This window comes from Podarcis gaigeae, assembly GCF_964106915.1.
Source record: "Podarcis gaigeae genome assembly, chromosome: 9".
Classification (NCBI taxonomy): domain Eukaryota; kingdom Metazoa; phylum Chordata; class Lepidosauria; order Squamata; family Lacertidae; genus Podarcis; species Podarcis gaigeae.
The window spans coordinates 16,587,255-16,731,433 of NC_139685.1; the positions used below are offsets into that span (position 1 = coordinate 16,587,255).

General features: G+C 41.9%; 2 long non-coding RNA genes across 3 annotated transcripts; one reads left to right on the forward strand and one right to left on the reverse strand.

Moving 5' to 3' along the window:
- The first annotated feature begins 1,635 nt into the window (after positions 1–1,635).
- Positions 1,636–112,166, forward strand: LOC310852181. Its single transcript, XR_014568014.1, has 3 exons — positions 1,636–1,682; positions 52,551–52,711; positions 112,098–112,166. It is a non-coding gene; the product is annotated as an uncharacterized lncRNA (long non-coding RNA).
- Positions 62,127–72,346, reverse strand: LOC310852167. 2 transcript variants are annotated; one of them, XR_014567998.1, is made up of 5 exons: positions 72,153–72,346; positions 71,344–71,467; positions 64,358–64,583; positions 63,146–63,288; positions 62,127–62,299 (listed from the first exon to the last, which is right to left on the reverse strand). It is a non-coding gene; the product is annotated as an uncharacterized lncRNA (long non-coding RNA). The 2 variants fall into 2 exon arrangements; XR_014567999.1 differs by having other exon boundaries at positions 71,336–71,467.
- Positions 112,167–144,179: the final 32,013 nt, after the last annotated feature.

The following is a 144,179-nucleotide window of genomic DNA, read 5'->3' on the forward strand; positions in this document are numbered from 1 at the left end:
CCAAAAAAGCACACACTGCAATTCAGAGAAAACACTCCAACACTTTCTATAAGAAGATATAAGAAGATTGAAGATTCACATGTCTAAAAAAAACAAAGGTTGTTGTTCAGACTATGAACAATAAAGTGCCAGGACCAGATGGTGTTCCTCGAGAGATTGATAAGATTTGTTGCAGAGCACCTATTGAACATCTGCCCAGGCTTTCTTTTCTTGATCTGGAGAGGGGAATTGATCCCACAGGAATCTAAAGGATGGGAACATTATTAAGATATAAGGAGAGAGGTGGAACATTTCAAGCAAACCAGAACATTTTTCTATCTTTCCACAGCTTGGATAGATTCTGAGTCTGATCTATCTATGGTTGCCAGAGAAAGCAATTGACATCATTCCTCATAGAGCAATTTGTTCTTGCTGATAAATGTCCTGAATATGCTGCAAGATAGAGAACGTGTTTGCTGTTTTCAGAAGTTGTGTGAGAAGTGAAAAGTATCAGGTTCAAAAATTATCCATGCATTTTCTTTCCACTGGAGGCATTGGAGGGGCTGGTGATGTCCCGTGTTTTCTCCTACTCAATTCTTTTATTTCATTCTATCGATTGGGGTGGTGGTTTGGATTTCCACAGATATCAAATGATATCTACCTATTTCTCTGCTAGAAAGAACTCTTGCCTCCAACCAATCTGGAGGCAGATTGAATCGAGTTTAGATAAATGGCTTCTTCCAGGTACCTTTTATTTCTTTCATTTTTACACTGTCCTTCCTCCCAAAGGAGCCCAGTGCTGGGAATACCACGATGCTTAAACAAGACAATCAAAAATAAAACATATTGAAAAATATTTACAAGCAAGCATGTACCCTCATAGCTAACAGCTTTGAGGATGCTGGGAACAGTCTTTTTCAGCCCTCAAATGCCTAGGTAAGCAAGAATGTTTTAAAATGCATCTCACCAGAGAAGGCATCCCACTAATAATAATAATAATAATAATAATAATAATAATAATAATAATAATTTATACCCCACCCATCTGGCTGAGTTTCCCCAGCCACTCTGGGCGGCTCCCAATCAAATGTTAAAAACAGTACAGCATTAAATATTAAAAACTTCCCCGAACAGGGCTGCCTTCAGATGTCTTTTAAATATAGGATAGCTGCTTATTTCCTTCACATCTGAAGGGAGGGTGTTCCACAGGGTGGGTGCCACTACCGAGAAGGCCCTCTGTCTGGTTCCCTGTAACCTCACTTCTCGCAATGAGGGAACCGCCAGAAGACCCTCAGAGCTGGACCTCAGTGTCCGGGCTGAACGATGGGGGTGGATGCAAACTAACCCCTCAAAGGCCCTGTGTTCATCCTGTTGATTATAGGGCATGAGATGACTGATATAAAGGGAGGTCCTTTTTTTTTTTTTTTTTTTGGAGCTCTGAAGCTGAGCAGCCACCACCATATTAAGGAAGTTGTCCAATAAGGGATTATTGGCAACCATCTAATAGAAATCAGAAACCTCTGAGTCCAAGGAGGACTTCTTGAGGAGGGGAAATGCCATTGCCTCTCTTCTGGCAGCTGGCACAATCCCCTCAGGCAAGGAAGTGTCCAACTGGCACCAAAATTAGGGTTGCCATACAGTGGTACCTCGGGTTACAGACGCTTCAGGTTACAGACTCTGCTAACCCAGAAATAGTACCTCGGGTTAAGAACTTTGCTTCAGGATGAGAACAGAAATTGTGCAGCAGCGGCAGCGGGAGGCCCTATTAGCTAAAGTGCTGTCTCAGGTTAAGAACAGTTTCAGGTTAAGAACGGACCTCAGGAAGGAATTAAGTTCTTAACCCGAGGTACCACTGTATGGAGATCTCATAATGTAATTTCTTCCAACAGTCACTCCTGGAAGCATGTGAGTCTGTGGAGATGCTGGAAAGATTTATTTTTACTACTGTTATTGTATTATTATTATTATTATTATTATTATTATTATTATTATTATTGAAGAATATCGCTCAGCCACCACATGTCACAAAGAAAAACATCAAGTAAAAATTGTCAGTCTTCCACTACTCAGCCACCCTCCTCCCCATTTCCCAGAACCTTCCTGTTTCTGAAATGTGACAAAGAAACACCTGGGTAAATATTTTTTTGCGAAATGGAATGCTGGTTCAGCAATGCATAATACACACACACACACATAGCAGTTTAATTTAATTTTAATAAATAGAACCTGACATGCTTAACTCTCCCAGTGAAATATTCATCGGGAGCAAAAGTGCTTAAGTGCTTGGATTATTCATACACCGTTTTAGTTTTAATGGCTTATTCTCATAGATGTCTTTATAATATTGCTATCCACACCAAACATGTGTGCTGGAACAGGGTGCAATCTGAATAAATTAAAGAAGTGTAAACGATCTGCCTGTTTGCAACAAGGCTTGCGTTTTGCTTAGAACCTGCAATATGGTTGTCCCTACCTCCATTCCACAAATAAGAGTCTTTTGCTGGAAATGAATGGAAGGGGTGGGGAGCAGATGGCAAGGAGTTCAGTGGCGGATTTAGGGCAGTGAAATGATATCCTCCTTAATGAGGGTCCTGGTTGCGCAAAGGCCCCTGATACACCCCCCCCACTGGGTTGTGGGTGGGGGGCGTGCCCCAGGCCTTGTCTGTGGGGTCCCACAATCACACCAGGCCATTTGAGCCAATCCGATGCAGGTGGCGTGATGGGGGGAGCTATAAAAGCGGCAGTGCGACATGGCTGAGGCACCTATTTCACGCTGCCAAACACCCGCCCTCCTGTCCATATTTGTTGGTGTTGCTGCTTCGACCTTGCTTCGGATATTGGTCGGTCACCTGTTCTGAAATAGGAACCGGGTAGGAAATTTTTCCATTTGGCAAATTGGCACTGGCCATTTGGTTTTTGCCTACCCCTTTATCAATCATCACAACTTCGTAAGTTTTGGCGGTTAGGCATTGGCTTAGTGAGGTGTGCGGGAGGAGAGGTGTGGCCATCACCTGCCCCTCCATGAATAAGGGTATTCTGGTCAAGGAATCTGGGGGTCCCGGATCTTGTCCAAAGTCCACTTGAGGGGCTAGGGTCATGCCAGGACCACAGGAACCCCAGGGTGAGCTTTGGTTGATCTTCATTGATGTTGCTCCCTTGTTCAGTGTTTACCCTTTCAGACTACCAGGAGTCAGTTATAGTCGGTTGCCAATGCCTAAGCCAATACCACCCACTTTGCTGTAGTCAATAAAAGTTGTGGCCTAAATTTTGCCCAAAATCTTATACCAAAATTATGTGTCAGGGTGAAGTTATTTACTTAGGGGTGGGCTTGGGGGTCTCGGAGCGCAAACTGGTCTCCCTATACAAGGCGCTAAACTGAGGGGACATCTTTCCACATCCTTCCCAAAGCATGTTTCTAACAGGCTTTGGGAAGGATGTGTGAGAGCTCTGACAGGGTCCTAGAGTTGTCCCGCTTCCTCTCCAAAGCCTAGTTAAAACTTGCTCAGCTTTGGGAAGTAGACAGCAGGGCTCTAGGACCCTGCCAGAACCCCATGACCTCCTTCTCAAAGCCTGGTGCCTGGCTTAGCCTGCTTTGAGAAGACTGCACGATGGGTGTGTGTGTCAAATTTTGACATCACAGAGGGCACCATATTGGATTCAAAGACGGGGGAAAATAAGTTTGATTTCTGAACACTAACTCCCCACATATTAGCATGTCTGGTAACTTTGCAGTGGAGGAATTTGGCAAACCCAGAGAAAATTTTGGTGCTAAATCCAGATCTTACGCCACAAACATCTATCCGTTTCTTATGTCATGGCTTTCTCCAATGAATGCTGAGAATAATTGATGAAATATTGAGAATTCTCTATTGAAAGTCCACAGCCCTCTTATTCGGTAAATGAAGAAATGCAAGAATATTGAATTTTCCCATCCACTTGTAGCACCTAATTAACGATGAATTTTACATAGATTCAGTAGATTCTATGGAGCAGTCTGCTACTGACTTTCTATCTGTCACTTAAATAATGCATGGACAGGATATGATCTACTTAAGACCTTGGAAATCACATTGCTTTCAATGTGAGAATTAAGCACATATTTAACTCTTCTGTGTTGAGTTGAATTGGATTTACATTTGCTTGTATTTGGCAGGATCCTGCATGTAAGCATTTGATCATAAATTCCTGTGCAGCTTGACTGTGTAACAATACAAAAAATGTGTTTTGTATCTGCAAAGTTATACTTTTTAGGATGACTTTTACACCCTGACTTTTCCATCTTAGAATATTACTTTAAAATGGGAGGGGGGGATGAAGTAGCTTTTGCACACTTTAAGCCCCCCCCAACTTCCTCATGACATTTAAAAAGAATTTCTTTTTCTCTTTCCCCCTTCTCTTTTTCTTTTTATATCTTTTAGTCTTAATGGAAAAAGGTGAACCTTGGTCTTGTCTGGGTTTGTAAAAGGATTCATTGTGACACTTAAAACTTTTACTCAGAGTTCTTGGGATTGTGTTCCATAGGCACAACCATTAAATGTTTTAAAAGGCATTTCAAATTATTATTATTGTTTATATTCCATGCACCTTCACAGAGCAAATATTAGGAAACATAGAAAAAGTGAATACATTAAGTGAAAACATAATTAAATATATGTGCATTCTCAATTATTGTCCTTGATCTGCAGATTTTCACAGACTACTTTGATTGAATTTTGAATGTCTAATATATTAGCATATGAAGCTGCCTGGTTGAAATCACCCCCCCCCCCCACACACACACTATTGCTGACTCTGAATAGTAACACCTCTCCAGGGTCTCAGATATAGTATCAGGAAACCAGTTCTGATACCTGATAGTATAAAGGTAAAGGTAAAGGGACCCCTGACCATTAGGTCCAGTCGTGACCAACTCTGGGGTTGCAGCGCTCATCTCGCTTTATTGGCCGAGGGAGCTGGCATACAGCTTCCGGGTCATGTGGCCAGCATGACTAAGCCGCTTCTGGCGAACCAGAGCAGCGCACGGAAACGCCGTTTACCTTCCCACCAGAGCGGTACCTATTTATCTACTTGCACTTTTACATGCTTTCGAACTACGAGGTTGGCAGGAGCAGGGACAGAGCAAAGGGAGCTCACCCCGTCGCGGGGATTTGAACCGCCGATCTTCTGATCGGCAAGTCCTAGGCTCAGTGGTTTAACCCACAGCGTCATACCTGATAGTATAGCTGTGTCTAAACTTTTCAGAAGGTCTTTCCTCCCCCCCCAGAGAAAATTGCTTTTTTCTTTTTCTCTTTTTAAAAAAATAATATTTATTACTTTCCCAACAATTTAAACACTACAAAAGAAAAAAAAATAAACAAAACAATACAGTACAGTACAATACAAAAACAAAAACACTACATAACACTAACACTAAGACATTAAACTAGCAAAACAAAACAAAAACAATTTAAGACACATCAAACAATTTCAATATCTTATCTTTCATTCACTTGTTTCAACGACCTCCTCACACCTCCCTTTTTGTATTCCACTTCAGTTAATTGTTTCAGCAATTCCTTTCCATCTTCCTCTGTTTTCTGTCCTGTAATTATCTTAACATATTCTAACCTTATTTTTTCCCTGTAATACACTAATAATCTATTTGTACTTAGTTCCTTATAACATTTCTACTAAAGCCATATAACTTCATTCCAACATTTTTCTAGCATTCATTAATTTTACAGTATTTCTGTAAATAGTCTTTAAACTTTTTCCAGTCTTCTTCCACCAACTCTTCTTCCTGGTCTCGGATTCTGCCAGTCATGTCCGCCAGTTCCATATAGTCCATCAACTTCATCTGCCATTCTTCCCGGGTGGGTAAATCTTGTGTCTTCCAATACTTCGCGTGATGCTTTTTTCTTTTTCTCATCTCAATCTCTATGCCGAGAAGGCTCTGCAGAATTATATCCAAATTTAATCCCAAATTCTGGAGCGTTGTTGAGGATGCAAAATTATGGCTAGACAGCCAACGAAGGGCAGAGACAGGGGGCAGGCTTTCATCACAGTCACTCTGGGATGGTAGGATGCTGTAGTCAAACAACAGCTAAAGAATCACAGGTACCACATTTGAGCACTAAAAAAAATAAAAAAATAGAGTAAGCCACCCCACAATTTGCAAAGTCTAATAATATATTTCCTTCGTGCAATTTTTGAAACAAAACTGATGAGCTAAAGCTTGTTTGGGAAGAAAAGGTATTTTGAAGAAATGGGATGATGGGGAGCTTTCAAATATCATCCCTGAATAAGCAATCATAATGTTCTGAGTTAGCGAATTACTGAACATGGCATCTTGAACATGTCCACAGTTACTATGTTTTGTTCCTCTTTGCCACAAGTTTAATACGTAAGGGGATTATTATTTTTTTCTAGCCCTGGTTGGAAAGCCCTTTCTTGCATTTATGTGTTCCCAAGACAGCACGGTACATTGCTTAGTGGCAGTTGAGCAATAATAAAACTATTTGTTACCACAGGCAACGGGGATGTGTTTCTTTCCACACATTGTTAGTTGGATGATAACATTTGAATTTTGTTAGCTTGGTAAAACACACTCATATGACTGCCGTCATAGAGGGAGTAGAAAGTGTTTTCATTGGTCAGCACATTGCAGGAGTCTCTAGTGGGATGTCTTTGTGCCACCATCTGCACTACAAATGTAAAGCAGTATCATATCACTTTAAACAGTCAAAGATTCTTTAAACAAGCAAAGATTCTTTGGAGAAAGCTATGGCTGTTTAAGATGGTTTAAAACATATCGTGCAGATGGGGCCCCATGTTTGCTACAGGATTGAATTCTGCTCCCTGTTTGCGTGTTGAGTCCCACAACACCACCTCCCAAAAAATTCACACTTCACACATCGATTTTTGTTTAAGGTTTTTGGCATAATTTTGGCCACAACTTTATTCAAATACAAAAATGGTGAGTGGTTGCTTAGGCATTGGTTATGACTATCTGTCCTTGCCCTCAAGGACAGAGCTAGCCCTTCCGGACACCAGCGGAAGCCAGCGTGGGAAACAAGTATTGGGTGAGAAAATGAAGCTGGGCAACAGTCCCTCACTTCTCACCCTCATGTTCCTGTGGGGCTTGCACGGCCCAAGTCCGATGCCAGGGACAAGGACGAAAAGAATGGCAAGCCCCTGTATTCCTTTAACGGAATTCCCTTTCCGCATCATTTGGAGGGATAGGCACTTACCCCTCCAAGCACCAATTTAACCAATGCCTAACCGCCAACCTTACAAGTTGTGACAATTTGCTACGTAGTAGGCAAAAACCAAATGGCACCAGCCAATCAGCCAAATGGCAAAATTCCTACCAGGCCCCTGCACCAAGGCAGATGACCCCATGACAGGCATAGCAAGGTCAAGAGATCAAGAAAAAAGCCACCCTATTAAAGGGAGGGAGGGCGGGTGATCCGATGCAAAATGGCCAAGAGGACGTCCAACGTCTGGCCCCTGTATTTAAAGACTCTGACCCCTCCTCCAAATTGGCAACAATCAAAACTCCCCAGCAACCCAAGTTAACCAATTAAAGGCTTGGGTTCCTCTCCAAATCTGCCTAGTCACGGAAGGGTGGTTTGTTTCCCCAACCACAACACGTGTTCTCTGTTAGGGAGAACACGCTTAATCATAATCAGTATCCCCATCTGGACTAATGGATGGTTCTCGGGGAGAGAACAGCTTCCATGGTCCATAGCTCTTAGACCATACACAGGCAGGCCACTCTCATACATTCATTCATTTTCTCAGAATTGACATAGTAAGATTTCTCACACCCTCACTAACAAATGATAAACAGGTGCTTAACCCAACAATATATTAGCTACACAGAAAAAAAAGACAGTCATAATCAGATATAGGCTTGCCATACATCAAGAAAATTCCTGACATGCTGTTTTCCGGGTGTAAATATGGCATTTGGGGAAATTTTACCACATGGGCAAAATGTCAAGGAAAACCCGGATGCATGACAATGTGGTGGGAAAAGCAGCAGAAACAGCTCCGAAAGCTTAAAATCACTATTTTGGGGGGAGGTTTTCTTAAAAAATGCTCAACAATTTTGGTTTGTACCCCAAAAAAGCTCAACAACTCTGTGGGTGTCAGGAATTTTTCTTGGCAAACAACCCAAGATTGTTTGTGCTTCTAAAATAAACCAAAGTTTACTGATTCTTAGATGATGGGAGGTTGTTACTTGGCAGGAACGATTTACCAAATGCTGCAGCATGATCAAATTAGAAAGTAAAGCCCACTGTTACTGGGAACTGTTATCAGATCACTTTAATAGCAGCAGCCATTTCAGTGAGCACCATCTAGCATTTTGTTACTGACTGGCTAACAACCAGCAGTAGAAGATACCAATGGAGCCAACACATTTCTCCAGTGCTGACCGAGAAGGCTTCTTTTGCCACACTCGTCTACCAGTGGCGACCAGAAAGGATAGCTACCCTATCACTCAATTCCTCCGCAATTGTGGCTACTGGTTTGCACCGTTGAACTGCCTGAGTGGCCACCAAACAAGTTTGAGCAAGGCAAAAATATAAGGTAGGGTTCACCAATGAACCTCGTCACCAGAAGCTCTTCAAAAGCCCTCTCCTCTGTGCGTCTGAAATTAGCCCAGGAAAGTCGGGGGAAGACACAAAACAATGCAGGATGGATTGTTTCATCTGCCAAGCTGACATGTTCCACAGACAGAACATTTGGGAGCCTTTTGGGCTGAAGAGTAGGGTACAAATGCTCTAAATAAATACATAAATTTGCAATTGCATGACATTGAGTAGAGATCCTGTGACAGGGGTGCAAACTTGAATGAAATATTGGGTGGGGGTAGGTAAGCTCCACTCCCGCATAACTGATCACATGACATAGTGCACACACATCATTTGAATGGCAATGCACATCAACTTGGGGGGCAGGCCCCTCAAATATATATATATATTTGGGGGGGAGAAGCCCCTTCGGCCCCTAATAGTTGGTTCCTATGCCTTGTGGAATTCGCCAAAAATGTGGCTACAGCCCACCTCATTATTGTTCAGTAAGGGGTTGACAGGCTTGGTTATTGAAGACTTTTCATAAGGATCTTAAGAAAATGTTAGGTATGACAAAATGAAAAAAAAAACAACAACAACAGAGGTTGAATCAAAATATACAAAGCTATCTAAGCTTATGTATCAAGTTCAAAAAATTATGCTTTCCTGGCCCTTAAAAAAATCAGACATATTATCCAGCTAGGAACTGTGCTAAATGGAAAGTGTCAATCTCACTGTAAATGTAGACTTTAGCTTATAATGAATGCTTGTGTTTCATGTTAATGACAAGATATCTGCCATGCTCATTTTACATAGCATTCTTTCAATTCCTAAATCCAAGTCATTTATTATTATTATTTTTTAAAAAAGTTGAACAAAAATGGGCCCAGGACAGAATCCTGCAGCACCCCACATGTCACATTTTCCCATGATTATGGTGAGTTAGCATTCATAGGGTATGGTCAGTCGACCAGCTGGAAGTCCACTGAATATTACCTCATGTAGCCCACATTTTAGGACATAATAGAGGTCTTTGCAAAATCAAGATATACTATGCCCACAGCATTCACGTGATCCACCAAGTTTGTAACTCTATCAAGAAAAGAAATGAGATTTGTCTGACATGACTTATTTCTGAGAAACTCATGATGGGTCTTAGTAATCACCCATTTCTTGTTGTGTCAGGAGTAGGGTCATGCCCTCAACAGTGCACCAGCAACCTTCTGCATTGCCATTCTCCAATGTGTTAGATCCTATTTGTGTGGAAGAAATCCATGCAATTGTGGGCAAGTTTAGAAATTATGCTGGGGGGGGGGGCATGGCTAAAAGAATGCCCTGCTCCTGAGTGAAGACTACATTTCTCCATCTGTGTTGTGTGATGTGTGTGAGAATAGGCTAAGATCCTGTGCGATCCAAACGGAGGTGCCATTTAGCCATATAAACGAAAGCCTCCTAAGTTACTGAGACAGATCATTGTGCTTTATTGATTCTGTTTGATAAGATGTGCTCCAAGCTAACAAGTCTATTAAAGCTTTTATATGTGCATGCATCCTGTTCATTTTCTCCCCTGCCAAAGGAGGAAAACCTCTGTGTTTCTTGCCATTTACAGTAATAGCTATTTTCCTCTAGACAAAACGATGTCAGCCTGAAGTTCACTGTTATACCAGCTGAGAATCAGGCTCGGCAGCTGTGCTGAGGAAACCATCAAGCGCAGCAATCAATACGCACATTCAAAACACAATATGCTGTGCCATTTATATCCGCTGAGCTTCACTTGTCTCTGCACCTCAGACTTTGTGTGGGGCATCACCCTCAGGACGTTTGTTACAGTCTCGCACGCTGGAGGGAAGACCAGACATGTGGAACTTTCCATCCGAATGGATTATAATGTCTATTTCAGACGAGAAGTGAGTTTTTAAAGGTCTCATGTGGGCAGTGCTGGCCTTGTAGCTGCAACTTTCTTCCTTAAGGCACACCCATTTTTGCACCACACACTCCCATTTTGTGGGAGGCCTTTTCTTTAAGGAAACATGCATGGAGTGTAATAAAATGGTTCTCACCGTATGCAGAATTTCAGCACACATACAGTGGTGCCTCGCAAGACGAAAATAATCCGTTCCGCGAGTCTCTTCGTCTTGTGGTTTTTTCATCTTGCGAAGCAAGCCCATTAGCGGCTTAGCGGATTAGTGCTATTAGCGGCTTAGCGGCTTAGCGGGCTTAGCGGATCAGCTGATAAGTGGCTTAGCGGATCAGCTGATAAGCGGCTTAGCAGATCAGCTGATTAGCGGCTTAGCGGATCAGCTGATAAGCGGCTTAGCGGCTTGGGAAAAAGGGGGGGAACCCCCGCAGGAACTCGCAAGACATTTTCGTCTTGCAAAGCAAGCCCATAGGAAATTTGTTTTGCGAAGCACCTCCAAAATGGAAAACCCTTTCGTCTAGCGGGTTTTCCGCCTTGCGAGGCATTCGTCTTGCGGGGCACCACTGTAAAAGACAGATAGGAGTGATCCTATGCGGGGTATCTCTCTTCTACAGAGTGGCTGGGGCAAGTCAGCCAGGTGGGTGGGGTATAAATAATAAAATTATTATTATGTTATTATAGAAACTAACTCTTCTTTTATGGACAGTGTTTTGAGAACACAGTTGTTAAAAGAATAACACATTTTTTAAAAGTTTCCTGAAGTGGTATCCTGTCATTTTCTCTCTCTTACTCTTAGCTTGGAATTTCTTCTCCAGAATTTCTGAGCATTTCCAGATCTGCCTTTTAATACAAAATAATAATGTTCATTTAGCTTTTACAGGGCATCCAATGGGTGAAATTCTGCATTAGCAATCCTCTCAGTGTTGTGGGCCCAGTTTCCCCATCCCCACCAGCTAAAGCACTTTAAACCACTTTGCTTCCTACTCCAGAATAAGGAAGAAACAGACATGTAGGTGAACTGGAGGTGTACATGTGTGACCGGGCAAGGGAGAATCTGTCAATTTTGGTTTCTAATTTCCCCCACTTTTAAGTGCAGTTCTAATGAAAATCCATTGCGTGTCGAGACCACGCAGCCAACCCCCCGTTGGAAATAATCAGTGGCGTAGCATGGGTTGTCAGCACCCGGGGCAAGGCAAGTAATTTGCGCCCCCTAACCCGTGGATTTGCACCCCCTAACCTGTGGATTTGCGCCCCCTAACCCTAACCCCAGATGTTGCGCCCGGTGCGGCCGGCCCCCCCTGCACCCCCACGCTACGCCACTGGAAATAACTCACACAAATATTAGGTTTATGTTATTGGGCAAATTTTGGCCACAACTTTATTGAATTACAGAATGTGAGCAGTATTGGCTTAGGCAGTGGCGTAGCGTGGGGGGTGCCAGGGATGCCGGCCGCACCGGGCGCAACTTGGGCGGGGGGCGCACTCGCACTAGCAGCTCTCTGCCCCTACTAAAATCCACAGGTTAGGGAGCCCGCGCTCGCTCGGCTTGGCGAGGAGGTCGCAGAAGGGGGAGAGCAAAGCCTTTTGCCGCGGGCAAAAAAAGGAGAGGAAGCCGGGCGGGCGGGCGGGCTGGCAGGGGTCTGTCTGCACCTGCTGCTGCCGTTGCCGCTGCTGCCGGGCTTTGACAGCTTGGCGAAGCGGAGGGAGAGGAACTTTATGGTAATTGAGACTCTCTCTCCACTGGCCGCCTGGGTAGTGAGCCGAGCCGAGCAGGGAGTCTGGCGAGGGGACGGGAAGAGCACTTTAAACCACTTTGCTTCCTACTCCAGAATAAGGAAGAAAATATATTGCATTTGTTTCTCAGAACCCCCTGACTTTGGTTAAATATCAGACAAATGTTATCAACTCTCTACCCAGACACGAATATGACTTCTGGATTCCTCCTATCCACAGAATGTTGAGTGTGGATTGAGATATATGTATTTTTATGTAGGTAGGTCCTGCATGGGTTATCTGTTCACTACCAGATTACAAGGGTGTGGTCTACTCTTCTTTAATTTATGTGCCTAAGCCTATATCCACACTAAGGTCAAATCCATCTCAGTGAGGACATGGTGCCCACAACATGGGGCATTCATTGCATACTGCCCAAAAGAACTGCCCTCCCTCTATTCTCTCAGAGCAACTAAATGCAGTGTGCACAGCAGTTATGGCTCCCATAGCTTCTATCCACTCCTCTCTCTTACAACTCAATGTTTAAGACATTTTAATGGAGCTGGAAGGGAGACTTAGATGGATATACAGTCATACCTCAGGTTACAGCCACTTCAGGTTGAGTTTTTTTGGGTTACGGACCGCCGAAACCCGGAAGTACCGGAACAGGTTACTTCCAGGTTTCGCTGGTCGTGCATGCGCAGAAGCACCAAATCGCAACTCGCGCGTGTGCAGACGCGGGTTGCGAATGCTGCGGGTTGCATACGTGCATCCCGCATGGATCACATTCACAACCCAAGCGTCCACTGTAAATGTAAAAAAGGTAAAGGACCCCTGGATGGTTCAGTCAAAGGCAACTATGGGGTTGTGGTGCTCATCTCACTTTCAGGCCGAGGGAGCTGGCGTTTGTCCACAGCTTTCCAGGTCATGTGGCCAGCATGACCAAACTGTTTCTGGCACAATGGAAACACCACGACAGAAACCAGAGCGCACAGAAATGCTTTTTACCTTCTGCTTGCACTTGTGTGTTTTAAACTGCTAGGTTGGTAGGAGCTGGGACAGAGCAATGGGAGATCACCCCGTCACGGTGATTCGAACCGCCGACCTTCCGATCGGCAAGCCCAAGAGGCTCGGTGGTTTAGACCACAGCACCACCCGCTGTGCAACTGCACATAGGCACTCCAATCCCTATACATCATCATCATCAACCTTTATTACGGTCCAGAGACCCAACAAATTGTTACAAAGCAATACACAATTCATACAGCCTACCTCCAGTTTAAACAAGCATTTCGTTCAGAATATAGGGATCATTGGTTCTTGCAACCACCAATAAAAATTGTCCACTGCTAATGTTCTAGCATGTGTTTGGTCTTCCAATAGGAACCTGACATAGTGAGCCTCTGATTTTCCTGGGAAAGGTACCAGCAAGGGTAGTATCAGTTCAGCCCTGGCTTGCTCATATTTTGCACAGTGCAACAAAATATGTTTTATGGAATCGATGTCTTGAGCACACGAGCAAAGTCTGTCCTGGTAGGGAACTCCTCTCAACCTGTCATCCAACACTGCAGAAGGAAAGACGTTTAGTCTGGCTTTGGTGAAAAGCCTTCGATAATTTGGTACTGTCAGGTTTTTAATGTAAGATGTTAACTTAATGACATGCCCATATTGTACTCCTACTGCCAGCGGACTACAAACTGTGTGTAATCGAGATCGCAAGTCACTGTGTGCATTATCCCATAATCTTTGCTTTAATGTCTTTAGGGCGCCTTCATAACCCAGGTAACACAGTTGGGGGGGGGGTGACAGACCAATAGAGGTGGCTTTTTTAGCCATGGTTTTCTGCCATTTGCTGACAAATTCCTCATTGGTCAGATGTTGGTACAAACCCTTTTCTAGATCAAACACTGAAATCCTGAGCCAATGTTTTAGGGCAGCCCACCACACTTTAGTTGAAATTGGGCATTCACCAGCTTCTAACAGAAGTATGGAGTTGGAAAGCACCTAATGTGTCTTAAAGCAAACACTTTTCAGAATTGGATCATGCCCACACTCTTTTTAGGGCAAATACACATCCAAAGTTCATCTCTAAACTCTACTGCGGGTCTTCCACATCTCAAGGCAATGTGAAGTAATCCTTTGAAACACCAATAATTAAGAGCTACCAAATTTCCTATTGTGGCATTTAATGTTCCTGTATGCCTGATTTTACACTCTGAAAGCCTGTAATTACTAAAGCAATGTGACAGACCTCCTCTGCCTGAGTCAGTAACAGTGAACGACTTAGGATCAAATAATCATAAATGCTCTGGAATGTCACCAAAACTTGAAGGGGACCCAAGCCAAAATTGACTTTCAAATGAGTTTAATTATTTCTAAAAATGTGTTTGTGTTGCTAAGTAATTCCATTTTTCTTCCTGGCAACTAATCTAAGAAACTGATTTGGTGTAACCACCAATTAATTTTATATTGAGGATACTAGATCCTTGTTTTACGATAATAAGTTTAGATTGTACCTTTTTTTAATGCCAAGACTGCCATGAGCTCAGAATGTTTGGAAATATGTAATTAGTGGATAATGTGTTGTTTCCTCAAACATGAATAAATAGCCAGAAATGCAAGGTTAAGGAATAGCTCTGCTCCAATATACAAGTACAGACAGTTTCTCCAGCTTAGCAATAACGAATAATGCAAAAGGGGGCAGGGGGAGGGAAGGAACAGAAAAGAAAAGAAAAGCATATTGTCAAATCTCATTTTAGGACACACAGCCATCTTCTCAGCCACACTGACAGAATCAGCACTTCTGTCTCTTCTTTGTTCCAAACGCGTTTGAGTCCAGCTAACTGGCCTTGTCATGCTTGCAGAGTAGCTAGAGTACAGCTTCTCACATCCTGAACTGATATACTTGCTAACGCAAGCACAGGATACGTGCAACTTGTCTTTGTCCCCCCGTGCCCTACCAAGCCCCCTCAGGAAACAGTCTTATCAAAGGCTGCCTTAAAGCCCCTCAGATGGTTTGTCTGAGGAGCACCCACCAAATTCATCTTACATTTTCCTTCACAGAGCATTCAGTGGCAATCTGAGCATATATATGGAAAATGTTTCAACAAAAGGAATTTCACTTGTCTTTTGGGTTCTTGAAAAATTCCTTTTGCCCAAGCAGGAATAACAACAACAACAGCAACAACAACAACAACAACAACAAATTACTTATACCCTGCCCATTTGGCCGGGCCTCCCCAGCCACTCTGGGCGGCTCCCAACAGAATATTAAAAGTACGATAAAACATCAAATATTTAAAACTTTCCTAAACAGAGCTACTTTCAGATGTCTTCTAAAAGTCAGATAATTCTTTATTTACTTGCCATCTGATGGGAGGGTGTTCCACAGGGAGGGTGCCACTACCGAGAAGGCCCTCTGCCTGGTTCCCTGTATCCTCACTTCTTACAGTGCGGGAACTACCAAAAAGCCCTCGGCACTGGACCTCAGTGTCCGGCCCAATGATGGGGGTGCAGAATCTAAATACTTGATTTGGATTTGACTTTGGTTGAAATCCAGATGCAAATCTGCATCCAACCTGATGTTCTTATGGTATGGTGAGTCTTAGGAGAATCTTTAAGTATTTCACTAGGCATGCAGGCAACTTTCACACTGCTGAGGTAACTGTTAAACTATTAAATGACCTTCTTGTCAATAAAGAGATTGACAGCATGCTAACCAATAACTTCTCTGCAACAGAGAAAAAATGGCATTTATGTAGTTGGGATAACAACTAAAGGGCACCATACCAACTTGGTTCTAGAGTTTCATTCTCTCGTGGTTAAGCTTTCGGATGTGGTTATCTATTGGTGTGAACATCTGGTTCCATGAAAGCCTCCATTACGCAATGTCTTCGCACTTTGTGAGGGGAAAAAACGTATCAACCAGGCCGATACACATCTAAGCGTTCATGTAAATAGCCTGGTTCACACATACAGTGCTATTCCACACATATACATATGTGTGCTCTTGATGGGATTACATTTCCCCTGAAGGAGCAGGTTCGTAGCTTAGGAATACTCTTGGATCCTTTGGGGTCACTCAAGGTTCAAGTGGCCTCCGTGGCCCAGAGTGCCTTTCATCAGCTTTGGCTGGTGGCCCAGCTATGCCTCTATCTGCACAGGGATGGCCTAACTGCTGTTACCTATGCTCTGGTAACCTCAAGGTTATTTTTTTTTATTTTTTTAAAGTCTGAATTTAGCAGCTTCTTTTTTTATAGAATATTTATTAAAATTTTTAAATACAAATGCAAAAATAATAAACAATATAACATATATCATAACATAGTTTCATAACTTCTTTGGACTCCCTCACGTCCCCCGCTCCCACTTACATCAATATAGATTTTTACCAGCAATTTATCATCTTGTTTGCGTTCTTATGTCCCGCTCTTTTAAATATAATATAATAAATCTCCAAAAGTTTTATATTTTCCTCAATCTCACTTATCATCCTAATTCCATCTAATTTAGTGGTGCTCAATTATTTATGATCTAGCATCCTTCTTAACATTCAACCAAATTACAATATTTTTGTAAATAAATCTTAAATTTCTTCCAGTCTTCTTCAACCTTCTCCTCTCCCAGGTCTCGGATTCTGCCGGTCATCTCAGCCAGTTCCATGTAGTCTATCAGTTGCATCTGCCATTCTTCCAGTGTGGGTAGATCTTGAGTCTTCCAATGCTTGGCGATGAGTATCCTTGCTGCCGTTGTTGCATACAGGAAAAAAGTTCTGTCCTTCTTTATCACCCTCTGGCCGACAATACCCAGGAGGAAGGCCTCTGGTTTCTTAGGGAAGGTATACTTGAATACCTTTTTCAACTCATTATATATCATTTCCCAGAAAGCCTTCACTCTAGGGCACGTCCACCAGAGGTGAAAGAAAGTTCCTTCATTTCCTTTACATTTCCAGCATTTGTTATCAGACAAATGGTATATTTTGGCAAGTTTAATTGGGGTCATGTACCATCTATATATCATTTTCATTACATTTTCCTTCAAAGCATTACATGCAGTGAGGTTCAACCCAGTGGTCCACAACCTTTCCCAGTCCTCAAACATAATATTATGCCCAATATCCTGTGCCCACTTTATCATAGCCGATTTAACCATTTCATCTTGTGTATTCCATTTTAACAGCAAGTTATACATTCTTGAAAGTACCTTAGTCTTAGGTTCTAACAGTTCTGTTTCCAATTTCGATTTCTCCACCTGGAACCCTAACTTTTTGTCATTTTTAAAAACTTCTTTAATCTGAGCGTAATGTAACCAGTCTTGCACTTTATCCTTCATTTTCTCCAAACTCTGCAATTTCCAGTTGTCTCCATCTTTTTCTAGTATTTCCCAATATTTTGGCCATTTGGCCTCCATATTGGGTCTTTTTCGGGCCTTAGCTTCCAGAGGTGAAAGCCACCTTGGAGTTTTGTTTTCCAATAAGTCTTTATAGTTTGTCCAGACATTAAACACTGCTTTTCTGACAATATGGTTCTTAAAGACCTTATTGATCTTAACCTTGTCATACCATAAGTATGCATGCCAACCAAAAGCATTGTTAAAACCTTCCAGATCCAGTACATCAGTGTCTTCGAGAAGTAGCCAATCTTTTAGCCAGCAGAAAGCTGCGGCCTCATAATACAACTTTAGGTCTGGCAGGGCAAAGCCCCCTCTTTCTTTCACATCAGTTAATATCTTAAACTTGATTCTGGGCTTTTTGCCCTGCCAGACAAACTTAGAGATATCTCTCTGCCACTTCCGGAAGCACTCCGTCTTGTCCACAATCTGTAGTGTTTGGAACAAAAACAACATTTTTGGCAATACATTCATCTTGATAGCAGCAATTCGGCCTAACAAAGAAAGTTTCAATTTTGTCCAACTATCTAAGTCTCTCTTGATTTCTGACCAACATTTTTCATAGTTGTCCTTAAATAGACTCAGATTTTTTGCTGTTATGTTTACCCCTAGGTACTTTACTTTTTTAACCACATTTAATTCTGTCTCTCTCTGAAACTGTTCTGACTCTGTATCTGTCAATTTTTTTTCCAATACATTGGTTTTCTGTTTGTTTAATTTAAATCCCGCCACCCGACCAAAGTCTTGAATCAATTGTAATACTCTTTTCGTACTAGATTCTGGCTCCTGCAGGGTCAAAACTAGGTCATCTGCAAAAGCTTTAAGTTTATATTGTTTCGCTCCGACCTGAATTCCTTCCACCAACCGGTCCCCTCTAATCATATTCAAGAGCACCTCCAGAACCGAAATAAATAGCAAAGGGGAAATAGGGCAGCCTTGTCGTGTTCCTTTTTCGATTTTAAACTCTTCTGTAACCACATTGTTGACTATCAATTTAGCCTTTTGTTCTGAATATATTGCATCAATCCCATTCTCAAAACCCCGTCCCACTCCCATTTCTTTTCAATTTCCCTTCATAAATTTCCAGGAGATATTGTCAAAGGCCTTCTCCGCATCTATAAAAATTAACACTGCTTTTGTATTTATATCTGTTTGCAAAAGTTCCAAAATGTCAATAATGTTCCTTGTATTAGCAAACAAGTGTCTACCTGGGAGAAAGCCTGCCTGGTCCTTGTGGATTACTTCATTTAAAACTTTTTTAAGTCTACTTGCCAAGATGTCTGCAAATATTTTGTAATCCACATTTAAGAGAGAGGTGGGACGATAGTTCTTAAGTTGTGTCTTTTCAGCTTCCGCAGATTGCGAAACGACTCACAGCGCCGCTACCCCCTCCACGTTCCGGAGCCCCTTACGGGGTTCCTTCAGCGTTTCGGGGGCTGCTTCTGGCGCCCGCCGAGTCCCAAGACCACAGGCTTTTGCTGCCTGTGGGTTTCCAGAGTGGGTCTCCGCTTCGCCGTAGCGGACGACCCGATTTCCACGGAGCTCCTCCTCACTGAGAGAAGAGGACCGCCATTGCTGTTCGCGCTGCCTCCGGAAGCCCTGGTAACCTCAAGGTTAGATTACTGCAATGCGTTATACACAGAGCTGCAGTTGAAGACGGTTCGGAAACTTCAGTTGGTGCAGAATTCAGCGGCCAGGTTGCTCACCGGAGCTACCACATTAACGGCTCAGGACCGCAATACTTCAAGGACCACCTCTTTCCATATGAATCTACCCAGACCCTGAGATCATCTTCTGAGGCCCTCCTTCATGTGCCCTTCCTCAAGAGGTTCGAAGGGTGGAAACACAAGAACGGGCCTTCTCTGCAGTGGCAGAGTCTGTGAAATGATCTCCCCAGGGAAGTTCGCCTGGCACCTTCATTATACACCTTTAGGCACCAGGCAAAAATGTTCCTTTTTAGCCAGGCCTTTGGTTGATCCAATTTACATCCTATGCCCTTTTAAAATGTGTTTTTTTGTTGGGGGGGGGGGCTGTTGGCTTGTTGTTTTTATTTTTATTAGGTATGTTGTGGTTTTATATTTTGATTTTATTGTGTGAACTGCCCTGAGATCCCCGGGTATAGGGCAGTATATAAATATTAATAATGATGATGATGATGACGACGATGCATATATGCTCATAAATAAGACCCATTGGTTCAATAGGACTTTCTTTCAGGTATGCATGCAGACTGGGTCTATTTGATCTCCCATTCCACTATCTAAGTCCCACAACCAAGCTCAATGTATTAACTGGGCGCTGTGGTCTAAACCACAGAGCCTAGGGCTTCCCGATCAGAAGGTTGGTGGTTCGAATCCCCACGACGGGGTGAGCTCCCGTTGCTACCCGGTCCCTGCTCCTGCCCACCTAGCAGTTGAAAAGCACATCAAAGTACAAGTAGATAAATAGGTACTGCTCCGGCGGGAAGGTAAACAGCGTTTCCGTGCGCTGCTCTGGTTTCACCAGAAGCGGCTTAGTCATGCTGGCCACATGACCCGGAAGCTGTACGCCGGCTCCCTCAGCCAATAAAGCGAGATGAGCGCCACAACCCCAGAGTCGTCCGTGACTGGACCTAACGGCCAGGGGTCCCTTTACTGTAGCTGGTGTAATGTTTAACTATTTAATACTTAGATGTGTCACAGTTTTATTGCTCCCCAGATAAATGTTTCTTGATTGTAGTGAAGTAGGGGGGGTGTTAAGTGTGCCTCCTCTCCTTATATGTGGATTTACTATGAGGGAATAATTTTATATGGGGGAACATGGGAAGGTCACCCCATGCCAGGAAACATAGCTGCAAAATGCACCACCTCCATCAAATCACATTATTCTGTCCTGGTCAATATACTTAAATCTCCAACCAGCCTTGCATAAGGTGCAAATCTACTGTATTTTGTACAGTTTGGAAAAAATGAAAGACAAAGTGCGAGACTGGTTACACTACGCTCAGATCCAAGAAATTTTTAAAAATGATAAAAAGTTAGGATTCCAGGTGGAGAAATCGAAGTTGGAAACAGAATTGTTAGAACCTAAGACTAAAGTACTCTCAAGAATGTATAACTTGCTGTTGAAATGGAATACACAAGATGAAATGGTTAAGTCGGCCATGATAAAGTGGGCACAGGATATTGGGCATAATATTATGTTTGAGGATTGGGAAAGGTTGTGGACCACGGGGATGAACTTCACGGCATGTAATGCTCTGAAGGAAAATGTAATGAAAATGATATATAGGTGGTACATGACCCCAGTTAAACTTGCCAAAATATGCCATGTGCCAGACAATAAATGTTGGAAATGTAATGAAAATGAAGGAACATTCTTTCACCTCTGGTGGACTTGTCCCAGGGTGAAGGCCTTCTGGGAAATGATATATAATGAGCTGAAAAAGGTATTTAAGTATACCTTCCTTAAGAAACCAGAGGCCTTCCTCTTGGGCATTGTCGGCCAGATGGTGCCAAAGAAGGATCGAACATTCTTTTTGTACGCAACAGCAGCAGCAAGGATACTTATCGCTAAGAAGTGGAAAACTCAAGATCTACCCACGCTGGAAGAATGGCAGATGCAGCTGATGGACTATATGCAACTGGCAGAGATGACTGGCAGAATTCGAGACCTGGGAGAAGAGAGGGTTGAAGAAGATTGGAGGAAATTCAAGACTTATTTACAAAAATATTGTGATTTGGTGGAAAGTTAAGTAGGATGTTTGATCATAAATAATTGGCCATTACAAAATCGGATTGGAATTGGATGTAAAGCGAGACTAAGAGAAACAAATTTTCAGAGGACTATATTTAAATAAGCGGTTATAAAATTTGCAAACAAGATGATAAATTGCTTGGAAAAAATTTATGATGATGAAAATGGCAGTGGGAGATGCGAGGAAGTCCAAAGAAGTTACGAAACTCTGTTGAGATAAAAGTAAGGTTGTTTATTGTCTTTGTACTCTATTCTGTAAAAAACCCTAATAAAAATTTTATTAAAAAAAAAACACAGAAGGTTGGTGGTTCGAATCCCCACGACGGGGTGAGCTCCCGTTGCTCGGTCCCTGCTCCTGCCCACCTAGCAGTTGAAAAGCACATCAAAGTACAAGTAGATAAATAGGTACTGCTCCGGCGGGAAGGTAAACAGCGTTTCCGTGCGCTGCTCTGGTTTCACCAGAAGCGGCTTAGTCATGCTGGCCACATGACCCGGAAGCTGTACGCCGGCTCCCTCAGCCAATAAAGCGAGATGAGCGCCACAACCCCAGAGTCGTCCGTGACTGGACCTAACGGCCAGGGGTCCCTTTACTGTAGCTGGTGTAATGTTTAACTATTTAATACTTAGATGTGTCACAGTTTTATTGCTCCCCAGATAAATGTTTCTTGATTGTAGTGAAGTAGGGGGGGTGTTAAGTGTGTCTCCTCTCCTTATATGTGGATTTACTATGAGGGAATAATTTTATATGGGGGAACATGGGAAGGTCACCCCGTGCCAGGAAACATAGCTGCAAAATGCACCACCTCCATCAAATCACATTATTCTGTCCTTGCAATGATTCCTATTCTCTACTATTCTGGTTTATTGTTTGTTTATTTGTTTTTTATTAGAAAGAAAGGTAGTACAAACATGGATGAAGAATTAACACTGAAGGAAAATGGGGAGTCTTCAAGTTTCCTTGAAGTGTGTTAATTCCATGTGGGGGGGGGGGGGGACTGGTAACAATTTACACCGGAGCCATAACCTAAGATGAGCCAATTTGAAATGATATGAATAGAAACATCACAACAGGGAAGCGTCAATGACATGACATTTTGAATTGCATTAATTTATAAATTATAAAATTTCCATATATAATGCATGCCTGACTACATGATCAGACCATGTTTCTTCCTAGTTGATGGAATAAGGAAAGCACTTTGAAAACCTGGCTGTTGTTAAATTGGTTTGTGTCCGTCTTACTTTCATTTCCACAAATTAAATGAAAGCAGTAAATGAATTAAATGAAGGTGAACTGAATTAAAGCAAATTACACAACCTGAACTCAGCAAAGGCGCATCCAATAAAAAGCAAATTGAACCATTATGAATCATAGGCAAGGCCCGTGAATCCAAATTTGCTATCTGTTAAAGGCAACAAAGGCTTGAATGGGACTTAAGTACTGCAATTTATTTGTATGCCAGCATCAACAAAATGAGAGAGCTGGCCCTGAGATGAAAGGAAGTATAGCAGTGCACAGACTGTTGCCTGAAAGGCTCATCAAGGCCAGTTCTGGGTTTGAAGGGAGTCCAGGTCCAGCCCGGATTTAGGTTTGATGAGTCCCTAAGTTACTGAAGGTAATGGGGCCCTTTTATATGTCCAGCTGTTCTTTGTCAACAACAAATTGTCACTGTTTTTTGTGTTGAATATATGCTATATTGCAATTTATGGACCTAATAGGTATCTAAAGCCATTTGCACGTAACAAAATATGTATTTTATCAAAGTAATTGTTGAACTGAAATACAATTAAGAAGAGGTATATTAATAGTGGGCGCTGGTGGTGCTGTGGTCTAAACCACAGAGCCTAGGGCTTGCTGATCAGAAGGTCGGCAGTTTGAATCCCTGCGACGGGGTGAGCTCCTGTTGTTCGGTCCCAGCTCCTGCCAACCTAGCAGTTCAAAAGCACATCAAAGTGCAAGTAGATAAATAGGTACCATTCCGGCAGGAAGGTAAACGGCATTTCCGTGCACTGCTCTGATTCACCAGAAGTGGTTTAGTCATGCTGGCCACATGACCTGGGAAAACTGTCTGCGGACAAACGTCAGCTCCCTCGGCCAGTAAAGCAAGATGAGTGCAGCAACCCCAGAGTCGTTTGCGACTGGACTTAACTGTCAGGGGTCCTTTACCTTTTATATTAATAGTGAAATACAATTGAGAAGAAGTAAGTATATTAATAGTGAAATAATTATTAAGCTCTAACTTAAAATGATTTTTTATTCATAACAAACTCAATAATGCGAACACATTGGCATTTGGCAATAACAAAAGTTCCTTTAGAAACACAATTTACAAAGACTCATAATCTAGTCTCTCAAAACTTGCTATAACATGAAATAATAATGAGTGTAAATATATGATGCAAACTACTAATATAAATAGCAGACTGTAGGCACCCTATATATAGAAATGAGCAAACGAGTGATATTTTAGGGAGCAGGCTAGCAGGCCCATTACTTACACCACAGGAGCCTACACAACACAAAACATTGTTGCTGTATGTAGGTTTTATTTTATTTGTTTTTCATATTATATTTTGGAAATGTACATCCAGGTTTTTTTCCTTTATTTATTTTTTAGGGGGGCCCAAGAGAGTGGGGCCCTAAGCTATAACTTGTTTAGCTTATATGTAAATTTGCCACTGCTCCAGGACAAAGAGATAGGCTGTTCCCTCTTCAGTCATACTGGGCATTGGTGGAAGACAGTGGTTGACTACAGTTCAGATGATGAAGTATTCCACTTTAAGTGGACATGGGAACAGAAATTGCTGCAGATTGAATGACCATTTGTGGTCAGGAACATAAATCAGGCAAGTTAATGTGGTCAGTATTCACTTTTTTCTTCATCTTTTAATTAATAAACAATGATAATGTTCTGGATACGTACGGTATTTTTTGTTATTTTTTTTTTAAAAAACATAGATTAAAGTAAAAATGGAATGGAATATGGAAAGCATGAAAAATCAACACATACCACAAAGAAACAAATTTGCACTCTCCTGTAGTAAAAAGAAATTTTGACAATGACCAGATTTCCGCTGTCACAAACAAATGACATATCTGACTTGCTTGCCATGTAGTAAATATTTTTTTAGTGAAGTGAGTGATGACCATCTCTGTTACAGATTAGAAATGAAGATTCAATAAGCAAATACAGGGATAATGTCCAACTAAGTCATACTCAAAGTGGATCCATGGAAATCAATGGTCTTGTTCATTGATTTCAATAGTCTACTCCAGTGCTTTTCCTTAAAAAATGTTTAGGAGTACTCTCATTTTCGTACTCATATTGAAATACCGCCCCTCAATGAGGCCAAACTTAGATTCACAAAATATTTAGGGGTATGAGTACCCCTGCGTCCCCCCAGAAAAAAGCGCTGGTCTGCTCTATTAATAATATGATATGACATCCAGTGCTGCTGACATACTGAGTTCTCTAGCAAGAACCATATTAGTTTCTGTATGAGAGAAAATAAGCCTGTTTTGTTTTTGTTTTGTTTTGTTTACAAAAGCAGATCTTCAGGACTTCATATTTAAGCTGTCATTTTTGTTTTGTTTTAACCAACTGGTAGTTCATCTTTGTGAGTTCCATTAAGCTATTTTGTTATACAAGCAGACCTACTCATAGAACAATATTAAGCTCCAGAACTCCCATTTGTATTGATTAAAACCCCATTCTTCCTTGGCCATTCAAAACCAATTTAAATAAGAAGGCTTTACCTTGCTTTTTGTCAGTATCCAGAGCTGGTTACTGGTGTTCAAATGATTGTGTGTTGGTGGAAAGAGCAGAATCTTTAAATCTATTTTCTCATTTTTCCAGTCTTACATTCATCTCCACATTAGTGTGTGCGTGTATTCAAAAGACCTCATGAAAATTCACCAGCATCTTATTGTCTGCAGTTTGCAAATCTGCAAATTTTGCAAGCCGTTTCCCCAATATAATGCACTTTTATGTTATTTTCAGCTGTATATGCATCTTATACACACTTTCCCCTCATTTATGCTTTTTACAAAGACTCTTGAAAGAGCTGAGTCAAAATAAAGGGAAGTGTGAATTTTGAACTGTAGATGTGCTTTTCTCCCTAGCTTATTTATTTGATTAGATAAATATATCTTAAAGGGAATGCGAATTGAGTGGTTAATATGTATAACAACTAGCCATTGTGAACATTTCTGGAGAATGTGCACATTGCCCAGAGAATGTACTGTAGCAGGAAACACCCTCCATCATTCAGTTTATACAAACTTCACACACACTCACACACTACATACGCTACGCTTCTGTTATAAATTCATAGAAAATCAACCATACATCGGATTTGCACTGTTCCACTTTTATTTTACTCCATGAAGGAAGGACTACAAAATGGGGGGGGGGGGGTTTGATACAGGCCAGCCATAATTCCTTCACCATCCCAGCACATCCACAGGAGCCCTGCCCAGTTGCTATGCCAACCATGATGGTCCTAGACAGAAGACAATCAAGATCAGAAATAACTTCCATATGGGAGTGTTTTCAGCATAGACTGGAACAAAGGACAATGATCAGATCTTCTCTCAGGGGGCAGGAAACTGCGACTACCCTTTGTCTTCTGAAAATGACTCATGGGGAGGGGGGAGAAGGGAATCAGCCAGGTGACAGGACACTCAGGTTACCACCACAACTCCTCCCTCAACCCCTCCTTTCTGTAATGTATGCATGATGTTTCTGGGGGTGGGCTTGACCTACAGGATGGGAATTTCAAAAGTTTTTATAAGGTCTTGCACACCATTTTTCTGTGTCTTTCCTCCCTCCTGCAAGTGAGGGGAATACCCTGTTGCAACAGTTCAATAAAGGCCAAGCCTACAGGCTGCTGTTTTGCTCCAAGTTATCCTGGTTGGTGTCTTTGTTTTTGTTCAAGGGAGCCCTCGGATTTTTCCGGTAACAGTACAAAATACAGTAGATTTGCACCTTATGCAAGGCTGGTTGGAGATTTAAGTATATTGACCAGGAAATATGCATAATTTCCTATCAAAGGAAGGATATTAATAATAAGTATGTATAATAATAGGTCTAGTGAATGTGCACATTTGCCAGTTGTTATGCATCACATTAACAACTCAATTTAAATTCCCCTTAACATATACACCACGTAATCAACCCAAACCTATAAGCTGTTTTGATAACTCTGTTCTACATTTCCTGGTATTTGTGGGGAGGAAGCGCTTCCTATTCTTCCTGTGTTCAGAAAAGAACATACAGGTCAGAAGCAGCAGAACATACTTCTGTAACATCATCAACAATTTTATTATTTGTACCCCATCCATCTGACTGGGTTGCCCCAGCCACTCTGGACCTAAGTTACTCAATGGGCTTAAGTTACTCAAATCTATTGATTTCAGTGGGACTGAGTATGCTGCGTTTGTGTAGCACATTTGAATGTTCAAAGTGCTTTATATACAATATCCTATTAGGACCATTATGTATGAGTTATAACAAAAGAAACCTAGACCTAGTAAATACTTTTTTTATTCATCCAGTCTTATTAAAGACATAGCATTTCAAACAAACCAAAAATAGGTTCTAATGGTGTAATATTAGATTTAGCTGCTAATCGCTTCCATTTTTCTCTGCCAAATAAAGTTTTATACTGTACTTTAATGTGAAGTTGCTGTTGTTTTTAATTAGTATCTTGCATTTTAATGTTTTATTTTATTCTCTGCTGGGAACAGGTGTTGAAGGGCAGTCATAGGAATTTGGTATAAATAAAAATAGACTAGTTCTAGCCTGATGCTATGAATCTTTACATGGAAGTAAGTTACCACTTTGTGCAATGAGACCTACTTCCAAGTAAGTCTGCATAGGACTGACTCCCTTTCTCTCTCCAGCTTTTAAAAGAAAAAGAAGAAAAGAGTAAACAAATGAACTCAACTGTTGCCTATGAATGCTAATGCCACAAATAAATTTGCTAAGCCCCATTCCAACCACAGAAATATGATTGAGATACAGATTTGAAATGTAGAATCACTAAAAGGAAACAGACTAGGGATTTTTATTATAACAAACAAATCTGCATACCACCCTACATCCATTGATCTCAGGATGGTTCACAACATAAAATTGCAATATAAAAAATGACATGCTTTTTTTAAAAAGTCTCCTTAATTTGTTGCCTTTATTTCACTGTGCTTTATTTCATTATTGGTTTAATCTAATTTGCTTTATCTTGCTTTCAAGAAAAGTTAACAACAAAGATGCATGACTTTTAATATTCATTACTCATCTAATTAAGTAATATGGCCTGCAGCAAATGATACATTCTCAGCACACTACCAAGATGCAGGCAACAACATTGGTCTTCACGAGGATCCAGTCTGAAATATTTCAATCCTCTCCATTTTGTTTGTCTTTTTTTATATATAAGATATTTATTAAAGATTTTCTTAATACAATTAAAAAAACCAAAACAACAATATAACTTTACAATAACCATATTTTCTTCACTTCTTTGGACTTCCTCACATCTCTCGTTCCTGCGTTCTAAGTTTTTCAAACTTTACCCAGCAATTTATCACCTTGTTTCAATTTTTTTTATTAAAATTTCCAATATTGTGTCCCTAGTTTTAGATAATTTTACCCAAACCTCAAAAGCTTAATTTTAGCATAATATTTATCCAAAATTTGTCTTTTCTTATGTTTTCATTTATCTTCATATTTCTTTTAACTAACTTGATGGTGCCATATTGTTAATAATCTTACATCTTTCTTAACATTCATACAATTTACAGTATTTTTGCAGATAGTCCTTAAATTTCTTCCAGTCCTCCTCCACAGCCCCTTCTCCCAGGTCCCGAATTCTGCCAGTCATTTCTGCTAGCTCCATATAGTCTATCAGTTGCATCTGCCATTCTTCCAGTGAGGGCAAATCTTGGGTTTTCCAGTGCTTGGCGAGAAGTATCCTTGCTGCTGTTGTTGCATACATAAAAAATGTCCAATCCTTCTTTAACACCCTCTGGCCGACGATGCCTAAAAGAAAGGCCTCTGGTTTCTTAGGGAAGGTATACTTAAATACCTTTTTCAACTCGTTATATATCATTTCCCATAAAGCCTTAACTCTAGGGCAGGTCCACCAGAGGTGAAAGAACGTTCCTTCGGTTTCTTTACATTTCCAACATTTATTATCAGACAAATGGTATATTTTTGCAAGCTTGACTGGGGTCATGTACCACCTATATATCATTTTCATAATATTTTATTTCAAGGCATTACATGCCGTGAATTTCAAACCGGTGGTCCATAACCTTTCCCAGTCAGCAAACATGATATTGTACCCAATGTCCTGTGCCCATTTTATCATAGCCGATTTAACCGTTTCATCTTGTGTATTCCATTTTAGCAGCAGATTATACATTCTTGAAAGTACCTTAGTCTTAGGTTCTATCAGTTCCGTTTCCAACTTTGATTTTTCCACCTGGAATCCTATCTTTTTATCCAACTTGAAAACTTCTTTGATCTGAGCGTAATGTAACCAATCTCGCACTTTATCTTTTAGTTTCTCCAAACTCTGCAACCTCCAATTATCTCCATCTTTTTCTATTATTTCCCAATATTTCGGCCATTTGGCCTCCATATTGAGTCTTTTCCGGGCCTTAGCTTCCATTGGTGATAACCACCTTGGGGTCTTATTTTCCAATAGGTCTTTATATTTTATCCAGACATTAAACACTGCTTTCCTAACAATATGGTTCTTGAAAGCCTTATGACTTTTGACCTTGTCATACCACAAATATGCATGCCATCCATAAGCATTGTTAAAACCTTCCAGATCCAAAACCTCAGTGTTTTCAAGAAGCAGCCAGTCTTTCAACCAGCAGAAAGCTGCTGATTCATAGTACAACTTTAAGTCTGGCAGGGCAAAGCCCCCTCTTTCTTTAGCATCAATTAGTATCTTGAACTTAATTCTGGGCTTTTTGCCCTGCCAGACAAATTTGGAAATATCTCTTTGCCACCTCCCAAAACACTCCATTTTATCCACAATCTGTAAAGTCTGGAACAAAAACAGCATTTTTGGCAATACATTCATCTTTATAGCAGCAATTCGTCCTGACAAGGAAAGTTTCAATCTTGACCAAACTTCTAAATCCCTTTTGATTTCAGACCAACACTTTTCATAGGTAAAGGTAAAGGTACCCCTGCCCGTACGGGCCAGTCTTGCCAGACTCTGGGGTTGTGCGCCCATCTCACTCAAGAGGCCAGGGGCCAGCGCTGTCCGGAGACACTTCCGGGTCACGTGGCCAGCGTGACAAAGCTGCATCTGGCGAGCCAGAGCCGCACACGGAAACGCCGTTTACCTTCCCGCTGGTAAGCGGTCCCTATTTATCTACTTGCACCCGGAGGTGCTTTCGAACTGCTAGGTTGGCAGGCGCTGGGACCGAGCAGCGGGAGCGCACCCCGCCGCAGGGATTCGAACCGCCGACCTTTCGATCGGCAAGTCCTAGGCGCTGAGGCTTTAACCCACAGCGCCACCTGCGTCCCTAACACTTTTCATAGTTATCCTGAAATAAACTCATGTTTTTCGCTGTTATGTTTACCCCTAGGTATCTTACTTTTTTAACCACGTTTAACTCTGTCTCTTTCTGAAACCTTTCTGATTCTAAAGGTGTTAATTTGTCCCCAATACCTTAGTTTTCTGCTTGTTGAGTTTAAATCCCGCCACCCGACCAAACTCCTGAATCAATTGTAATACCCTTTTCGTGCTAGATTCTGGCTCCTGTAGGGTCAAAACTAGGTCATCTGCAAATGCTTTAAGTTTATACTGTTTCGCTCCGACCTGAATTCCTTCCACCAACCGGTCTCCTCTAATCATATTCAAGAGCACCTCCAGGACCGAAATAAATAACAAAGGGGAGATAGGGCAACCTTGTCGTGTTCCTTTTTCGATTTTGAACTCTTCCGTCACCACATTTTTCACTATCAATTTAGCCTTTTGTTCTGAATAAATTGCCTCTATCCCATTCTCAAATCCCCGTCCCACTCCCATCCCTTCCAAATTTTTCTTCATAAACTTCCATGAGATGTTATCAAAGGCCTTCTCCGCATCTATAAATATTAACACTGCTTTTGTATTAATATTTGTTTGCAAAAGTTCCAAAATGTCAATAATGTTCCTTGTGTTAGCAAACAAATGTCTACCTGGGAGCAAATGTCTACCTGGGAACAAGACTTCCGGAGGCGGCGCGAACGACAATGGCTGCCCTCTTCTAACTGTGAAGGGGGAGCTCCGCAGAAACGGGTCGTCTGCTACGGCGAAGCGGAGACCCACATCGGAAAACCACAGGCAGCGAAAGCTTGTGGCCGTGGGACTCGGCGGGCACCAGAAGCGCCCCCCGAAACGGTGAAGAGACCCCGTAAGGGGTTTCGGAATGTGGAAGGGCTGGCGGGGTGCTGTGAGTCGATCACTCTTTCTGTGGAGTGAAGCCACGTAGCTGCTGTCGGTGAGCGCTGACCTTTTTTCCTGGGAACATCCGATTTGAAAGCAGCAACCCGTGAGTAAGAAAAGATAGAAGAATTGGAGGCTAAATTATTGTTAATTCGGCTAAAAGCGGGAGACGCAACCAGGAAGTCCGTCTCTCGCCTCTGCTTAAGATCTAAAGCAAAAGACTTTGATGTTTGGAGCCTTTGAAAAGGCGCTAAAAGTAATCAATCTGTACATCTACTGGAGCTGTTTCTATGGAGATCTAGGATTTAATTGTTTAAGTGATCTACTTTTTAGTATGGACTGTGCTTTACCTCTTCTGCTGGAACTACAATTTTACAGAGAAACCCAGGCAGTCAGACTGCCTGTTTGACAGAACTGTCAGATTGCAAATTTTGACACTTTGTTGCTTTGGTTTGCTACAAGTTGAGTGTTACTGGAACTGTTATATTGAATCATCTTTTCTGGCACTTGCTGGAGACATGGTTATGTTTTTAAGGCCAACTCTGCTACCTACAGGAAAACTGAAGGTTCTTTGGAGACTAATGGCTGTTCGGACATTGTTTTAGAAGTATCAGAACTTTGAAAGGACTGGAGTTTCAAATAATTGATTTTAACAATTTGACTTCTTCCCTCAAAACACATTTGAACTCCCTCTAGAGGATTTTGGACTTACAACTGCATGTGACTCTGCTTTCTCTTTCCTTTCCTCCTATCTGACTGTTTACCCTCTGGGCTGGTGGATTCCTATGGGAACACACTCAGTTTGACCTTGACTAGCAGACAGAATTGGAATGAGTGGCACTGGGAAAACAAGAGCGGCTAAAGCTAAAGCTAAACAAACAACTTTGACTTTAACTTCACAGCCGCGTAGATCATCTGTCCCTGCTGTTTTGGAAGTGGAAGAAGGAATTGAGCAACCTTTGCTGGAAGATATGGCAGCAGGAGGATCCACTTCAGTTCTAGATAAAATCTTTGAAAAATTGGAGGCTTTAGACAAAAAAGCGAATGAGCAAACGGCTAAGATTGACCAAAATACAGCCAGTGTTAATAAATTAACTGAACAAGTTACTTTGAATGCACAATCAATTGGCAAATTATTTGAAGCCACCGCAGAAAATCGAAAACTGGCAGAGGAAGCCAACCAAAAAGCTGAAGAATTGAAGCAGGAGGTAAAACCATTGCATAAGCAAATTGGAGAACAGCAGGCCTATCTGTCTATGATAGAACTACGGGCTCGGGAAAATAATTTGAGATTGAGGTCAATATTAGAACTTGAACAAGGGAATTTAATTGAGTTCCTGACAAAAGAATTTTCCAAGTTTTGGCCTTTGAAGGAAGAAAAGGACTTTAAAATTGTGACTGCTTTTAGACTTGGAAAATTAACAAGGAAAGACAGGCCCAGAGACTGTTTGATTACTTTGAGATCTAAGGAGGAAAGGGACAAAATACTAAGCCTACATTACGAAAAGTCACTTGAAATTTTGGATAGAAGAGCAGAGATCTACAAAGATATCCCAAAACAACTTCTGGACCTTAGATCCACCTACACTGAGTTAGCAAGATTGCTGAGGAGCAATTCAATTGTTTTTAGGTGGGAATTTCCCCAAGGATTATCTTTCACATTCAGAGGGAAGAAAATGAAAATTAAAAGCAGCCGAGGTTAAAGAAAATTTTTTGAGTAACTACGGAGAGGACCTTCAGAAAGGGATCGAAAGACCTTCAGGGTCTGGAGCATCGCCTGCACCTACACCTACACCTTCGGGGTCTGAAGACCAGGAGAAAAAGATACCACCACTAGAGGAATAACAGATTTGTCCAGGATGTCTCTGCAACTTCTGAGTTGGAACATCAATGGCGCCAACTCTCCGGAAAAAAGGAGAAGAATACTTCACATATTGAAAAAAGAACAATTGGACATTATTTGCCTGCAAGAAACACATGTGACTAGGCTCCACAGAAAAGTGTTAATAAACAAAAGATTAGGCCAAGAATTTATTTCTTCGGACCGAGTCAAGAAAAGAGGTGTGGTGATATATGCAAAAGAGAGCCTGTCACCAAAATTTTTATTTAAAGATGAGCAAGGAAGAATTTTGGCAATTGAGATACAAAACCAAGGAGAAAAGTTTTTGATATTAGGAATCTATGCGCCAAATGAGGGGAAATCGGAATTTTATAAGAAGCTGCATGAGATAATGCTGGACTATCTGAACTATGACAACATCATCATGATGGGAGACATGAATGGGGTGGCATCGACCAACATGGATAAGTCACATAGCCAAAATGTGACAAAAGATGGCAGACTACCTAAAACATTTTTTGAACTGACTGACAATATGGACTTGATTGACATTTGGAGAACAAAGAACCCCCTGGGAAGAGAAGGAACATTCTTTTCTGAAGCCCAACTGACGTGGACAAGAATCGACCAAATATGGATAACTAGAGTTCTGGCACCTAAGACTAGAAAAGTGGAAATCTGCCCAAAGACCTGCTCCGACCATAATGCCGTAAAGATGGATATGAGACTAACTCCAACCGGCTCCTTTAGATGGAAGATGAATGACAATTTGTTTAGAGATCAGGAGATTACTAAAAAGGCCCAAAAAGCTTTGAAGGACTATTTTGAGATAAATTTGAACACTACGGTGGAAAAAAGAATCATCTGGGACGCAAGTAAAGCGGTTATGAGGGGGTTCTTGATACAACAGAACACTATAAAGAAAAGAACACAGAATGAGAAAAAGGACAAGATCTTGGAGAAAATCAAAGATTGTGAGAAGAAGTTAAGATCGAGACCGAAGTCAAAAGAGATTTTGAGAGAAATTAAACTTTACCAAGCACAATATTCTAAATTGATAAATCAGGAAGTGGAGTGGAAAGTTAAGCTAATGAAACAAAGATCATTTGAATCGGCAAATAAATGTGGGAAACTGTTAGCATGGCAGTTGAAAAAGAGACAAAAATTAAATACGGTCACAAATTTAGAGATAGAAGGAAGAAATATTCAGAATCCAATGGAGATCAGAAAGTGTTTCCAGAGATATTTCAAACAATTATACACCCAAGGGCCGCAAAATGAGGTTGAGATAGAACAATTTTTGACAAGGAATGGTCTACCAAAGCTGTCTCAAGAAAATAGAACAATCCTGAACTACAAAATAACACAACAAGAGATTGAAGAAGCCATTCAGAACATGCAATTGGGCAAATCTCCAGGGCCAGATGGGCTTACCTCCAAATATTATAAGACATTGAAAGACTATCTGATACATCCATTAATGGAGGTTTGCAATGAAATTATGGAGGGGAAGAAGGCACCGGAGTCGTGGAAAGAAGCTTTCATCACATTGATACCTAAACTAGAAACTGAAAAGACACAACTTAAGAATTACCGCCCCATCTCCCTCCTAAATGTGGATTACAAAATATTTGCAGACATTTTAGCAAGCAGATTTTAAAAAGTTTTAAATGAAGTAATTCACAAGGACCATTTTGTTTGTCTTTTCCTCCGTTTTATGTTGTCCGTAAAGGAATAACCAAACACCTTTCAGAAGCAAAGGCCGCACAATAATTCATATAGAGAATTATTCAGGAGAGCAAACAGGTACTCTAATTTGACTGTTCTCTGCTTGCCCTAAAACATGCACAGAGGGAATTGCACCATATGTAAGCTGACTACAAAGTAAGCAATACCAGGAATGGGAGCAGGACCTTGAATGCAAGCTCCGCCCTCAGCATTTCTAGGCCAATGAAATGCATTTCAGATACTCATTCCATTAGTGCAAAAGTATTAGAGGAGCTCTAAGTGTATTTGATGCAGTTGGAAACCCTGAGAAGCCATTGTTCACTATCGTGGGCAGGTTTGAAACACCTTCACTCAAATGAACTTAAAACCTTGTGCAGATCACATGATGATCTGAAGAGCAGACCACATGCCCGAGGACATGGGCAGGCAGGCTTCAGTTTACTTTGTGGTCAGGCATTTGCCCCAAAACAATTAAATGAGATTTCTCATTCCTTTCCATGAAAAGTACAAAACCATTTCCCCATTAAGGCATTATGACTGACAGGAACAGTGAACACCAGTAGTAGTAGTAGTAGTAGTAGTAGTAGTAGTAGTAGTAGTAGTAATATTAATTTATTATTTATACCCCATCCATCTGGCTGGGTTTCCCTGGCCACTCTGGGTGGCTCCCAATAGAATAATAATAATAATAAAGTGATAAAACATCCAACATCAAAAATGTCCATGAACAGGGCTGCCTTCAGCACTGGAGTAATGCATCTCCCTGACAGGAAGTTTCCTAATGTTCAGGGGATTTGTTTGTGCTCGTTGATAGAAGCATTAAGTAACAACAACAACAACAATTTATACCCCGTCCATCTGTTTGGTCCAGACACTCAGGGCAGCTTCCAGCGGAATATTAAAAAATAATGATTCATCAAATATTAAAAGATTCCCTAAATGGGGCTGCCTTCAGATGTCTTCTAAAAGTCCGATGGTTGTTTATTTCTTTGACATCTGATGAGAGGGCGTTCCACAAGGTGGGTGCCACTACCGAGAAGGCCCTCTGCCTGGTTCCCTGTAACCTCACTTCTTGCAGAGAGGGAACCACCAGAAGGCCCTCGGAGCTGGACCTCAGTGTCTGGGCTGAGCGATGGGGGTGGAGATGCTCCTTCATGTATACTGGGCCGAGGCCATCAGAAGAAGGCCCTCTGCACCCTCTCCTTATGATTACATCCCCTGTTCAGGCATAACATCTAAACAGGGGTTGTGCATCTGGAGAGATTTAAAACAAATATCATAATCCGATGCCTTGATCCTAAGAAGATCTGTTGGAAAGTAAGCCTTCTTGTTTCAGAGGACATATAGCCAAGGTGGTAAGCCTAGGATTGCATTTGCAATCTTGGTTCTTTATAACATGATCAATATGCTTTCTGTGGTAATAAATTCAACGGCTATACATTTTTTCTCTTTGATCACTTTCTGTTCTGCAGCCTCCCATGACCCCCACGCCAGAGTAATATTGCTTACACTGGAGGGCTCTCTCGCATTGAAATATGCAAAGCAAGATTTCTACTTCTGTGGGAAGAATACTCTGACCTCAGTTCAAAGTGACTTACTTCTTAGAAGACATGCTTTGGATTGCAGTTGTTCATGGTCAACAGGCACAAAGCAGCCAAATCTGTACTCAATTTTAAAAGGCTCCACAATTTTCTGAACAACTGTTCCAGGGATATTTGGCTAGCTGAAAGGTGAGCTGTTCCTCATGTCTTATATGAGCTACCACAGAGCGATAGCACCTGTACTTATCAGGACCATCTGCTTGCTTAATAAATCATTGGTTACCCCTTGGAATCAGGATCCCCCCCCCCTTGACTTTGGGGATTTTTCTCTCTTACAGTTAGCCTACATAAATACCTCCTAATGCATATATTCCAGTTAAAATTGATGCTCTGTTTAAATCTTCCAGTGTTCCATTGTGGTCCATGGTGCTACATAAACTCTCCTAATCTGATGAATGAGTTGTAACACTACATTAATATTCCTCTGTCTGGTCTGGACCTGTGTTCTATCACTCAGTTCTGCAACAGAGGGAAGCCCCAGCATATGTTATCTCTTCCTATCCAATGACCTTGGATCATTTGTCTTTCCTGTTTTATACCTCTGTTCATTTCCTTTGATCAAACATAAGGGCATTGAGGACAAACTGTGTTTTCTCCCCAACAAGATGTTACTAACTTTGGCAATAGGCATTTACTGTGAATTAAACATCCCAAGGTAAGCTCTGTATGAACTAAAATTCTTTACAAACATGGCACAATGAATAGTTTTTAGAAGAGTTTCCCTCTGGCAAATGTAGGGATTGTTATATTCAGGTGGTAACATTTTAAATGGTGTTTTGGGATTTTACATGGATTTTACATGGATTAAACAATTGTATCTCCAGTCCCATAGGGCAAATTTATAGCCGTTTAGAAAAGCTTAAATTCCATTAATTAGTTGTTGTTGTGGTGGTGGTTGGTTATTATCAACAACAACAACACTTTATTTATACCCCACTCTTCTGGTTGGGTTTCCCCAGCCACTCTGGGTGGCTCCCAACAGAATATTAAAAACATGATAAAACATCAAACATTAAAAACTTCCCTAAACAGGGCTGCCTTCATATGTCTTCTAAAAGTCACATAGTTGCTTATTTCCTTGACATCTTAATGGGAGGGTGTTCCACAGGGCGGGTGCCACTACTGAAAAGTGTCACTGTCCAGTTTACAGGCAGTCAGAGTCCTGGCTTGGTACGTCAGGACCGGGGTAGAGATCGGGAAGCAGGAATCAGCAGTCCAGGGTCAGAAAACAAGGAGTCAGGAAGCCAAGAGTCCAAGGGTCAGGAGACCAGGAGTCAGGAAGCCAAGGGTCCCAGAGTCAGGATACCAGGAGTCAGGAAGCCAAGAGTCCAAGGGTCAAGATACCAGGAGTCAGGAAGCCAAGGGTCCAAGAGTCATGATACCAGGAGTCAGGAAGCCAAAGCACAGCTAAGTGGGTAGCGTGTTGCTGTGACAAAGAGCCAGAGGGAAATGCTGGTCTTATATACCCCTCCTGGTCCTTGCCACCAGGTGCTACGAGTCTTCTGTCAAGCCTCACCTGTGCGGCTGCACCTTGCCCTTCCAGGCCAAACTCAAGAAGGACCCAGTCATGTGAGGCCCTACCAGTCACAGGGCCTGGCTCCTGCACGCACTCCTGACAAGAAGGCCCTCTGCCTGGTTCCCTGCAGCCTCACTTTTTGCAGGGAGAAAACCATCAGAAGGCCCTCGGAGCTGGACTTCAGGCTGAACGATGGGGGTGGAGACGCTCCTTCAGGTATACTGAGCTGAGGCCGTTTAGGGCTTTCTCGTTGACCACTCCCAGTCACCAGTCTAGCTGCCACATTCTGGATTAGTTGCAGTTTCCAGGTCACCTTCAAAGGTAGCCCCACGTAGAGCGCATTGCAGTACTCCCAGCGGGACATAACCAGAGCATGCACCACAGTCTGTTTGGTGACTTGGGGAAACTCCTAATTCTTCTGAACATCAAGGGCTATGAATGCTGTCCTAGAGAGCAATGATGTTCATTATATTATTAGGAACTATCCAACTAAGGCATACTCACAGTAGACCCTTTAAAATAATTGAGTCACATTGAATACAACTTAGATTGAATATCATCCATTGGATTTATACTGAAGATTAAGCATGCAAATTATTTGCAATTTTCTGTCTTTGGAACACAAACTAATTTCCAGATGTAGAGGGATGTCTTAGCAACAGTTTCCAAATCATTACAGCACCCCTGAATAAACAGCAGCCATTATGTACAATAGCAAGTTTCTCAAGTCTTTAAATTTGTACCTAAAATGAGCACCAGAAACTTGGTCAGATTTTTTAATGTGATATCAAGCCTCTTCTCCCAACCAGCAGGAAGATTTTTTTAAAAAATCCAAACTATGTATTCCAGCAGCAACAACAACAACAACAGGTCTCTGTGAAGCAAAGTTTTTACCTTAGACTTTGAGTTCATCTCTCCTGATTTTTATAATACTGAAACATTTGCCATTTCCAGTGGATATTTTCTAGACTTTGTGTGGCTAAGCAAATCTGGAGGAAAGAAAAGTGGCGAGGCAATTACTGAATATTGTTGAAGTTGAAAAAGAGAGGCTTTAATTGCACATTTTATCTGTTAAAATGCTCTACTGGATTGAATTAGATGGATGTTCAGAAGATCAGAACTTGCTACCCACCTGGGAGAGCTTACTATGAAATATTGCTTCACAAACCACACATGGATACAAGTTTTTAGATGTAGATACAACAAACATGGCATTTTTCCCCTTTCACAGGGGATTTGAGAAGCCAGACACTCAGAAAACATGCTTTGCTTCACTGGTAAAAAATTATACAATTCATAGTCCTCTTAGCAACAAGAGTGTTTGAACTAAAAGCAATTTACTGTGGGGCTTTGTGACAAAAAGCTAGCACTGGCAATGTAGGAATTCTCCAGCTGGTATGATGCGTGACTGCAATAAATGGTCTTATAATAATTTTGTTAAGTGTTTTCATGACAATCCAGTGAAAACATTTTATGGATCCTGTGAATTACATAGGTGCAGAATGACTTTTGTTATATAGTCTATTTTATTGATATCCTGTCTTTCAAACTCAAGGGCGCCCCAAAGCATATTGCAATATCATCAAAACTATTCAAAACCACTGTTAGCAAATTTAAACTAAAATCAATTAGAAGCAGGATTTTAAAGGGGGGGAACGATGATCTTAAGTCAACTAAAAACAAAAATAAGAGCAAATAGGACAAGAGGACAAGAGCAGGTAAAATCTATTAGCGATAAAAGTGCTATCCAACTCATCAAATGCTGACAGTCTCCAGGGAATAAGCTGAGTTGGATTTTGCGCAGCAAAGAGTTCCACAATGACAGTGTAAGCACTAAAAAGTCCCTGCCTTATTTGCCCCTTTGCTTTTTAGTAGTTGGAGATCTCACAACTATTATTGATGGATGGATTATTTGAAATATGTAACTTTTGTCACATGCCTCAAGACTCTCGAGAACAATGCCCAAACAACGAATTTCATCTTGAATTGCTCTATGCGAGGGATGTCCAACTGGTCAATTATGATTCAAAAAAAAGTTCAACAACAACAACTTTGGCTTGCCCCCCCTTCCCCCCTCCAAGGGTAGATCACGACCAGCATTTTTATACTGGGAGTAGATCGCAGTCACTTAGAAGTTGGTCGTGCCTGCTCTATGCCATCTAGATGAAATGTGGTCTTCAAGGTTAAGAAGGAGTTAGATGTTGTTCTAAAGTGGACTTTCAGCCAGGCATGATGATGATGATGATGATGATGATAAATAAATAAATTATTATTTATACCCCACCCATCTGGCTGGGTTTCCCCAGCCACTCTGGGCAGCTTCCAACAAAATATTAAAATACAATAGACCATCAAACATTAGAAGCTTCCCTAAACAGGGCTGCCTTCAGATGTCTTCTAAAAGTCTGGTAGTTGTTTTTCTCTTTGACACCTGGTGGGAGGGTGTACCACAGGGCAGGTGCCACTACCGAGAAGGCCCGCTGCCTGGTTCTCTGTAACTTGGCTTCTCGCAGCAAGGAAACTGCCAGAAGGCCCTCAGCGTTAGACCTCAGTGTCCAGGCAGAACAATGGGGGTGGAGATACTCCTTCAGGTATACTGGACCAAGGCTGTTTAGGGCTTTAAAGGTCAGCACCAACACTTTGAATTGTGCTCGGAAACGTACTGGGAGCCAATGTAAGTCTTTCAAGACCGGTGTTATGTGGTCTTGGCGGCCTCCCCCTGTCACCAGTCTCGCTGCCACATTCTCGATTAGTTGTAGTTTCCGGGTCACCTTCAAAGGTAGCCCCACATAAAGCGCATTACAGTACTTCAAGCGAGAGATAACTAGAGCATGCACCACTCTGGCGAATCAGTCCGTGGGCAGATAGGGTCTCAGCCTGCATACCAGATGGAGATGAATGATTGTAGTGAGCCATTCTTTGGTTTCCATCAGATGTTAACCGGTTTCAACACATAAGGTTAAGTAACTTATGCATTTAGGGGCACCAAGGATCTAACAAAGAAAAGTCGCTTGAATTTGCTCAACTTCTCTATTATTAAATGCTTGTATCCAAATTGGAATGCCAAACAATAACTGAGAAAGGACCTTGGCATTAGAAATATTTATTGCAGCAGGGAGCATATGATTGTCTCTGAGGAAGAAAAAATAAGAATTGCAGATACCCAATCGATCTCTCAACTGGGATATTTAAATCACTGAACAAGGCTGCTCTTAGGTCCTCATAGACTGGGCAAACCAGTAAGTAGTGGGAAAAATCTTCAGGCATATTAAATCCACACTGGAAAACTCTCTCTTCATAAGAAATCCAGCAAGAGGTTCCGTCAACTATGGTGGAGTGCATAGATTGGAACCACGAGCTATAAAGGCTTTTCTCCATTTGACACTTGTGATGCTGATCACATAGTGAGGGTGAGGATTCTGAAATGATAGTCTGACATACCAAGCAGCAGATTTGGAAAGACATGCAGAAGTGTGATCAGCACAAAAAGGAAACTGTAAAATCACATGCTGTCGTCGTCTTCCCATTTCAAAAGCACAGATATCCTCCTAAATATTGTAATGCACAATCCAGGCATATTCCTATCCACAATTAGCTTAAATACGCAACATCTGGTTTTAGCCATTTGTGTGTTTTTTTCAAATATGCTGCTTGTTCAGGAAACTTATCCACAACCCCAAACATGAAATTCTTGCACTGGGAATATAATAAAATAGACATTTTGTAATGCCTATTTTCTTCCCCTGTCTGCAGCTCTATTTTCCCTTATCACCTTCTTTTCCTGTTCATGTTCACTTCACAATCCCTCATACACACACACACACCCCATTATCTCTTCTGGTTGTTCATTCTTTCTTTGTCTTCTTTCTGAGAATTCTTGGGCACCAAGCAGCTGGGGAGAATCAAAATCTCACTTTGCTCTTCAACATCTTTCTTCCTTGCTGCCATCTCACCTTTGTGGGAAGAAACAAGGCATGAAATGTTTCTTGCAGAAATCACTTCTATTCTCCCGAGTGCTTCCGCCACTTCCTCAGTTCCCTCATCTGGTACACAAAATTTTCTAGCTGCTGAACATTTAGTGCTTTCAGTTTTGCTTCCAGATGCCCAGATGTTATTAATTAAAGCAGAGGAAAAAGAGGGGAGAGAAATCCAAGCCATTGTTGTGTGAATGTTAATTAGCATCTGAAAATGAAAACTTCACCGTGAGGATTTAGCTTTCTACACAAACACATTCATTCTGCCTCTCTTACATTTTACTCTGACTCCTGATGTCCAGGTAGCTTCTGTTCTGGTCCTATCATTAGGTAGATTAAGACACATGCTTCAGGTGACAGAGGCATGGGAAGCAGGAAGAAGCAAGCAAGGAGTTGAAGGGAAAAGCTGTGTGCCATGCAATCTGTGCTGCACCCTGTTGCCCTCTAGGGACAGAAAAGGAATCCATCTGAGTGTATTTATACGTAGAATTTGGTGGTTTCGACTTGATCTAATGTTCCCTGTATAAGACCACTCACATTGGGCAAAGATTTCCTGCATTGCAGGTGGTTTGGCTCAGTGTCGGATTTACGTATAAGCTAAACAAGCTATAGCTTAGGGCCCCACTCTCTTGGTCCCCCCCCCATTAAAGGAAATAAACTGGATGTACATTTCCAAAAATATAAGATAAAAAAACAAATAAAATAAAACCTACATACAGCAACAGTGTTTTGTGTTGTGTAAGCTTCCATGATGTAAGTAATGGGCCCCACCTGCTAGCCTGCTCCCTAAAATATCACTGGTTTGCTCATTTCTATATAAAGGGTGACTAAATTCTGCATGGACTGGCTGCGTGGCAACATTTAGCATGCATCTGCAGACTGCAGTGCACCACAGTTGAATGTAGGTAAAACTGTTGTACCTGTAATCTAATATTAAAGAGTGCTTGTAGACTGATGATCAGGCAACATAAGGGAATGAGCATATATTCAGCACAAAAAAGTGACTATTTGTTGTTGACAATGGACAGCTGGACATATTACCTTCAGTAGCTTAGGGCCTCATCAAACCTAAATCTGGCCCTGGTTGGACTAGATGACTCTCATGGTCCCTTCTAACTGTGATTCTGTAATTCTATGCACTACACATTGAGAACAGTGTGTGCTGCTTTAAACAGCCACTGCGTTCCCCAAATAATTCTGGGAACAGTAGTTAGTTAAGGGTGGTAAGAGCTGCTATTCCCATCACAGAGCTGGTGGTCCCCTCAGGGTAGTTTAACAGTCAATCCCTCTTCCCAATGAATGCTGGGAATTGTAGTTCTATGGGGGGGGGTGTTCCTCGAAAACTTTCCCTAAAATATTGAGTGGTTTTACTTCATTCCTGTAACAAGGCTTTGTCTGAAGTTTTTGTGGCTGGCAAAAGCTAACGAACAATATTATCCCACAGACAGTGGTTGGTAAATACAAGATTTAGGAAATTATATTAATTCTGGGCACAATTCAGCCCAAATTAAACACTTCAAACATCACCTTGCCAACAAAGGTCTGTATAGTTAAAGCTATGGCTTTCCAAGTAGTGATGTATGGAAGTGAGAGCTGGACCATAAAGAAGGCTGATTGCCGAAGAATTGATGCTTTTGAATTATGGTGCTGGATGAGACTCTTGAGAGCCCCAGGGAATGCAAGAAGATCAAACCTATCCATTCTGAAGGAAATCAGCCCTGAGTGCTCACTGGAAGGACAGATCCTGAAGCTGAGGCTCCAATACTTTGGCCACCTCATGAGAAGAGAAAACTCCCTGGAAAAGACCCTGATGTTGGGAAATATTGAGGGCACAAGGAGAAGGGGACGACAGAGGACGAGATGGTTGGACAGTGTTCTTGAAGCTACCAGCATGAGTTTGACCAAATTGCAGGAGGCAGTGGAAGACAGGAGTGCCTGGCGTGCTCTGGTCCATGGGGTCACGAAGAGTCGGACACGACTAAACAACAATATCCATTGAGTACTATTGAAAATAAAGCATTTGCTTAACTTTTTTTTTAATCAATGGGACTTAACTTTGGCTAGATATTGCCCTTTGTATATTTTTGAAGCTAATTGCTGGTCTGTTGTGTTTTAATTGTGCATCCACACTCTGGAAGCAAAAGCTGCCCTCAAAATTGTTCTTAATTTTTACAGACTTTCACAATAGGATTGCTGATTTTTACCCAGTGTGCTTTCCCTCCAGTGTGCAGCACCTATTCCTTTGACTGTAATTTGTTCTAACTGCCTTTAATATTGATTTTCAAATTGCTGTATCTTGCCCCTGGGGCTTGCGGGTGAAAGGAGGACAATAAATTATCCAACAACAACTTGGAACTACTATTTCCATAAATGAATTTAAAAATTACAGTGATGCTGCTATTAGGGTTGCCATATCTTGAAGAGCAAAAAAGAGGACAGCCCAGCTCGGGCTGGCAGCAGCCGCAGCATGCAGAACAGACCAAGCCCGAGCCCGAAAAACTCAGACATTTCCTTTAAAATGTAAAATCTGCCCAGATGGACGTTGGCCCCCCAGAAAGAGGACATGTCTGGGTTTTTCCAGAGGTTTGGCAACCCTACAGTGTTATCAAAGCCACAGTAGCTAGTGGTCACACTGTTACTGTTTGTATGTCTGTTCGTTCCTGGAAGGGTTTACAATATAGTTAGCATCCAGCAATTTATCTGATTTCCTTGACATGGCACAACCCAAGATAGAGGAAAAATTTGTAAAAATCCATCCAAATGGTTAACAAAACCAACATCCGTTCAAAATCTTAAGACAAAATCCACTCGCTGGTTGGCAATAGAAACATGTCTTCTCTGAGTCAGCCGAAGTTTGGAAAAACATTTTTTCTTACTTTCCTGCCCTTATGAATACACTTTCCACTGAATCTGTTTCTAACTTTGCTAAATATTTAGCAATGGTTTTCAATTTCTCCCATTTGCATCTCTTGATCTATATTTCAACTCCGAATATCCTTCTACTTAGTTTAGAATCTCAGCAATCTCTTTTTTTCTCCACTTTTTTTTTTGCAAAGGACTTCTTTTTATTTGATTCTCTGTTTCCTTTCTCTGCAGTGTCAGTCCTAATTTTTCAAGCTGTCAAGCAGAAAACTCATTCATACCTTTATGAGAATATGACGCATTGTGAAGACGCTGGCCTAACAATATACTCTGCATATCTGCTTGCATTCAAGCACACACACACACAAAAGAGGGGGCTTATATTCCACTTTTATCCCATGCTTTATTAAGTTTTAAGGTAGAAATGAGATCCCTGCATACATGTCAATGAGATCTGTGCAATGGGAGACAGTGGGGCACCGTGCTGAACTTGTGTGCTTAAATCTTCAGTGGGATAGTAATGAGATAAATGATGAATAGTTAGGAACATTCTTTGGATTTCCATAAATAAGTAAGTGCTTTCAAGAGTCTTATAAAAGGGTAGCCACTTGACTTGCTGAGGTGCAAAGCGCCTTTATCTGTTGTAGTGACATGGAAACAAGAGAAGGACAATGGTCACATCAGCCCAATCTTCAGAGCACCCTAGATTAAAAGCAAGAGAATGTGCCAGAAGAAACCAGGGAGAAAACTGATTTGAAACATGTATCGAGGTAACTGCTTATGTTATCACTGAGTGTTGTCTTTGGCAATTTATCGAAGTAGTTCTTGGCACACTGGTATCATGGGAAGAAGGCAAAATTCAAGCCCATCCCTTTCCTTGTCATTATTGGCAGTGGTGTTTGTGAATATGTAATATACTCTCTCTGGTCTCTGGCGCACCAGAGCCCTGAAGTCATCTATACCACTTCTTCCCCAGAACACATCTATTATGTTTACATGCCTCTTAAATCAAGCAAATGCAGAGTGGAAAAACTCTTAGTTCCTTTCAGTCACTATATCACACAAGGCTTCCTTACCCCTATCGGCTATGAACATGTGAAGGAATAAAATAATTAGGTTACGACTTTAGGATGACAATTATAATTGACTTGAAAGGGGAACAGGCCTGGATTTATCATCATCATCCTCATCATCAAATGAAAAGTAAACTGAATGTAAAGAAACAGGCAAAGTAAACTAGGTCGACAGAGCCGGAGAATTTTTATCCTCTAAATCAGGGCACCGACTCACCTTGCCTTAATTCTCAAAGGCCTCATTATTTTCTTCACAAGTTAACAAAAAGCAGCCACATAAATCATAAGCAGAACTCCAGGTTGCATCATTACAAATGTTTGCTGACACTCCTAACTAGGATTTTAGGAAGAAACATAGGCAAACAGGCCGCGATTTGCTATAGCTTTAGGGGACAAAAAAATAAATCTGTTCATCATTACTTTGTTGATTCGCATGAGGTAGCAAACACCCATCCCAAAGAATTCATTTATCATCTACAGCAGGCCCTGCTTTCAAAATGGAAGCTGCTAATCCCTGATGGGCACATAACGCCTACAAAAATTATGGTCTCTTTCTGCCTTCTGTAGTGTAATGGTTCTAGGGGTTGCTCGTGCGTAAGTCGTTGCCACTCCTGGCTAGGTTACCTGGGTGAACCCTTTCTGTCTGGACAGCCACTCACCAGTGGCTGTCTCAATCACTGGCAGAATCTGTCAGTGGGCGTTTCTTGAACTTCTTCCAGCAAAGACGTTCTTTGACGCCTAGTCTCCTCCTACTCTCCCTGCGCAGAAGTCTTCTGCGCAGGGAGGGTGTGGGCAGCGGAGGACCCGTGCTCTCCCCGCTGGTCTCCGGCGAGGAGTCCTGGAGCCCCCTCGCCGATTCCCCCTTCTTCCCCCCCTTCTCCACTGGTGCTACGCTGATTTCCTTCCCCAGCAGATGGACTGCATCCCTCTGGAGCCTTCCCTCTGCCTCTGGCTCCGATGGCAGTTCCCTGACACGTAGCTTTGTGTGTCATGAGTTTGAGTGCTGACTCCACTTTGCAACATGACTGGATCTGTGGCAGAGAAGCACAGAATACTTTCTTCTGAGAAATTCACCTGGTTTGGGCTTCTTTCCAAATTCTCAGAAATTTTACCTAAAGGTAAATGTAAAGGGACCCCTGACCATTAGGTCCAGTCGTGGCCGACTCTGGGGTTGCAGCGCTCATCTCGCTTTATTGGCCAGGGGAACCAGCGTACAGCTTCCGGGTCATGTGGCCAGCATGACTAAGCTGCTTCTGGCGAACCAGAGCAGCGCATGGAAACGCTGTTTACTTTCCTGCCAGAGCAGTACCTATTTATCTGCTTGCACTTTGATGTGCTTTTGAACTGCTAGGTTGGCAGGAGCAGGGACCAAGCAACAGGAGCTCACCCCATCGTGGGGATTCGACCGCCAACCTTCTGATCGGCAAGTCCTAGGCTCTGTGGTTTAAACCACAGTGCCACCTGTGACCCACGTGCCTAAAGAGGACCCTCCAAATTCACACTGAGGTTATGCACATACTCCTGTTTCCCTGCATCCACCACAGACTTTGGAAGTGGCATTCTGAACTCATAATATTAGCCCCAATTCATATCTATCATGTATCTATCCTGTAGTTTCTTATGAAATACTGCCTTTTGCTGCCTTTTTAACTTCGCCAACTGTTCTGAGTGGAAAAAAAGAGCAGCCTAGCTGTGTTTCAAGCTTGTAATGTGTACATCACCTGAGTTTTCTTTCTAGCATCCTCTAAATTCAGACTGAGTTTTGCATCTAGATAAAAACCTGAGGTCAGCAATGGGCTGTGCAGAGGCCCTCCCTTCATCCCCAGAAACTGTGCTATAATCTCACTGAAATTCCTTGGACTTCTGTGAGAGTCCTCTGGTGTTTCACCCAGCAGAGTGTTGTGTTCAACTTTTTAAAGAACCAGCCCCCAGAGCAGTCTGTGTGAAAGAAATGGGCAGAACGGTTATGCTTTTCTCACAGAGGCTTTTCCTGTGCCTGCAAAATCTCTCCAGGGAGCTGAACAATCATGAACCCAAATGGAGCAGGAACAAGAGCTGTAACTACACTCCACATTTTCTAGTCTGCCCCCCACCTCCGATAAGTTGAATATAAAAAAAAGAAACCTAGTGTATGATGCTGTTCTCATATATCCAACACAGTCACTCCGCAAATTTTCAAACTATGCTAGAGGAAGCTCTCATTTGTGGCATCTGCAGAGGGCCATCCAACAGATTTTTTCTTGGGTTGGGGATGACAATGTAAGCACTCCAAATCAATAAATGAGTCAGTGATGGCAAGGCCCAGGAAGTCATGACCTCTGAGAAACTTGCTTTTCAGGTCTACTAGTCCCTGCTGCTGTTCATCTACTGGTGGAGTCAGCAGCCAGACAATGCCTTTCCACTCAATTTGAGAGTGTTTTAATTGAAAACCTAAAAGGTGGGATCCATGTTTCTACATCTATCAATTTTCTGTTTAACTGAGCTTGTATCCTGTTTCTGCTAGTTCACGAGTTAACCCAGGGGCCCTCAAAGTGAAACCATTCAACTTCATTGCGGTGGTCTGTGGCATGTTTTTGAAAAAATTAAATTATTATTTTTTACAGAAGCTAGCGCAGCCCGTTACAACTGCTAAATGGAGAAAGATTATTAAGTGGTATGCCAAGACCTTCACCAATTTTCAAGTGGTCCATGGAGGAAAGGTGAGTTTCGGAAAAACAAAGGTCACCTATTTGCTGATGTGTGACCCTGGTAGCTACTGAATTTGCAGGTAACTTGGCCCAAATCAGCCCATGACAGAATCTTATCTTTCAGGACTACAGTATCTTTTCAGGGCCTTTTCTCCTACCACTGCAATTACATCTAGCCATTTCACTATTTGACCAGAAATAAAGAAGTGGGATGTGGGTGGCGCTGTGGGTTAAACCACAGAGCCTAGGACACAAAGCCTAGGACTTGCTGATCAGAAGGTTGGCGGTTCGAATCCCCACAATGGGGTGAGCTCCCATTGCTCAGTCCCTGCTCCTGCCAACCTAGCAGTTCGAAAGCACGTCAAAGTGCAAGTAGATAAATAGGTACCGCTCTGGCGGGAAGGTAAACAGTGTTTCCGTGCACTGCTCTGGTTCACCAGAAGCGGCTTAGTCATGCTGGCCATGGGACCCGGAAGCTGTACGCTGGCTCCCTCGGCCAGTAAAGCGAGATGAGCACCACAACCCCAGAGTCAGCCACAACTGGACCTAATGGTCAGGGGTCCCTTTACCTTTACCTTTAAAGAAGTGGGACAGGGTCCCCTCCTGTAACATCCTATTGCTCTTTCCAGTTTGTAGTCTCCACAAGTATAACACAATATAACACAAATTCTGACTAAATATATGAGTAAGAATGAGGCTATAATTATCTTGAAAAGCAGTGGATAGGAATTGGACTGGATTTAGGCTACAGATGATATTGAAACAGTTAGTGAATGCTTGCATTGCTAATCCTACAAATTTCATTCTATAGTAGAGAATCATGACTAATTAGTATTAGTTATATTTTCAGCAGTGCATTCCATTCCTTCTCTGCTCCATCATGCCAAGTTTTATTTACATGTTGAGTTGTACTTTTATACTGCCTACCGTGCTCCCCTGAGAGATACCACCCAGTAGAGACTCGAATGAAATGGCTCGAATGAAATGGCATGAAATCCATAAATTTAATGAAAACAAAACAGATTCGACTATATCATGATGTCAATGGAGATTTTTAACAACAGCAAAGGGATGACATTTCAGAACAGATGAGTCAACTTTTGGGGGTGGGGCGAAATTAGTGAAAGAGACAGGCAATTTTTAACAATTGAAATAGTTAAGCAAGATTCAGGGCGTATTTTTGGCTCGGTCCTAATTCCAATTCACTTTCTTGAATGGTAGAGATGTTCAACCTACCCTCGAGCTGCCCATGATTTTCAGTGTGTCATCGCCCAGTTTCATTCATGATCACGATTCAGCGAAAGTCTGTTGAATCTATTGAGGTGCACAGTTTGCACCTATCCACACCAAGAGGCCAGTCTTGTATAACATGATTTAGCTAAGCTATTTGTACCTCTAATACTCTCCACAGAGGCTGATGGGAGGGGTGGGGGTGAAAGGCACTTCCGACGTAGAAGGAGGTGGGGTTGCGGGCTTCACCCTCCCACCATGCGCGCAGGGGTTGGCTCTCAGCCTCTGCCAGGAAGCTTTTGGTACATTTGGTGGCGTGTAGAGTGGCAGCTCTGGGGGGTTGGGTCATTGACCACCCCAACATCCAGTTCAGCTAAGTGGCCCTCTACCGAGAGAATGGCATACATCTTTCCGATGTGGGAAACAATGTATGGTTGGTGGATATGATGGCTGGGATTAGGGATTGGTTGCAGGTTTGAGGGTATTGGCAGCGAGCTTTTGCTCGAGTGGCGGTGAGGCATTGGTATTGGTATTGTTATGTAGATGGAAGGGGGGGAGCGCCATCACCTCCCCCGCATATTGAAGAGTAGTCCGATAAAGGATTCCGGGGGCATGGCCCTGTCCGAAGCCTATGGAGGTGAGGGCCTAAGGCACACCCCCGAGCGGTGACCCTGGGGGAGTTCCTAGTTGATGTGCATCAGCAGGACTCCCCCTACGGGTGGTTAGCCCTTCCTGGACTTCAAGCAAACAGGCTGAAGCCGGATAGTCGGTTAGGACCAATGCCTAAGCCAATACTGCTCATCACCTGTAACCAATAAAGTTGTGGCCATATTTAGCCCATTAACCTTAAATATCTGTGCCATGTGTCTTTATTTCCACTGGGGGTAGGCGGGAACTCGCCACGCAAACCCATAGCCAGGAGCAAAATCTCTGCTTGTTTAAGCGCATCAGCCCTTTTATGACATCTCACAACTTGTCATCCAGTGCTGTCTGTGAAATTGCCAACTGGTTCTGAGTGTGATGAGAGGTTAAGTGGCATTGTAAACGAGTGGGACGTCGAGCTAGTAGAGTCCTCACCTTTGACATGTCCATCATCCAGCACATCTCTGCATACTAAGTGCCTGCTGAGAATGCCATGAATGGCAGGATACCTTGGTTTTCCATAAATGCTGTCATTTATTTTTATTTTATTTAAAAAAAATATGACAAGACTGGTTATGCAGAGGCAGTTAACATTTCAATTGCTGTGTTAAAAGAGAAATTCGTAGAGCCCTTTCCCCCAGATTAATGCTTTCAGCAGAAACACTTTGCTTTATCTAATGTCCTGTGGTGATGATAAATCAGTTTAACACAGTTTCAATAACAGCCTTCATTCAAACTGTTCCAAAGTTCAGTGGACATGACAGAAATTGTCATTAGTTCCAAAACTGTGGCCTACATACCCAGCATCAAGTCTCTGATACAGCATGACACCATTATGCTATAGTATGTTATTAGCAACCCTTATGATGCTTTGTGTGTTGATAAGGGGAACACTACAAGCACCTTAGGCAAAGTCAATCTGCTCCTACCATGAGGTAGAATGAAAAAAGGCAGCTGAGGTCAGCATTTTGGGATGACATGCTGTATGTTTCTCACTGAGGTCAGGGAATAGCATTTCCCCAGTTTTGTCTGGTCTTCATTATAGTACCATATTTAAAAACATGTCAGAGCAAGATACTCCCAGGTTGTGACCATTTCTCCATGTGTCATAAGTGCTAGAAAATAGTAAGATTTTGTAGGCAGCCTGTGAATTAGCGGTTCATGGTGATTTGTAAACATTCCCTAAATGGCCTCGGTCCAGTATACCTGAAGGAGCATTTCCACCCCCATCCTTCAGCCCAGACACTGAGGTCCAGCACTGAGGGCCTTCTGGCGGTTCCCTCACTGCGAGAAGCAAAGCTACAGGGAACCAGCCAGAGGGCCTTCTTGGTAGTGGCACCCGCCCTTTGGAATGCCCTCCCACCAGATGTCAAAGAGAACAACAACTACCAGACTTTTAGAAGACAACTGAAGGCAGCCCTGTTTACGGAAGCTTTTAATGTTTGACGGACTACTGTATTTTAATATTTTGTTTGAAGCCGCCCAGAGTGGCTGGGGAAACCCAGCCAAATGGGCGGGGTATAAATAATATACTACTACTGTTATTATTATTATTATTATTATTATTATTATTATTATTATTATTATTGATTTTTCTTGAGGAAAAACAGAGTAGATATAAAGCAAAAATAAATGTGCACTCTAATTGGGAATGTATGTCACATATATTCCTGAAAAACATCACTAATTGAATTTTAAAATTATTTTTGAAATACTGCATCCAAAGAATCTTTCCAGTTTGGGCTGCATACCCATCTCCATTTAAAACACTTCCTTGAAAGAATCATGGGAATCGTAGTACTGGCAATTGTAGTTCTGTGAGAGGTGAACTACAATTCCCAGGGTTCTTTGGAGGAAGCAATGTGCTTTAAATGTATGGTATATATACAACCATTTTTTTTAAAAAAAAATTACATCTGGCAACAACGAAATGATGTGTGTAACCCCTCTGAGAAGTTTCAGTAGTGCTTTGGAAACTTCAGAGTTACCTTGAAATCTCTCAGCTGTTGTTCCTGAGAAGGAATCCTATAGTTCTCTTTGAATTTTGCTTTAGGTATATTTTAGCTTCTCCTGCAATGCAGTTTCAATACCTGATGATCATTCTACCCCCACTCAAGTTTTCTTAAGTGATGAAGAGCCCTTCCCTGGCATTCACTGCACTGTAAAATTGATTGGCACACCTTGAAATTAGAGCAGCAGCAATCCATGATATAAAGAAGAGGAAAATGTATAAAGGTGATGCAGAAAACTAATTGTTCTTTTAAGATGCAGAGGTGGTAGAATTCCACTTTGGCCTACCAGTGAGGGGTTGTTGTTTTCTACCACATAAAAGCAAACACATACACACACACAAAGTTAGAAACCTAGCATGTAAGGGGGGGGGAGTGTTAGTGTATTCCTGTCCCTGATATGCTAGTTTACTGCATGCAGGGAAATTCTGGCTGTTTTCATTCACCTTTCATTCGTATTCCTTCCCACCCCAAACACTTTGGAATAATATGCTTCGTTTTTGCAAGTAGAAGAAAAAGAAAGCCTCTTCCTTTCTTCGAGAAACTGAAAAAGGGAAATGCATTGGTACCTCGGGTTACATACGCTTCAGGTTACATTGCTTCAGGTTATAGACTCCACTAATCCAGAAATAGTGCTTCAGGTTAAGAACTTTGCTTCAGGATGAGAACAGAAATTGTGCTTCGGCAGCACGGCAGCAGGAGGCCCCATTAGCTAAAGTGGTGCTTCAGGTTAAGAACAGTTGCAGCTTAAGTACAAACCTCCAGAACGAATTAAGTTCTTAACCCGAGGTACCACTGTATCGTTGAAGAAGAGCTGCGAAACTTGGAAATGCATTTGTTCATTTAAAGAGTGAAGCAGAATTTATGCAGCTCCATTGGATATATCCCTCTTCTTCTGTACCAACAGGCAGGAGTTTCTAGAAGTTTCCAGGAGTCATTGATCCAGCATTCACACACTTGATTGTGTCTCTTGTGTAAGCACCTACAACCACCTGAAGACTGAGCGATGTCTTGGCATCTGTGTGAGGCAGATCAACCTGGCCGTTTCCTTGCCACTAAAAGATTTACCAAAGTGTTACCTGAGAAACAAGTTTTGCTGTTTCTTACATTTGGGGTGGTGGCTTCTGAGGCCCCCTTTCTCCCAATCAATTGACCAATCTCTCTAGTACTTTAGACTCAATTTTTCTTGTTCAGCTGTGACCTTGATGGATTCCATTTATTTTCACCATCCTTCCCCCAGACCAATTGTTCAGCAGCAGGGCTTAAAAAAAAAACCCTCAAAGCAGATTTTACATGGTTCACCTGTCACATAGACATGTACTGGATCAATTTACAGTGTGGGACAAATATTAAAACTTCTCAGGGGAAAGGGCTGGTTGGGAGAAACTATTCCTGTGAGAGTGTTTTTGTCCCTTTGAGATGAAAACTGGGCACTATATAAAGAATACATACAGAAGCTGGCCAGTTTTGTGTATTTATCAGTATTTTGTCATTTGAGACAGTGCTGAATTCTGGAATTCTGTTCCATTATGTATTTCAAAATAGGCCATGGTTGTCCTAAGCTTTTTATTTTGCCATATCTGTCTGCAAATAAACTTGGTGCAACTGTTTAATACTTCTGTTTGTTTGTTTCTCTTTCTTTCCCTCTTATGTGTATTATATAGGCCCTGCTGACACTTAAAGGTAAAGGTAAAGGTACCCCTGCCCGTACGGGCCAGTCTTGCCAGACTCTAGGGTTGTGCGCTCATCTCACTCTATAGGCCGGGAGCCAGCGCTGTCTGCAGACACTTCCGGGTCACGTGGCCAGCGTGACGAAGCTACTCTGGCGAGCCAGAACCGCACACGGAAACGCCGTTTACCTTCCCACTAGTAAGTGGTCCCTATTTATCTACTTGCACCCGGGGGTGCTTTCGAACTGCTAGGTTGGCAGGCGCTGGGACCGAGCAACGGGAGCGCACCCCGCCACGGGGATTCGAACCGCCGACCATGCGATCGGCAAGTCCTAGGCACTGAGGTTTTACCCACAGCGCCACCCGCGTCCCGTGCTGACACTTACATGTGCATCATTTTTAATTAAATTTGTATACCACTCTGCATGTGAAGATCACAGGGTGGTTTGCAACAGAAACATTTTATCACTTCAGTCTGCTGTATCAAATGAAGAGTTACATGTATGAAAGAGCCTTTGGATCAGATACAACCAGTGCTTTTTTCTGGGAGCGACGCAGAGGTATGCATACCCCTAAACATTTTGTGAATCTTTGTACTTTTGTCCATTTACTGTATTTATTTTCCCCGATTTGAACTATAGAATGGTGATTTTCTGGAGTCTAAATGAGAGTTATGTAAATAATCTTGTCTTTTTTCTCTCTTTGTTTCTTATCTTTGTCACTTTATTTCTTCTTTCTTTATATTTTTTATTTTATATATTTTTCATTTGTTAATGGTTAAGAGATAGCATACAATGTTTGTATAGACATGCAATTTTTAAAAATCAATACAGAACAATATTAAAAATTAAATTAAAATAAAATAAATGAGAGTACCCCTAAACATTTTTTTTTTCAAAAAAAGCACTGGATACAACCTTACTATTACCTCAGACACAATCTATCTAATGGAGGCAGTTCATCTCTTCAGTTGACAGTCTTCAAGGTGTAAAAAATGAGGCAGAAGCATGAACTCATATGTGTGCATATGTAAACCTATAAATTGTTACTGCACATACCTCCAGTGGGAAATGTTTCATGGGAGTGCAAAAGTTTCCCGTCTGGATCTGCGTGTGTCAACAGGATTCTGAATTCAGAGTTATGAGGTTGTAGAATTCTGAACTCCAACTATTCAATGCTACTCCTCCCTAGAGAAGACTCACTGAATTTAATGTATCCTGAATCGCAATCTCCATGCTAGTGGTTGGTGTGTTTGTTTTGTTGAAAACCAGGATAAAAGTGTGAAACCTCCTTCTCTCTCTCTCTCTCTCTCTCTCTCTCTGTGTGTGTGTGTGTGTGTGTGTGTGTTGTGGATGCAGAGCAGGGAAAGCAAGTCAAGATGATAACACTTGTCCTTCTTTTATTCCTTTTCCTTACTTCCTAGCCACACTTTGCAGTTTCGGGGTGTTCACCATCCTGCATGAACGTACTGTCTCCCTCAAGGATCCTGAGATCACATTAAGGGTGGCCAAATTCTGTGTGATTGCCATAAAACTCAGGGAACAAGCTTTGCTATCAGAGTGATTAAGGCCTTAAATGATAATTTTAGGTTATATGTTAGTGACTAAGTTTTAATTTATATATATTTTTAGCTGTTGCTATATCTGTATTGTCCCTGTTCTACCTAACTGCAAATTCAAATGTATCCCTATCATATTTTTTTTTACTTCCTTGATATTGTATGTGGGCTGGAACTGGTCTGTGACCGAAATAATAAAATTCATTCATATTGTCTACCTGGGCCCCCACACTCAAGGGTCAACCTAGATGTGATGTTTAGCACATGTTTGTTTGTTTTATTTTTAAAATAGAAGTTGAGCGGGGAGAGAGGTGGACCATCCAAACCGGGACTATGGTATATAAGAAAGGCAATTTAATCCCATGTTTCCATGGCAGTCTCTTTCCTGAGTGGTAGCCAGTGCAACTGAACCAATAGTGCACCCTTAAATTCACTTCTGCTGCCCACCACTAGTGCCAATTACATCTTTCTCCAGGAGCAATAGCAACCTGGTTAGAGGATGATGTAGAATGGGATCATGGCATGGAAAAGATTAAATCACTTTTATTTCTCTGGGCCACCCCATTGCAATACTGATTTGAATTGTCTCTTAACCTCTGGGCCACATGTGCTTGTTGTTATCATTGCATGGATTTTTCTTTCTCTCTTTCTCCACACACACACACACACACACACACACAAACAGAAAATTCCCATTTTTCATTCATTCATATATGTGTATATTTTCCCATGCCACATCTCTGAAATATACTCTATGGGATTTGTTATGTACTGAAGTTCTCATCTTGGGCCAGCAGGGAGATACTCAGGTCCACATATGCAAATAAGGAATTGAAAGTGACATTCAGTGATTGGATAGTTACACAAAGTTGTTACTGCTGCATTGTAGTGGAGCTCTATATAAGCAGGCTGGCTGAACCCTTCAGTTCATTTCTGTTCTGGGTCTGTGAATAAACAAGAACTGTTTGAAGAATCGCTGTGTCGTCTGCTATGTTTACCCACAACTTAACAGGATTGTGCCAAACATTCAAGGCCAACCTCATGCTTAGGTGCACCTCTATTGATATGCACATTAATTACCCCAAATGAGGTGCTAAACTGCCCTTTTAATATATAAAACACACACACACTTTAAAAGTTGCAATCAGCTCTTCGGATATCCTAAATGATTCACAAAGACTAACCATTTTAGGCTTGTTTCAGCCAAACACCTGCATAATAAAACTCCTGTTGTGCACAATTGGTGAAAGAGCAAAACACTTTCTTTCTTTTCTTTTTTTCTTTTGGCCCTACATTTTTCAAAGAAACAGAAACCATTTCTCACCGGGAGCAAAAAAAGGGGGGGGGGGACTGGAACACTCTGGCAAATTGCCACTCAGAGCTGTTTTCCAAGTGCAAAGGATTCTTTTCCACTTGTGCTGAGATCATGAAAGTGGTATGTGTTGGAGAAGCAGTGTTTGCACACAGAATAATTCCCCCATAAGATTAAACTTGTGAATTTGCAGGAAAAGAGCCTTGTCACTTTCCCAGTGACAAAAGGGCTAAATGTAAATAAATCTTGCTTAAGCTAGTGCAGTAGTGTTTTTTGGCTATGAGCCAAAGTTTTGTGTTCTCTCGTATAAAAAGATTTCCTTACTAGTTGATTTGCACACTGGTTTGCTGCTGAGCAGAATTCTGTAAGAGATGCAGCTTTCCATTGCTGGAGCATAGCTGTCAAGCGTCCCTTATTTGGCGGGACAGTCCCTTGTCCCTTATCCCAGCGCCGTGTCCTGCTGCTCTCCCTCATTGATGATGTCCCTTAAATTTCCCGGGTTTCAAAGGAAGCAGCTCCTCTCCTCCCTTCCTCCTGGTCAGGGAGGAGGGAGGCTCCAAATGTGTTGCTTGGCTGTGTTGCTCACCCAATAAGAAGTCTAAGAATGACTGGGGGGTAGAGCTTGCATGCCTTGTGCTGATCAAATCGGCTGCGTTGCCTGGGGACTCACCTTTGCTCAGCGCTTCCCAGTGAAGAGGTGACAGTGGTTTTCCTTGAGGCTTGAGGCTTCGTTTGGCTGCTGGCTGGGCTTTCTGCCTTTGGCTCGGAGGGGCTCAGAAGTTGAACATACCTGTGCTTGGAAAATCCCTTATTTTGGCTGCTGATCCCTTATTTTTGAGGCTGCTGGTCCCTTATTTTCAAATCTGTAAGTTGACAGCTATGTGCTGGAGCAGAATTGAACTGGTTTTGAACTAGCTGGAGTTCTGTGTTGTCCACTCTAGGCCCTGAAGAATACCAAATGGGTGCTTTGAAATGCAAGTCCAGGCAAAGATTAGCCCCTGAAATGAGAACTAGGTCTTAGCTGGTTCTTGTGAAATACTTTTCCTCTTGCCATTGAAGTGTTAAGAGTCTGCTCTGCAACAATGCAGGGGTTCAGATGGATGAGGCCTGTTAACATCCAAACGATGAAGCCTCAGTGTCCATGCCTGTTTCTCATTCAGCAAATCCAGACTGTGAGTTTGCACAGTCCTTTGAAAAGACTTACTGCAGAGCCGCCTACAGTATTTCAAAGCTGGCACCATTCTGATCAATATCTTATTTGACTGTCACAGAGGCCCTTATTCTCCCCCCGCCTTACCTCACTGAGACAGCAGATATAATAAATGTCAGCTGAAGATGGCTTTGGAACCACAACACTTTTTTATTTGATCACCTTCCCACTCACAGCGTTACTAACTTCTTCAAGCTTGAAGAACTTCGAACTAAAAGTTCTTCTATGTAGACATTTGCTTCAATTTGCTTCTCCCTGGTTACTTTTTTTAAAGCTCCTCCTGTCCTCTGTTAAGAGCAGGTCTCACCAAGCTGAACATGGCTGGTTCTTGAAAATACTCCTGTTTGCTCACTTGACTCAACAGGAGTCAAGTAGCCCAGGGCAATGGGCTACATTCACCTTTCCAAACCATAGGTTGCATAGACTCAGTGGAAAAGATAAAGATGGGGAGACAACAAATAAAAATGTTGTTGTTTAGTTGTTTAGTCATGTCTGACTCTTCATGACCCCATGGACAACAGCATGCCAGGCACTCTTGTCTTCCACTGCCTCCTGCAGTTTAGTCAGACTCATGCTGGTAGCTTCGAGAACACTGTCCAACCATCTCGTACTCTGTCGTTCCCTTCTCCTTGTGCCCTCCATCTTTCCCAACATCAGGGTCTTTTCCAGGGAATCTTCTCTTCTCATGAAATGGCAAAAGTATTGGAGCCTCAGCTTCACGATCTGTCCTTCCAGTGAGCACTCAGGGCTGATTTCCTTCAGAATGGATAGGTTTGAATTTCTTACTGTCCATGGGACTCTCAAGAGTCTCCTCCAGCACCATAATTCAAAAGCATCAATTCTTCGGCAATCAGCCTTCTTTATGGTCCAGCTCTCACTTCCATACATCACTACTGGGAAAGCCATAGCTTTACTATACGGACCTTTGTTGGAAAGGTGATGTCTCTGCTTTTTAAGATGCTGTCTAGGTTTGTCATTGCTTTTCTCCCACAAATAAAAAATGCAATTATTATTACATGCAGCCCCTGCTTACCAGACTCGTGTCCCCTAGAAATTGTTAGTTAGGCAAATGTCCACAATTTCCATTGATTCCAATGGGAACATTTCTCATCTAGCATTTGTCTATCTCCCTCCTCTCTCCATGGTTTCTTCCTGAAATGGCTGGTGCCAGTCAGCAAAAGGGAGACAAAGGAAATACTTATTTGTCCAACCTTTCCTGATGTCCGATCTGTCCAATCTCTCCTGTTCTCTGATCTCCCTCCCTCCCTTCTTGCATGGCTTCTGCTCGGAAAAGGCAGCAAAGTACAAATAAGCAAGGAAGTAACAAAGCTGGCTGTTCAGATATCTGAATCTGTGGAGCATATAGCAAGGTTTGGGCATAATGGTTTGTGTTCAGATAAGTGAATTTTCACATAGTGAGCTGGCATGTAGTTGGACCTGCGTGCAGCTGAATCAGTTATCGTTATTGAATTCAGCATGTGACCTAATCAAACAGCAGAACACCAGCTATGTAGAGAGGCTCAACGGAGGTTTGATAAACTTCTTGTCCTTGTTGCTTATAGAGATGTACAACCAAATGAATAGAAAGATGGCGTGGCTCATAGTCTGAGTAGGGCTGCCATTTGTCGAGATTTTCCAGGACATTACTGGGATTTCAAAGGCAGAATTGATGTCCGGGGGTGCGGGTGGGGTGGGATTTCCTTAGCAAGTCAATCAAAAAATCACATTTTGCTGGGAGGGAGGTTCCTAATAAAGGCTCAACAACATTTGGGATGTCCTGGTTTTTGCTTTTTGAAATATGGCGACCCTAGTGTGAGTCAATCCAATTTGGAAATACCTCCCTCCTAGGGATTGTGAAGATTGAAACTAGAAGACCAGGAAGTCAGTGTGTCTTCTATGAATGGCTTTAACGTTGCCCATACTCTTGATTGCTGCATTAGATTGAATGTGGATATACAAAGATGCTACAGAGCAAGAACCTGGTAGAGGAGGGAGCCTATTCATCAAAGAGAATCTATATTCCCAAAGGTTCTTTGTAGTGGTTGGGCTTCCTTCACACCTTCCAGCTTTGCCAATGCAGCACTCAAGGGCACCCTGAGATCATTGGCAGATTGCAAACATCTCATAGTTCTTGAATGGCAAGCTAGATAGCAATTTAATCCAAGCTGGACAAGAATTCAAGAGCTTGAAATACTCACAGAACCTTTGATGAGAGCATTTACAAGACTCCAAAGTTCTTCTCCAAAGCCCTAGCTTGGATAGGTTTTCTGGTATCCATAGCTGCTTGTTTGGACCTGCAAAAATTGGGGTGTAAAACTCCTGATGGGACAAAATAGATGGCTCTCTTTGATGGGTCACAACTCACAGATTTGGAGACTGGAAACAGGAAAGGAAGAGAATTCCACTGGGCCTTCCATTTTAAATGAATTGGCCTAATTCTCATCTCTTGGACTAATAAAATGGATCAGAATGTAATTAGCCTTTGGATTTTTGCATTGTCAGATTTTGTGAAATAGTCCTCCGTTCTAGGTTGAAAATGCATAACTGTATTTTTGGATAAAATACATGCAGAAATGTGCACCTTGAGAGACTGTTAAGTACACATTTTAAATACAAATTTTTGTACGCATTTTCTTTTTTAAAAAAAACCAAACCACATATTAATGAGGCATAAGTCACACAAAGTTGGCATGTCAGATCTCTCTCTCTCTCTGTAGCCTGAGGTGGAGCAACTGAGATGCACTTTTCATGTTGAAATGTTCTTCAGCTTGGGAGTAAAGTAATACAGCTTTAGACAAAGTTTTCTCTAAACTGAAATGACAGCAAAGATTTTTTTGTGCTATACCACTACATCTACCAACTGAATCTTCAGTGAAAGAAATGAAAAAGAAAGAAAAATCAAGACCAATATTCTTATCCCAGAACTGAATTTATTTCAATTGTTTATTTAGCTTTTTATGTGGTTAATAATAAAAAGTAATGTCAATCTTCATTCCAAAAGGAAGTAAGATCTGGAGAGAAAGTGATTTACTATGTGGAGAGGGACAAAGGTCATGATCCAATTAAAGTTATTTCTGAAAGACCCATTATTTCAAAGGGAAATGTTTCAGAATGGTCTTCTTCCCTTTTACAGAGGTACCTTGGGTTAAGAATTAATTCGTTCTGGAAGTCCATTCTTAACCTGAAACTGTTTTTAGCCTGTGGTACCACTTTAGCTAATGGGGCCTCCCATTGCCGCCATGCCGCTGCCACATGATTTCTGTTCTCATCCTGAAACAAAGTTCTTAACCCAAGGTACTATTTCTGGGTTAGCGGAGTCTGTAACCTGAAACATCTGTAACCTGAAGCATCTGTAACCCGAGGTACCACTGTATAAGCATAGGTAATAGTTTGGCTTTTTGACTTAGGACTTAAGCACTTTTAAATTGTTTACTGTGGTTGACTTTACTTATGAAATGTTTGCTTATTTAAAAAAAAAAAAGAGGCCTAGGATATTATGCCAGAATTAGGGAGGAATGCAATATATTTCTCATAGGGAGGTTAGGCTGGCCTCAACCAGAGCCAGGGCTTTTTCGGCTGTGACCCCGATCTGGTGGAACGCTCTGTCACAAGAGACTAGGGCCCTGTGGGACTTGACATCTTTCTGCAGGGCCTGCAAGACAAAGCTGTTCCACAGCCTGACCCCCTCCTTTGGTAATTCTTCACAGAACTCTAGCCCAGTGGTTGCCATCAATTTGATTTGAACTGATTTTATAATGAATTGATTTTAGAATGTTATTGTGGACTGCTCTCCCCAGGGAGACTCGCCTGGTGCCTTGGTTCCATGTCTTAGGTGTCATGCAAAAACTTTCCTCTTCCTCTAGGCCTTGGGCTCATTAAACAATCTAGGACCTTTTAAACTGGGGGGGGGGTGTTGTTGTTTGGTTTGCTACTATTTTATGTGTTTGTATGTGTTCATATTGTAAACCACGCTGTGATCCTCAGATGAAGGGCTGCATTCAAATTTTAACAACAACAACAGTGGGAGAATGTGTGCCCCCTTTTTAGGACCCACATTATGGCAAAAAGTATTTTATGGCAAAAATTATTTTTCACCTGAAAGTTGGGCAAATCCTATTCCTGGAAGTGATCAAGGCTTCATCTCTTTGAAAGACACAAAAAGCAGTTGTGGGGATTTTTTTGTTTTTTGTTTTTTTGTGCTGTTCCTTGCTGTCTCTTAGCCCCCAAATCTGCTGGTTACTTTGGTCCACTGGACAGCATCCGACTATTTTCCATGCCATGCAGTGGGGGACCTTTTCCTCCTGCCTATACACCTCATTTATTTGTCTTGTTATGGCTAGAGATGCTTTTCCTTGAAAAACTCAGCTTCCCATGTTGCAGGGTGAACTATGAGAAGTTTCAAACGCATTTTAACACACACACACACAAGCACATAAACCTAATGACAGGTGTTCAAAGGGAGGGGACCTTCATAATTATATTGGGATGGCAAAAGACTCTTAGATGAGCCCCAATAGATCTTGGATCCCAGCCATTTCTGGGAACAAGGGTGTTGTTTGCTTTTTGTTTTGGAGTCGATTCATTTCTTCAACTGGCTACAGACAATCCTTTCGTTGCTTCATCCGTCACTGATCAGCAGTCTATTTTGAACATAAAATGAATTCTACCACCTGTCATACAGGCTGAATTGCCTATCAATAATTCTGGTCCTTCTGGCTACCAAATGTTCTAATTTATTAATTAAAGCCTCAAGAAAGTATTAAAAAATATGTACGTGTGTGTTTGTGTGTTCCTTTTAAATTGCATTCTGGTTTTCACATTTCCTTGTTAATATTCTCTATTTTATGCTCTTTCCACACAGTAATGAGGACTAGAAAGTTTAAAAAGTTGCTTTTCTTTGCAGACATTGGTCTCCTTCTCTCTGCTTATAGGGAGGCTACTATTTGAATGACCCCCCCTCCCTACTGACAAGTAATGGGCTGAATAAAGTCTGAGTTTCTTCTATTCATTGGCTTCCTGTTTCAGCACTTTAGATTGCCTTCGTTAGATTCCATTTTGTTGCATCTTCCCCACAGTTTACAATATTGGAATATTTTGGCATATTGATGTCTACAATCATTTTGTTTTACATCATCCACAAACGGAATGCATGAGCAAAACAGATAATTGAGGGGGGAAGAGACCATCCTTTTGAGGTGTATGAAGAGAGAATACTTATTAAATCTATAAAGAAAAAGGTGGGATATCAATTTAGCAAATAGTAAGTATTCTCTGCTGAACTGGGAAGAGGTTAGGAAATTGCTACATAATAATCAGCAATATGGGTAGGGGCAGTGGGGAGAGAAAGAAATCAATAAGCTTTTTTTTATGCTGACTGAAGAGAAAATAAATCACATGGGTTATAATCATTGCTTATAGACCTGAGCCGGCAGCTCTCACCGTACTATATCATGGGCAAGGATTACCCTTTTGTGACTTTGACTCACCCAGTTGAGTCTAAGTACTGCAAGAGCTTCAGATGTCTGGGGTTATATTACATTGTGTACATCATTCATGTCAAGTTCCCCCATCTGGCCGCCAACATCTCACAGCTTGCTGCTTCAAGAATTTAATCTTTTGCATCTCCTACCTGCAAAGCAAAGTTAGACAGCAAGTTGGGAGCGTGCAGATTAGTACAAGACCTTAACTGCAGCAAACAGCTCAAATCCAGGGCTGAGCTAAAATTGCTTGCTTGCTTTTATGTTTATTTTTGTGAGTGTCAGAGAGCATCTCCCAGCGCTTCAGAAAGGCATGTTGTATTTCTAAATCATGTTTATTGCAATTTATTGCCTCAGGAATGAGCCTAGACCCGCTTGTGCCCCTCAGATTCAAACACACACCCTTAGAATCATAGAATCATAGAGTTGGAAGAGACCACAAGGGCCATCGAGTCCAACCCCCTGCCAAGCAGGAAACAACTCTTCTCAACTCTTTGCCTAGTGCACCCACATGGAGGAGTTTAAAAGGTTTCCATTTTTTTCTTTCTCTTTTCTTTTACAGTGGTACCTCAGGTTAAGTACTTAATTCGTTCTGGAGGTCTGTACTTAACCTGAAACTGTTCTTAACCTTAAAGCACCACTTTAGCTAATGGGGCCTCCCACTGCTGCTATGCCACCAGAGCCCGATTTCTGTTCTCATCCTGAAGCAAAGTTCTTAACCTGAAGCACTATTTCTGGGTTAGCGGAGTCTGTAATCTGAAGCGTATGTAACCTGAGGTACCACTGTACTAAAGAGAGTTTGCTAGGTCATCCAGATTGCAGTTAATCTTAATTATGGACTAATTGTAGTTAATCTTAATTATGGTTTGCTTGAAACAAGCCAACTTCAACCCATGGTTTGTGAAGCTGGTTTGTTTCAAGCAAACAATAATTTAGCTTTACCACACACTTTGGGGTGGGGACTTAACTCTGACCTTCTGTTAATCAAAATTGGAAGTAAAAATTCCAGTGGTCGCACTGGAGGAAAAGAGGAAAGGGAAACATGTGAGTCTGGAGGAGGCTAGTTTCATTCACATCACAATAAATAATAGTTTTTCAGGATATCCAAATGCAGGCATTCTTAGTTTCAATCAGTTGTAGTCCTATGTTCTCCCTGATGCCAATGTGCTCAGGCTTATTTTCCCACACTCACATTCAATCTGATTGACTGGAGTGGCTTACTTTATTTAGTGATAATGCTGCTGTCAAAAATTTCACCAAACACAATCACGGGAATTATCATCACAAATCAAATGGCAATATTTCTCAAGCATGACTTAGGACATGGCTCTTCAGCTTTGGGTCTGTAGAAGGACTGCAGTTCCCATCATCCCCAGTTGGTTTAGCCAGTGGTCAGGGATGGTGAGCATTGTAATCCCAACATCCACAGATTTGAGGCCGAAGAACACTAGTTTAGGATAAGAAGTACAAAAAAAGAGAAAAGAATGACACTATAGAGGAGCAGCAACTTTAAACATATTAAACACTACTGAAATGCAGAATTAAGCAGCATAAGTATAATTTTTAGTAATTGAGATGACTACTTTATATATCCTAACTGCAAGTTTTATTTTTAACTTTTTATATATTTTATTATTGAAACAGAATCATCATCATGGACAGGAGAGTCTAAAAGCAAGCAGGGAACCATTTCCCGGAAACTCTCAGTGTTAAAATTAGCAAAAATATTCCGGTCTCCACCTTGAAATATTTTCCACTTATACAGAACAGGAAATCTCCCAGTTACCTAGCATGGTGCCTCTTTTGAAAGCCTTCATAATAAGCTAGCTTGCTGCAAGGGGGTGGGGTGGAGAGACACATTGTGGTTATACTATTTGTGAAACTGCCGGAATCCACCACAAATTCCATCCTTCCAGCCCTGAACTTCATTTGAAGGTGTGGCTTCCAGCACCTCCACATCCTTTTGGTCCAGACAAGGCAGAGTAGCAAAGGTGGTTGCAATAAGGTTTCCTATAATGGCCTGCATGGCCACCTGTGGTCAAGGTATTGTTGTGTTTTTCGCCCTTCAAGCATGGCCTCACCCCCCAGGTAGGTGACTTTCTCAGCGAATTATACCTCCTTCTGGCACTTGGGCCACTAGGGCATCCCAATGGAAGGCGGTGGCAGAAGCCACCAGGGGAGAGCCATGACTCTGCCTGCTTGCTTGTGGAGGTTGCAAGTTTTATCATGACCCTACTGAAGAATGAAGACCCAGAGGAGTTATGAGAAAATGAAACAGTGGTCAACTTGTTCGTACTTCACTTTGCATCATGCCCAGATATCCTGTGATATATGAGTACAGCTTCTGCAATGGGAATCTTCCATGGATGCACTATTGCATAAGGGAGCAATAAACAAATGACTGTGGGGATAATGTATATGAATATTCTAAAGCAGTCTTCCCCAAACTGGTACCCTCCCAACTCCCATCAAACCCAGCTTTCATGGCCAATATCAGGGTCCAGCAGTAATGGCTGATGTAGTCTAGCATCACATTGAAAGCACCAGCTTGGGGATGGGTAGTCTAAAGCAGGGGTCAGCAAACTTTTTCAACAGGGGTCCGGTCCACTGTCCCTCAGACCTTGTGGGGGGCCAGATTATATTTTGGAAAACAATAATAATGAACAAATCCCTATGTCCCACAAATAACCCAGAGATGCATTTTAAATAAAATGACACATTCTACCCATGTAAAAACACCAGACAGGCCCCGCAAATAACCCAGAGATGCATTTTAAATAAAAGCACACATTCTACTCATGTAAAAACACGCTGATTCCCAGACCGTCCGCGGGCCGGATTTAGAAAGCGATTGGGCCGGATTCGGCCCCTGGGCCTTACTTTCCCTACCCATGTTCTAAAGTGTTACATTAACCCCAAAACTGGAATTCCTTCCCCATAGAAAACCTTTGCTGAAAACCTTTAGGTGAGTACAGTTGTACCTTGGTTTTTGAACAGAATGCATTCCAGAAGTACGTTTGACTTCCGAAATGTTCAGAAACCAAGGCACAGCTTCCGATTGGCTGCAGGAGTGTCCTGCAGCCAATTGGAAGCTGTGGAAGCCACGCTGGATGTTCAGCTTCCGAGGCAAACTTTGCAAACCGGAACACCTACTTCCAGGTTTGCGCCGTTCGAGTTCTGAGTTGTTTGTGAATTAAGCTGTTCGGAAATCAAGGTACGACTGTGTGTGTTTGTGTGTGTGTCTTTCTCTTTTTGTACTTTAAGAGAGCTTTCTTAGAATGACAAGAATTTTGAAATATTTGCTGAGATTTATGGAGTTTTAAAAATCTTTGTGTTTTTCATCCTTGAACCTGCACTTTGTTTTTAGGATTAGTGGACTATGTACCAAAGGTGGCCTATAAGTAGGTTTATAAATAAAGTAAATAAGCAACAACTTACTTTATTTGGAGTTGTGCGGTGATCAATTGCCAAGACAATAAGCAAGGACTGTTTCATAACTGTGTATTTGAGATTTTCCTGTTTTAGCGGGAAAGATACACTTTCTGGCAATTTTATGTTGTCTTTCGGGAAATGTAGATACTTTAATAGTGAGCGCTATATATGACTAACAAGGAAACATGTCTTTCTGTTGGAGAAATAATAATAAGGGGAATTAATCCCTACTATCCCAGAATGACAGTACTTGTGAAGAGAAGAGAAAGGGGAGACTATTGTGCGCTTATCAACAAGCTCCTACTCATTCTGCTTTTCATTGTAACTATAGCATTTCATTTTTTATGCGTGTTATTAAATATACAAATGTCTCTTAGCCCATTTTAAAACCTGAGAGTTCATAATGTTCTTGACGTGAAGTTTCATCTTGCTATTTTTCACAGCCAGTGTGAGATGTAAATTGTGTGTGTGTGTGTGTGTGTTATTAAAACAAATAAATCTTGTACTTACCTCATATTTATTTAAGGATGTAATGCATAAAGAAAAGTTAAGAGATACTGCATGCAGCATACAATCAGGATATAAAAGGTAAAGGTAAAAGTAAAGGACCCCTGGATGGTTAAGTCCAGTCAAAGGCTGGGGTTGCAGCACTCATCTTGCTTTCAGGCTGAGGGAGCTGGCATTTGTCCACAGACAGCTTTCTGGGTCATGTGGCCAGCATGACTAAACCGCTTCTGGCACAATGGGACACCATGACGGGAACCAGAGCACACGGAAATGCCATTTCAGGATGTACTCCACTGCAGTGATATGCATTTGTATTGGTGTGTTTGTGTGTATACATACATCATGACAAAGAAGAAAAGAGAAGACAAAGAAAAGGCAGTATAGTTGTAGGCTAAAAGCACAAATACTTTGAGAGAAGTTTCAGGTAACACTTCTTTGTGCTGATTAGAGGCATATAGTGCTCTGAGATGAGAGAGAGGAGTCTGCTTAAATTGACAACTCCGTATATAATCAGTCAAGGTGGTTTAGCCACTTACTACAGAAACAGTATGGAATCTGGCTTCCAATTTTAATTCCCTCAAAAGCATTTTGTTGTTGACTTTCTACCAGACTTTTGCTTAAAGCAACAATTGATGTGAATACAGGGGTTTATTCCATGGTGCTAGGAGAAGATAAAGGGCCTTCAGTTAATAGTGGCAGAATATTTCATGGGCCTTTGGCTGCCCCAAGATGCATATTCAAGTATTTGCCTCAGGAAACCAATGGTCATCTCTACCTCTCAACATACTTATTGTGTTCTCCCTTCAGACCCCAACCATTTCTGTGTTGAGTGGTTAAAGCCTGTATGGGTTAGGAAAGGGCAAATTTGTCAATTTTTGTTTTATTAGTGCCTCATTTTTCCAACCTTAAATTCAGTCATCCATATTTCCATATCAGCTTGTGGGTGTTTAAAGTTCCCATGAAAATTCACCACCATTTTTGTGCCAATGTTTTCTGGTACATATGGCTTCCACAAGCATTTCCCCCCTAATAGAATGCATTTTGTATGCTTTTTTCACACATACATGCATTTGTATGCACAATTCGTCCGACTATGCACATTTTTGTACATATTGCTTGGTTGCAAAACTGCTTTGAAAAATTCAGGAAAGTGTGAATTTCAAAGAACAGCTGTGCCTCATTTCACACATTGTCTCAGAAAGTGCAGATTAGGTAGATTCTCCATTTCTTCCCCTATCTAATATGATGCTTCTAGTTGTGCTGGGATGACCTTTACAGAGAGCATGACAAGGGGTGTGTGGCCTTGCTCCTGCTTCTCAGTCTCTTTGCAACTTTTGATACCATTGATCAGCTTCTTCCCGGACTGGCTCTGTGGAAGAGGAATTCGGGACACTGTGTTCTAGTAATTCCAGTCCTGGCTATGGAACTGGGTCCAGAAAGCATGACTAGGAGAATGCTTTAGGGGGGCTTCAGTAGTTATGCTTTGCTATGGGGTGCCACTGAGAACTATTTTTCCCCTCCATAAATACCTACAACTTCCTAAGTAGACACCCGTTTATAGCCCATATTTTGAGAGAATGTATCATTGAATTCAGTGGGACTTAATTCTAAATAAGTGTGATAGCATTGCAGCCTAAATATTTATGAAGTCTTGAGATAATGCATTTGAAATTTTCTTCCTTTTATATGGTTTTTCATAAAGGAGTTATGATGTGCCTAAAGATTTATGGATGAGACATGTGATCCCAAAAGCTCTCATATTAGTTTTTGAACTAAGCTATCATTTAGTGTGAATTTGTTGCATCTGTGTGATGGATTGCACAGATAGATCTTGGCTGATTTATCACCCATGGTGGAATTATGCACTTCTATCAAAGGCAGAAGCATCCCATTTTGGATTTAGCAGTATGAATATGTATGCTGCTCAATATGGTCTTGAGCATATCTTCTGAAAAAATAAACAGACATCATGCCTGCAGATAGCTTTTAAATAGAAAGGTGTAGCACACATTTAGCAAGTCAGCAAGGATTCTGCTTTTGATTTTCATCCGAAACAAATTTACCATTCAGACTGGACCATTTTCTCATTGCTGCTACAATAATCTGAAACAAAATATTTGAGTTAGCACAAGCAGTTGTGCCACTGGGACTTGACAAGCATTGAGGTTTTTGTTACTAATGAATTACTTCATTCACAGGACTTCAAGACCTTTGTAAGCATGCAGTTTTAGTGCTTCCCATAGCCTTGTGAGTATGCAAAGTTGTCAGGCTTCCTTGAATTGACTTCCTCTCCCATGGCCATATATGAGGAGATCAAACTAAAGGAATTCTTACCAGTTATTTTCTCTAATAAAAACACCAAAGGACAAAAAGTGTCAACCCAGAATGGCGGTACTCCCAATTAAGGCTTAGACCCCTCCAGTCCCTATTGATCTATTTCACTCCTATGTCTTGTAATCTGAGCTTGTACCCTCTGTGCTTTCTGTACTGAGACTTTCTGCGCACTTCTCGAACCTTGGGCTGAGCGGAGAAATGCTATCCAGAGACTGCAAATCTGTTAACCCTCTCTCTCCCAGTGTTTCTTCTCCTAAGCTGTTCCCCATCCAGTATTTCCCAGCTTCTGCCTTCTGAACTATGCCCCTCTGCAAGCCATTCAGGAGCAGGAGAAGGGGAAGGCTGCCACCATTACAGTGCAGCCCTCCTCAGCACAGTCCCTGACAAAAGTGAAGTGTGTGGCAACTGGGGAGAGGCCCTCCTCAGTTGCAGCACCCCAATTACGGAATATTATTCCAAGAAAGCTCACTGGTCACTCCTGGCCTACATTGACTTGCAGTAGCTCTCCAAGGATTCAGTCAGAGTCACCTCACCACTTTTTATCTGGAAATTCTGCCACTGAGATTAGACCCCAGCCCTAAATAAAGGAACAGCTAACCTTCAGTACACAAGCTGCATACAACTCCCCCAATATTTTTCTGTGCCACCTGGACTCCTTGTTAGTGGTATTCCAAATAAAGGGAGGTGGCAAGCCAGATAACCTATTTTACCTTTAGAAGAACTGAACCAGTACTTTAATTTGGCCACAAAGAAGGAGGGTAGGGATAGGGAGGCAGGAGCCATCGCCCCTCTTAAGGAATTGGTTCCAAGGTTGCCAGAGACTTCCCTCCATACTTTTCCAAAAGTACCATATTTCCCCCCTGAAAAAAGGGACTAATTTTCTCCTGCTTTTTGGGGGAAGGGGTGTCTTCATAACTTTTGAGGAAAGCAAGCTGTCCTGAACAGTTCAAAGCAATTTTCTTTTGCTCACCCAATCTATGACTGATCAGATAATTTTAACACCCCCAAAATAACAGTAACAGTAACAATAACAATAAAAACAACAACAACAATAACAATAACAATAACAACAACACACTTCTAATTAGTACAGTTAAAGGTAGAATCTGGTATTCTATAGTGTTTCACTACCACCAAATAACAATAGATGCATTAAATTCTCTTTTTCTTTCTCACCCTCAGACACACTCTAGATAACCAACACTAACTGTCTCTAAACATATATCAAAAGTTTCTATGCATTTTGTTGGTTTTGTTTCCTTAATTGCTGTCTATTTGTTCACATAATTCAATGAAGCCACTGTACTTATTTTTTTTCTGACCTATTGAGCACCTATAACCTTATAATACATTTATGAAAAACATTCTAGCTTCATTGATAGCAAAAAAAAAACCCAAACAAACAAACACACACACACCCAAAAAAACTTAGCACTAATGGATTTTATTGAAATACAAGTGTTCTGTTTGTTTGTTTGTTTTTTAACAAGAAATAATTCACCTATTTCAATAAAAAATGTCACTGGTAATTTTGAGGAGAAAGTGTGTCTGTTCACAAAAACATGCATAGACACAAGTCTACCTAATTCAATAGTACAAGGTCAAAGTCTTTCATCCACTGGCATTTAAGGTTACAGGATAATCTAGACTTTGCTGTAAACAACATTTTTTATTATTTTTGTTGCCAAAGGCAAATTGCTGAGATACACACTATTAAAAGGGTATCCAAACAAGCTGCCACAGAAAATAGTTCCCTATTTCTTATGCAAATCTATGAGCAATTTCAGATTAATAAGGTAATAGGCAAGTCAGCCTTGCTTGGACAGGAACTGTTTCTGTTAAAGGTAATGACATATACAGATGTGTGTTTGGTAATCTGTGTTTATACATTTGCTTCAAAAGGATCTCTACCCCACCCAGGACAACCTGCACACCATGTTTTAGAACGCAGAGAAGTGTCTTCTGGGCAATTTTCCAGTCAGATATTTAATTTGATAGCATCGTGGTAACCCTTTGCCAGCTGTCTAAGAATGTCACATCTTCCACAAAATCTGGTGCCTGTTAAGGATCAAATCAAATTTATTTGCTGAAAATCATTGGTCATCACAAAAAGAGTAGCCCACCATCTTTGCTCTCGCTGCCGTACATTTAATTACTTGATAACCGAATTTAACCACTTTCAGTTGTGCTGCCTTTCGATTTATTTGCTGCCCTTTTATTTTCAATCAGTGTGTGGTGTATCACAGAAACACAATAGCTGAATTAAAACTATAGTGTGCAATGTTTTTATGAGCAAAATACTTGCACTTTTTAAATAAAAAATATATATTATTAAAGTTCCAAATTTAATTTGTGTGAGATGAGCTATTCATGTCTCTCCAAAGTGTAGCATCAAAATATTTCTTTTTTCCTAGTGACAAATTCCTAACAAGGCCATTATTTCTGAGTTTATGGAAATCTCTAAATCAAATCAACTTCCATTATGTCTTTTCACAGTACCACAAAAAAATTCTATTAGAATTTTATTTTCTCTGAATTTACTTCATTGTCGCTGCATGCATTTTACTTGCTGAGTTAATTAAATTCCTTGCCTCTTTCCCACTAGCGAAGAATTTCAGTGCCATATTCACTAATGAATAAAAGGGTTTTGCTGTTAAGAGAGACCGGATGCGACACATGTAATCAAAATAGAATTATATATGTGTATAACTATAATTGGCAGACTAACAGACTACTAGCTAACCTGGTAAGTTTGCCATAAGCTGAGACCTAAGAATCAGACACCACCATTTTAGTAGAGTTTAGGGGAAGGATCAAGGCCAAATGACAGAGCATCTGTTTTGCATGTATAAGATTCTAGGTTCAATCTCTGGCATCTTCAGTTATGTCCCATTCTCAAATCTTGGAGAGCTGCTGCCAATAGACAGTTCTGAGCTAGGTGGTTGAATGGATTGATGCCATAAGAGGCAGCTTCCTATGTTCTGTTCTGGCTGGATGAAGAAGACTGCTGGGAGCCTGTCTCCCAAGAGCCCCTCAGAAAAGGCTCCAAAGACAATAGTTTAGAGTCCGGAGCCTGGTGGTGGGACACTGAGGAGCAGTCAGCAGAACGGACAAGCTAGGAGCTGATAGAAACAGAAGACTTGAGCAATCAATGGAAGTCAGGAGAAGGAGGGCCCTTCAGGACAGGATTAGAAGCCGAGAATTACAGCATGTGTGCAGATACAGGGGCATAGGAAGGGGGTGCAGGGGGTACAGTCCACCCCGGGTGTTACCCCTTAGGGGGTGGCAAAATGGCACACCGCTGGGGATAGCATTTACCGCGGAACCTAGCCTGCAGCGAACCCGAGCCACGTGTCTCTCCTATAAGTTGTGCTGGGCCCAGGGGTAACCCAAGTAAAGTGGTCCAGGTCCGGTCCCAAATCCAAGGGTTCTACAAGGAGTCAGTCCAACAGGGCCAAGGCAGGAAACCAGGCTAGGTCAGGCACAGGATCACAGGCAAGTTCTGGCAAATAGCAACGTTGCTCCCGCAACCTGGGGCGGGGTCCAGCAGCCTTTTATCTCTGTTGGGGTAATGGCCGGTCCTGATCCCCGGTGACTCACCTCCCTGTCTCACCTGAAGGTGAGCATTCCTCCTGCGAGTACTCAGGTCTCTCCTTCTCTCAGACCTCAGTCTCTGCAGCTCGGGAGATGTCAGTGGGTTACTAGACCCAGAGGCCACCTCAGCCTCTCCTGACCCAATTGGTAGTGGAGCAGCTGTAAGTGATTGCCCAGCTGAAGGCAACAAGGTAATCCCCACATCTGGAGCCAGGGCAGGCTCAGGCCCCTGACTCGGCCCAGCTGGTGCTTGCTGCAGGGGAACCTGTGCAGACTGGGGCTCTTCAGAATCAGGCCTCAGACTAGGTTCAGATGCCACCTGAGCCAAAGAATCCAGTGCAGACTGAGACTCCTCTGGCTCCGAGCCCGAGCCCGAGATCCAGGCCATCAGAGAAGTGATGCGGTGGCTCGGGGTCCCGTGCTGCCCGAAATGGCAGTGTAGGGCTTGCGTCTTCCAGCAGACTTTGTGGGCAACTTGGACAGATTGCCCCGGCGCCCCGTGGGCAGCTCGTCCTACCCCTCCCACTCCAGGTGCCAGAGCAGCAAGATACACCCCTGTGCAAATAGTCTCAGTCCTTCTGACTCTCTTCCCTCTCTGACCCCCTGCTCCAGGAGGGTCCTGCATGTCTTTGAGCAACACACAAGACAGGCCTAGAGAAGGAGCCCGTCCCCTCAATGCAGCCTTCATCTGCTTGGGATGGATCCAGAGTGAGAGGCTAGAGGGGAGGGGCATGACTGGAGCTTTATTTCAGCAATGCCTTCATTAAGATGAACCAGGAATATTGCTGTGCTGTTATTTTTCTGCCAATAAAAAGCTAATTGCATTGCATGCCTTCCATGTGTGTGCCTAGCCCTGTGGGTGACCTGGCTAGTTGACAGCTTGTTGATATGTTCATAGATAGCGTGAATATGCAGTTCTTCTTAGCACCCTGTTATATTTTTGCTTGTTGTTTGTTGAATGGATGAGTAGTAAGGTACTCATCCTGGCATGCCATATATGTATGCATGTAGATGTAGATGTGTCTTTATGTGTGTGTATTCTTGTAAGCAGCCAGGGTATTTTAATCACCTGTAAGCCTTATTAGTTAATGCTAAATATATGGAGTGAAATCAATTTAATCTGATATAGGCAGTGTAATTTGTATTTAGGGATGTCAGGGAATGCTGATAAAAACAGAAAAAGGAAGCCAAAACTGGTGCAGTTTGTGTGTCCATCTATGGTCAGGAATGGAAATCCGTAAATATTATTAGTATTTCTTCACACCATTGTTGTCAAGTTCGCAAATTATACCTAATCAATAGCAGAGTTGTTTTATACCAGGGGTCAGCAAACTTTTTCAACAGGGGGCCAGTCCACTGCCCTTCAGACCTTGTGGGGGGCGGGACTATATTTTGAAGGGGGGGAATGAACGAATTCTTATGCCCCACAAATAACTCAGAGATGCATTTTAAATAAAAGGACACATTCTACTCATGTAAAAACATGCTGATTCCTGGACCGTCCATGGGCCGGATTTAGAAGGTGATTGGGCCGGATCCAGCCCCTGGGACTTAGTTTGCCTACCCATGTTTTATACATTGCTTTGATGTTTCCTTCACATTCAAATGAATGCTAGTTACATAAATAGTTATGTAATTTACCTTAAATAGTGAACAGTAGGATGAATAATGTAGTATTTGGCAGAAACCAAACTGCAGTGAAACAGAAACAGTGCTGATTATGGCCAAAGCAGGTCAAAATGGAATTCTCTGCCTTCCTACATTCCTGTTTGCACTTCAACCTAAATTCCACAGTAAGGCCATCTGTTTTCAGTGGGATTTACTCCTGTGTAAGTGTGCGTAGAATTGCAGCCTATATCAGTTTACAATTTAAGTCTGCTGGTTTAACTGGCTTGCAGATATGATTGTTTCCTGAAACTGCAACTGTTTCAGTAACCCCAAACCATCTTATCACCCACAAAGAGGAAGAAATTGTGTTTTTCCCTCCCTGAGGTTTTAGAATGGCTGTTGACCATGTGCACAAGGCCAGGGAAGCAGAGAACTAAGCTAACGTGACATAAGAAAGAATCCTATAAATCCTAAACTGAGATATGCCGGCAGCAGAACACCTGCTACTGACTATATCCCATGGATAACTGTGCTGACTCACCGCTTGCAGGTAATAACCCACTGGCAATGAGTGTTCAAAAATAGCTTCAGATCTGATTGCTTTGTACAACTTGACCTGATGCAGTCAGGTGTGCATTTGCCACACTGTGTTGAGCATCTTACTTTTGTCCTTTATTCCTCTTCTTTTTTAAATGAATCAACCTTTGCTTCAGACAAATGTAGCAGGGCAGGTTTGCATATTCTGAGCAATACTTACTATGCATCAATAGGTAGAGGAACAAGTTAAGATGCACCTTCTCTTTATCACACACAAATGCATAATCTAAGATAGGGAACATGTTTTCCTAGAGGTGGGGAAGAAATTCATTTGCTTTATATTTTTATGTGGATTTCCCAGGTTCACACTTTTGTGAAACAGTACATGAACTAAAACCCAACTCATTTTTGAATTTATTATATTTTTCAGATATTTTAGTGTTATTCTTCCACCAAGGAATGCATACAAAACTATGTAAATTAGCAGAAATGGTATACAAAATGTATTATATTACTGGGAAATCTAATTAAGCCTTTGTTTTGCTATCAGATGGCATGGGTGCGATAAGATGAATAGACCACCAGAGCATTCTTGGGTTCATTCAATATTTGCAGCATCTGACTAATATAAAATAATATTGGAGATACCTATATGGTCACTTGATCTTTATCACAACCATGTCTATCTGCATGAAAGGAATTGTCCAGAATGTAAAATGTGAACAATATCTTGCTATATTTGGGGAAGCTTTTTATTTTTGGGGGGAAATCTGATTGCTGCTTGATGCGAGTTGTTATTCTCATAGTTGGGTGTGATCATCCTTATTTCTGTGCACAACATCAGAAGTTATTGTGCATACAAATACTGAATGTATCCACTTCATAAAATAGTGAAGGTGATCTCAAAGACATGTAAGAGCACCCAAAAGGTAAATAGATTTCTCTGAGTAAGTGAAAGCAAATTTTTTTGTAAAATGGGCAAAAGGAGCCTTCCACAAGTCCCTGAATTATGAGCTCCATTCTACTGAAATGTTCTAGGGACATAAACTTTGAGTGAAAGTGAAGGGCTTTATGGGGTCCTCGGAATCTCCAGATGGAATTATAGCCTCATAAATACAATCTTTCCCCATTTGATTATATAAAATATGCCTCCTGAGTTTGCAGGAGCTGCAAACGAAATACTCCTTCTCAGTTGAGTTCCCATTTATTTCCCCTAACATGAGAAAATGGTAAGGTTAGAAAGAGCATCAAGGTCATTTATTTCAACCTTGTCCATTGTGAAGACTTCGATTCAATCTCCACTGGCTATTGCTTTTCCTTTTAGTAGGAGCATGGCAAACACCCGGTGAAATTTTGCTGGTCTTACTGGAACTCTGCTTGCTTCCCTCAAGATTCTTCAGGTGTTTCTTTCAAACAGAAGACTCACATTTTGCTTCCATTCCATCAAATCAAAACAACCAAAATGGTACATCAACAATGGTGGACTTTGGGGTCTCAAATTTCAGTGGTGTCCTCTGTAATGCCAAAATTCAGTGTCCTTCCACCTGCCATGGACTGGCTGGATGAAGAGGAGTGGTGGCAGGAATCAGATGGGGAAGAAGGCTCGGAGCCAGGGATTGGTGGTGGGATGATGATGACTGGTCAGATGGAAAAGAGGGAGCAGCCTGGGAGGAAGGTATGTCAGAAGCTGAAGACGTAACAGAGTTTGGTGAGCAGGAAGAATCTGTGGCAGAGAGCAATGCAGAATCAGAGCAGTAAAGGAGGCTAAAGAGGGTGGTAGAAGCAGGCTGCTAAAGAAGCCCCTGTCTCCCAGAACCAGAAGAGGTATGAAGATGGTGGAGCAAAGGCAGGCAAGACAAAGTCTCAGATTGCTTGGGAAGGACCCAGGGAAGGAGAAGACTTAGGCAACTGTGGGAAGGCGGGGACCTTCAGTCCTCACGACTGCCTCATTGGGGCAAGATCTACTGGCAATAGTTCTGGGCTCACTAGGCCTGGCTTCCTGAGTCAACCTTGTTCCACTGAATAAAGAGTTAACTTCACCGATGCCATGTGATTTATTGCCAACTTGTTCCTGACTCCCGCTCTGGACCCCACCTCTCATGCTCCATTGTAAAAATCATAGTTGTGGCATCTCTGGCAGCGTGCCCAAGACTCGGCGCCCAATGCAACCAAACTGGTCACCATCCCCTAAAGTCACCTCTGTCATCAGTAAACTTCATCACCTTACAAATACAAGAAAACAGAACTTGACAGTAGCAACATATTAAGGAATTCTACAAAAGCTTTCTAGTGTAAATAAGGGCCAATTTTTAAGGAGTCTCTAAAACATAAGAGCCAGAACAGAAAGTGAAGTTTTCTCCTGCAAGATAATCAAATGCCTTTTCCTGAGGAGACAATTTGAAAAGAATAACACAAAGTGTGACACCATAAGAAAAGGACAAATTAACTCTACAGCTTTAATAATAAATGTTCCAAGCTTCAACAGAATCAAAGGGCAACTTACAGGGAAGGCAGAGAGAGAACGAAAATGACACATTCTTCCTTCCTGGACAACAACAACAATTTCACCGAAAATTTTGCAGGTGTCTCAGGCTACAGTTTTGTTAACAGCTTGTGAGCAATAGATTTATAACTGCTGCTAAGGAACAATAGTAAGGTTTGCCTCGGAAACATTTTATTCTGAATCCAATTGACCATGAACTAATTATTTTGAATGGGCTTTGCATACTGTCTGAATGGGGTGTGCTATTTTGGTGTGCTGACAAAAAATAAATTCATTCCGTGTGCCTTTTTCATCAGTCAGGTTAGGTGTTCAGTGTGTGCAATAGTAGCAGTAATGGTTGTAGTGGAAAAATGCTATTATGTGCAATACTACTTTTGTGACTAAAGCTGCTAATATTTTTATGCTACTGATAGTACGGCTAGTTCCTGTTAACTTATTGGTGCAATTAAAGTATGTGATTCACTACCAAATGTTGTGAGGGTGGTGGCTTGTTTCTAAAAGTGGCAGATGAATTCATAGAAGGCAGAGTTGTCAAAGATTGCAAACTGTTATAACTAAATAAAACTTCTGTTTTATTATGGATGCTGGGTACAGACCATCACATTTAGGTACACACCTACAGCCATCTGCTTGGCCATTATATTAAAATTAAAACTACACAGGGCTAGGAGTATATGAATCAGTCTTTTTATGTTGAATGACACTTGCATTTGCATTTAATTTTGTTCCATTCAGTCTCTGCAACTACCTATTGTTTTTTTTAAAAAAAAACCTTCAAAATTCATATTAAATCCATTCAAAATTCATGCTAAATAAATGCACATTTTAGTAATTTTTAAAATGCATATTATCTTTCAAACATCTTTTTAAAAGGCTTGCTCTCAAAAGTACACATATCTCAGTGCACATTTTGATACATTTAAACATCAGAGAACTACATCAGAATTTTTGGAGAATTGTGAAATCTGACAGATAGCTAAGTTGTGAGGCATGTATTACTTCCAGAGTTGCAGATCAGAGCACTTTGTATGGGAATCTGCAAAGATTAAATTCCTCAAGTGTGCCTGGAGGAATCTTAGCCTGATCCAGAGGTGCCCTGACTCTTCTCCCCTCCCCCCTCACACACACAGGCTCTTACTTGAATGTAACAAAGAGAATGTTATTCATGCAAGTAACAGTAAAGGCTCAGAAGTAGATGCAAAATTCAGGAGTCGTGATGCATGGGTTCATGAGCAAGGCAAAATGTTCAGAATGGGACAGAAGCAACAAAGATGTCCCAACAAACTTTGAAAGATACCCTCTTCCTCCAAGCCAGATTTCCACAATCCAGCGGGGGCCCCTATTTCTCCTCCTCCTCTGTCAAAGCCTGCCAACAAAGCCCAGTTCCAAAACACTGCAAGACTCATGACCAGGAAGACAACTCTTACTAAACATGTTGTTCTACTAGTAGTTGCATTGTGCCTAGTCATTTAAGCAAGAAACATGTGAAATGGTTCATCATTTTATCCCATGAGAACACACTTGATAAAGAATTTACTCCATTGTTGAGAACATGGATGTGGTGGTGTAAATGAAGCATTGCGTCATATTGGACAGGATACAATGTATTCTTTGAGATACTGCAAGGTTTACACTTGTGCAATGGAACTTTCCCTCCTCTCCTTCCTCCCACATGCATCCTACTCCCCCCCCCATCTGCTTAGTCATAGGAGCCAACACCTAAGGGTCAAGGTCCTTTGCCCCCCATATTTTATTCAATTTTGCACCTCTGTGTTCAGGACAGTTTTGAGGGTCAGACTGAGGGAGGGGGCACAGTGGGGGAGAAGGGTGGGAATTTTTCCCAATTCCTTGGACTAATGGGACAAGTTACTTTTGCTATATTGGTAGTGGCGCCCGCCCTGTAGCAGCCCTCCCATCAGATGTCAAAGAGATAAACAACTACCTGACATTTAGAAGACATCTGAAGGCAGCCCTGTTTGTTGTTGTTGTTGTTGTTTAGTCATTTAGTCGTGTCCGACTCTTCGTGACCCCATGGACCAGAGCACGCCAGGCACTTCTGTCTTCCACTGCCTCCCGCAGTTTGGTCAAACTCATGCTGGTAGCTTCGAGAACACTATCCAACCATCTCGTCCTCTGTCGTCCCCTTCTCCGTGTGCCCTCCATCTTTCCCAACATCAGGGTCTTTTCCAGGGAGTCTTCTCTTCTCATGAGGTGGCCAAAGTATTGGAGCCTCAGCTTCACGATCTGTTCTTCCAGTGAGCACTCAGGTCTGATTTCCTTAAGAATGGATAGGTTTGATATTGCCCTGTTTAGGGAAGTTTTTAATGTGTGACATTTTAATGTATTTTTCATCTTTGTTGGAAGCCACCCAGAGTGGCTGAGGAAACCCAGCCAGATGGGCGGGGTACAAATAATAAATTACTACTACTACTACTACAGCTCATGGTTTTTAAAGTGGCACTGTGATGTAATGATTAGAGTATTGAACTAAGACTTGTGAGCCCCGGGTTCAAATCTGCATGCAACCAAGAAGTTCACTTCGCCAGTCATTGTCTCTCATCCTAACCCATCTCATAGGGTTGTTGCAAGGATAAAATGCAGAGGAAGAGAAGCATGTAGGTCAACCTGAGCTCCTTGGAGGAAAGGAGGAATGCAAATGCAATAAGAAAGAAAGAAAGAAATCACTGTCATGGAATGCTTGCTTGCTTTGCTTTCATTTTCATAGCAAAGCCTTGTAGGGTTTGGGAAAGATATTGCAGTTTTTGCAGTAATTTGATGAGAGGTACCTCCTTCTAAGCCTTCCAGGAAACCCATCCATGTCACCAAATTTATTGTTGAAAGAAGCACCTGCACTGAACCAAGTTTGGCGTTTTCTGCAAATGAAGTCATGTGACTGAAAGCAAAGAATAAGTTTTATTTAAATTCTGCAGGGGAAATGTTCTAGTCCTGAGGAAGGAGAGCCTGGCATCAAAGAGGACAGTGAGTCTGTTTTTATTACTGCGGCAAAACTATCTTTGCTCCCAATGAAAGCAAAGTGTTCACTGCAACACAAGTAGCTAATTTCCTTTACATTAGCTAATTCCAAAGCAACGTCTTTACTAAGCAGAGAGAACCATAAAAGAGGATACGAAACATATAAAATATGCCGTGTTTATGTCACTAAACACAGAGCAGGGGGGGAAAGAAATTAGGTTTGCTGAGAATAGCTTGGAATAGATTTAAACAATGCTAAACATGAGCACTGCCATGTGGGAGCTGCAGCCGTAAAGCTTTTGGCTCAAATGCATTACAACATAATGACATTGGGCTATGTTTTCAGAGAATGATGTTTGGAGACTTTGGAGTAAAATAGGAGAGATAAAACCGTGCATACGAATAAGCAGGGGTTTTCATCTCTCCCTTTGTTTTTATTAACTCCAACAACGGATGTATTTAAAGTACCTTTATTCCACAAAAATCTCTGCCTTTGCTCTACCGCTATCTCTGGTAGCATTGTACCTTTGGATTTGAAAAGGCATATCTAAATCGCTTTTGCACTTTGCATTTATACGGCTACCCACACCGCGCTTAATTGTACATCCTGTTTCTGATTCAAAAACACAGATATCTCTCCAAACAGTGCAATGCAGGTATGAGTCATTGAAGCACATCCAGTTTGCAAGAAACTGAATTGTGCATCATGTTTCCCATTCAAAAGGGCAGGAATTTGTGTCCCGATAAGCAAATAAAGATGCATACACATAAGCTGGGATTGAACTGGGCCACTTAAATTAAAATCAGCAGATGGGGAAGATTATGGGGCAGGAACGAATTTCACTGTATAACTACAGCCATTGGGTGACCCGCCCTTGCCTAAGGAATTAGGGTCCTGCCCCAATTCCAGGGCCACACCTTGAAGGTGAGAAAGGAGGTCTTGTTTTGTCACCTTCCCCTGTGACCGCAGAACCACAGGTGAATGAGGAAGTTTGGCCTCAAAGGATGCCCCTATCTTACCCCCTAAACCGCAGAGTCAAGAAGTGAGCCTCAGGACCAACCCATCACCTAAAAGGTGCCTAAAGGGAGTCACCAGGCTAAACCAAACAATTTATTTGCCTGCACCTAAACTGCCCAAGGGATGCGGGTGGTGCTGTGGGTTAAACCACAGAGCCTAGGACTTGCCAATCAGAAGGTTAGCGATTCGAATCCCCACGATGGGGTGAGCTCCCGTTGCTCGGTCGCTGCTGCTGCCAACCTAGCAGTTTGAAAGCACGTCAAAGTGCAAGTAGATAAATAGGTACCGTTCTAGTGGTAAGGTAAACAGCGTTTCCATGTGCTGCTCTGGTTCGCCAGAAGCGGCTTAGTCATGCTGGCCACATGACCCAGAAGCTGTACACCGGCTCCCTCAGCCAATAAATCAAGATGAGCACCGCAACCCCAGAGTCGGTCACGACTGGACCTAATGGTCAGGGGTCCCTTTACCTTTAAACTGCCCAAAGTGACAAAGTTCAGAAGATTAATTGATTTAAACAACACTGCAGACCATCTAGCATTCCATTCCACTATTCAGTGTGAAGTAGGTGGGAAAGAAACAATATGACTAGCCTGCCACCATCCCCCCAACAAATAGTTAGGTGCATCAGAAAACATGTAGTTTTCAATTTGCAAATGGAAAACAATGGATGTCAGCAGCACCCTAGCTCCAGGCAGATCAAACGCTATACCTGTGCCTGTCATTTGAATCCCATCAATTTCACTCAAGCCAAACCTGTCATTCTTTCCTACAAATGCAGCCATTCAGCATCTGAAAGCTCTGATGTTAGAGCTTGCCATTCTTTCTGTGGGTTTTAAGGCACCAAAACCAAGCCAGCCTTCTCCTTTAAGGAGGGTCCGTATCCCACAGACTTTTCATTTCCTTGAAATGTTTTTTTTTTTGTATCAAAAGAAGCAGGCAGTCCCAAAGCTGTGAGTCTACTCTCTCTTTCTCTTAGTCATCCAGCCTTATTCTTTATAAAGGGCAATGACATGTATTCAGATAAGTTTGGCACTAATTATTTTTTGCATATGCATCTTCCTTTGAGGGATGATTTATAACGCGTGCTCTCTCGGTGATAAATTGTCAGTCCAGAGACTCCTTGCACCCCCAAGTCACCTTTTCTTCCTGGCAACATGCCTCTTCAAAATCGCTTTCCCAGCAGAAGGTCAGAATGCTGTACGTCCTCCTTTACAAAGGAACTTGTTCTTTGGAACACTGAAATGAAAATGTGGTTTCTTCTTCTTTTCACTTCAGTGCATCTCATGACTCAGAGGAATTAGTCCTGCATCTTCAAACTATATATATATATATATATGGTTTTGGTGTCCTCGGGTGTCTTCCCGTGTAAAAGTTGGGGTGTCTAGGCGACGTTTCGACGAGGTCTCACTCGTCATCTTCAGGCTGGTGCTTTCGGCTTCTTGTTACTGGAACAGAGCGGGATCTCAATGTTTGAGTTCCTATAAATACTGTAGAGGGGGTGTGGTGTCTAGCCTCCAATGTTCTGGGCAGAGAGGAAGTTCCCAGGCTAGTGTGCCTTTTCTTCTTTTGTTCCTTAATTACTTGAGAGATACCTTGAGTGATTTCTTGAGTGATATCCTGAGTACCACTTAGGTGGGTCATTAGGTGTGGATTAGTTGCTAAAGTCTTTGTGTCTTGACCTCTTGAACTTTGTGAAGAGTTTTCCTGAGAAGATGGCTGTATTGCACTTAGTTGTGCTTTGGCTTGGCTTCGTGTATAGGGGCGAGCTGTGGTTTTGTGGCTTGTGTCAGCCAGATCTGTGTAGGGATTGCAGGGGGGTGTAGCATCCGGAGGTGCCACCATGGATTGGCTACTGGATGGTGTCAGTAATTCATCTGTGGAGAGGGTCTGGGTTTGGGTCTGGTGTGGTTGATTGGTGTTGGCGTTCTGTGTGCCTCTGGATCTGGTGTCAGTTTTTGTGGGGAGGGCTAATTTCCAGATGTCTGGCAAGCGGGATGTGTCGTCACGCTTGTTCATGTTGTGAGGGTGTTTCTCTATCTCGATGGCTTCCATGATTATTCTCTTGTGGTGATGTTCCGTGTTAAAGAGCAATTTGGAATCTGCAAAATTAATTTCGTGTCCTGTTTCTTTCATGTGTTGGAAAAGAGAGGAAGTTTTTTCTTCTTTTTTGACGGCATTCTTGTGTTCTGCGATACGTGCATTTATTCGTCTGTTTGTTTGTCCAATGTACGTGGCTGGGCAGACTTTGCAGGGTATTTCATAGATCCCTTGGTTTTCCAACTGGATTTTATCCTTGGGGTTTCTGAGGGTATATATATATATATATATATATATATATATATATATATATATATATCCAAAGTCCAAGCAAGGATACTTAAGCCACAGGAATGGAGGAATAAAACATTTGGTAGTTGCTGCTCAATGATCACCAGCAGATTCAATAAAGCCCTCGACAGAAGCATCTTATTTCTCCTCAGGGATGAGGCAAATGGCATGTTACCATGAAACACCCACAGATCTGTGCTTGTTACTGTCTCTGAACATTCTCTTACCCTTGACACATTTCGCTGGAACTAGGCTGAAGCTGTAAATATAAAGATGGATGCACCTGGGCAAGTAATGACCTTGAGACCTTAACAGGTTATTGGACTGTCTTTCTGAAGGTCATCCGATGTTGCTCTTTCTAGAAATGCAGGTGTCACTGCTTCTCAGGCTGTTGCCCAGCAGAAGGGAACAAAATTTCAGGAGCTTATATGTGCAAACTGTTTATATTAAGAAGAATGTTAGCAATGCCTAAAAAATGCCCCCCACCCACCAAGAAACCCCAGGCCTTAGTAGTAAAAACGTCTGGCACAACTGTACCCTGGGGAAAAACAAAGAAACAAACATTAGCCTTACAGAAACTCTTTTTGCCTGTCTTTTTAATTTCTCAGATTCACAAGCAGTCACTTTTAAGTCCATCTTGAAGTTTCACTTTAGGTGAAGTGTGATGGCTAGGCAAGTGTAGAAAAACACACATGTGCTCCAAATTTTTTTACCTTATCCCCCCCCCCCCCGCCCCAGCTTTTTTCTCAACCTGGAATCTTCTAGTTTGTGCTTAAATTATGATATTTTTTTTTTTTTGTATTTGCCAGCAATTCTACTTGTTGTTCCTACATGGTCGTCATCTCGTATCATGGCTTATGCACAAACTAGACATTGACACTTGCACAAAGGCTCTGGTGCATCTGTGAATGAAGACCAGCTGTGAAGACTTCTCCTGGATGTTCAGGGAGGGAATAGCAAAGGCCAAGGCAGGTCTGAAATCCATGGGCCCATAGACAGATTCCAGCTTCACCTCTGATTCCAGTGTGGAAGGAGGATACCAGAAATCTGGCATATAAATTTGGCTCAAACCAAATTTCATTGGCACTTCTAAAAGTAACTGCTTAAACTCAGAAATGTTCTGGAAGTGAACAATGCTGTTGGAGGAAAATCCCATGTGCTATGTTTCTAAAGGGTAGAATGTTGGCTTAACGTGTCTGTGTAAATGTGGTTTCGTTTTGTTTTCGTTTCATAACTGCACAGCAAATCCAACTTAATGATGGATTAACAAGCCGTTTGAAGATGGATGCACAATAATACTTTAGCAACCACTTCAGGAATTAAGGAAGGAACAAACAACCTACCACATTTTGCCCAGTTTGGGATTACAGCCATTACAGAAGATATTACGTCCACATGAATGTTCCTTGGGCCGCCTGCAGTCACATCCATCTGGAAGAATGGCTGGGTGCCCACTCAAAAGTCAGTAGGATTCATGCCATTAGCCAGGGGTGCCAGGTAACAAAAGGCTTAGATGGGTAGCCCTGCAGAAACTGCCTAGGACATCTGTTCAGTAGAAACAGGAGAAGGAAGTCCATCTTCTCTCACATCTTATCCCAGCAGTCCAGCATGCCATCATGTGCTTGCTGACACCTGTACGTAATTACATGCCAAAAAAATAAGTATCCAGGCATTTATTTTTTTATTTGTGAACAATGGAGATGGTAACATGGTTTATAGCCACTTCTGGTTGCCAGAAAATAATAGATTGTTCTGTGGCATCCATTTAGGAATGCCTTGCAGGTAATACAAGGAATGAGACTAATGACCACAGTCATTTTGTCCATACTTGCAATCTCCTGGCATGGAGCATGGCTGGGAAACAGGCTGAACGGCAAAACAAATCAGCCAAGGAATTCTACGGACAGCTCCTTCAACATGATGGTAGAACTGCTGAAGAAGGAAGCAGAACTGATTGGTCACCAAGGGAGTTCACAATTCCGATTCATTCAGGGCAAAAGAAATTGCTTAACATGTAACTGTTTCCCTCTGCATGAAAATTATGGGTTGTACGGTGGAAAACAAACAAAAGCTATGAAAACCGTCTGTTGCATTGGCATTGTTTGGTGGAGAGCATTATTTTAGCTGAATGCATGACCAGGCTGATCTAGTATTTGTGTCTCCTTCCAGCATAAATTGCAGCTTGAACCAAACATAAATAACACATACATTTCCCTCTAAGACAGTTTTGTAAACTTTGTTGGAAGACCTGAGCACGCAGCTGTGTTTAATTTCCTTTCCCCTCTTTAAAGTCCTTCAGGCATATACATAGAGTGGATGCCAACATTCATTTTTCCTATGGGACTCTAGTGCCAAAAGTGGCATTCGCAAAAATCTGTGCCCATGAGAGTTAGCCCAATATGGGATAGCCTAACAGGGGAAATGATCTGGTTTGTTTTCTCCTTGATGGGCTAGATTTCTCTATGCACAATATATTTTCCCCCTTCTTTCTTAATGATGGAGCATGCAAATGCAATCCTCTGTCTGCAGTCTGAAGTGGAATAGTCCCAGTCCCAGGACCCCTGCCTACTTCTCTTGTGTAGGATGGCTCTTCCTTTCAATTAAGCAACTCACCCTGAGAATGTGTTAATATGGTAGCATTAAAACAATTAAAACAATAAAAAAGCAAATAAATATATTTATGATCACATCAGGAGATAGCCATAACCTGCCATGTGTGCTGGATCTCTCCATCCCCCTACCCCAGATGCAGTACTAACCTTGAGTAAACCAAAAAGGTTTTAAGAAATCAGCGCACAATCTCAGAATTAGTTCAAAGTACAAGATACCTGTACTAGATGGAATAAAAATACAAAAGAATCATGCAAATCAAAGCTGTTAAATTTTGATTACTTTTTAACTAGTGGTTTTTAAACTGTGTTTGAATAATCCCTAGGATTACTCAGAAGCCTAGCAAGGGGTTCCTCAGAGAGAAGATCAGTAATGGAGAAGAAGCTTTGCTGAAAGACAAATTCTCCACCATTACTAAGTTTCCCCTGCTAGAAGGCTACTGTAGGGCATGTACCCAGTTAATATGGGGCAACACTGAAGCCTGGCTAGTGTTTTGTGTAGTCTATGTGCCCCATACTCTCCTGCATTTCACAGAGCTTCTATAAGAGGCAACTGCAGAATGGCAGATGGCATGATGGGGCACCAGAGATCACACTTTGCCTCACAAGCTGACTTCTTGAAAGTGGTTATGTTCCATAAAAATCCTGGTGCCATCTACAAATTAGCAGTGACCAACAATAATTTTATTGTCTTTCAAGTCTGTTGTTACTGCTCTTTTTGATTATGTTATACTACTATGTAACCTGCTTTGCGCAGGACGTGGGTGGTGCTGTGGTCTAAACCACAGAGCCTAGGGCTTGCCGATCAGAAGGTCGTCAGTTCAAATCGCCACAATGGGGTGAGCTCTCGTCGCTCAGTCCCAGCTCCTGCCAACCTAGCAGTTTGAAAGCATGTCAAAGTGCAAGTAGATAAATAGGTACCACTCTGGCGGGAAGGTAAATGGCGTTTCCGTGTGCTGCTCTGGTTCGCCAGAAGCAGCTTAGTCATGTTGGCCACATAACCCGGAAAAACTGTCTGTGGACAAGCGCCGGTTCCCTTGGCCAGTAATATGAGATGAGCACCGCAACCCCAGAGTCGTCTGCAACTAGACTTAACAGTCAGGGGTCCCTTTACCTTTAATCTGCTTTGAGATTTTTGTTTTTTTGTTTAATTTGCTTATAAATCCAAAAGAAGACTGTATCTGAATCTTAAAAGCTGAACTCATTTTTTCTTTTCTTTATGAAGGAAGAGATGTTTAATATTTTGCTTTGATTAAGCTCTTGAAGAAAAATCTGGAATCTGCATTGAAGTACCTCAGGTCAATTTGAGGTTGTAGGATGGTGGATACTTGCATCTAACCATTGAGAAGACAGTTAACCCTCCCTTCTCTGGGTAATAGCCCCAACGTAGCTCTCCTGTTAGTGTTGTCCTTGAAGAAAAGTGTTTGTTAGTGCTGTAAATAATTGAGGAGGCAGAATGATGGAGGAAAACAACACAGACCATTTCTACATGGTGAAAGAAAGTACTGCACAGCAATAAATATCAAAGTCTTTGCAGAGCTAGGACTTGAAGCACATATGCCGCGAAAATCATTAGCGTTCCAAACAAAAATAGCTGAGCCAATTAATAGAATAAATGTTTTCCTCATTATATTTCCAAACATGGGCAGAAAATGTTAGATTGAGCCTTGGGGAACAAAATTTATTATGAGCATGAAAAATGTTACTGTTTTGATGCTGTTTTTTAAATGACAACATAATATGTTATGGATCATTTGATTTTTGAATTATTATTATTTTTTTCTGTATGAGAACCCTATTCAGAGCCCAAAAAGGCATATGTTGCTACCGGCATGTGTTGCAGTCCTTGCCTTATGACAATTGGCAACAAACAAAAGTCAGTCAAACACAAAATGTCAAGCAGAAACATTTCCAATAAAGGTATTAGATTGGTTAATAACACAAGCATGAAAAGGAAAAGGAGATCGTTACCCAAAGTCCCAGGACTTAAGGAAACAATCTGCAGTATTAAACCCCAGACATAAACAGAGCACAAAAGGCCCAGAATTCAAATAAAACAAAACAGAGAAGATCCTTGATGGGAAATTGTGACATTAGATTCAAATTCAGTTTTTCACATGGAGTCCAAATTACATTAATGCAGTGGGGGCTGCCGAGCTACTTTCTAATTGGGTCCTTGTTATTACAGAGCCAAGTGTCCCTTTGATCTAGCAGCCAACGTCATTCTCTGACTCTTGGGTCTGACAGAGCCAGGAGATTTGTTCTTGTTTCTGGTTCTGTGTTTTGTACTTGGTTCCACCCTTGTGGATTTTTTAATCCTAGAGTCTGTTGTGTTCCAGCCTTGCTCCTTGCTCCGTCCTCCCTTTCACCAACACAAAAGGAACTATGGAGAAGTATATATCAATTTTAAAATCAAGATTGCTTCAGAGAGATAGACTTATCTTTTCTATCACTATTTTTGGCAAGGCTATAATTCAGTTATTCAGATATTCGTTCTGCCTGAGTCTAACAGTCTGCATGGATGATAGCAGAGAAGAGAGGAGGTTCAAGATATCAGAAAGGAGAACATAAAAAGGAAATAAAAATGCTCAGTGGAAAGGCTTTTCGGTGAACCAGAAAACTGAATATGTGTTGGTGTGGGTGTATATATAAGAAGTTGAAATATCCATTAACTACACCACAAGCACAATGAGAAATGGGGAAATCAAATTGGGATTTATTTTCTAATGTCCTTGAAGATGCATAGACTTGAAACTTGGAGCTGAAGTTTTGGATGGTTACTTCAAATCAGGGTCTGATATATTCGGCCGCATCATGACTGTTTCTTGGTCATTGTTTCTTCCTTCAGTGATGTTGTTGTTGTTGTTTAGTCGTTTAGTCATGTCCAACTCTTGATGACCCCATGGACCAGAGCACGCCAGGCACTCCTGTCTTCCACTGCCTCCTGCAGTTTGGTCAGACTCATGCTGGTAGCTTCGAGAACACTGTCCAACCATCTCGTCCTCTGTCGTCCCCTTCTCCTTGTGCCCTCCATCTTTCCCAACATCAGGGTCTTTTCCAGGGAGTCTTCTCTTCTCATGAGGTGGCCAAAGTATTGGAGCCTCAGCTTCACGATCTGTCCTTCCAGTGAGCACTCAGGGCTGATTTCCTTCAGAATGGATCAGTTTGATCTTCTTGCAGTCCATGGGACTCTCAAGAGTCTCCTCCAGCACAACAATTCACAAGCATCAATTCTTTGGCGATCAGCCTTCTTTATGGTCCAGCTTTCACTTCCGTACATCACTACTGGGAAAACCATAGCTTTTACTATACGGACCTTTGTTGGCAAGGTGACGTCTCTACTTTTTAAGATGCTGTCTAGGTTTATCATTGCTTTTCTCCCAAGAAGCAGGCGTCTTTTAATTTCATGGCTGCTGTCACCATCTGCAGTGATCATGGAGCCCAAGAAAGTAAAATCTCTCACTGCCTCCATTTCTTCCCCTTCTATTTGCCAGGAGGTGATGGGCCCAGTGGCCATGATCTTCGTTTTTTTGATGTTGAGCTTCGGACCATATTTTGCGCTCTCCTCTTTCACCCTCATTAAAAGGTTCTTTAATTCTGCCTCACTTTCTGCCATCAAGGTTGTGTCATCTGCATATCTGAGGTTGTTGATATTTCTTCCGACAATCTTAATTCCGGCTAGGGATTCATCCAGCCCAGCCTTTCGCATGATGAATTCTGCATATAAGTTAAATAAGCAGGGAAACAAAATACAGTGATAATAGCACCAGAACTAACACAAATCCCTTTTCCATTTCAAAACTCTAGACCCAAAAACTGTCCCATCTTTTTTAAAAGTAGTGCACGGGCTGGGGAAAAGTGTTCTAGACTTTCTCTCTATCTCCTTACTTCTCTCTGAATTGTAAGAGCTTACTTTCTTTTCCTTTTCTTAATGTTGTTCAGCTGTTTTGTGCTCCCATAATCCTTGTCTAATAGTCATGATAGCTGGGGTTTACTCAGAAGTAAGTCCTGTTAAATTTAAAGGTTCAAGCTTTCAGATAACTGTGAAACAGGTATTAACACTGCAATTCTATTTACCTGAGAGTAAACTCCACTGAATTCAGCAGGATCTATTTCTGAGTAGATGTGCTTAGACAAGGAATTCACAAAGGAATTATTTGAGGAGAAAATGTGAAGGAAAAGAGGTGTTTTGTCACCATCATGGAGAGCATTTTTAAGGGTGAGTGGGGTGGTCATTTAAAGGAAGAAGAGAAAACACATTAATACCAAATTATTTTAATTATTTCGTGAAATTTATACACTACTTGTTATAAAACAACAACCACATCAAAACGGTTTTTGAAGAAATAAAGTAAATTAGGAAGCTTTCTTCTCCCCAAGTGTTGGAATGTTAAGCATAAGCTTCAAGTTTGTAATTCAAGATTGCGTTTTTGGGAGGAAAAGTGTCCGTTTCACATTTGGATTTACTATAGATTTCTGAGAATATTGTACTTAAAATATGATAATATAATTGATACGGGATTTTGTTTCATGCATTGGCTTCAATCACCTTCTAAATCATGCTATCCTGTTGAATTGCATCAGGCTTCTTTCTCCCATCTCCCATGTTCACTCCATCATTTGCTTCTCTCACACCGGCATTTTTTACTGGTATGTGTAGCAGTCCTTCTAATAGTGTGCCAGATTCCTGGCTTGAATATGCAGATGAGCTGATCAGCTGCCATTGCGTATCTCTCTGGGGCACTTCTGAATAGGACACACCAGGAATATCTTGTTCCATTTGGCTGGAAATGAAGAGAGCAAAAATGGAAGAGTTTAAGATATAAATTTCCACTGATGCTATGAAGACAAAAAAAACAAAATACAGCATGTAACAGTATTTTTTTGTTGGTAGTGGTATACTTAAGGTGAATATACACATCTCTGTGCATCATCTGGTCAGGTCCTGTAGTTACATCCCCACTGATGTGCTAGGCAGCTATTTCCTCCTTGCTTCCATGTGCTCAGTGTAAATCGGGTCCTCCCTTAATGAGGGCATGTGTTGTGGTGAGACTTGGCAACCAAACCCTGCGTTGTAGGTGGGTAAGATTGGTTAGCCACAGCACCCAATTGGTAGGTCCCTTGATGCAGGGTTTAATCAGGCCAATGGGATGCAGGCTAAATGGATCAAGGGACCTATATATATATATGCACGTGACCTTGAGCTTCCTCTCTTGGTGTGTGAATTTGGAACACCTGCCCACCTCTCCCTACTTTTAGGGCTTGAGCGCTTGACCTTGATATGCCATCATGTGTTGTCTGTCGTTGGGACAGGGGCATAGCAGGAATTTTCCTGCTGATTGACTGTTGCCATTTGGGTTTCACCTGCCGCGTAGCAAATCGTCACAACTTGTAAGGTTGCGGATAGGCTCTGGTTCAGGTGATAGGGATGGGAGAATGCTCTCGCCATCCCTATGTGAAGGGTATTCCATTAAAGGAATCCAGGGACTCAATGGTTTGGTCAACCCTGAGAGGGGTTGTGCCCATGCCTGAGTCCAGGGGGGCATTTGGGTGGCGGAAATAGCCTGTTCCCAACTTTCCACTTATCCAGGTGTTCACCCTAGGCTGACCTATGCTGGTGCCCTGGGTCAGCGCTACCTGCAACGGTGCAAGGAGCTAGTCAAACCACAGCCTATGCAACCACTCACTTGATGTAATCAATAAAGTTGTGGCCTAAATTCTGCCAAAAACCAAAATTTGAGTCTTGTTTGAATTTATTTAAGGGGTAGGTTTAAAGGTCTGAACACGGAAAAGGTAAAAGGTAAAGCACCCCTGGACGGTTAAGTTCAGTCAAAGGCATTTGGGGTTGTGGCGCTCATCTCGCTTTTAGGCCAAGGGAGCCGGTGTTTCTCCACAGACAGCTTCCCACATCATGAGGCCAGCATGACTAAACCGCTTCTGGCGCAACGGGATCAAAACCAGAGTGCACAGAAATGCCATTTACCTTCTCGCCGCAGCGGTACCTATTTATCTACTGGCATGCTTTCGAACTGCTAGGTTGGCAGAAGTTGGGACAGAGCAACACGAGCTCACCCCATTGTCGGGATTCAAACTGCCAACCTTCCGATTGGCAAGCCCAAGGGGCTCAGTGGTTTAGACCACAGCGCTACCCGTGTCCCCGATGTCTCGATGTACATTCAAGGAGCACCCCAGTGGTAGACAGCCGTAGTCTATTTATCTCAGAACACTCATTGTATGTTCTCTGAACACATGTGGGAACATCTGCAACCCCGAGTGTCACTCTACAGTTGATAATTTACAACTATTGAAACACACTGTGTTTATGAGGTACTATAAAAGTTCATTGTGCAACATTTGATCTGTCATGGCCCATTCACAGGTGCAAGTCCCTATTTTACATGACAGCAGCATACTGCAGAAATGTTTCAGGGTGGATACGTACAGCTACTTCCTTTCATCATAAATACATTTCCGCATTGAGTTCCTCATGAAATGCCATAGAAGCAAAATGTGTTGTCTTCTCCCAGGATACATTTTCTGTTTAATTTCACTAAATCTTCTCAGAAAACAATATTTTCAACAAACCTTCAAAGTGGACATTTTTAGCCTGGTCCATATCTGTATTGGATTTGAAATAGTTTGTGTGTGTGCAATTGGTTTGGATTTTTATTTTATTTTATGGTGGAATTACTTTGAGATGCTTCATAAGGAGTGATTCATAAATGAAACTAACTAACTAACTAACTAACTAACTAATAACTAATATTGTGTCCCTATCACTAGGAGGAAGGGGGGGGTATTTCCCAGAGCAAACAGCAACAAGCAGCAAATTAAAACTCACCTCTGAGTTTGTTTGTTTGTTTAAATATATGTATAAACTGCACTTTCGTAAAAATACAAGAAGGCAGGTGTACACAGAACAAAATTAGCAACAGCAGTAAAACTCCAGTAAAGACATCAGTAACAGCATTCATAAAACCTGCTTGGCAACAAAATAATAATAATGCAGATTTCAAAGGCATGTCTAAATAATAACATTGTTAGGAACTATCCACAAGAAGACAGGAATAACTCCTGCCAAACCTGGCAAGGAGTTCCACAAGGCAGGGCTTGTCTTGGTCCCTAAGGCCGACCAAACTTCAACGGTTAGAAACTGCAAGGAGATTTCTGTGGAATTATGGAAAACAAGAAATGCTACACTTCCCATTTCCTTTCATTCTTTTCAACATGTTTACATTAGAATGTAGTTTAAATTTTTGACAGTTTCTAACATGTGGCAGCTTGCAACACCCCCCCCCCCCGATAACATTAGTAACACAATGGTGTTTCAAAACAACGGGCTGATGGTTTACCTTGCTCATCCTGTGAATTGTACTCCATTAAACAGCTGGATTATTTCTCCTCTCTTTGGATAAATTTTGTGAAACTCCTCCTCCCCCCACCCCATTACTTTGCAAAAGATAGAGTGGCAAATTTCAAGATTAAGATCTGTGGATCTAGACCCCTACCTGCACAGTATTGTACATTATTGCTATTTATCAAAGTAAGTTTTCATTAAACTAGATATTCCTTCATTCTACCACGAATGCAGCAAAAACGGTACGTGCAGAAGGACAGTGGGAGACAGATGGGCAAACTGTATGAGAAAGGGAATGAATAGATGAATCCTGAGGTTTAAAAGACAGGGAAGACAAAAATATGCATAGTATCATGGGAGAAAAGTCATTTGCTCAGAGGACAAACGGCTGTATCCGTGACAGGGAGTATATAATAAAGTCCAACCTCAAACTGTAAATCAGCTGCATATGTCTCACAGGTCTATCTCACAGCAAGCAATGCTATTTCTTTCAACATCAACCATGGAAGCAGCTTGTATGACAGGAAGGACCGTAAGGCAGCGATAAATCCTCCAAGAATGTGAGGACAGAAAAATAGGAGGATCCAGTCCTTTGCCCTCTTTTTTCAAACATCTTGGGGGGGGGGAGTGGGGAATGAGCACAGTAATTATTTCCAGAGGCAAAGGCCTGCTAGAGATGACAGAAGAAGTTTAGGGAGGGAAAGGCCTCATCCAAGGGGAAGGTTAAAGACTAGCGTATCGTAATGAATACCATATTTTTCGCTCTATAAGACGCACCAGACCACAAGACGCACCTAGTTTTTGGAGGAGGAAAACAAGAAAAAAATATTCTGAATCTCAGAAGCCAGAACAGCAAGAGGGATCACTGCGCAGTGAAAGCAGCAATCTCTCTTGCTGTTCTGGCTTCTGGGATCACTGCGCAGCCTGCATTCGCTCCATTAGACGCACACACATTTCCCCTTACTTTTTAGGAGGGAAAAAGTGAGTCTCATAGAGCAAAAAATACGGTACTTCATAGTACATGTTTTCTTATTTATTTATTTTTTAAAAAATGTTCTCTTCACAGTGGACTTAGAACTGAGGGGGCAATGTTGTAGAATAAATGTATTCAAAACCTAACAATACAGCCACTAGTTAATTTGATGGTTAGGTTTCCTTTTTTTTTTTTTTTGAATTGTTAGCCATGTTCTCTGCTACAATAACTCTCGAGGCATGCAACAAAACCTTCCATTAAAAGCCAATCAATGGGACAACTAATTTCATTAGATTTTTCAAAACATGAAGGAAACAAACAACAAAAACATGCCATTGCTGATGGCAACTCACAAATAGAGCAATCTTATCAAGACTTCCAGCTTTGACAGAAATGGAAATGACCAAGTATATAATTTTCATATCGGTACTGTAATTAGCTTCCGAAGAGCTCCATAGCATGGCGTGTGTCCTCGTGGGCTGACAGGAGGTGCACTGCAGAGAATCAAATTGTGTTTAACTACACCTCTTATTACTTTACTGTGAAAAGTCAAGTATAACAAGAGAGCTATTTGTGATACTTTGGCCCACCGCCCTTCCTCCATCTTTGGCCCATGGCCACCTCCATCTGAGCAGCTGAGAGCAAAAATGGCACACCCAGGGGTTCTGTTTGCTTTCAGCCAAGTCCAATGCCAACATGGAGTCTGGGATCAAAAGCTGGCTAATTAAACCAGAGCCTGATTCAAATACTTAAGCCTAGAATTGGTTTATTCTCACTACATGTGAAGAACATTCCCCTTTCCCAACATCCATGCCAGCAGGGTGCAGACAAGGTCCTCTTCATACAGAAGAACTTCATCAGTGTACAGTACAACTGAAGGACCAATTTGAGGATTGACTCCTGAATTCAGTCCAAAAGGGGATTCCACTCAGATTTGCTCCTGTATTAACTCACGTAACTGGACCCTAAAATCCCCCTCCCCTTCAAGCCCTCACACCATGCATAACTTTACTAATAAACTGAAAGTGAATCCTGTAAAAGGATTATGAGATATTACAGTATGTTTCCCAGGTTCTCACGTCTGAGGAGCAGGCTTGCAGTCTGGGTTTGCTTCTGGATTCATATCTGTCACTGGAGGCTCAGGTGACCTTGATGGAATGGAGTGCCTTTTTTCAGCTCCAGCTGGTTCACCATCAACGTCTCTTTTTGGACAGAGATGACCTGACCACTGTACTTCATGCAGAAGGTCCAGTTGGGTTTCCAAAAGGATGCAATTGCCACCTAGAGCTCCCAAGCTACCACAGCATGGTCAGAAACTGAGATTACCCTGAGTTTAACCTATGATACACATAGCCACAACTCTCTGGACACAAAAATATATAATCAAGTGCCAAACAAGAGTTCTGTTTGTGCTATAAAGGTGTTTTGGTTCCCTTCTTTGGTGGACTGACACATTTTCTTATATGAAGGGCAGCATGAGGAAATCTGCCTGAAAATCTGCATTAAATTTCAATTGATATTACAGTGGTACCTTGGTTTAAGAACAGCTTACTTTATGAACAACTTGGATTAAGAACGCTGCAAACCCGGAAGTAGGTGTTTTGCTTTGTGAACTTTGCCTTGGAAGCAGAACATATTGAGTGTGTTCCATTTGTAAATTGAGTCCCCAACTGCTATGGGAAAGCACACCTTGGTTTAAGAACGCTTTGGTTTAAGAATGGACTTCCAGAACGGATTAAGTTCATAAACCAAGGTACCACTGTATACTTCGATGCAACCAGAGAATATTTGCTGAGGCTCAACAATAAGAAGTCAAAGGGAGTCTCAAACAAGGCTTGGACTCAGGCCACTCTCTTTTTTAAAAATGAGGGAGAATTAAGCTCCACATCAATTTATTCTCCAAGCTCGCTGCCCTCCTCTGAAGTACATCTAAATGGTACTTGATGGCTTAATGAAGGGAGATGCTGTGAGAGGACGGCGGCTGGCACATATCCTCCAGAAGGATTTGTGTACTCGTTCTCCACAGGCCTGGGGAGTCCTCTTTGCACAACACAGATCACCTCCTGCACCGCAAACTGCATTAGCATTCAGCAGCTGAGCCAAAAGGCTGGCCCTTCTCCTTTATTAATTTAAACATTTTAATATTCTCTATATGCAAAACATAATTAGAATTAATGGACTTTAGTGCTAATGCAGTGCTTGAAGCTAGTTAGTGCATTAATCTTCCCACATATGATAAACATGAATTTTGAATCTCTACACCACCAGCGAGGCTAGGAGCTCAGCGCTCTTTGCTGATGTAGTGTGTGTCCAGATAATGATCATATCATCTGACAGAAAGAGAGAGAAGGAGAATCACCCTCCTTTTGATGAGATAAGCAATTGGTCCTCCGGGGAGGAAATAAAACATGACTGATTTGGACTGATTATTAAACAAGATCCCATTATTAATCTATGAAGACAGAGTGTTGCCAGGAGTGGGCTACTGAAGCCTGCACTGCACGCAATGGGAAGGAAGAAGCTGAACATGCCACCACCAATTTCTCTGCTATGGCCAGAGCTATCGTCTAACAAAGAAACAGATCCTTTTCTTTTTTTTTTTTTAAAAAAAGATATTTATTAAGGTTTTCAATATTAATACAGTAAAAATCAAAAAGAAAAAAGAAAAAAATAACAAAAATACAAAAATAAAAATAATTAAAAACACACAAAGTTTTCATAACTTATTTCCCATTAACTTATTTCCCAGACCTCCTCATACCTCCCTTTTTTGTATTCCAATTCAGATTGTTAGTTCAGCAAATCCTTATCAATAAATTTTAACCTGCTTCTAAACCTTTTTTTTTCCATATTCTCTTAAAACATTACAGCTGGAAACCGCTTAATTTCTATCCAACATTGTTCTAGCATTCATTAATTTTACAATATTTCTGTAAATAGTCTTTGAATTTCTTCCAGTCTTCTTCCGCCGAAGAAACAGATCCTTTTCAAGGTGCAATGTGAAGTCATTTTAGAAATGCAAATAGCAGCAACAGGGTGGGGTTTCGGGAAATCAATCTCAGGATTCTTTAACCTTTTCTCATCCTGCTGTGACCCCAAAGAAAAAGGCCCTGCCAAACAGTTTATTTGAACCAGTGGTTTCCCTTCACAGTACATTTATTTACTTACGATCTTGAAAAAGATGCTCTGTAGCAGGGGTAGCTTATGTGGTACCCTTCATATGTTGCTGATTCTCCCTGATTATTGGTCATGTTGAGTTGGGGGCTAATAATATTTGGACATAACTTGGTCATGCTCCTTTATTTCAAGAGACTACTCTAAATACAACTTAGCTGAATGCCACCCTTGATGTCTGAGAATGAGGCTAAAAGTGCAGCCCTGATCCAAGAAAACATGGGGATGTCTTATGCATGAAACTGTGAACAGGACTACTCTCTCTGTCTAAGTAAGGTTGTACTTAGCATACCAGGTCAAGCAGATAACTAGTTGAAGCAGCTAGTTGACCCTCCAGTTACAAAGACAGACCACTGAGCATCTCCAGACTGCAAAGCTGATCCTTTAGGGCAGGCATCCCCAAACTCAGCCCTCCAGATGTTTGGGACTACAATTCCCATCATCCCTGACCACTGGTCCTGTTAGCTAGGGATGACGGGAGTCCTGTTAGCTAAGGATGATGGGAGTTGTAGTCCCAAAACATCTGGAGGGCTGAGTTTGGGGATGCCTACTTTGGACGTGTGTGGCGCTGTGGGTTAAACCACAGAGCCTAGGACTTGCCAATCAGAAGGTCGGCGGTTCGAATCCCCGCGACGGGGTGAGCTCCTGTTGTTTGGTCCCTGCTCCTGCCAACCTAGCAGTTCGAAAGCACATCAAAAGTGCAAGTAGATAAATAGGTACCACTCCGGCGGGAAGGTAAATGGCGTTTTTGTGCACTGCTCTGGTTCGCCAGAAGCGGCTTAGTCATGCTGGCCATGTGACCCGGAAGCTGTAAACTGGCTCCCTCGGCCAGTAAAGCGAGATGAGCGCCGCAACCCCAGACCTAATGGTCAGGGGTCCCTTTACCTTTACCTTTTACTTTAGGCATTGAACAGATTGAACACCACCTACTCAGGCAAATGAACTAGCAGGATCTCTGTTGTCCAGACAGATCTTCAGTTTATTGATCCTCTTCTGGCCCAATATTGCTTCCACACAGTACCTGAGCACTCCCTCCACTTGAATTAGATGAAAAGAAGCAGAGCTGGGTGTCTTTCACATATCTACGACATCTCACTCATAATATGCAGGTGGCCTCACTCAGAATTCGCATGGAGTTGCCAAAGAACAAATATGGGAGATGAAACAGATCCTTGTGAGGTATTTATGGAAAGTAGTCACCTAGAAATCATCCTGCAAATCAGCAGTAGAATGGTCTGCAGTGAGTGAAGGTTGCTGTAAGCTTAGAATTCAAGAGGAAATATCTGACCACAGCAAGGAAGCAGTTGCATGGCAAATCCCCTCCCCCATGTGAAATGAAGACACTGGACACATTATTTAAGGTTAATGGGCATAAAAAGGCCACAACTTTATTGATTACAGAATTGAAAGGTATTGGCCTTAGGCATTGGCTCCTATCGACTACCCGGCATGGAGACCGGGGAAGGGTTATCCACAAGCCGTGGGAGTCCTGTTGAAGTACACCAACTAGGATCCCACGGGTGTCACCGCTCGGGGGGGTGCCGGAGGCCCTTACCTCCCTAGGTTTCGGACAAGGCAACGCCCCCCGGCGTCCTCTACCGGACTACCCTTTTCATTGAGGGAAGGTGATGGCGCTTCCTTCCCCCCTTCATTTGCATAACAATTAACCCCCTGCCAATGCCTAACCGCCAACACCGCAGAAGTTGTGACGTTTGCTACGAGGTAGGCGAAAAAACCAAAAGGCTAGAAGTGCGCCAAATTGGAAAAATTCCTACCAGGCCCCTTGCGGCGACCAACCGAAGTCCATAGCAAGGTCAAAGCTAGCTAAGCCTAAAGGGTGGGTGGGATGGGAAAAGAAAACCGCTCAGCTGGGAAGGGGGGAAAGAGGGCGGTCCCCGGGCGTGACTGGCCTTAAATAGGCTAGGCCCCGCCTCCCCAGCCCGCGGGATTCCCTCTTCTTGCGGGGGCAAAAGGCCAGCCCCCGCGTGTGTGGGAGGGGGAAGCCCGCAACACCCTCTCTTCCCAAGGTAAGAAATGGCTATGTAAAAAACAACAACCCATTTTCAAGCCACCGTCTTCCTGGCCACTTGAGGTCCTGTTATGATGTGCTGGGTCAACAACATGCTTGGAGAGCCATTTTGGTTATTATGGGAGTCCTGAGCTGCCTGGACTGGGGCATCCAGTTTTGGCCTTGGTGCTGCAGATTCCTGGAACAACCATCCTGGAGGTCTTCAACAGTAAATCTGAGACTGATGGTACACTAGCTGGATCGCTAATGTATCCTGAGTGCTTAAGGCAAGGCACAAGCCCTCTGCACTGGCACTCAAATTGCAGCATCATGGCATCCCACTTGCTCGAGGAAGGCAGATCTGGGAGGGACCAATCCACATCTTAGTAATACAGGCCATAGTAGCTGGGGGAGGGGCAGGACACAGTAGAAAAAGAAAGGGTTACAATGTGCCTCTACAGCCTACAGGGTCCTGATCCTGGAGGGAAAACCATGTACCTGGTATTCACATTTCTAAAAAGATTTATGCAACTTAAAGAGATGCATTTATTATCATTATTAATAGCTTCATGGTTCTAAATCTTGTAAAATCTTTATTGTTTAAACACCTTGTGAAAAATACGTGCATTAAATGTTTCCTATCTTCAATCACGGTTCCTTTTGAAAGAAACAGAACAATTAACGCTGGTATAATCTACTGTGTTACTCCACCATATCTGTAAAGTTACAGCTACTGAGATTGGCCAGCAGTATCAGAAAAAGGCTTTGGGAGTCTGATTTTGTTCACAGAAGACTACAGTGGTACCTCGGGTTATGAACTTAATTCATTCTGGAGGTCTGTTCTTAACCTGAAACTGTTTTTAACCTGAAGTACCACTTTAGCTAATGGGGCCTCTTGCTGCCGCTGTCCCCCCACCACACAATTTCTGTTCTCATCCTGAAGCAAAGTTGTTAACCTGAGGTACTATTCTGGATTAGCGGAGTCTGTAACCTGAAGCATCTGTAACCTGAAGCATCTGTAACCCAAGATACCACTGTAATGTGTTCTAGTTCAGTTTGGAAACTGGGGTTCTCTTCTGCTTATATCCTCACCGAACTGAGCAAACTATTGGAAAACAAAAACAATTTGCTCTGATTATCTACTTCTGTATCATCACACGTGCAAAATAGATCTGAGCTGCATTTTTATAATGCATCGCTCTGCAAGAGACATTATGCGTTTTGTATGTAAGTCACATAATATTTTACCCATGAATGCTTCTTAAAAGTGGATTTTTTTTGTGCATCAATTCAATTTGATCATTTCTGTACAGCCAACTTGTGTGCTCCTGATGAATTCTGAAGCTCCTTGTTCTTTAACTTGCTGATATTCATCCATGATTGAGATGCTAATTTTCCCCCCATTTGACAATTTCCTTTCAGGGACAGGTTCAAGTACAATTATAAAATGCAAAGTATGTGCTTTTCCCAGTAAATTGGGGCAGTGTGCATTTACCAACAGGACCATACGGCCACTGAAGATGAAGGCAAAGAACAATTTAAGATCCACAAACTCCCTACAGTGAGCCAATTATTCTCTCTGAAGCTGATGTTTCTCTCATCGTCTCCGGAGTTCTATTTGCATTAACAATGAAATTGCCAGTGTGCGCTGCTTTTTTTGCACTGCACTCAGCCATTTGTAGACAAAAGTATGAGAAGGGAAATGTGGGCATTTAACAGTTTGCCAAATAAGTAAATGTTGTTCTATGACCCCTGGTGTGAGAACCATCTGCCACAACTGGACTTAGAACATAATACTTTGGAAAGCAGGGCTAGAGGCTGTTCCATGAGTCACTGCATAGTGTTGTCAGATGTGCAAAGCTGCTTCCATGTGTCTGAGAAATATGGATAAGAAGTGGCTAAGGAGTAAACCCTGCACAAATCCAGAGTGGTAGCCCTAAAGCTGTTGGATGGCGTCTTGTAAGCCTCCCTTTCAGTGACCCTTGTATTTGACTGGTGCCAAATGTATTGCTCTGCTTTCCTTTGGACCACATCAGCAAGGTTGAGAAGGTGGCTTGTCATCTGGGCAGCTCAGGACTTCCATAAACACTGTCCAGGCTTACAAGACACTAGATATTTTGTGTTGTGTGAGCCAGGTGCCCCCACCTCCCAGGACCACTGGCAATGAATAAACAGGGCATGTAGCTTTAGGAGTGCTATGTTCCACACACACCCCACCTGGGCTTCCGGACAGAAGCAACTCCTCCTTGATCCCTTTACTGTGATACCCCTGCACCTTAGAGGGGCTGGCAGAGGCTGCAACTTCCCCTCTGCCAAAGACTAAGGTTTACCCAATGCCTTAACTGCCAGAGTCATGGCAATTGCCATGAGGAAGGCATGGTGCTTTCTTTCTTTTTTTAAAAAAAATGTTTAGGGGTACTCTCAATTTGACTCAAGAAAATCACCATTTAATGGTTCAAATCAGGGGAAATAAATACAGTAAATGGACAAAAGTAGAAAGAACATGTAAGGAAATCCCAACGAAAGAACAGTGGCAAGAAAAACTGATGAGCTACACAAAGCTAGCTAAATTGGCATACAAATTGTGGGACAAGGACAGCTGTGACTTTAAGGAAGAATGGGAGCTTTTTACAATTTATCTAAAAAGACAACAAAATGAATTGGACTCCTTGGCAGGTTTTGAATAAGCATACCCAAATTTATTAGTTGATAACATGGTAGATAGATAATGTAAGGATATGTATAACTTTATAACATGCAGAGAGTAATATGTGATGAGAAATCAGAGAGAGGAGCTGAGGGAAATCTCTGGGGGGGGAGGGGGGAGGAGAAAAAATAATGAATATGATAGGTTTTGATAATTTGTTATGTTGAAACTGTTAATAAAAACATTTTTTAAAGAAAAAGTCCAAAGAATATGCATTACCTCCTATTACACAGTTGACAGTAACTTCCACATTAGCATGAGGTTGTATGCACTAACATCTTCCCGATTCCTCTGCTTTCATCAGTAAAACACCACACATCCACATTCCCACCCTGTTTCACACATTAAACGCTCACTTCCGTCTGAGACTCAGGAAACACTGGGAAAGGAAAGGAAGTAGCAACAGAACTGACAATTCACTGCTAGAGAATAAACTATTTTTAAAATAATTTTTAGTTTCTTCTCTCGTTAGATTCACAAAATGTTTAGGGGTATGCGTACCCTTGCATCCCCCCAGAAAAAAAGCATTGGGGAGGCAAAACCAAAGGATGGTGCCAACATGTCTTCTAGGCAAATTCCTACCTGGCCCTGAATATAGTGACCAACAGTAGCCCTAGAACACAACAGCCAACACGAAGCCAACACACTAGATCTTTTGCATTGTCATGCATAAATATAGAAGAGTGGTTATGCTAATGGGCAGCTTAAACCAAGTCATCTGGCTCTTCAAGAAATGATGCAGAACTAAGTCAGTCATCTAAATGTGATTCATATTCTACCAAATTCTTGTTCTTCTCAGCATCCAGTATACTTAGCCAAATCATGGGAGACATTCATTACAAAACAAAGATAAGCATAGAAGAGATGAATACAGGTATGAAATTTGAAGTAGCATTTCATGCACAAATATTTAGTTAGTTAACAAAATTTGTCTGCAGATTAGTTGTAAATAAAACTCTAAGCGGTTTACAAATATAAAATATACATTAAAATTATCAATGAAAATCAGCATTAAAAGCATTTAAAACACATGCACACACACACACACACACAGAGAGAGAGAGAGAGAGAGAGAGAGAGAGAGAGAGAGAATAAAAGCAACAGTTAAGAAGCATACCTTGTAATCTAAAATTGCAGTTTAAAATACAGATGATCAGTTATCCGACCCGCAAGCCATCTGAAGGCAGTCCTATTTAGGGAAGGTTTTTAAAAATGTTTAATGTTTTATTATGTTTTTATATATGTTGGAAGCTGCCCGGAGTGGCTGGGGCAACCCAGTAAGATGTGTGGGTTATAAATAGTAAAATTATCATTATGGAATGGGATGTCCCTATTTTAATTGGAGAAATGGTGGAGAGTATGCAGATCAACTTTACATGTCTAGATAGACAAGTTCATTGCAAGCATTTACCTTTATCATATCTGATTCTTCTTCCAAGAAATTTAAAGGGGTTATCCACTTTTATCCTGCCAACATAAAGCAGATACGGTGAGACACAAAGACAAGTCAAGGCTAGTGAGTTTCATGGCTCAGCAAACATTGGAACATGGCTGTGCGCAGTGCAAGATTAAAACAGAAAAGTAAAAGCTTTTATTTCCAGTTTTTTACAATAAGGGCTCCCCCGCCCTCCAATTCTGTTTTAAAGCATACACCATTAAAAGATATAAATTAGTATCGCAAAATACAGCACATGGGGTTGGAGATTATCTCATGCGTGGTAAATTGTGAAACCACATTCCAGTCCAGTCAATCGAAACATATTTCTTTCCAGGTTTCTTGGTGGCCCATGGCTTTTAGCAAATAAAGTTTGCCCAAGCTATGCTGGCAGTCCTATGGCTATCAGTGGGTAGCTGGACTGACCATGGGTGGATTAGGCAGCCGATGCTTGTGGTATATGCCCGGTTAGGAAAAGGAGGGCCTGCGGGTCTTACTTTGGCACAGAGTCAGGTCTGCACTCCTGCCTGTTTGCCCAGCAGTGCTGAGTGCTGTGTGACCTATTAGCTGGAATTAATTCAATAGAACTATTTGTTGATTCCTCTGTTTTGAAGAGAGAGAAAAAAGCTACACTGAAAGCACTGTTTTGCTTTTTAAATGAAAGGAATGCATTTTGCGCTTCTGGCATTCTTTCTGATCTGCAGGAGAGACAGGTCCTCTGGTATTGTACCAAGAACTACCGCTGAAAATACGACACATTGCTGCATTCAGATTAGTAAAAATGTTGTTGTTGTTGTTTAATAAAATCATGATAGAATAGGACTAAAAGACACCCAAGCACAGGTCTGTTAGGGGCCAAATGAGAAATAATAATAATAATAATAATAATAATAATAATAATAATAATAATTTATTATTTATACCCCACCCATCTGGCTGAGTTTCCCCAGCCACTCTGGGCGGCTCCCAATCAAGTGTTAAAAACAGCGTTAGATATTAAAAACTTCCCTGAACAGGGCTGCCTTAAGATGTCTTCTGAATGTCAGGTAGTTGTTTATCTCTTTGACATCTGATGGGAGGGCATTCCACAGGGCGGGCGCCACTACCGAGAAGGCTCTCTGTCTGGTTCCCTGTAGCCTCACTTCTCACAATGAGGGAACCGCCAGAAGGCCCTTGGCGCTGGATCTCAGTGTCCGGGCTGAACAATGGGGGTGGAGACACTCCTTCAGGTTAATATGTCAATATGTCGTTTGTCTTTGAATGTAGAATTTATTTGTGTGTGTTTAAAGAAACAGCCAGAATGGGTGAGGGGCGGGCAATTTTGATTGCGACCCAGCAGGGCTTTTATCAGCCAGAACTCACTGGAACTCAGTTCCAGCACCTGACAGTGTTGCATCCTTCACAGGGTCCAGATAACACACACCACAGACAGGACCAGGGAATGGGCGCAGAGATGAAACAAAACCAGTTCAACCCTCACTGCTGCTGCTGCTGCTGCTACTCGACAGGTGTGGAGCATGGAGGGTCCATGGGTCCACCCACCCACACAGGGTCCCCAGCCAGCCAATGAGGCCCTGGGCAGGCACATCCTCCCAGCACTGGCCATGCGGACATTCAGCAAGGGGGGCCAGGGGCATGAGCCTAGCGCTACGGCACTCCTGGTCCTCCCCAGGCTACACCCTTGCTGGCACCTGTGAGGTGGGCACCATTGCCATTATAAGAGAACAAGGGAGACAATCGTGGTGCATTCTGGCATGTTTTCCCCCTAGAAAACCAGCACCGGGGGCCTAGGCATGGGGGAAGGGAGCCTTACTCCTTTCCCATCTGCTGTGGTCCTAATCCAGATCAGGCCTCAGTGCCCCCACAATCCCCAAAGAGAAAAAAAAAAAAAAAGCTCCCATTCACTTTGAAAACCCTCTTTCTCCCACGTTGCTTCCCTGCACTGGCTAGTTATAATCATAATTATATATTTTTATTTATACCCCACCCATCTGGCTGGGTTTCCCCAGCCACTCTGGACAGCTCCCAGCAGAATATTAAAAACATGATAAAACTTCAAACATTAAAAACTTCCGTAAACAGGGCTGCCTTCGGATGTCTTCTAAAAGTCAAATACTTGCTTATTTCCTTGACATCTGCTGGGAGGGCGTTCCACAGGGTAGGCACCACTACCGAGAAGGCCCTCTGCCTGGTTCCCTGTAACCTCACTTCTCTCAGTGAGGGAACCGCCAGAAAGCCTTTGGCACTGGGCATCAGTGTTCTGCAAATAAATGAAAACCTTCTGTGGTTGTGTGCATTTTTGTCCTTAGGATGCAACGTTTAAAACAGTTTAATAGTTTTAATTGGTTGGTTAACTGACAGAAGAGGCAAGTTTTGCTTGATAGGATTAAGCGTTAAGGAAATAACTTGGGGTGACTCTTGTGCCCCAAAGTGGAAACACAGACATGAGAGATGGGTGAGGCTTAGTAGGATCAGCAGGCCAGGCAGAGTGGTATCACCGCCTGCAGGCAGGCACAGCAAAACCAGTAAACACTGATGACAGCAGAAGGAAAGGTGCCCCTGGCTATCATTGTCACTGTTTTGCCCAGCATCTTTTGAGAAAACTCATTGTATAACAAGGACTGCTGAAGTTCCTAATCCTTTCACAATTCACCTGGATTTAGTAGTCACTAAAGGTAACTTCTGCACTATAGTGCTATGTATAATCTAACAGGTGACTTAAAAAAACAACCACAGAAAAGCAGAAACATGTTATTTTGTGCCAGGCACTGAGAGAGACGTGAGTAGAATTGGAATCTGTCCAGAAATGACTAATTAGTGTACCACTCAACTCCCATCACCTGTCTGGTCCAATTCAGCTGAATGCCACAATTGAATATTTACATTCTCAAAAGCCAATGACATCACTCTGCCAGCTTACATCCCCCACCCCTACAAAATTCTGATATCTGCATTCAAGAGCATAAATTCTCTATATATTAAAAAAAAAAAAAAACACTTAAGAACTTTGTGTGTGTAAAATTAATGCTGCTTGGTAATGAAAATGGCAATACAATTTATTAAATAGCTGGTACTTAAATTATTCAATTTTCTCATTAATTCTGCGGTATGTGCCTAGCTTCAGCAATTACTTGTTCATTAATAAGGGACGTTCCTTGCAATATATTTATAGCAAGCCGACCGCAGAAGAAGCAGTCCTGATTGAAGTAGTCATAGAAATCAATGCATGAAAGCAAGGAAGGGAAAGTGGTAGTATTCTCTGCATGGAAAAGGTTCCAGATTCAATCCCTGGAACCCTCGAGACCTGCCATCAGTCCGAGCCAATAGTATTGAACTCAATGGGCCAGTGTTCTGGCTTTGGTATAAGACATTTTCCTGTGTCCCCAAGATTCCAATAGTCTTCTGCAGAGAGAAAAAAATGTATTGTTTGCCTTCTCCTCCCATCTGTATTTATGAAAGATTGTTTGCAAAATTCCATCCCACTCCCCAAACAACCTGTTACATCCAAGCCTTGTTTTCACTAAGCTGCTCAACTTGCATCTGGTAGTGTGGAATAAAAACGGCTTCTCAAATTTTTTGAGAGTATTTGAGGGCATCGGAATCCTCCCCCCATATTCTGATGCCCTCAAATACTCTGGAAAAAAATTGAGAAGCCGTTTTCATTATTGGGAAAGAGATATTTGCCAAATGGTTTATTAACCCCCCTCAGAAAATTTTGGCTCACTTTGTGTTGAATAAAAATCTATTGTCAGTCTGTATTGGTCTGTGAAGGAAGCAGGGATCTAAGGGAGGAACAGAAAGAGGACCCAAGCCTGCACTTCCTGTTAAGTTGTGGGTGAACATATCAGACAACACAGCGATTCTTCAAAGAAGCTCTTGTTTATTCACAGGCCAGACCTAACTGAACTGAAGGGTTCAGCCAGCCTGCTTATATAGAGCTCCACTACAACGCAACTGTAACCACTTTCTGTAACTATCCAATCACTGAACGTCACTTTCAATCCCTTATTTGCATATGTGGACCTGAATGAAAACTATCTACAGTATCCCCCTGCTGGCCCAGGGTGAGAACATCAGTACATAACACTTCCTTCAATGCTATTAAGATAATATTTTTGTTTGTTTGTTTGTTTGTTTGTTGGTTGGTTGGTTGGTTGGTTGGTTACAGTTATATACGACCTTTTTGCTAAGGCACCCAAGATTATTTACAATCTCAAAGGACTAAAATAACAGGAGGGGAGGAACCAGCTGGAGCAGGCCCTCTTGTTATCTTTGTCTCCATCCCTCATTCTCTACTTAAATATATATATATTAAATAACATTAGAACTGGATCACACAAAATTCATGGAAATGAGGGAGACCATTTAGTCTGGGAGAACTGAATTCTTCAATAGTTCAGAAAGGGCTGAGGAGGGTTGGGGGAATGCCAGAAAACTATTTTCTGACAAATTTAAATCCATCCTAGGCATGTGCAACCACATATGCCTGAAAGTTCCACCAAGGAGCAACCAATTGCCAACCTTCTTTCAAATATGCTAATTTTCTGTGGGCAAGATTGTGTTGCCCCAGTCCAGGCACAAGTTTACCACCTCAGCAAAAACCTCCATTCTTTGGGGAAAGCATTTGTTTTAAATGTGCTTTAATGTATGGGGTGGATGTGACCTAAGTAGCAGCAAAACCGACATGGAACAGGATTAGGCTTGTCAGTCTGAAGTTTGGCGGTTTGAATCCCCGTAACAGAATGAGCTCCCAGTGTGGTGTAGTGTGGTGTAGTGGTTAAGAGCAGTGGACTCATAATCTGGTGAACCGGGTTCACGTCCCCGCTCCTCCACATGCAGCTGCTGGGTGACCTTGGGCCAGTCACACTTCTTTGAAGTCTCTCAACCCCACTCACCTCACAGAGTGTTATGGGGGAGGAAGGGAAGGGAGAATGTTAGCTGCTTTGAGACTCCTTCAGGTAGTGATAAAGCAGGATATCAAATCCAAACTCCTCCTCCTCCTCCTCCTCCTCCTCCTCCTCCTCCTCCTCCTCCTCCTCCTCTTCTTCTTCTTCTTCTTCTTCTTCTTCTGTCCCAGCTCCTGCCAACCTAGCAGTTCAAAAGCACACCAGTGCAAATAGATAAATAGGTACCACTGCGGTGGGAAGGTAAACGGCATTTCCATTTCCTCTGGTTTCCATCCCATTGCACCAGAAGCAGTTTAGTCATGCTGGTCACATGACCTGGAAAGCTGTCTGTGAACAAACGCCAGCTCCCTCGGCCTGAAAGCAAGATGAGTGTCGCAACCCTATAGTTGCCTTTGACTGGATTTAACTGTCCAGGGGTCCTTTACCTTTTTAAGCTAGTATTTTTTGTCCAGGTATTCAAGCTAAAGTGCAAATGCTACACCCACAACCTGGAAACAGTCTCAGCCAATATCCCCTTGGCAACTTTGTTGAACAGTTCCAATCTGAAAACTAGACAAACTTTTCCATTCCTTTTTGCTCAGACTAGATCAAATGCAACTGTTTCCAATCTCCTTGTCCATGGACACTTTCTCACCTTCCAAGGTGCTCCAAAATGACCCTGTTTGCAGCTGAAATGATCTGCTATACAGATCCCATAATAATTACCCCCCTTAGTGACCAAGTCACATCCACAGTAACCGGAGGCTTTGAATAATAGGTCATCCTGGCTAATAACCCCATTATATTAGACAATTCAATAGTGCACTCGGTGACGGAAGTCAGAGTTTTCTTTGGGGAATCTAACCCACATAGAATACTGAGACAGCAAGGTGCCCAAAATGGTTATAAAAAGCCATTTCTCTAATAAAATAATTGCGCCATTTGAAGTGTTTTGTCGCTTCAAGATATCGCTCTGTCCTCTTGGATTTGACTGTGTCAGAGGCTTTTGAAGCAATTTACAAGATAGTTTGGGTGGAAGTCGATTGTGAGCTAAATAGGTTATTATACTAAGGAAAGGACTACATGACAGAGGGTGAAGTAATTTTTAAAATGGGCCTGCCAGCGGTTGGCTGAGATGTCAGGTGTTATCTATAAACGTAAAGATACAAGGACAAAGCTGGCACTGAATAACACTTTGCTCCACCCCAGTGACATTAATAGGGGATGTTCAGGACACACATCACTGAAGGATAGATCCCTAAGGGCACAGTCCATAAATCACTTGCTCTAATGTTGTCTCACTGATGTTGGTAGACCTTTACAGGAACAAAAGGTTTGTAGACTGTAGGGACTTTTCAATTTGAACCTTTTAAATCTCTGTTTTGTAAGCAAACTGTACCATGCCCCAAATCAAATCACATCTATAGTGCAGTAATACTGATAGACTAGATTCTAAGCCAGAAAAAGCCACAATACAGTAGAATTTCTTCAACTGTGGCTGGTTAAAGATGATAGTCTATAGCAGAAAGCTGGCTTTGCAATTATGAAATTATCAAATTTCAGGTGAAAATATTAACACTTTGCTTGTTCCAAGGAGCTTTCAGTCTAAAATAGATAATGGGTGAAGCAAAAAAAGGGAGAGGCAAGAGATTCATGCTAGTGTTTCTGTACTGGATCCTAGCAATCCTTTAATACAGTCGACTTGCAACTTGCTCACATTTAACTTGCATGAGTTCAACTTTACATTGTTGAGGGCTAGCCAGTTGAAATCACATAACTGAAATGCACACGAGTTGGAGAGCTTAAAAGCTGTTTTTGCTCTGACTTGCCTATTGGGCTCTGGTAATTTTGCACAAGATCTAAGATGGTCCCTTGAGATCTTACAAAAGCCTCCCAGAGCCCAGTAGGCAAGGCAGAGAAATTAAAAGCTATCTGCCTTGCTTGGGGAGTGAGACTTGTTCAGTGTGCCAGCTTTGGAAGGTAAGAATGGTTGTGTGCAGCCAGTTCCAATGGGTTGGTTTGAGTACGGTGGTGCCTCGCAAGACGAAATTAATCCGTACCGTGAGGCTCTTCGTATAGCGGTTTTTTTCGTCTTGCGAAGCAAGCCCATTGACAGCTTAGCGGATTAGCGCTATTAGCGGTTTAGCGGCTTTTAGCAGATCAGCTGATAAGCGGCTTAGCGGCTTAGGAAAAGGGGGAAAAAGGGGGGGGAACCCGCAGGGACTCGCATGACATTTCGTCTTGCGAAGCAAGCCCATAGGGAAATTTGTTTTGCGAAGTGCCTCCAAAATGGAAAACCCTTTCGTCTAGCGGGTTTTCCATCCTGCGAGGCGTTCGTCTTGCGGGGCACGACTGTATACACATTGAGTATACGTTGTTGTTTTTTGCATATATGCACCATCTCCAGCCCCTTCATGGATCACTGCCTTGACGTGGCGAAGGGGCTTGAATAACTCAGAGAAGCTATGAACTATGCCGAGCAGGGCACCCAAGATGAACAGGTCATAGTGGAGAGTTTTGACCAAATGTGATCCACCTGGAGGAGGAACCAGCAAGCCACTCCAGTATCCCTACCAAGAAAACTCCATGCACAAAGACAACAGGCATATAAAAGTTATGATGCTGGAAGATGAGCCCATCAGGTCGCAAGGCGTCCAACATACTACTGAGGAAGAGAGGAGGACAAGTACAAGTAGATTCAGAGCTGATGAACCAGCTTGGCCAAAGCCGAACGGACGCTCAGTTGCAGATATGCCTGGAAGCGAAAGGAAAGTCCAATGCTGTAAAGAAAAATATTGCATCCTCCAATACTTTGGCCACCTCGTGAGAAGAGAAGACTCCCTGGAAAAGACCCTGATGTTGGGAAAGATGGAGGGCACAAGGAGAAGGGGACAACAGATGACGCGATGATTGGATAGTGTTCTCGAACCTACCAGCATGAGTTTGACCAAACTGCGGGAGGCAGTGGAAGACAGGAGTGCCTGGCATGCTCTGGTCCATGGGGTCATGAAGAGTCGGACACGACTAAACGACTGAACAACAACAACCGTCTCCAGAATGAAATCCCCACGCAAGATGTGTATCGACCGTACAGTCCTACATTACCTGTTGCATTATGGAACTGTGGCTTGCTACAGCTATACTGCCATGTCTTGATAGTTTTCAAATTACAGGAAAGAACTGTATGCCAGAATACCACCCCAAATTTTGTCGCTTGAAATGACAGTGCAGAAAATGCCATGGTTTTCTGTGTTGACATGGTGGCAAGCAGAATTTTACTGGAAGCAGATAACACGGAAATGAACACTAAACTTCCTTTAGATTCTGCTAGTTTTCAAGAAGCAGGTTTGTGCGTTGAGCCCCCAAACCCCCGCCCATGGAAATAAAGACACCAAGGAGACGGAATTTAGTTTAAAGGTTAATGGGCAAATTTAGGCCTCAACTTTATTGAATACACAAGTGTGACTGGTATTGGCTTAGGCATTGGTATCTAATGACTATAACTGGCTCCTGCCCACCCAGCAGGGAGCTTGCAAAGGGTAAACTACCAGCAGAGGGAGCGCCATCCATGTATATTGCCTGGAGCTCACCCCTGGGGTTCCCGGGGGTCCTGGCATGGCCCTAGCCCCTCCCCAGGTGTTGTACGAGATCCAGACCCCCGGATGCCTTTAACGGAATACCCCATGAAATGGAGGGGCAGGTGATGGCTGCACCTCCCTTCCCCACATTCTGCTAAACCAATGCCTAACCGCCAAACCTTACAAAGTTGTGACTATTGCTGAGAGCAAAAACCAAGTGGCCACTGCCAATTTGTAACATTGGACAAAATTCCTACCCAGCACCTGTCCCAAAAGAGGTGACCAACCAAAGTCCAAAGCAAGGCCAGACACCATCCTAACAACAGGGCGGGTGTTTGGCAGTGCGAAGCAAGAGGGGTTCCTCACATTGTGCTGCCGCTTAAAAACAAAGCCCCAAATCACACCACCAAGCCAAGTGGCCAAGAAGCGGTGGCGCAATTATAATACCACCGGCCCAGGTTGGGGCAAAGCCGGGAGTCCCGGGGCCGCATACAACATGGACCCTCTGTGAGGAGGATCCAACTTTTGTCATGTGAAAGAGAATATAAAATACGGGAAATATCCGGTCAAGAAACATCATGAAAATGGACTAAAATGGTGTCTGAATGTAGCCTGACTCTTAGATTCCAGATTTCGTTTACTACACATTTACATTCTGGATTCTCACTCTCGAGGAGAGATACCTAGATGTTATTGCCATCTACAGTTATATGCCAAAGCATGCATATTTCCGTGATGCATGCGTCTGGCAGCGACATATACTTTCCAAGCTCAGGAATATTGGCATGTCTCTCTTGCTGATTCTGCAGTACAATCGAGCACTTCTGCACTCTCAGAGATGCCTGTTTCTCTTTGGCTTGTCTCTCACAGAAGAGGTTTTAATCCCTGGAGACCTTTTGAAAAGATTAGTGGGCAGGCAAGGGTTTCTGATCAATATTCCCTTTTCCCTCAGCAGACACAAGCGTGCAAGGCTGGGCTGTGTGTGAGGTATGGCTGAGTGTTTAATGGCACAAGTAGTTGGCTATGCAATTGCTCGCATTACAGGCTTCTAATTCATTACTTAAGAAAAGGTCTCTAAGAAACAGAACCCAGAAAAGAAAAGAGCATCTTTCTGTTCTTTTCTTGATGCATCTTTACCTCAAAGAAAACACATCTTACTGCAGGTCAGAAAATATATGTGCCCAAGCAGATTTCAGGTATTCAGGTTTATTAGTCTGCTGATGTTTCCCGTAATCATAGACATGTGAATTTAATTGCTTTTGTGTGGCACTTCTTGAGTGTTTGAAGTGCTTCACATATATTTCATTGTCATGGAAATCCTTATAATTGCCCTGTAAATACACCAGTATTATTATCTCAAAGATGTAGGTGTAGAGGTTAGCTGAGGAAGCCAAGACTGAGAGACAATACTGTTGCATCATGCTGCAATAAGAATAAAAATAGTGCAGTATTGGGGGGGGGGGCACAAGAAGACTATAATTTGAAATGCTCTGGGTGTTCTATCCTTTAATAATTTTTCAACACAGACCTGGAAAATCTTCCGAGAACAAAATGGACTGCTTCCATCCCCCGAGAGGTTCATTATTGTCTGTCTCTTTTGAAGGCCACAACAAAATTTAACCTAAGAACCTCCATCTCTCTTGATGCAGCCAATCAACAGTTGCTTTATTCTTCCATTCTTTGCTGAGTGAGCAGCTGACGTCTGGAATCCTACCAGCTATGTTGGATACAGTCCTGAATTTACTTCCCACCAGACAATCTTCATTGTCTCCTACAAAACTGGCTGCTAGCCTGAATGAAAAGAAAGATGGGGCTTTATAAGTGCTGTGAAATCACTGGAGCTTGAACCTTTCAGAAATGTTAATGGAGGTGTTTACTGGGGAGCACAGAGATGTTGCTAGCTGCCGTCGTAAGGATTGTGTTGTGCTGTTACTATTGCCTCTACTGTCAATTGGAATGAGCGGGATTTCATTGCTCTGAAATTTAGAGTGAACCTACATCAAAAAAATGAAGATCATGGCAACTGGTCCCATCACCTCCAGGCAAATAGAAGGGGAAGAAATGGAGGCTTTGAGAGATTTTACTTTGTTGGGCTCCATGATCACTGCAGATGGTGACAGCAGCCACGAAATTAAAAAAACGCCTGCTTCTTGAGAGAAAAGCAATGACAAACCTAGACAGCATCTTAAAAAGTAGAGACATCACCTTGCCAACAAAGGTCCGTATAGTAAAAGCTATGGTTTTCCCAGTAGTGATGTATGGAAGTGAAAGCTGGACCATAAAGAAGGCTGATCGCCGAAGAATTGATGCTTTTGAATTTTGGTGCTGGAGGAGACTCTTGAGAGTCCCATGGACTGCAAGAAGATCAAACCTATCCATTCTTAAGGAAATCAGCCCTGAGTGCTCACTGGAAGAACAGATCCTGAAGCTGAGGCTCCAATATTTTAGCCACCTCATGAGAAGAGAAGACTCCCTGGAAAAGACCCTGATGTTGGGAAAGGAGAAGGGGACGACAGAGGATGAGATGGTTGGATAGTGTTTGCGAAGCTACCAGCATGAGTTTGACCAAACTGTGGGAGTCAGTGGAAGACAGAAGTGCCTGGCGTGCTCTGGTCCATGGGGTCACAAAGAGTCAGACACGACTAAACAACAACAACAACAACAACCTGATTTCTAACTCCTGGACTGGAATGCAGATCTGGATTTAGTTCACAGGTTGACAAACCCTCACCTGGCATGGTTGGAGGGCTGCTTCTACAAGCACAGCTGCAAAGCAGCCAATAGGCCTTGTATCACATGCACTGGCCCAAGAGGAATAATTATACCTCATGAGTAGGTAGTGAGGGTAGCCATTTAGCCCCTCCCTGTGACAGCACCCCTAGGAATGATGCTATGTCTTGGTGGAGCCCTGGTCCCATTGGCCAATGGAACAGAAATAACGTCCATGAACTCATGAGCAGCCTTGTTGCTGCGGTTTCCGAAACAAAGAAAAAATGAGCAAAAATCCTTTGCTGCATTGTATCCCAATTGTAAGTCTCTGCTCTGCCCTCCCACTCCAATAAATAGAAATTCCCAATTCGCCACTCAGATGGCTGAAAATCAGCCAGTCGGCAGGCTTCCATGCTATTGGATTAAGCTCAGAGTACTTCCTCAGATCAATTTGATATTGATTTTATTACTTTGTTTGATTTTACTTTAGGGTTCTACTTAGGGTTGCCATACTTCAAAACGTTTTGCCCCAAAAACTTGTTGAACTTTTTTTTTTTTTGAAAAATCTCAAGAAAAATGAAGATATTTAGCTCTTTTTAAGGGGAATCGCCAAAAACCACACTGCTGGCAGTCATTGCCATACGCTGGATTTTCCCAGACATTTCAGCCATTTCCACCCAGACTCAGTTTTTGATGGCTGATTGCCGGCTATGTCTGGGTATATGGCAACCCTAACCTTTTTCTTAATCAAAATGGGTGGCATTATTATACTCTTGTGCCTTAGAAGTGTCTTGTTTGTCAGTTTAGATGAAGGAGTGAAGAGTGGCTCTGATTTTAGTTTAGAAACAGTCGCTTGCCTCAATATCAAAAGTTTGGGAAGCGCTGCTCTAGGTATTGACTGATAATGGATTAACAATGGATCACTTCATCTTCTACGGGGAAGCTTATGTAAACAGTGCTGCTGATTGAATTCACCCTCAAGTTTGCCTTTCCAGAAGCTGAAGGAAGTAGTGTGTGTGGGGTGAGAACAAATCACTTTCCTTAATAATTTCAAAAATCAAGTATCAGCATTGGCCATTAAAAAAAAAATGTTCTGGTGTTGCAGAGGTCATTTCTACAGACATAGTAAATCAATATGTAATAAGCCAAACTACACATTATGTATTCTAACACATTCCAAAAGGATAGCTAGATAAAGTGGCAGTTACCAATTTAAAAGCTTTCTGCCTTCAGGGAATCCTATCTATACCTGCCTGCCTCCTAAGAAATACCTGAGTAGCTCACAGTGGTGATGGGGCAGAGTCGCAGAGTGGCCCAATGTCAGGGACCGTGCTGAGGAGGGCTGCACAAATGAGGAATGGTGGAGCCTTCCCCTGCTCTTTATCAGGATCCTGAATCTTCCCAGGAGCAGTGGGACAGTATAGATTTGGAGCAGTGGTTCACAGAGAGACATAGTTCAGAAGACAAAAGTTGGGAAGAACTGGGTGGTGAACAGCTAGGAGAAGAAGAACTGGGACAGAGAGTTAACTGACTCTCTCTCTTGCTTAAAAGCCTACATCCGCCCAGCCCAAGGTCGGGTGGCAGCACAGAAAGCAAAGTGGTTGAGAGATCAGGTTGCAAGTCGAGTAAGTGATGAGGGTGACTTTTGGGTGGAGGAGTGGTTGTGAACCTTAATTGGGAGCACCTTCACTCCGAGAATGGACTCTTCATTCTTTTGCTGTGATCATTAAAAACCTCTCTCAATGGTAAGAGACTTTATTTGCTTTGTTCTGCTTATCCATGGGCAAAGGGAGGGAGGAACCTGCTTCCCCAAAGCCTGACACCCTCCCAATACCAGCATGTAGAACTCCCTCACTAGTGGGATCCCCCACAGAATCTATGCATGCTACAGAGGATTGCGGAACATAGTCTGGGGCAAATGCTCAGGCCATGCAAGGTATTAGCCACGCATGTGGAGCTGGGCCTCACCATTATTTCCATGAATAAACTGACAGTGTAATGAAGAACACACCCATGCCACAGGACAGGCATGATGACTTTTGCTTTCAAGGAACCAGTATAATAATAATAATAATAATAATAATAATAATAATAATAATAATAAATAATAATACCCCCAGCCCACCTCACCCAGTGTGTTTGATTTCTGCTTTACGCACTAATCCCAGAACGCAACCCCCATGTAAGCTGAGTGTCACCTGTACGCCAGTTTTCAGTTATCTTGTATTATAAATCAGGGGTGAGCAATGTTGTGCCTGCAGGCACCCACTAGTAGCAAGCACTACACTCGCAAAAGCTCTCAGTAAATGTCCCTCCAGCCCACCATGCTGTTCATCTTTCATGTTCGGTTGTGGTTTTGTTTTGTTTGGCCTGTCCAGAACAGAAGGGAGAGTGGGTGCCCAGTTCTGCCATCAAATGAACTGTAGCTATGTTGTAATAATAATAATAATAATAATAATAATAATAATAATAATAATAATAATATTTATGTCCAGATATAGTCTGAAAAGAAAACCTTGTTGCTCCTGTGTAGAATGTTGATGGAAGTGTGGAGATGATGGAAACAAACCCCAGGTATTGATACATGTTGTGCTGTGACTTCAAGTGATAAATTAAAATCACTCCTGATATTAAGAGTCATGCCACATTCTAATTAAGCAACTTCTGACGTGTGAACAATTAGTCCAGAGCCAAAATATTACAGTTTTGTGAACTGGATGAAATTGCGTTTCTGTTCTCTTTTTTCTTATGACAGTGTTGTTGCTGTTTATACCCCTGCCATTCTAATCCGAGGAAGCCACATTTTCTCATTTTGCATTGTCTAATAATGCTCTCTAGAAAGCCCCATGTCTGGTTGGGTAAACACAGTGACTTGTGGTGCAATGCAACCGGCAACCATATGTTCATCTGCAGTTGACAACTAGGCGAGCTCACATTATTCTAACTGCTCCTACAGATGGTTATAGCAGGGCTTCTCCTGTTTCCCCCCCACTCTCTGTTTTTGTTACTTTGGGATGTTCCCAGACATTTGCAATCTGGTTCATGATGTGCACTTAACTTCCTGAGATCTGAAGGAAGGAGGAGGTAGAGAATGGCATGGCCCAAAGCATTTTTATTTATGACAACATCTTTTCAATGTTCTTTGTCTGCATGAGAGGAAGCACAGTTTCAATTATTCCCTTGAAATGCGGATCAAGCACTCTTGCCAACACACATTCTGTCCTTTCAAACATTTCCCTGTTGCTGAAGTCTATAGACAGCTTAAAAGCTAGGCCTTCTGCCAGGGTTAGTTCAGCTCTGTGCCTTGTAGCTTTCAGATTCAGTTTGTGTTTGTTCAAAGCTGATGTGCAGATACTTCCTAATTGACAGCTCCTGAATTTAACCTGCAACATCAGCGTGGATTCTTTGTTGAGAAATGGGGCTGAGGTAGGAATCAACAAAAAATAATTTTATTTATTTATTACTCAAAATATTTGTTGTTCTGATTGCTTGTCTGATTTCAAAGAACCTGATTCTTAGTTTGATAGTTCCTCATGAAAACTTCCAAAGTTTGTACATATCACACATGGAGAATCAATATAATGCAACCCTCTGGGCTAGGCATAATTGTCAAAGAATTTCACCTAATTCAAAATACAGAATTAATCTGGAGGTCCCTGCTCAGCCTTACATATACAAGGGATTTTGAGGAATACCGAAGAGTTTCTCTGCCTAATGAAATACTTGGGTCCACATGCAGTAAATATATAGATAATTATTGGCACGGTGCTGGTAAAATAAAATGCTAGAATGCTTCCTTGCATCAGATTCAGTCTGCATGCCAAAAACTGCATGTGTGTATATAGGAATCTCTGAAATGATAGTTTTCTAAATTCGGGAGGAGAATAGTGTTAGAGTTCTTCAGTGGAATCCCTGATCTGGACCTTGTGTAGAAATAAATTAGCTTTCCACCCCAAGAACGAGTTTCACAATTTTACTGCAGAACAGTCTTGAATACTAGTTACAAAGGATAAATGTTAAAAAGAAACAAAGTAACACATTGGTCTCAAGCAGCAGAAAACGCAGTTCAGTGCTTTAAGTCCTTTACAAAGTTCAGTAAACTGTCCTCTCTCTAATCCCAGAGAGAGATCCTAATATAGTACAGAGGTACCTCAGGTTAGAGACGCTTCAAGTTACAGACTCCGCTAACCCAGAAATAGTACCTTGGGTCAAGAACTTTGCTTTAGGATGAGAACAGAAATTGTGCGGTTTTGGCACGGTGGCAGCAGGAGGATCCATTAGCTAAAGTGGTACTTCAGGTTAAGAATAGTTTCAGGTTAAGAACGGGCCTCCAGAATGAATTAAGTTATTAACCCGAGGTACCACTGTACCTCATAACACAGTCTAGCTTCATCTGCCACTGCTGCTGCTAATTTCCTCTCTATCTGTGAGAAATCTGCAGCTTGGATTTCCATTGTTGAGTTATCACGTAGCCTAACCCTGTGAAATGGAAAGCACCAGCCTTCTGTTTTTACTAGATGAGAGCAAATAAACTGAAGCTCAATCCACAGGCGGCACTGTTAGTGGGTGGTTCCCTAGACCAGATGGGTAGGAGATTGCCTGCTCTTGGTGGGGAATACACCATTTCTGAAGGTACTTCTGGAACCATTCTTGTTGCTTGAGGCTCAAGTGGCCTCAGTGGCAAACAGTGCCTTCCATTAACTTCAACTGGTGGCCCTGTCTAATTTATGTCAGGGACATAAATTAGACAAGGGACGCAGGTGGCGTTGTGGGTTAAACCACAGAGTCTAGGACTTGCCAATCAGAAGGTCAGCGGTTCGAATCCCTGCAACAGGGTGAGCTCCCGTTGTTCGGTCCCTGCTCCTGCCAACCTAGCAGTTCAAAAGCATGTCAAAGTGCAAGTAGATAAATAGGTACCGCTCCGGTGGGAAGGTACCACATGACCCAGAAGCTGTCTGCGGAAAAAATGCCTGCTCCCTCGGCCAATAAAGCGAGATGAGCACCGCAACCCCAGAGTTGTCCATGACTGGACCTAATGGTCAGGGGTCCCTTTACCTTTACCTATGCTCTGATAACCTCTATAATAGATTACTGCAATGCATTCTATGTGTGCCTGCCTCTGAAGATGGTTCAGAAACTTCAACTGATGCAGAATTCAATGGCCAGGTTGCTCACTGGTTTGAACTTGTAACATCAATCCTGGTCTGAGTGCACTGGCTGCCAATTAGTTTCTGGGTCCAATTTAAAGTGCTGCAATCATCACCTGAGACACTTCATCTTCTGCCTCCTCCACAAGAGGTCCACAGGGTGTCAATATGAAAACAGGCCCTTTCTGTGTTGGCTCCCACTTATTCCCATTACTCTTGGGGATGCTCTCCCCAAGAATAATTGCCTAGGGCCTTCCTTACATATATTTAGGCAACAAGCATAAACATTCCTCTTCTCCCAGGCCTTTGTCCAATTAAACCATCTATTAAATGGGGTGGAGGTTATTGCTTTATTTGCTACTATGTTATGTATTTTTGTTTTTTACAGTGTAAACAACCTTATGCTCCTCCAGTAACAGGCAATGCAGAAATTTAATAAATAAGCAAAATAAAATATAGAGTGGAACTGCTCTCTTAATGTATACTACTCTGCTTTGTAAATGGAAACCTTTACTTAAATTGTAACTTTGATGCATACAGGTGTTTGCATTTTATGCATATTAAACTTATAACTTCAACAAATTTCAACAAACTTCAACAAATACATCCACTGAAATCAAGTTCAGTCCATTGCATTCAATGGGTCTATTCTGATTAATACTAATGTTTTACTTTACCCAGGGAGTCTTTGATGGCATATGAGAACAGTCCAACAAAGGACCACTGAGATTTTTGTCATCTGATGCTGGAAATTCTTGTATTCTGAGGCTGGTGTGGCATCCTGTAGTCTTAGAACTGGGTCAGGCCATTTTCTATATTTCTTGTTTTGTGATGTCAAGTTAAGATACATCTGTTTCCTCATGCATCTGGAGATGGATGATTTAAATAATTAGTTATTTCTTCTTCTGGACTATTGTTTTATGATATTCATTGGTTTTATGGTTTGTATGAAATATTGCTATGCTGTATTTTCATTAATTGTGTGCATTCAGGTGGAAGGGTGGGTTACAAATTCTTCAACTACTACTCTTAATGATGATAATGATATCTGAATGATAATGAAGTGGCACTCTGTAGTTGGGATTTATCACAGAGGTAAACCAATTGTTCTGGACTTGTGGATTTAGGTGATCTACCTCCATATTCTCTAATGAGTTTTTGCTATATTTCAAGGCACATATATTTTTGTTCAGAAAATTGCTTATTCCAAAACTTGGTTATAATTGTTCTTGTGATTTCTAAGCTACGGTAAACACATATATTAAGTGGTTATGTGTCAAACTTCATCAATATCATTTTCTGGTAGGAAGTTATTGATGACTAAAATTAAGTTGTGCAAGCACCACTGACATCATCTTATGTCAAGCAAATAATCTTTGAATCATTTTCTACCCTGATGAACATGGAAGACAGTCAAAATCATTATGAATCTATGTACTTGCCAGTATGCTTTGCTGAAACAAAAAAAGGGGAACTATTCATTTTGAAGCACCAAATGTTCTGTATTAAACTGTTTCTTTTAGTGTTCCAAATATTATGGTAGCTGACTGAAGGGAAAAGGAAGAATGTGTAATGCTGTTGCTAATATATCAGCCAGACGTCAATCACTAAGAAAGGTCATACGCAGTTAATTTAAAACAAAGGCTGTAGTGTACATTTGGTTGTGAAATTTTTAGTAGGGGCGAGGGATGTTTTCAGTTTCCTGAAGTGTACACATAAAGTACACCAATCTTCACTCATCGTTTTGGTTCCTAGTCAAAAGCTCTTTGTTGCATTCAGGTCCTGATCGTGAGTTTCCCTACGCTGGACTAGATGGGCCTTTGGTCCAATGCAGTTGGACCTTTCTTAGATTGGGTACTGCCTCTGTGCCATTAAAAAAAGAGAGGACTATTTCACTTACTGTCCTTTCTGCATGATCCCAACCAATCTGTGATCACATAGTTCACTCTTAAAAATAGGGCATTTTAGAGCCAGCTACCTGTCTAAACCTCGGCAAGCTTCATTAAGTAAGCTGCATTCCCAAGTAAAGCCTTTTGCTGCCCTGGACAGGCATTCTTCTTCTTCTTCTTCTTCTTCTTCTTCTTCTTCTTCTTCTTCTTCTTCTTCTTCTTCTATCACTCGTAGCTGAGTAAGATCGTCTTCCGTAAGCACGGTTTTAACAATGAGTCTGTAAGTGACTGTGGAGGCCAGTTCTGGATCCACACATCCTTCCACAGTGGGGACATAGGTTTCCGGGCAGGGGTTGATCATGGTGAAGGTTTGCCAAGCGTGCCTTCCTCTTAGTACGTTTCTCCCTTGCGTCCTGAGTTTGAGTGTCTTCAAAGCCCATGATACCTTTGGTAAAGGCTGTTCTCCAACTGGAGCGCTCACAGGCAAGTGTTTCCCAATTGTTGGTGTTTATACTACATTTTTTAAAAAAATTGCCTTGAGATAGTCTTTAAACCTCTTTTGTTGACCACCAGCATTACGCTTTCCATTTTTAAGTTTGGATTAGAGTTGTTGCTTTGGAAGACGATAATCAGGCATCCGCACCACATGACCAGTCCAACGAAGTTGATGTTGAAGGATCATTGCTTTGACACTGGTGATCATTGCTTCTTCTAGTACACTAGTTCACCTGTCTTCCCAAGTGATGTGTAAAATTATAGGGTTCCGTACACATTATTATAGGGTTCCATACTCAGATAGACTTTGTATTTGTAGTTTTGTCATGGCCTTTGACTAGTACAATAAAGCTTACTTACTTCCTAGTTAATGTGATGGAGCCAATTCTGAGTGATGACAATGAATTCTGCCTTATTGGGTGGCTATTTTTACCTGTCTATATATTCCAAACTTTCAAAGTAGTAGAAGGAGGGGCCACTTTTCATAAGTGGTAACAACTTCCATACAAAAGAAAAAGAACTCAGGTCAGATACAATGAATCAATAAATGCCTAATAGGAGAGCAGTATCACATAACTATTTCTGAGGCCAAGTACTGAATTAGATCAAATTGAATGACATCATAATATTTAATAGTCAATGAGCTCTGGCTGTGTAATGACATCATTGAGGTCAAGCAATGTCAGCTGAGAGAACAAGTGTCAGCAAACCTTTTTTTACAAAAAGTGACAAAAATAATCAACAAAAGGCTTCCTACTCCACCCCAAAAAATGTCAGGAACACTTCTGCACATATATGTGTGTATGTGATTAAATAGATAGATACATATATATATAGGAGGAAACTCCTAGGGGCCAAGGTCTCTTTGTCAAATGTAGTGTGAAAAAGCATATCAACCATTATGTTCTTGAATAATCATAATGTTAGGCATTATCTATCTAATACCTCTGAGTGGTGTACAAATATGTACACATTGGAAGATCTGATAATGTAATCCCTGGCATAATATTGTGCTAAATCAGTTTGTGAGCAAAAGGGCAAAGGGGATTTGTGCTGAAGTTTTGCTGTTAGAAGCATTTGAATATAAGTGTAGTGCTCTGCATTTAACAACCTAGCAAGAGTGCCCACCAGGTCACAGGCCAGGGTGAAATATTGTAAATGTTTATGACTTTGCGCTGCTCTTCACCAGCTCTTTTAATAACCCTTCCGGAAAGGTTAAGTCAAGTAATCTACTCCGGGATCATAGCAGGCTTCATGAATGCCCGAATCCATATTGTGACCTCCAACATGGAATAAGTGATGAGGTCCCAGCACTTCAAGTGCATTAATTTTAGACATCTCCTTTTTTCTACATCACTTTCCCCCCAAAAAATTTGAAATTGAAAGTATCTGAGAATAGACTGCACCCAATACATGTTGCTAGGTGGATAAACTGATTGATTGATTGATTCTTGGGTTTATTTCTGTATTGATATATTTTAATTCAATTGTTCTTAATATAAAATAATCACTCTTGAGATGACTAAGCATTGCATATGTGAATGAGCTTTACTAAATCTTGTCTCTGTTTTCATTTAGGCTAATATAGGTAATAGTGGTTCAGCTATTAATATTTTTGGACCAGCTTGCAAAGCTAATAGAAAACTGAATAATTTTACTGAACACATACGAGACTGTGCTTTAAACTGCATGAGAGACTCAGCAGTTCTGGATCTTCTTGCTGGGTAACATAAGAAGCTGTGGACAACATGGAAGGAAGGCTTCCACTATGCCAGTGTGAACTCAGTTTTATGAGGGTTAATGCTGGTTACAAGTGTGACTGAGGAGTTCTGCCTTGCTGTTATTGTATCCTCCCAGCTGTGACTCCAGAAAACTCCATTCTATCCAAGATATGTGCAAAGCAAGGGCTCAGGCAAGGAAGGCAAATGAAGTACCACTTTGCTTATGCTCATCTTGGTTAAAGGAGCCAAGGAAATAGTCCCGGCCCCAGAGTGTGTTAGGAGCTTGTCCTACACTCAAGTAGGACCCTGCCAGAGACACATGCCCGACTGGCATGTTCTCGCCCACTGGCCAATCGTTCAGGAGCTTCAAAAGCTTTCTTCAGCCTGAACATCACAGCAACCGATGCCAACAGACATTGGCACACTTAGGGATCTGCAGAGCCTTCACAGCTTGTGTGACAAGCCTCAGGAACTCAGCATTTGGGCTAATCTACGTTATTTACATATAAACACAAACAGAGCACTGCAACATGGCTCCCTCTCTCTCTAGCATTAGACAGCAAAGAGAAAGAAGAAAGAACAATAGTCCCACCGGAACACGGTAACACAAACATGCTGTCTCTGTCACTTCCCACTCTGTGGAGTCAAAACATATACCGTCATGTGAAAGACAACACTCCCATGACTGTAATCATGGAGCAGGAATTCTAACACAAATGCCTTTTTGCCTGAGCTCTAAACTAATGAATGAATCCCAGGCATTTCCTTGTTTGGTCATCTCAGAGCCCTGTTGGAGGAAGTTGCAAGCCTGGAAGCATCACCCAAGAGAGGTAGACAAACTGGCCCTCATTGGAATGGCTTTAGGATTAGCAGTCTCTTCATATGGTACTTCCCTTTGCACATAACGTTCATTCATTCTCTGAACTTGCTTGACCTGAAAGTCCAGGGCGGGACCACTTCAGCACCCTGGCCAGCACCCTGGAACATTCCCCTCCCTTCGATCAGTTTCCTTTTTTTTCTGGGTAGACTTCTCCCTATAGGACACAGCCTTTAAGAATTTTTTCTCCTTTTAGTTCATCACAGAAAAAGACCTGGGGTGGGCTCAAGATAGGAGAGGGTTATGAGTGCACATGTACATCTGGCATGAGGTGTAGGGTAGCAAAAGTGAGAAGAGCCCATGAGGAGCAGCTCCTGGGTGGCCTTTGGAGACTGGAGTTCTAGGAGACATGAATGGGGACCGCAGAGTCTGGACTGAAGGAAGAAGTTGAGTGGAGACCAGATGGAGTATTGCAGGTGGGGTTGTGGACTGCCAGAGAGGCAGAAGAAAACGAAACACTGGATTGGGAAGTTCCCAACCACATTCCAGGGTTTTCCCCTTCTGCTTCCAGGGCAGTCTCCCCCACCCCTCCCCATTTGCCGCCCCCTGAAATAATCCAATTGGGAAGCCTAGGAATGGATATAAGTAATTTCTTTGGATATGGAAAATAGTAGAGTTATGAAAGGATGGGTGTTTAAGAAAAAACTTTTTCAGTCTGAAATATGGATTGAAGACAGAGCTATATTGATTCACATAGGGGCCTCTGCTAACTCAACAGAATCCCCTCCCCCACTGCAACACCTGAAATGGGAATAAATTGTGTAAAGCAAAGGCTTGGAAAGATCTGTTCTGGGTGTGAAATGAGGATCATTGCAATTTTTTACTTTGGTGGTCTACAATTGCCATCGCATCACATTCCAGATCTTGATCTTTCTCTGTGTGTGAGAAAGAGAGAGACAGTATGAGTCTCTGTCAGAGGCTGGGAAAGTTAATCTGTTTTGTGCTAGTGGCTCTACTCCCCATTTCTGTGAGATTGCCTTATATGTCAGACAGGTAGATCTGCACAGGTGATCTTGTATTTTGATGTTAATGTTTTGTTTTTGGACAAGCAACTATGTTTTGTGGCACCTTAAAGAATGACTGATTGTTTCATGGCATAAGTGTTGGCGAGTGGGACATGTAGATAGTGAGATCAGAAGGAAATTAAACACATGTAGTACTGACTGGCAATTGCATTATTAATACTGGATGCCCACAAGAGCAGTTCACAACAAGCATAGATTACATGGTCCTCTGTTGTTCCTTTTGAGGTGTTAATGGCCAGGACACATGTGCTGTGACATCACTGGGACCCACCCCTAGATCTCAGGTTTGGCCCATGAAATCTCATGGTCAGGGATGCTCCTGACCTAACAGCCCAAGACATGGTTCTTGAGAATTATGTATCAAATGTATATTTTGAGATAAAATATAAAGGTAAAATAATGTGTTGAGAAACATATATATATTTAAAGGGTAAAGGGTAAAGGGACCCCTGACCATTAGGTCCAGCCGTGGCTGACTCTGGGGTTGCGGCGCTCATCTCGCTTTATTGGCCGAGGGAGGCAGCATACAGCTTCCGGGTCATGTGGCCAGCATGACTAAGATGCTTCTGGCGAACCAGAGCAGCGCACAGAAACACCATTTACCTTCCCGACGGAGTGGTACCTATTTATCTACTTGCACTTTGACGTGCTTTCAAACTGCTAGGTTGGCAGGAGCAGGGACCGAGCAACGGGAGCTCACCCCATTGCAGGGATTCAAACTGCTGACCTTCTGATCGGCAGGTCCTAGCCTCTGTGGTTTAACCCACAGCGCCACCTGTGTCCCCTTATATATATTTAGGAATGGATATGTTCAGGAGAAAATATGTTTTAAAATCATATTTAAGTTGCTATTTAATTGCAAACGTTCATGTGAATCTTTTTGAAACACAACAGCAAGCCAAATAAATCTCAGGTTTACGTGGAGCATGATTGCAACACAGACTCAAAATAAATTGATTTGCCCATCCCTAGGCATGCATGCTAACCATACATATCCCACTGCTACAGGTATTAAAAATAGCCAAAATGAATGTCCTTATTTCTGTTAAATATTTTAAATATAAATTCAAATTTATCCAAGAGCATCTCATGTTGAAGATCAGCCCTTGCTGCCGCCACCACTAAAATGTGACACAATGTCGCAGTGGTTCTTCCAATTTATATGGCAAGAAGCAATCATTGCAGGACTTCCCCCTGGAACATATTTTCTAGCTCGTGTTGCTTTCCTCAGACAGTAATATTCCATTCCACAGCCCCTATTTAGAGAAAAACCCTGTTGCAACACTCCTCAGCATCAATATCATTTAATTTCAAGTTTGGGGGTGGACAGAGGGAAGCATTACCAATTAAAATTGCCAACCAGAAATATTATATGACGACCCAATATAGGCACGCCACCTATTCAAAATGGATGTGCTTAGGGCAGTCTGGAAAAATTCAAGCTTCCGCCTCTGGGGAAAATGTAAAAGAGTTTAGTTTGTGGCTAAATAAGAAAAGAGAGAGAGTCCCAAATCCTATAAGGGCCCAGCATATTTCTTGAGGAAATAATGAGGCGTATTGCCTCAAGCAACTATTGCTCCCAAATGGCTATTAATTCATTAATCCCCAGGAAATGCCTTAGGCAGCCAGCACAAGCATTTCTCTGTACCAGACTTATAGGCATCTTTTCTGGAGCCTGAAATAAAAGTCTCACTTCTCAAGATGTGTGCAACCTCTCCCTTTATTTCTATGGCCATACCTTTACCACCTTCCCACAAACTGGCTTCCAATATCTCTGGTGGTTTGGATCTCCATGCAGATGCAAATGTTCATTGCATATGCAAATCATCATTGCATTTGCTTGTGTATCCATTTACCACTAAACGAAAAACCAAAACAATAAAAGCCCAAAGATGCAGTTGTGTAACTGCTCATTGGTTTACAGCTCCATCGTTTAACCTGAGAGTCATATCTAAACAGTACAATACGCCCCATTTTGGCAACACAGTGTCAAAATCCATTACTGAGGATGAAGCAAAGGTCTGTATACAACCAGTTACTCAGATCAGCAAGTCTGCTGGCCACCTATATAAGGGACAAGGTCTATCATCTGAAGCACTCTGTCCTAATGGTGCAAGGAGAATTCCCTGACTGGTGTGACTGGTCTACTTTCAGTTTATGCTTTGAATGGTGGGAGGCAGCACCCAGCATCCTTGGGCAACTGCCAGGGCCCAAGCTCCACAGAAAGGACCACAAGTGATTATATTTGTATACTGGGTTCCATAGTCACATATTTGATGGCAGTAGCTGGCACTGAAAAGTTGCCTACTAGATTGATTTTCCAGGCAGGTAAGATTCATGGTTGGGAAAACAGACAGGTGAGCCCACCATCATAGGAAAGGGAGGCAGCAAAGGGTGATTTGCTGGGAGATCCTCTTACCTGTTCCTTTGGTCAGAGATAGGTGGTGGCGTAGTAGCTAAATTCCTGCCTGACATCTCTCTGATACAACTCAAGACCTGAGACCTGATGTGCACTGTGATCTGAAATTAGCTTTGAGTGGCAATACCCTCCTGTCAATTAAAGCCAACATTTATAACATACACTCCAACATTTTTCTGATGAAAATAGGGACATCCTATTCAATAATAATACCCCACACATCTGACTGGGTTGCCCCAGCCACGCTGGGAGGCTTCCAGCATACAAATGTAAGACAACATTAAACATTTAAGAAAACTTCCCTATACAGGGCTGCCTTCAGATGTCTTCTAAAGGTTGTATAGTTACTTATCTGCTTGACTTGGAGATCACATAACTCTATACTTTCCAACATTTCTCCTATGAAAATAGGGACATCCTACCATACCCGTCAACATTTCTCTGATGAAAATGTCCTAAGATGTCCTAAGAAAAAGCAGGACATTCTGCGATCAAATCAGAAATCCGGAACTGTCCCTGGAAAATAGGGACACTCGGAGGGTCTGAAGTAGTATATGCTCCATTGCAATGCATGTATTCTTCCTTCCTTACTTCTACATATTCTTCCTTCCTTCTTTTCATGCTAAAACGTCAAATGAGGAAAGAAAAAAGTTTTAATATTTATGTCTTACATCTCTTTGCCTGATTGTGTGCTACATTTTGAATGTAGAATGCCTTTTTTCATTCTATGCATGTTGAAAATGTGAATCAAAGCTCTAAAATTAAGCCAGTGTCAAAGATCAAACTCGTCCCCTGTGGCAGAAATGCTCAGGGATGACTTAATGTTGGGATTAAAACTGCAACATTGTCAGGAACTGAATGGAAGCATTCAGGAAAAATGCTATCCCATTACATTGACAAGAGTTCAGTTCTCCCATACAAAAATATTTCAAGAAACCACCTGCTTTCATCTTGGTCCATATAGGTCATTCGTTTATATTATTAATTGTCCCTTTTACACTCTTTAACACAATGGCCCTGTTGGAATCAGGCTCAAACTGGACCAGACAATAAGATCTGTGGCTGTTTTCTCATCTCATCTCATTTAAATTTTTATTTTTAAGCAGCCACAGAGGTGTAGGGATTGATTCAGAACATATTTGTAGTATGGGAAAAGAGAAGTTTAACTCTTCACACTACACTGGTTTTGTGATGAAACACTCATTGCTATTTGCTCCATTAGGTAAAACATATATACAATGTGAGCAAATAACTATTACAGGGAGATGATTTTCACTGGGGGGAAATGGCACTGGAGGAAAAGGTCTATCATTTTCCCACAATGCTGTAGTCTAAGCACAAGTCACGATCACTTCTGAGGGCCCTGTGGCAGCTGTTTACCAAAATGTAATTTTGGAACGGAAATGGAAATCCAGTCAATGATCCACCATCTCATCTAGTTAGAAACAAAAATCATAACATTGGAAGAAACTTTGGAGGTCATCAAGTGCAACCCTCAAATAGCCAATGAATTGAACTGTTCATAGAGTCTCTTGAGGGTTTTCCTCAGAAAACAGCTATAACTCATATGTCTGAAAGGCTTGGACATATGTGAGAGAGAAAGAGGAAGAGAGGCAACCCAAATTCAGTTCACTTTTAAAGGTGAGCTCACCTAATCGCCACTTTATGAAACAATACATGAACTGAAACACAGCCATTCCTTGATATTCACACTCCTGCGACTTTTTCAGTGCAGTTCTCCAGGTACGCCACCTGTAGAAAAAATGCATATACCAGGGTAACATGTGCATGAACATGCATTATGTTAGGGGAAATAACATGAAGACATGCATTATATTACGCAAAATTGCAAACAAACATTTGGAAGAAATTTCACTAAAATGCACATGAATTTTCATGTGGACTTTTTTATAGATATAAAAAATTGTAAACAGATGTGGAATATGAGGAGAACATAAATTAAGAGGGGGGGGGATGAGAAATGTAGATAATCTGAAAGTGACATGTGAACCTATCCCTACTTGGGAACATCTTTTCTTCTATAGGGTGTTCAACTGAGCATATGCATCAGAATACCTTCCTTGACTCATTCTTAATTATTCTGCTTGTTATTTTATAATGAATGAATGAATGTGATGCTTTCCTTGAATATTTTTGCTTGGCTTTCTACAATTGCTTTGGTGTTCTGCCTCTACAGGAACTTTCATGTTTTGAATGTTGTTTTAGGTGAATTTTAGGTTGCAGCTATCCTGAAAAAAAAAAGTGCATGAACCAAAAGTTCTGCTGATTCACTGAAAAATCCAGCCAGGCTTTCCCTCTGTGTTACCAGGCTACTGGCCTTTATCCAGCCAAACCTGGGCTGCTCTCACCATGCTGCCTTCAGCCTGCCTGATTCTTGACTCTGAATCTTCAGTTCCTTCTGTGTCTGCCTGTTGCCGAAAGCACTTGCCCGTCTTTGAACATAAGCAGTTGACAGAAATTTTGTCAGCCTTATTGAACATATTTCCTTTCCCTCAAGGAATCAAATTAGCACTGAATTTGGTTTTAGGAAATTTTTGTTCTTATTTTTTGGCAACAGCAGGCCACGGGCAGCATTAATACTTACTAATAGCATATGATTCATAATTCAACTTTCAGAATGGAGCCAGTGCACACACATTTGCATAAGCTCATTGGGATGCCAAATGTTTACAGTGATTAATATATTAAAATTGTCTCTTTTTCCACAATTGCTGCTAGCCTACATATGCTTGATAAACAACAGGACTTTACTTTAAAATTGCGTTAGATGCCAGTTCAAATTCCTTCAATTGTTTCCCCATTGGATTGTCAAACTTGTCAGTTCTCCCATTTGTTTTCTCCCCCATCCACCCACTTCACATCAAAAACTTCTGAATCGCTGCCAAATTGCAATTCTGCTCTCTTTGCTTCTCATGCAAACAGTAGAAAGAAATGACATAATCTTCTTCCTCAAAGCCTGGATTCCAAATTTATGGCTCTTGACAAATAAAAGACAGTGGGCTGGGAGCAAGATCTTGAGGAAGAAAGCCGAAGAGCTGCATTGTACAGGGATCTCAAGAGCTGGATTGTCATATACACCATTGTTTAATAAAACACATCATTTATCAAGTGAAAGAGCCTAATAGGACTTGTGTACGCATGGATTTCCCCATGAGTTGTTTTCATGGTAGCTGTTTCTCTCCCAAAAATAATAAAGGTGGATAGAGGACACTCATACATATTTTTTTGCTCTTCAATCACCATCAATATACCACTCTGTATATTGTAGCTCTGCAGGGGAAGGAGGGGGTCTAACAAATCTTAGGAGGCATTAACAAACTACAGTTCCCAGAATTCTTTGTGGGAAGCCATGGGTATTGTGCTCCTTTGAATGTACAGTGTAGATGGGGCCAAAGATCCTACCTACAGAGAGGGGATTCAAGACATTCTTGTGCATAGAGCTTGCTCAGGTACCTGTAGCAGTACAAGCCTTCTGTCCACACACCCTATGCATCAAAACAATGGTCAATTTGCCACTCCTTGTATTATGTGGAGTACATCTTCTCTAACATTTGCATAACATTGCAAACATGTAGAAAACTGCCCCTTGTGGATTTGCATCTGCATTGGCCTCGTTAATAACACCCCAAACCTCTTTTAGCCACTTCTGTTAATGTTCGCTGTGAATTAGGGACACGGTTTTGTTGTGTGAGGTGAACAAAAAAATAAGTCACATTTGTTATACGCAAACTCAAATGGCAAGGCTCCACTGATGTCATCACTCAGTTCTGTTTCTGCAAATCCAGCTGAATAAAGACTGAAATTGGCTCAAACCAACATCCTGGATGAGCTGCTAATTTGACAAGTTCAAGTCTATTTAAAGGAAGGCAATATATTTCCACACAATCCTCCTTTCCTCACTACTACTACTACATTGTGCCATAAATGAAATTGCATGCTTAAAGTTTCACAATAAAATAAATAAAAGAGACAATTCCAAAGGCTTTCCTTTCATTTCGTTTGAGCCATTAACCAAGTATAGCTGCTATCTTCACTGGCAGAAGCCTTGCAGTTTCTAGTGTTGTGATGAATAGATAGCTTATATTTGTTACTATTATTACTTATTTACTATTCATTATATCTGTTATTTGCTTTCCTTACAAAGTGACTCAATGTGACTTACAATACAACAATTTTAAAAGAACTATAAAAACATAAAAGCTTGTAAAGAACATATCGCAAAAAGCAAAATTCAAAGTTAATGTGAGAAAGTGGATTCTTCTTAGGCAAAACAGTTGAGGGGGGGAAATTGACTTTCCTCGGGAGAAAAACAGTGTCTCAGTGTTGAATGAGAACCAAGCCAGGCTCAAATCCTCAGTCAGCCATGACATATACTGGGTGATCTTTGGCCAGCCACTCTTTTTCATAGTCTGATATTCACCACAAGGTTGTTATTAAGATAAAATGGAAGAAGGTTTGAATAAAAATAAAATAAAATTCAGTACTAGTGAAGTTTCTCAGGTTAATTTCTTGCTGTGATAGGTTGTCCCTGGATTTTGTTTACATCACTATTCCTGCCCTACCTTACCTGTGATGATAAAGTTCAGCTTCATGGCTGAAGGATCAGAGATAGAATGCTTGGTGGGGGAGAAACATATCCTTTCGATTTTTCCATTATTTCTTAAAACAATTATATTGTAGCACCTTAAAGACTAAGTTATGTATTATGGCATAGGCTAGTCCTCCAGTTGTTTTGCACTACAACTCCCATCAGCCCCAGGTAGCATTGTCCATGGTTAGGGCTGGTGAAAGTCCCAAACATATGGAGAGTATCAGTTGGGGAAGGCTGGCATAGGGTTTCGAAATGAAAGCTTGTGCTACCATACGTTTCTTGATTCTTAAAGTGAAACAGGATTGGATTCTGTGCTGGTTTTGCTGTAGCAAACTAGCGTGGTTACTCCTTTGAAAATTGTTTCCCCTGTTTTCTGAAACCAAGGGAAGTGGAGAAGTATTTCTCTGTCTCTGGAGCATTTTGTGGGGGCTTTGCGTTTTTTAAAAAATTATTTTTATTAAAGATTTTCTTGTTTTACAGAAGTAAGTGTAATGTCTCTTGGATTTTTTCCATGTAACATTTTTAAAAATCCATTTCATTTGTTGAGACATTAGGGGGAGGGGAAAAAAAAGGGGTGGAGGGAGGAAAAATGGGTGGGGGGTCGGGTGGCGATGTTTCTATTATGCTCAATGTATGTAGGGTTTGGTGTCAGCGTTGCTTGTGCTGTTCACTTGTGTTCCTTTGGTGGTGAGAGAGGTTGGGGTTGGCTTAGGGTGTGGTTGTTTGTTTGTGATTGGCTGTGGTGATCTTTGTTTTCGTGTGTGAGTGGGATGGGTGGGTGTTTTGGATCAGGTTAGCCATATTGATTTGTATGCTGTTGGTGGATTATTGTCATTGTCTTGTTGGGCTGTGTATGTGATAAAGCGGAGCCATACCAGGGTAATGGTGTCTTCTTCTGTTTGTCCCCGTGTCAGTTTCAGTTTATTGGTTAATTTTTCTAGAAGGGCTGTTTCCCATACTATTTGGTACCATTGGTCCATGCTTACTCCTGACAGGTCTCATCAGTGTATGGTTATGGTGTTTCTAGCTACTGAAAGTAGGTGGGTTATGAGTTATTTGTGGTGTAAATGGGCATTGTTGTCTTGGAAGATGTTTAGCAGGGCCAATTCTGGGGTGATGTCTAATACTTGCTTAGTTATTTTACATATTTCTCGTGTGGCTGTTCTGGAGGCTTTGTTTAGATCAAACACATAGGATGCAAACCTGAGTTCTCTCCACCATGTGCACCAGCCAAGAACAACAAAACCCCCTCCCAATGTTTTGCAGGAACTACACAGCCTCTGGAGCTATCTGAAGGCTACAGACATGGGCTGCCATGTCATGCAGAAGCTGCTGAACTGCTGCCAGCTCAGTGATGACCCTGTGAACTCCACACTGCATTTCTAAGACTTGGAGCGCACAGACTCATGACAGAGCTAGCCACAGGGCAGTGGCGTTTGCATGAAGCCATCACTCATTCCTGCCGCCACAGGGCTCCTACTCTGGTAGCAGAGACTGCTCTCGTGACACTACAGACCTCCCAGACCACCTATCTGGCTTACACTTCTAAAGCTATTATAAATAAATAAGATCCAGGTTCCTCCCTCGCCTCCCAGGCACACACTGAAATCCAATTCAGGGATGTTGCTTGTTTCTGTCATGTCACTGTGCCTGCTTTCTGTACATATTTTCTTGGAAATTTCACAATGAATTATGTCAAATCATCTGCATGGCTTCATCCCAGCAGTTTATTACTTCGAACGATGACGTATTGGATCATATAAAAGAGTAACTGGTAAAAATGCACTATGCTATCTACTGAATCTGCTTATCTGTTGGAGCTACTGTGGCTGTTTGAATATCTTCTTCTTAAATCACCTTTAAGCCAATGTGTTTGGGTTAGCTGGCCAACAAAATATGTAGATTGCAATCCCCAGTCTTGCATATAGACATGAGATTTGCATTGCCAGCACAGGATTTTCTGAGTACAAAGGGCTCTTTCTCATTCTTTAGAGAACAGGACGGAAATCCTGCCTATCTTCAGAATCAGAATGAGAACAGTAGAGAAAACAGTTTACCAACAAGGGACATGGTAGTATATGAAAACAGAGTTATCAGCTTATGCATGTGATCTGAACGTATATGGTGCCTTCATACATTTAAACTTGAACTTAGATAGGGCAATAATATGGGGCATATCGTACTGTTTGAAATGATGAAACAATTGTGGAACCAGAAATAAAATCCCTAATGTGTAAGATGAGGATATAAATTAAGAGACACCGTAATAACGTCAAAATAATGTAAGATGTGCATAGATAAGAGCTGCCAGGTAAAAGAATAATTGCTATCCTATGTGATGTGGGCATGTTTAATTACATGATACATTTCAATTCAGCCCAATAATTCTGTGGTTCTTGGGGAGGAAAGGTGTAATTTATATAATAAATGCAGCACTACGTAAGATATGAGTTGTGGTGTGTGTTTGATCCAAGGAGTACAATACCAGAGCTTATAAAAATGATTTGCTGAGGGTTGGGTGTGTTGTGGTGAGAGGGACTAAGAGGGAAGGGAGCAATCCCTGAGAAATGGGTAGATGCAACCTTTGCAAGCAGAGCTCATACTCATAGTGGTTGCCTCCAACTGATTTGCTTGGAAAATCCTGCTAGTTTCTGTTTCTCACTGTGCAGCTGCTTACAGTCACAGGACTGTGTTTACATTCCAGAGTCCAGATACTGTTGGAGTCTCACAGGAAAGGGAGACAGGATGTGACGTTACTGGTTTCCTGTTTCCTTTGTTCCTTTGTTCAGTTGCTCTCTGCTCTCATAGAGAGAAGATGTATATTTCTTTGCTCTCTGCATAGCATAGTAATAAAGCGTAGCATGTAGCTCATACCTATTTCATCCTTCCGTTGTGTTGTTTTGATGCTCTGCTGGGAGGGCTCGGAGGAAGCCTTATCAGCTCGGAGGACTGGAGCTGCCAATAAATCCCCTCACCCATCTTTGATGCCTGAGATGCGTGTTTTCAGGGCTCGCCTTATTCATGTGGTTGCAAACTGTTTTGTTTCTGAAGTTTCAATGGTTGTAACCCACCCTGGGACCTGCTGGTGAAGGGCTGCTAATACATTTAATTTTAGTAATAGTAGTAATAATGTGATTTACAATGAGCTTTTTTTTTTAAAAAAAAGAACTAGACAAAATCATAGAGTATGGATGGGGAAGCCCTTCCAATTTTGTTGAACTACAGCAGCCATGACCATTGAACATACTGACATGGACCAATGGGAGTTGGACTTCAGCAATGTCAGGAGGACAATAGCTTACCCCTCTCACAGATTTATCAAGGACTTGCAGATCAGAAGGTCGGCGGTTCGAATCCCTGCGATGGGGTGAGCTCCTGTTGCTTGGTCCCTGCTCCTGCCAACCTAGCAGTTTGAAAGCACTTCAAAGTGCAAGTAGATCAATAGGTACCGCTCCGGCAGGAAGGTAAACTGCATTTCCGTGCACTGCTCTGGTTCGCCAGAAGCAGCTTAGTCATGCTGGCCGCATGACCCAGAAGCTGTACGCCAGCTCCCTCAGCCAGTAAAGCCAGATGAGCGTTGCAACCCCAGAGTCGGTCACAACTGGACCTAGTGGTCAGGGCTCCCTTTACCTTTACTATTAGCCATGTAAGCTAAATGGAAACTGCATGAACATAGGATTCAAATGCTGGGTTCAAAGAGACAAAGAAAATCAACCTGCCTGAGAACATCTCAAAGCCACATGCTTGGCTACTTCTGATAGAAAGCTCGATTAAATGGACAGTTGCCCTTCACACTTTGTATTTTCATATATGTTATGCCTTTTTCAATTTCCCTCCCTAATTTTATGAGGCTGTGACAGAAAATATATATCAACCCAACATAGGCATCCCACATACATTCAAAGACTCCCTTTCCTAACAGTGGCTTATAGGAGGGCTGGCATGTGATTACATACTTGAGAACAAGCTAGAGGAAAGCACAGTGGTCATTGAAAGAGGGATTAACTAATTCATTAAGTCTGGTTTCAGGGAATGAATGTCTAATTTCATAATCTTCTTAAGTGTAAAGGAACGAAAGTCCAGTTTTAGGAATGGTTGCTTTAGTGGATAAAATGTGTTCTCTGTCTCCTACGTATTTACTCTCCAGCCAGTCAGCGAGGCCAGCAGGATTCATTACTACAGAATTAAAAAGAAAATAGCTAAAACATAGGAAATCTTAGCTGGATTCTTTATTTTATTTTATTGAAAATTCAGCTCCACACTGTATGTGGACAAGAAGCCATTAATAATGATACAGGAATAAGAACAAAAAACAACAAAGAAAGAGGTCTATTGATTTTTGCTCAGCAAATGATTAACTTGCACTATGGTGAAAGTCATAGCATTCTTAAGAAGAAGGATTTTACTTTAATGGGTTTCTCTTTCATGAGATCTCTCTCAATAATCTTTACATTTAGTAAAATGTCCAAATAAAGAAACAGAGATTACCTATATCAGTGGTTTCCAAATTTCCTGCTCTGAGTAAATCCTGCTCACGTTGCCTTGCCTACTAATGTATCCCCGCATCTCTGCTTGTGGACTGCAGAGGATCCCAGACAATAGTTTAAGGGGCATACTCAGGTCAGCTGAGATACTAAGCAGACTTCATTGTCACCCTGCAAAAAAATCTCTTCCTAAAAACACCTCCAATTCATCCCTGTGGTTCTGTGTTGTAGAAGGAAATTGATATTGTATACAAGTTGTTTTAATTAGATTTCCTTGTCATCACACAAGGACACTGCTGAATTTCTGTGGACTTCCGAAGTTGCCTGTTTGAAAACCAGTGGCCTAAATAATGACATTCATTACATACTTTGTTGAACGCCTCAAGCTAATTCTGATGTGTTGTACCACATTTCTACTGAGCCTAGACAGCATCTTAAAAAGTAGAGACATCACCTTGCTAACAAAGGTCCGTACACTAAAAGCTATGGTATTCCCAGTAGTGATGTACGGAAGTGAAAGCTGGACCATAAAGAAGGCTGATCGCCAAAGAATTGATGCTTGTGAATTATGGTGCTGGAGGAGACTCTTGAGAGTCCCATGGACTGCAAGAAGATCAAAATGATCCATTCTTAAGGAAATCAGCCCTGAGTGCTCACTGGAAGGACAGATCGTGAAGCTGAGGCTCCAATACTTTGGCCACCTCATGAGAAGAGAAAACTCCCTGGAAAAGACCCTAATGTTGGGAAAGATGGAAGGCACAAGCAGAAGGGGACAACAGAGGACGAGATGGTTGGATAGTGTTATCAAAGCTACCAGCATGAGTCTGACCAAACTGCAGGAGGCAGTGGAAGACAGGAATGCCTGGCATGCTCTGGTCCATGGGGTTATGGAGAGTCGGACACAACTAAATGACTAAACAACAACAAATGTCCATTCTTGCTCCAGGCCACAGCTGAGTAACTCCAGATTCTCCAAGTTTCCCATTGGCTATTCATTGTCCATACTCCAAGCACATGCAGAACATTCACAAGGAGGAGGAAATTCCACACAATGGTGTTTGCACGTCTCACCACTTCCACGTTAGGAATGGAAAAAGTATCTAGGAAGCAAAATGAGGGTAGGGAGAAGTAAACATGAAGTGTTCTGCTCACTGGGGTATTCAGCTGACAGTGAAAGTGGCAGGAGTCAAACTAAGTCCCATATGGACAGGCCAGGTTGTGAGATCAGGGAAATCAGAACTATGGACAGCTACCAGTACTGGTGGAGCTGTCCCTCCCATTAGAGATATAGAGACATCTCTGAACAGAAGTGCTCCCTAGCACAATACTTTCTTGAAGGTCATAATAAACTAATGGCCAACTACTACTACTACCAGTAGTAATTTTCTTATTTGTACTCTGCCCATCTGACTAGGGTGGCCCAGCCACTCTGGTTTCCAGCATGTACAAAAATATAATAAAATATTAAACATTCAAAACCTCCCTATACAGGGCTGCCTCCAGATGTCTTCTAAAGATTATCTCCTTGACATCTGATGGGAGGGTGTTCCACAGAGTGGGTGCCGCTACTGAGAAGGCCCTCTCCCTGGTTCCTGTAACCTCACTTCTCACAGTGAGGGAACTGCCAGAAGGCCCTCAGAGTTAGATCTCAGTGTCCAGCTGAACAATTGGGATGGAGACGCCCCTTTGCAACAGTTAGTTTCATGCACTAATTATGCACATCATGAAGTAAGTGCTTAATTGATCTTTGTCCAGAACTGCCAACCAATTCTACTGCATGATCCCAAGTTCTAGAGGGGAACAAAATGAAACTTTTAACAACTTTCTCCATGTTATTTATTATGTCATGCCCTACTCCCCTTAGCAATCTTTCTTCTAAATTTAAAAGCCCCAAGTTCTTTACCTCCCCTCCCCATTACCAATAAAGATAAGGATGATCCAATCCTTTCATCATGTTTCTTTACCAGCTCTGTGATATTCTTTTTAAATGGGGCCACCAGAATTGTACACAGCATTCCAAATTTGGCCATGCCATAATTTTATAATAGCATCAGGATGCTCACCTTATCACTACTGTACATTGATTCTGCAAAGTCTCCCTGCATTGAGAGAATCCTTGAAGTATAAGCTTTATGCTCCAGTGTCTATCCTGTTGTGCTCCAGTAATGCACATAATTAAAAGGAGTCACCCAACTCTGTCGCATCTGCTGTGTTAAAATTCATAATCCTATAGTGCCTGTAGGCACACAGCAGGGATTTCTTTTTCTTCCCAACCCCATGCCCTTGGTGTTATTGCTTATCTAAGTAGCATCGAGGCAGGAAGGCTGCTCCAGGCTGCTTTACATCAGACTTGACATTTGCAATATACAGAGTGGCATCTTTTGAGTTAACAGTAGAGATTTCAAAATAATGGGATGATTCCCCACTTTCCTTCCAACACAAACAACAGTATGCACGCAACTTCATCACTGTAATTACTGGCAGCAGTTGGAAGTTGTTGTTTTTAAAAAGAAGCAACCCTGAATCTGTAAGTAAAATGCGAGGAGAGTCTTTCAGCGATGTTCTTTTCTGAGCGTCATGTAAAAACTGAAGCACAGCTTGTAAAATCTAGCAAAGCAACAACAGAGACCTTGTTAAGAGCCCCACTCAACTCTTCTGCAATTTTAATTAATTTAAAAAGTAATTGTCTCCCTAGGCAATTGTATAGGTACAGAAGAAGAGCCTTGCAGGATTATGCAAAACAACAACAACAACAACCTGGTTCATCACCCTGTTCTCAGATTGGCCAACCAAGTGCTTGAGGGAAGACCTTATGCAGGGCATGAGAGTAATGGTATTCAGAGGCATAGTACCTCTGACAGAGAACACAGCAACATGGCTAGTAGAACTGATAGCCTTATCCTCCATGGTGAGGCTATTCACCTGTCATCGCACAGCCATCATGGCTAACAGCCATTTATAGCCCCATCATTCATGATAAGGCTGTCCAGTTGGCCTGCTTTTATTCTCCCAAATTCACTTTCCATCTGGAGGCAAGGATCGGGTCAACTGATATCAGAAATCACAAATATCAAATTGCTCCAGCATTCCTAAAATATATACATCAAGAAAAATAAACTGCATAGAATAGAAATAACACAACTAGAAGAATTTATAGAAGTCATTCAGCATAAACAGATTTAAAAACTAAAAATAAAAGGCCTTCTTGATTTTTCTTTTCTTTTCTGAAGAAGCATGATCATAGCACGATGCACTTAAAAGTAGAGAGTTGCTTGGCTGGATTTTCTCCAGGGAGGGGATTTTATAATGAAGGTCCCACGTAGGGCTGGATTAAGGTTTAATGAGGCCCTAAACTACTGGAGGTAATGGGGCCCTTTATATGTCCAGCTGTCCTTTGTCAACAACAAATTGTCATCGTTTTTTTGTGTTGAAAATATGGTATATGGTAATTTATGCACCTAACAGGTATCTAAAGCCATTTGCACATAACAAAATATGTATTTTATCAAAGTAATTGTTGAACTTTAAATTTTGGGGGGAACCCTAAGAGAGTGGGGCCCTAAGCTACAGATTTTTTAGCTTATACATAAATCTGGCACTGGTCCCACGGCAGAAAATACCCTGTGAGTCAAATGAGTTTGCTGTAAATTTACCACATTTAAGGAGGTGCACTTCCAGTCTGAGAACATCACCAGGAGAAACATCTGAGGAGAAATAGTTTCTGGCTAAAGAATTGGTGATAGCTGAGTTCTAACACACAGTTCTCTTGCTCTCCTGTCTAGTTTGAAAAATGACATAAATTTGGAGGATCTTGCTGAGAGAAGACACTTGAGGAGTTTCAAGTGGAAACCAAAAGGCTATTAAAAGTAGTCAAATATTTCAGGGGGTTCCATCCTCCTTTAGGTGGCGATTTTACTGAAATGATTTCCATGAGAAATTTGGAGTTTCCTGTTTGACTAAAGATACCTGTTTTTGTTTTGTAGGGTTTTGAGGGTAACTAATCAAATTACAATAGAACAAACAAAACTTCTCAAGGGTATATCACACATACTAGAAAATCAACCAGAATTATTTTGAGAATGGAAATAATTCAGGAAAACATACATTTTCTAATATAAATGTAGACATCCTTTACAGAGTTAACTTCTTACCAAACAATTGTACCACACATTTTACCAGAAGCGTGTACCTAATGCATACAGAAAGCAGAAAGGCAGACAGAAAAGCATCCTGGAGCAAGAAAGTTCATTCTGAGGTTGGTGTGGCCATCTGGTATAGGCTTTATAGGCTCCCATGATGGGTTGGGATACACTGAGTGGTGGGAAATTGTGACTCACAAGCCAGGCAAATGATGCCGCCAAATATGGAAACCCAGGGCAGTGTGGTTTAATGGTTAATGTGTTGAGCTTTGATTGGAGAGACCTGGCCAAAATTTGCAATTAACCACAAAGCATAATGAGTGACCTTGGGCCAATCACTGTCTCAGCTTATCTACAGAGTTGTTGTTTCCTGATAAAAGGTAAGAGGGCTACAAATGCTTTCCTGAATTATTTGGAGGAAGAATAAGAGGCGGAGGGAGAGAATTAATACATAAAACTATCAGGTTCTGTGGTTGACCACCATGGTATCTGAAGCAGGCTTCCCGCAGAAGTTATGCTGAGTGACACTAACTAAAAATCCAAACATGTGGCTAAATGTTATAAAATGATGTCTTTAGTCTCAGCATACAGCACTGGATCCAAACTTTGTGATTCAGTTGTCTTATTAACACACTTGGAAGTTGAGCTTTCAGGGTAACACGAGTCTAATGCTTGAGGGAGGGTGGAATCCCATTAAAATGCAACCAGTTCTAATTGCAGGAGAAAGTTATGGACAGTTTTGGAACCTCAGCAGCACATTTTGAATGATGCATGAAATGGAGCAGGCCTGCTGAGCAGACTGCTGTGTTGTTTGTTACGTCCTGTTGACACTCAGGCACACAATATTCAGCCTACAGACATACCAGCAAATATATCCATGGTAACCCGGTCTGTTAAAAAAGAAAATAAAAATGCAATGCAATGCACACAAAAAAACATTTTAAATGAAAAAGGTTGTAATATAGTTATGCTCTGTTTCCTCCTCCCATTTCCCCTTTAAACGTTGAATTATCTTGCCTTTGAAAGGGTTGTGGGCATGGAAACATTTAGAAAGCATACATTAATGTGTTAGCCCTTCTTTTAAAATAGAATTTGTTTTGTGTGTTTTTATTTCATTTGTCCTCAGATGTAATTGTTTGACTCATCCAGGCATAATGCAAAATGGAAACTACAATAGCTGAGGAAACACCACAAGTTGTACACTATGTAAAACCAGTCAATTTTGTGTGATCTGCGTCAAAACTGCGTCAAATTCCCCCCCCCCCCTTTCTGGTGTTGGTTCATCCAAGCAGGCCAACACTTCACCTCAGTTCAGATGTTGTTTCCACCTTGACAGATTAGAGAACTGTGCCAAAACAAACAAGATGAATTTTAACAGGGAGAAATGTAAAGTATTGCACTTGGGCAAAAAAAATGAGAGGCACAAATACAAGATGGGTGACACCTGGCTTGAGAGCAGTACATGTGAAAAGGATCTAGGAGTCTTGGTTGACCACAAACTTGACATGAGCCAACAATGTGACGCGGCAGCTAAAAAAGCCAATGCAATTCTGGGCTGCATCAATAGGAGTATAGCATCTAGATCAAGGGAAGTAATAGTGCCACTGTATTCTGCTCTGGTCAGACCTCACCTGGAGTACTGTGTCCAGTTCTGGGCACCACAGTTCAAGAAGGACACTGACAAACTGGAACGTGTCCAGAGGAGGGCAATCAAAATGGTCAAAGGCCTGGAAACGATGCCTTATGACGAACGGCTAAGGGAGCTGGGCATGTTTAGCCTGGAGAAGAGGAGGTTAAGGGGTGATATGATAGCCATGTTCAAATATATAAAAGGATGTCACATAGAGGAGGGAGAAAGGTTGTTTTCTGCTGCTCCAGAGAAGCGGACACGGAGCAATGGTTCCAAACTACAAGAAAGAAGATTCCACCTAAACATTAGAAAGAACTTCCTGACAGTAAGAGCTG